General features: G+C 45.8%; 5 protein-coding genes across 11 annotated transcripts; 3 read left to right on the forward strand and 2 right to left on the reverse strand.

The window, feature by feature from the left end:
• Positions 1-33,965: 33,965 nt before the first annotated feature.
• lbhl (LBH regulator of WNT signaling pathway, like) lies at positions 33,966-43,478 on the reverse strand. Its single transcript, XM_076997458.1, has 4 exons — positions 43,097-43,478; positions 39,992-40,070; positions 37,439-37,760; positions 33,966-37,164 (listed from the first exon to the last, which is right to left on the reverse strand). The coding sequence occupies exons 1-4, from the start codon at positions 43,144-43,146 to the stop codon at positions 36,983-36,985; spliced, it is 633 nt and encodes a 210-aa protein (XP_076853573.1). The 5' UTR covers positions 43,147-43,478; the 3' UTR covers positions 33,966-36,982.
• A 2,720-nt stretch (positions 43,479-46,198) lies between these two features.
• On the forward strand, positions 46,199-118,032 carry veph1 (ventricular zone expressed PH domain-containing 1). The gene is given in 16 exon segments (XM_076994684.1): positions 46,199-46,279; positions 48,091-48,249; positions 54,370-54,610; positions 55,560-55,775; positions 57,093-57,267; positions 71,037-71,200; positions 73,771-73,980; positions 81,376-81,596; positions 83,287-83,478; positions 83,918-84,264; positions 87,118-87,257; positions 87,412-87,543; positions 98,285-98,402; positions 113,313-113,449; positions 115,484-115,540; positions 115,542-118,032. Coding segments are annotated over 14 exon segments (2,427 nt in total). The 5' UTR covers positions 46,199-46,279; positions 48,091-48,249; positions 54,370-54,472; the 3' UTR covers positions 115,722-118,032.
• ptx3a (pentraxin 3, long a) lies at positions 60,685-65,451 on the reverse strand. Its single transcript, XM_076994694.1, has 3 exons — positions 65,017-65,451; positions 63,271-63,750; positions 60,685-62,054 (listed from the first exon to the last, which is right to left on the reverse strand). Exons 1-3 carry the CDS (start codon positions 65,147-65,149, stop codon positions 61,417-61,419), a joined length of 1,251 nt encoding a protein of 416 aa, XP_076850809.1. The 5' UTR covers positions 65,150-65,451; the 3' UTR covers positions 60,685-61,416.
• A 6,646-nt stretch (positions 118,033-124,678) lies between the features above and the next one.
• Positions 124,679-130,902, forward strand: ankrd67 (ankyrin repeat domain 67). Of its 5 annotated transcripts, XM_076994715.1 has the most exons (8): positions 124,686-125,117; positions 125,468-125,577; positions 125,842-126,062; positions 127,331-127,394; positions 127,568-127,868; positions 128,247-128,799; positions 129,367-129,663; positions 130,195-130,902. In XM_076994715.1, exons 5-8 carry the CDS (start codon positions 127,621-127,623, stop codon positions 130,354-130,356), a joined length of 1,260 nt encoding a protein of 419 aa, XP_076850830.1. In that variant the 5' UTR covers positions 124,686-125,117; positions 125,468-125,577; positions 125,842-126,062; positions 127,331-127,394; positions 127,568-127,620; the 3' UTR covers positions 130,357-130,902. The 5 variants fall into 5 exon arrangements, with proteins under 5 accessions (XP_076850832.1, XP_076850830.1, XP_076850831.1 ...); XM_076994716.1 differs by lacking the exon at positions 127,331-127,394; XM_076994717.1 differs by lacking the exon at positions 130,195-130,902 and having other exon boundaries at positions 124,679-125,117; positions 125,842-127,868; positions 129,239-129,617.
• A 69-nt stretch (positions 130,903-130,971) lies between these two features.
• Positions 130,972-138,620, forward strand: ccnl1a (cyclin L1a). Of its 3 annotated transcripts, XM_076994699.1 has the most exons (11): positions 130,987-131,318; positions 131,709-131,783; positions 132,043-132,152; positions 134,191-134,311; positions 134,446-134,510; positions 136,216-136,315; positions 136,564-136,668; positions 136,838-136,979; positions 137,126-137,237; positions 137,378-137,470; positions 137,710-138,620. In XM_076994699.1, exons 1-11 carry the CDS (start codon positions 131,067-131,069, stop codon positions 138,119-138,121), a joined length of 1,587 nt encoding a protein of 528 aa, XP_076850814.1. In that variant the 5' UTR covers positions 130,987-131,066; the 3' UTR covers positions 138,122-138,620. The 3 variants fall into 3 exon arrangements, 2 of the variants coding, with proteins under 2 accessions (XP_076850823.1, XP_076850814.1); XR_013126831.1 differs by lacking the exons at positions 136,838-136,979; positions 137,126-137,237; positions 137,378-137,470; positions 137,710-138,620 and adding an exon at positions 134,760-134,773 and having other exon boundaries at positions 130,972-131,318; positions 136,564-136,603; XM_076994708.1 differs by lacking the exons at positions 136,216-136,315; positions 136,564-136,668; positions 136,838-136,979; ... (1 more) ...; positions 137,378-137,470; positions 137,710-138,620 and adding an exon at positions 134,760-135,120 and having other exon boundaries at positions 130,974-131,318.
• The last annotated feature ends 5,246 nt before the right edge of the window (positions 138,621-143,866 follow it).

Raw genomic sequence — 143,866 nt, forward strand, 5'->3', positions numbered from 1 at the left:
TCATTGTGCGGACCGCTAACGTAACTTCACACGTTAGTTCGCTGCGTTAGCGACGGACTCCAAACGGAGCTGTAGATTGTACTTTGACATGTAAATCAGCGTAATGCTGGTAAATGCCGATTCAACAATGGCTGCTTCAGTTGGACAAATACAAGCTGTGGTTTGAGAAAGACAAGGACGCGTGCAAAATGTGCACTGTGTGGTTAACCAATCGGTTAACGATGGGGTTAGAGACTGAAAAGTCTGTCGTAAAGCAGTTTTCGTCGTTAAGCGTGACCCTAGATTTAGATACGCTTTAATCATAAATACAGTATAGAAAAAAACTGCGTGCGTACAATGCGAGAAAGAGCGATCGTGTTGTCGAGATGGGCTACGGTGGAGGCTGCGCTGCTTCAGCTTATCATACACTATACACCACTCCACTACACTCCACTGTGCTGCCACTGCACCTTCGCGCACCGCGCAAAATTACGAAAAGTCGGTCGTAACTCCAGTCCGTCGTTAACCAGACCCGTCGGTAAGCGGGGACTCACTTTTAGCCCGGATACGGCTTATAGCTACAACATTTTCTATTAAAAAAACTTTGTAGGTGCGACGTATATTGATATTGAAAATACGGTAAATGTTTATTTTTTCAATTAAACCACGTGGCTTTTCATTAATTTATGATATACTGTGGAATTTTGGCCTGGATTTTTTCTTATTTTTCATGTCTACACATATGTTTAGAGAATGTATAGTCATTGAAATTTGCCTGAAAGTCATGGAAAAGTCATCGAAATTAATTGTCAAAAAAGTGTATGAACCCTGACAACAGTCATTCTACACACCTCCATACGATGCTGTTTGGCCACGCTCTCCTGTCACAATCTTGCAGTCCCCAATCTCTGTCGGGTTTCGTCTTCTACACAGAATGTAGTCTACTTGTGTACTCCTCCCTCCACTCTCATAGGTCACCCACCCTATGTTCCTTTTTGGAAATAAGTGTTGACTACCATCCTCTTGGCAGAATCCACCACCATCTGTCCTTCCTGGTTCCTTTCCTTGACACCAAACCTACCCATTGCTTCCTCATCTCCTCTGTTTCCTTCACCATGTCCATTTAGGTCTGTTCCAATCACCACTCTCTCTTCACTGGGAATATTTTCTATCACTTCATCTAGATCCTTCCAAAACTTCTCTTTTTCCTCTTCCTCACATCCAACCTGTGGAGCATAACCACTGGCAACATTCAACATCAGACCTTCTACTTCTATCTTCAGACACATCACCTTATCTACACTTGTTTCACTTCTTTGCTAACTCCTCTTTCAAGACTAGTATGCACACAAGATCATGGCACCAGTATGAGTAATACTATTTCACTACTTGATAAAATTGTAGGTATGAGTCAAAACCATACACAGCTGCCAAAATCAGGCCCAATTCTGACCAACATGCCTCATATCTTCCTGGATGTCAAACAAAACTGTCTGATATTTGGGGTTATTGTGATTTCAGAATTGTTTTGCATTTTACGTTAGAATGTTATGCATTCTAAATTGATTAAAAAGTGCACACGATGTCCCAGAATTACTATATCGCCTACAGGTTGCAGGTTAAAACAAACATTTGATTTTCTCTTTTCACAGATGCGGCAGTGGGCACTGGTTTAATGATGCCTAACAAGATCATTGAGAGAAACTGCCATAATGTTCAAAACCTGGAGTTATGGAATTTTCTTCCTTCTGGATGTGTCCTAATATGACATCTTTTTGGATAAAGTTAATGATGACCTGTTATGTAGTGACAGCTAACAGTGAGTGAACTGGGACTGAACACAACAAGTGCACAGTAATACAGATAATGAAGTGATGTTGTTCTATGAGATATTTGATTTGATCGTTTCATACAGCACTCTTACCATCTTTCTGTTACTGTTGAAAATGCCTTAAACAACTGTGTGTAAGCCCTTTTATGATCTGTAATGATTATTGCAGTATTAGATTCTGTGATTGGCCCTTGTGCTTTGTATTAACCAATTAAAAGTTCTTGATGTAGAAGCATATTCGGTGTAGATACATTTTTCAAGTTGTTGATTTTCTACTGGGTGTGTAAATGAAACAAAGAAACATTTTTCCCAAGCAATCCTAATCTGAATCTTTTAATTGGCACATGCTGCTACAATCCATACTACACAATAAACTGAGAATGATATAGGATAACTAGTGCTGTTAGTTCACATTATTGTTTATATTTTAGAATCCCATTTAATATAAATCTTTTAAACTTCGAGAACATTGTAAAAATCCATCTATTTGTGTTTTTTATATTTTTTAGAGTCAGTTCAGTTGTCATGATTGTTGAAGTTCAACTGTCAAAATAAAGAGATTGAAAGTATGTATTATGGCTGAGCTTTTATTATTGCTTTTATTGTTTTGGTTAATGTTTTTACATTGTTTTAAATGTTGTTTGTTAATTTATGTAAGTACACCATTCTTTTATCTGCTGAAATAAAAGGTAACTGTAAAATGTTTATGTAAGCTGGAATTTAAAGACCAAAATAACCACAAAACTATTTATGTTTACAGAAATGTATTGTAATATTGGTAGTTTTAACAGAAACTTAAGATGTTAATACATCCCAAGCACCGTAAATTTATAGGAAAGAGTAGCATATTTATTCAGGCATGAAAATGGGTCAGGGGTTAAAAAGGTGACAAGACCGCGGGGGGCGGGGCATGTGACGTCATGGGGATACGGCGACGGGGCGTTGACATGTGGGGGGGGGGGGGGGGTTGACATGTGACGTCATGGGTATACTGCGACGTGGGGGGGGGGGGTGGCTGCTGCTGTACGGGGATACAGCAACAGGTGATGCCAAATATTGCTCGTAAGGTGACATCATGTAAAAAATATAATAACGCGTGGCCACGACTTACTAACGCATGCGAACGACTTACTAACGCGTGCGAACAAGATAATTAAGTATTACTTTATATAAAGCCAGGTTTACCTTCCTTGGGCAGTCAGTTCGCGAACATCCCTGGGATCTGCTTGCTTTGCTGTGAAAAAATAAACTTTGTTGCCGCGTGTGAAAGGCGACGTTAGTATCTCGTTTCCACGCGTTAATAAGTCGTGGCCACGCGTTATTTATTTATCTTTTACATGATGTCACCTTACGGGCTCCGTAAAATATAGTAAAATCTATTTAAAAAATTTTTTTTGACTGTCATGTCAATGGATTCAATGTAAACGCAATCCGTAAACGCAAGAAGCCGCTCGCCATTCCGGATGGCTCAGTCAAAACCATTACGTCTTAATGAACCAATAAATACATCAGCGGCGAAAATGAGTGTAAAAATACCAGGTTCACGTGTTTTTATTTTCTAACCTGGGCTAAAGCACAGGGTAGACTCAAACGACAAGCGTATACAACTTCATCTTCAACCTTTTCAGCCCTGGTGCGAATGTGATCCTCACACGTCCCTGGATTCACCAGTTACAACTACAGACACACTAGAAAAAAAAATCTTGTTTCTTATTTTATGTCACCGTTAACTACACGGGGTTGACGCGAACTTAATAGGCCCATCTATCTACCTATTTATCACAAGAGCTTGTGGTTAGATCTGACAGTGTTCAACGCTGTAGCGAACGGCAGTAACTTTGTTTTACCGCAAAATATGAAAACGATTGAAACCATTAATATCCCAATTAAATCCACCCAATTAAAAATGTACGATCTGGTAAATGTAGTGGTAAATGTTCGCTCTTCTGCCTTGTCCCCAGTGTAGCACTAGGTCCTGCTTCTCGTCCCGCTTAGCAGTAAATGAATAACAAGAATGAAGAACGTTTATATGATTGAAACGCTATTTGGCCTCTATGAAGGTTCTGGGCGGAAACTGCTGGCCACTGTAATTGAAATTTCCGATTTCGGAAGTGCTCTGCTTGCTTTAAGTCAATATGATAATTAAAATATGTACATATAATCTCCCGACCCCCCCCCCCCCCCCCCCCCCAAAAAACAAAAAACTCATCGGATCTACACGATTCACGTAGGTCACCCTTTTCAACTTCAAAACGGCGAATTTCGCCGAAAGGTGACAGATTTTCATGCCTGTTATTGGACCATTGGATGTTAAACACATAACTTTTGAAACTACTTTTATATAGGGTTAAATATATATAATTTTACATTATTTTTGTGTATTTAAAAAGCAGAATCCAATTATTTTAATGTTGAAATCTTATTGATAAACAGTACATTGTAAGTGTTTGTGGGTTGATCAACCAACATTTAACAGTTATCCACTGTAAGTTTATAGGATATGAACATATATTCTCAGATTACTGTTATGTCTTTAAAAGCCATTATGTCATCTTGGGTTAAGGGTCACAGATTAGCGGGAAGCCCGTCTTGTCTGGTGCAGTGTGTGAATAAACAAGCGTGGACGAGCCGTACGACTCTGTGTGGTTTTGTATATAACAATTACCTCTGTACTTTGACAAGTTCATTTGTAGATTTGTAGATATAATACCATGAAGTAACCTAATTATGCTGTTATTTTAACATTCTAGCTGTGTTTTCTTACAATGAAAATGTGTAATTTTACTCAAATTTGGCTGTGAAATTACAAAGAATAAATACAGGCAAAATCTGTAATTTTACAGTAATTCATTGTTTAATTATGTGTGGTATTTTACTGTAACTTTACGGTAACTGTTTGGCAACTTTTGCTGCCGGAGATGTTACCGTTTTTTTACGACTTTTTTTTTACAGTGTGGGCAGTATGGGTTTTATCTTGGCATGGGCTTAGAGTGGGCTTTTTTAAGGGTTCTACTCGGGCCCCAGTTGAGTTACATTTGTGGGCCCCATTGGGGTTATAAATCCCGGCCCCAGATGGGTTATAGTTGGGACCCACGTGAGCCTGATTTTTAAAAGTCTAATATTTTAAAAATAGACTTTTAAATACCATTTACAAAACAGACATTGTTTCATAGTACACAATTTTATACCTTTTATGGTAGAACTGGATGTTTTGTATGGAACACAAACAAATAAATTGCATGCTAATATAGTTGTGAACTTGTGAAGCAGTTATAATAACTAAATTCATTCAAAATCTTAACAAAGTTAAAACAACAAAGTTAATGTACCTGCTTCAGATTTCTGTAATAAACCATTGCCTTACCTACTCTCGTGCGCCCCCGCCCCCAATGAAAGTCTAGAACGTTCTCTCGCCTAGCCTGACTGAAAGCGATTTTTAAATCCGTTGGAGATATTGTTCACTGAGGTAAGAAATCAACTTTTTATCCAATTTCTTTAATTTTGTTATCAATGTTTAAAAGAACAAATATACAAAGAAAGAAAATTACCTGAGGATACAATGCCTGATGTTATCTTATTCAAACCTATCTAAGTTAGCTAGCTAGCCTGATTCTAGCTAGAATAACCGTTAGCCGTTAGTGTTGAAAGGTAGAACCATGGATGAATTTTTGATTTCATAGGTGGGGGGGGACACAAATGGCTTGAGAACTGGGGCGCAGGGTTTACCAAAACCGGCTTTTGAAAAAGTGCAGGGGACATGTCGTCCATCCCCACCACCCCAAATTACGTCCGTGGATAATCTGTGGGAAATTATACACATTTTAAACACTATGTTTACACATTTTCGACGTAACCCACCTAGATTTAGTTAGTTAATTTTCCTAGATCAGATAAGGCATAAATGCATATTTTCAGTGTTGCTATGCTAGCTAACCTACCATAGAATATCTTGTGTATGTGACGCTGGGCGGCGACAGACGAACGAGACACAGAATCCGTATTTCGTCTTGACAGACGTCACTTTAATTAACATATATATATCGTGCAATAGCGCACGGAGAACAGGTATACACACACAACGTGTAGACTGTAGACAACGACGAGCACAGGACACTGCGCGAGCGCACATTAAATAGACAAATCACATTAACCCCACGTGATTACGAGACGATTCACAGGTGAGACGGATTATCACATGACATAGCCATCACCACGGAATATCCACAGACGCAGACGATGCACGTAGACTACGTAAACACACGCCCAAAAGGGAGGGGCCGGGGTCCTCAACGTGACAGACGCCCCCTCCAAGGGCACTACCCGTCCCGGGGTGCCAACAGGACCGAGTGCCCCGAACCCACGACGATGGGCGGATCCGACGCGCTCAGTCCTGCGTCTGGGAGGTGACTGCCCTTGGCGAAGCGTCCGTCACGAATCGCCTAGCACACCCTCCCTGGGAAGACGGGGGAAAAGACGTTAAACACATTAAACGGCACATTCACGAATACACACACAGGCACATTCACACACAGTGGCACAAGAGGGAAAAACGGGTTTGGTACACAAAGGGGAAGACTGACAAACACGGGAACACACACACACGACATGGGCGCCAGGCTGCGCGCCAGCAGGAGAGTGATGAGGGACGAGAGGTCGGGAGCTACGGGTGCAGTAGGCGCTGCGGGTGGCGGTGCTCCTCCTGCAGTCCCTCCACCGGACGCAGCGCGGCTGGCGGACGTGCCCGGCGCAGCGCGGCGGGCGGACGTGCCCGGCGCAGCGCGGCGGGCGGACTCTCCCCCCAGCTGGTCGTAGGGGATGTCCCTCTCACCTCGCGACCGCTCTCCGGAGTCGGCTGTGGGCTCTTCCACCTCCATGTCCTCCGCCTCGCTGCCCCGGCTCCAACTCATGGGCTGCTCCGGACTGCCACCCCGAGAGCAGTCCATGTTCTCTCCTCCGGAGCGACCGGAGGGTGCACTCCACCCTCCCTTTACCGTCCCAACCGAACACTCAGAGGGGGGTGGACTGACCTCCTCCTCGGAGTACATGTCGCTGTCCGTGCACTCTGAGACGTCCGAGTGCACGGACCGCGGACGTTCTTCCTCCGCTTCCTCGCCGTAATCGGCGGGGTCTGCCGAGTGCTCCGACGGAGGGTAGTCTCCTATGTCGACCTCTTCCCCCTCCCCTTTGACGGAAGAGGAACCAACGGGCGGAGGGAGGTAGTCCTCTTCCTCGGACTCCTCCTCCTCCTCTGACCCGTAGTCGCGTCCGGAAGCGTCTTCCAGCGACAAGGGGTAGCCCTCTCCGTCTCCACAGTAGTCCACGGTGGAGGTATCGTCCAGAGACGGGGGGTAGTCCTCCTCCTCTCCACCATAGTCCACCGTGGATGCATCATTCATCGAGGGGGGGTAGTCACCCTCCTCCTCCTGCTCCTCCTCGGAGTCCTCCTCTCCGAACTCGCTCTCTGGGGTGGACTCGGTAGCACCCATGACGAACGAGCCCACCCTCAGAGGCGAGAGAGCGCGGGCTGGAGGAGCGTGTCTCTCCCTCCAGATTCTTACCGCGCCCTGCCGGAAGATCTCTGCCAGATCAGGGTCTCTCTCCTTGACCTTCTGGGCTGAGGTCAGCTGGAGGGCGCATACAGGGTCTGACATCAGCTGTTCCCGAGCGGTGGTGCCTTTTGCTGGGACGCAACGCCTTCTTAGGCCGGGTGGCGTATCCTGGCATGTTCGGGTGTCTCTGGTCGGCTCGTCGTTCTGTGACGCTGGGCGGCGACAGACGAACGAGACACAGAATCCGTATTTCGTCTTGACAGACGTCACTTTAATTAACATATATATATCGCGCAATAGCGCACGGAGAACAGGTATACACACACAACGTGTAGACTGTAGACAACGACGAGCACAAGACACTGCGCGAGCGCACATTAAATAGACAAATCACATTAACCCCACGTGATTACGAGATGATTCACAGGTGAGACGGATTATCACATGACATAGCCATCACCACGGAATATCCACAGACGCAGACGATGCACGTAGACTACGTAAACACACGCCCAAAAGGGAGGGGCCGGGGTCCTCAACGTGACAGTGTATAGCAGAAAAGAGTATTGTCTTATGGATAAACAGCTACTAATCATTCTTGTTATGGGTCAAAGTTAGATAGCGGTTTTCTCATTTTAGTGCTCTTTGATCTGGAAAGTAACATGTGGTGGTTGTTTTTGCCTCAGTTTATTCTAGCTGAATTTTAAATTTTGTTTTGTAGGTGGCCTAAAGCAAAATGCTTTTCTTCAGAATCTAACTAAAAAAGATGTTGAGAGAGCTTGTCTCAAAGTGGTTTACCAATGCTCATGACGGTGATGGAAATCGTGCATTGAGAGAGCAGAGAGACTTTCAGAATAGGAATGCAGAACAGATGTAAGTAATCAATAGTGAGCTACATATTTGTGATAATGTGACTATGAAGGCATGTGAAAATCATTGTCATTTTTACTTTCCAAAACCCTGACGGCTCCTATATTGAAGTTTTTAAACGTTTTATGTACACCTAACTTGTAAACACATCACTTGGCCTTTGTAAAATCTCCCCTAAGAGGTTATTAACGTGATAGACATCATGTAATGTGGCTTGCGCCATGGAGCGAGGGGACGGACACAAATGCTGAGAAGAGCGAGATTTATTACAGGGCAAACCATAATCAGAGTCCAAGAAGCAGTCCGGGGTCATAACAGGAGGGCAGTCCGAATAACACAGGTACACAGGCATGACGAAAACACGCCGAGGAAACACAGAGCAACTTACGAACAGGATCGAACAGCAAACACCAACCAATAGCATGAACATAGAGAACAAAATAACCGATAGCCAGAACTGGGGAAGTGCAGGGATTATCTACATGACACTAAACTACGAACAGGTGAAGACAATGACACAGGGGCGTGGCAATAAACAAGGGATTCATCAAAACCAACGAGCAGGGCGGGACAAACGGGCAAGAACACAAGGGAACCCAGAGTGACAGCTAGGAGGGGGGGCGTAGCCCCACGTGACACATCAGTGTCTTTGGAAATTTTGAGTAACTGCAGCAGCTCAAAATAATTTATTGTATAGTATATTTGAGGGAGTACTGGTCAGGATTTTATTATCCTGTGCAAACTAGAAGCTGGCATGAGCCTTCATAAAGTTCTGTACAGTGTATTAAGGTCAGGACCCAGGTGGTGCAGAAAATGCATCCCAATTAAACAGGCCTTGTGTGCTAATTCAATAGTACAAACAAGATTTTTATGAATTACCATGTTTTAGATTCACAGAGAAGGATGTTTTTCATTGCTAAAAGTGGATTAGATAATCTGCAGTGTTACTGTTGTGTGCTTTAATTAATACTGCTATCCATCTCTCCCTCACCTCTTCTCTCTCTCTACAAGATGAGAAACTACACAACCCAGCAACACACAGTAAAGGATTCTAAAGATTCTTAACATACGTTTTATGGACATTTTTGGATTTAAGGTTAAAATTATTAATGAATTGATTAATTGGTGTTTTCAATAAAACATTTTCATTAGGATTGATCAAGCATTTGTCGTCATTTAAATGTAAGTATTATTAAAACAGCTTGTAACACTCTCACCCTCAGTGCGGGGAAAACATGAAACTCCAGGCCTGGAAGTTGTGTGGTGTAGCATTAGCCGTCAGCATTCAGGACACCATACACTCGGAGGTGGGCAGCATGAGGGTTTATTGGCTACACGGACCATACGAAGCCAGGTCACACGGCTGTTACCCAATTACACATAAAAGGATGAAACAGCGTTGAGCCTCACAACAGTGTTACTGTAGTAATAGAGAGTCCACTAATACAGATATAGGAAGGTACGGACTAAAGCCGTTGTACAAGCATACCGTCTTCTTCCCCGGGACTTCTACTATATCTCACTCTCTCTCTTCAGGATCCTCCCCAAAGACACACCCCCTATGAACAAGAGTTATCTCTCCCTTAAAGGCACAGCGTAGCTGTAACCGTTACATTTCTCCCCCGACAAGAAAGAGGCTGACCCCAGCCGTACACAGTGAGGAACAGACCAACAAAAATTTTCATACATGGACAGGGTGAGAATTGTCAAAGCAATATTGAGAGAATATACACGTTAAAGCATACTCAACTGGCATACATGTCAGTAAATGCCACAAACTAAACAAAAAACATGCAAGCGCTCAAGTAAACCCTCTCTGTGTAATGCCCAATCAAATGTCGAACAGTTAGAACAGATGTAAACCACATTAGAACGTGCTTTTTTGATAAGTGAACATTAATGAATGGTAACAATATCAACAGCCCTTGAGCTCTACCTAGAGCATCACTTGACTAAATGTTCTTTCTGTCAGTATGGTAAGGGTTGGTCCACCTAGACGATGACCAACCTGATGTTACCCTGGGAACCCTTCTAGGCCTAAGGTTGTATGAACTAAAGGCGTCAGGGTCAACCTCACAGTCAGTCAGTGGGTTTTGTTCAAGGTATGGGCTTTCAGTTGTCATGACCGGGTCAGTTAAGGTCAGTTCAGTATTGGCAGAGTCATAGTCAGGTATGTCCTGTGGTTGAGTGCAGAATGAGTCAAAAATGTCCCTAGAGGACTCAGTAGGCATGTTTTCCGGAAAGGCTTGGTCTGGCTCACTGCAGTCAGGGTCCGACAAGTCCTCCTCTCTCTCCAAATCTGGGCACTCAACGAGAGGCTGTGTAAGCTTGTTAGGAGCAGCTGTGTCCCATGTATGGAAGGGCTGTAAGTTGACAACATGGAAGACACCAGCGTCTCGGCCTGTATCCACCTTTTCCAGCCTGTATGTCACGTCAGAAAGTTTTTGGGTTACACGAAATGGTCCGCAGTACACTGGGGCTAGCTTGGCTGTTAAATTTGCGACAGCGTCTGACCTAGGGTGAGTTTTGACTCTGACGAGCTCATCCAGCTGATATGACACAGGTCTACGTTTCTGGTCATAGTAGTGTTTGCACCTTTTCTGGCTCATCTCCAATGCTTCTCTAGCATGATCATGTGCTTCCCTCAGCGAGGATCTTAGGCCCTCGGGGTATGAGACCTCAAGTTCTTCTGCACCCTCACCGGAAGGCTGTGTGATGAGGTCGAGCGGCGTTTCCAGTTCTCTTCCATAGAGCATCACTGATGGGCTGAGTCCAGTACTTTCATGTGGGGCAGTTCTCAGGGCAAAACAGATCTGAGGGATATACTTATCCCATGAAGAGTGTTTGTCGCCCACGTACGCACGAATGGCTGTCTTCAGGGTGCGATTAACACGCTCAGTTGCGTTTGTTTGTGGGTGGTATGCCGTTGTAAGTCTGTGTTCAGACCCAAGGGCGACCAGCACACGTTCAAAAAGATCACTAATAAAGGGTGTACCTCGATCGGAGATGAGGTATTTGGGGGTACCATGCCGAGCAAAAACTTCACTCACAAACTTACTGGCCGCAACCTGAGATGTTGCCTCCCTCACTGCATTAATCTCCACCCATTTTGAGAAATAGTCTATGAAGACAATGATGTGCACGTTCCCACAAGACGTACGTGGCAGAGGTCCCACAAAATCAACTCCGACATACTCCCAAGGTTTTCCAGGTGTAATGGGTACCATGAGACCAGCAGGCTTCCTCTGACTTGGCTTTGTGAGTTGGCAGACGGCACAGGATACCACATACTTTTTCACATCAGAGGCCATCTTAAGCCAAAAGAACCTGAGCCTCAGTCGTGCTAGAGTCTTGGTGACTCCCAGGTGGCCCGCTGTGGGATGGTCGTGATAGTACTTGAGCAGTGTGCCCCTAATAGCAGTAGGCGCATACAGCTTGAGCTGTCTCAAAGGATGCAGGCCACAGCGCAATTTGGGGTCAAGGAAGTATAACAGCCCATCTTGCTCAATGTATGGAGTGCTCGACTCACTCGTACTGCCTCCAGGAGCGTTCTCCAAGTCGCGCAGCAGGGTGCCAGTCTCGTGGTCATTTAGCTGTAGTTGTCTCAGGTGGGAGCGGTCTTGCAGTAGCACTGGAGGGAGGGAACGAAGGTCAAGTCCCGCTATGGTGGCATAGTCTGGAAGGATGTCTAAAGGTGCATCAACGCTAGGCAGGGGGTTGCGGGACAGCGCATCGGGAACCCTATTCTGAACTCCTGGCTTGTGGACGATGCTGAAATCGAAGTCTTGGAGCCGGAGGGACCACCTTGCTAGTCTGCCGGAAGGGTTAGGACGGGACATCAGCCATCTCAGGCTACTTTGGTCAGTGATAACGGTCACGTGGAGACCTTCGACGTAGGGCCTGAAGTGCTCCAGGGCCCAGATGACTGCTAGGCATTCCTTTTCAGGTGTGGAATATGGCTTTTCTGCCTTGTGCAGTGTACGGCTTGCAAACGCTACAGCGACGTCTCGACCGTCCAGGTCTCTCTGCATTAGCGCAGCACCCAATCCCGCATCGCAAGCATCAGTGTGTATGAAAAAAGGGGTTGAGAAGTCAGGAAATCTCAAGATAGGTGCGGATGTTAGGCAGTTCTTCAAGGTATCCATGGCAGTTTGGCAGCTGCTGCCCCAAGAGAAAGACACATCATTCTTTGTGAGGTTGAACAGTGGTTCGGCAAGCTTGGCATAACCGGAGATAAACCGCCTGTAGTAGCTCGTCAATCCTAGGAACTGTCTAACCTCCTTCACGTTCTTCGGAGGTTTGAACTCCATCACGGCGCTTACCTTAGAAGGATCAGGCATAATGCCACTCGGTGTGACATGGTAGCCCAAGAAAGAAAGTTCGCTGAGGCAAAACTGACACTTGTTTAGTTTAAGAGACAGGCCAGCTGACTGGAGACGAGAGAGAACTTCGCTCAGGTCTTTCAGGTGCTGGTCAAAGGTTGGGGAAGCCACAACCACGTCATCCAGGTATACTGCGCAAATCTTGTAAGTGAGGCCAGCCAGAACTGTGTTCATGAGCCTCTGGAATGTTGCTGGTGCGTTACTGAGGCCAAAAGGAAGCACCTTGAACTGGTATAAACCCTGATGTGAAATGAAAGCAGTCTTGGGTCTTGAACTCTCCTGAACTGCCACCTGCCAGTATCCACGTGCCAGATCAATAGTAGAAAGAAATTTCCCCCTGGCTAAGAAATCCAGAGATTCATCAATCCTTGGGAGAGGATAAGAGTCTCTTACTGTGAGCTGGTTAAGTCCCCTGTAGTCAACACAGAACCTTGGTTCACCACAAGGTTTTTTCACAATGACCACTGGGGCGGCCCATGGACTGAAAGAGGGCTCAATGATGTCCTCCCCAAGCATCTTCCGTATCTGGTCCTCAATTATTATTTTTTTTTTGCAGGTGATGTGCGGTAAGGCGGGAGACTGATGGGTCTACAATCACCTGTTTCGATGACATGCTCGGCCAAAGATGTGTGACCAAGGTGGCCATCAAAGAGATCATAGAACTGCTCCAGTAGTTCTTTTAGCTTTACTTTTTGTTCTGGACCCAGTGCAGCCGCCTCCACCTTGTCACTAAGAGCAGGAGCTGAGGCTTCAATGCCCATTATGTAGTCATTTAGGTCAGCTGAGGTACATGTGTCATCAGAATCAGGAGTGGGGTCAAGTTCATCACTGAACGTTACAGTTTTGGATGGGATGTGAATACTCAGTGAGGCGCGTTGCATGAAGTCCATTCCCAAAATCATTGGTGAGGACAAGTAGGGAATAATGACAAACCTGTGGTAGAAGCGTTTGCCCTGGAAACCTATTGAGAGCCATGTTATTCCTGAAGGTTCACAGGCAGCACCGTCAGCTAACTGTAAAGGTGGACCAGCCCATGGTTGAGTTTTGAGGCTGCCCGAGTTGTTAGGTGGGACCAGATTGGATCGCACGGCTGACAGCGAGGCGCCTGTGTCCAAGGTGGCAGGAACCGCTTCCCCTCTAAAGTTGACTTTAGTTTTAAAAGGAGTGTTCCAGAAGGCTTCAGAGGTGATGTCTTCCACATGCCCTAGATATGGCTGAGCTGAGTGAGGCAGGTCTATTGTTTGGGGGGAGGGGTGCCTCTGTGAAACACCCTCCCCCCTCTGAAGTTTCCCTGCGGCCTGCCTGAAGACCTTCTGCCACCAGAAAAGTTGTCGATATCCACGACAGGAATAGGAGTGACCGAGTTGGAGGGGCAGTTTATAGCATCAGATGGTATACTGGGACTGCTGTTATGACTCTTGGAGAAGGAATTACAGCGTGGACAGGTACGTGATGTGAAGCCAGGCAGAGAGCACTTGAAGCAATGTGTATCATCTGAGGGTTTAACCCTTTCCTGAGCACGCCGGCAGTGATGTCCACTGGATCCCAGAGTAGAATGAAGTTCATGGGCTTGCAAGAGAAGGTCCATAACTGATGCAATAGGTGTACCGTGAAGTGCCACTCTGTATCTCTCCAGAGTGTGCTTACATATAAGGTCAATCTGTTCCCGCTCTGGGGGGGGCTTCGCAGTTTGCTAAACTCGCTCAGCATGTGGGCTACAAACGTGGGAAGTGGCTCATCGGTTGCCTGAATTCGGTCAAGAATCCCTCTCATGACTAGCTCTTGAAAGTCAGTTGGAAGAAAGACCTTCTTAAATAGGTCACAGAACTGTGTCCAAGTGACTATATGTGCTCTAAGGACAGTGAACCATTTTAGTGGCTCTTTGGCCAGAAAGCGTGGAAGTTCCAGGAAAACCTGTGTATCAGTCAGGTCGAAAGACATCCGATAGGCGTTCATGGACTGAAGCCAGTCGTCTGGCTGGACTTTACCATCGGCTGTGAACACAGTGGGCTCCAGCTTCGACTGGTGTAGAACAGACGCCAGGATCCTAGAAGTGTTATTCATTTCTGCAAGACACTGTGGAGAAGTGTAAGAAGCGCCACTAGACTGGGGGTCTTGGGCGGCACATCTATCCGTGGGGGAATGCGTTGGTACAGGCACTGTATAAGGTGTTGAGGATGTGACACACCCAGTATGATGATCAATCTCTACTCTGCTACTTGGGTGGCCCCACTGCTCAAGCATGCTTTTCTGTAACTCCAACGAGTCTGACAAACATTGTTGTAAAAGTCTTACCTCAGACCTCAGTGATTGGACTTGCTCAGTTAGACCTCTGCTGGACTGCCGTGGTAACCTCAGTCTGGGGGCAGTCTCAGGGTCAGGAAGGTCAGTCTGTGGGTCGAGGTCACTAAACATGTTGTATAGTTAAGGAGTGCTAAACAACGTAGAAAAAAAAATAAAAATAAAACAGTACTTTTTTTTTTTTTTTTTTTTTTTGAAAATGCAAACTAGGTTAATTACTTGCCCTGTAAACAGAACATTACAACAGTCTGAGTTTACGTTTGACACCGATGCACAACACAATAAGGAACTTAGCTTCTTATGTGTCAGTTCTGAGAAGTCAGCAACACGGAACAACTCCGGTGCTGCACACAGCGCATGCGCAAAGATAGTGGAGAAAAGTTCAGTTTGCTGTAGCTTGGGAGAGTTGGAGGGAAGTAGTGAGAAAGAAAGAAAGAAAAAAAAACGTTGCTCCACCAGGGTGAAATGAGACAGCAAAATTCTGTCTAAACTCTCTCTATAAAGTCAGTCGAAATCCATTCCAATCATAATACGCGAAGTCCGAAAGTCCCACAATAAGAGAGAGGTGCGGGAGGAAAAACCGCTCGTCTCGCGCGTTCCCGCCGATTCACTCGCACACTGCGCGGGAAAGAAATTATGTCCATTCACCGTCAGCGTAACTCCGTGAAATGGTCTCCTTTCTCCCACTCCAACTCAACCGACAGTCTCGTATGAAGGAAGTTCACCACACACACGGATACCTCCACGATATGCTCACGCGGCCGCCAGTCTCTTCGTCCCCAGCAGCAGATCACTCTCGTCCGGCTAACTCGCGTCGCGCCAGCCGTTAGCTTCCCGCTAGCTGCACGGAGGTGCCTCGGTAGTCTTTAGGCGGCGTTACTCACTCCCCGAGGGTTCTTGGTTCTTCTAACAAGATGTTCGGGCGCCACTTGTAACACTCTCACCCTCAGTGCGGGGAAAACATGAAACTCCAGGCCTGGAAGTTGTGTGGTGTAGCATTACATGAGGGCAGTCATGGCCTGGCGGTTAGGGAACTGGACTTGTGACCGGAGGGTCGTGGGTTCGATTCCCAGACAGGCCATGACTGAGGTGCCCTTGAGCAAGGCACCTAACCCCAACTGCTCCCCGGGCGCCGGGCTAGGGCTGCCCACCGCTCTGGGCACGTGTGATCCACAGCCCCTAGTAATCACTAGTGTGTGTGTGAGTTCTGACTGCACAGATGGGTTAAAAGCGGAGGACAAATTTCGATTGGGTTGTAAAAATCACAATTGACAAAATATGGCACATTTCATTTCACATTTCACATTTCATTAGCCGTCAGCATTCAGGACACCATACACTCGGAGGTGGGCAGCATGAGGGTTTATTGGCTACACGGACCATACGAAGCCAGGTCACACGGCTGTTACCCAATTACACATAAAAGGATGAAACAGCGTTGAGCCTCACAACAGTGTTACTGTAGTAATAGAGAGTCCACTAATACAGATATAGGAAGGTACGGACTAAAGCCGTTGTACAAGCATACCGTCTTCTTCCCCGGGACTTCTACTATATCTCACTCTCTCTCTTCAGGATCCTCCCCAAAGACACACCCCCTATGAACAAGAGTTATCTCTCCCTTAAAGGCACAGCGTAGCTGTAACCGTTACAAGCTCATCTCTGATTGAAATTACTTATGATAATACAGTCTTCAGTGCTGTGCTCTTATACAACAGTTTTGGAAAGTAAGAAAAGCAACTGAATATTGCTTTAGGTATGTACAGCAAAGACCTCACCTGAAGCCCTCCATGACTCCATAGTGTGGAGCCGATGGACAAATCTTTGTGGGCCCCAGCTGGGTTGCCCAAAAAGGGCCCTTAAATGGCAGCCCATTTCAAACCCCTGTGGGGCCCACATGGACATGTTGACTGGGTTTACAGGCTGGAGTCTATGGCTTTTGCAGTAACTTGATACCCCCCTTCCCCTTTTACACCTTGTCAGGCAGAGGTGTGAAAAGCTGTCATTCAAAACCACCACCACTCTCCAGACCAATAAAAACTACAGAATTCAGAAGTTAACAGATGCAGCTTTGCAATTCGAGAACAGATTAGGTAAAATGATGCTGCAATGTCCCTGATAGGTCGAGAATAGTTTTTTGCTCGCAGCAAAGGTGAGGATTACGTGTTTTTATAAAGATGTCGTAAGCAAGCAAATATTTTACCAACATACCACACACTTGAAAGTGTGATACGGATGCTTTGATAGTAAGTGAATTTTAGATGACAAAATATGGTCATCTTACTTTGTAGACTTTTTAAAAGGGCAATTTAAAGGGTGAGTCAAGTTGCATGTGTAAACCATGTGTGAACGGGATTTCTCGCAAACAGTTGCGTGTAGATGGCTGAAAATCGGTATGCAGGATGTTATACTAGTTCTAAAAAAATACAATCGGTGTATTGTGTTTGGGTTTTAAGAATTTTTGGAATCTTTGGATATTAGTTATTCTTTGTGGATAAACAGATTTTGCCTGACGACAGGATCAATAGGGGTGCTATTGCACAAAGAGGTTAAGGAAGGCAGTTGCAGTGTCTCACTACTAGGGCTGGGTATCGATTCAAATTCCAAGAATCGATCCGATTCCGATTCTGAAGATTAAGAATCGATTTATTTCGATTTAATCCGATTTAATCGATTCGATCCGATTCGATCCAATTCGGGGTTTAGTGTTATTAAAAATGTATTTATTTGAGCTGTTTTCTGACTATGTACAGAAGCAACATGTTAAAACTAGTATTATATCAATATTAATCAGCAAATAGTTACTGGTAGTTGGTAGTTACTGATGGCTGGAAGACTGGTGAAAAGGGTAATCATAAATCTACCTTCAAGAAAGGTAATCCAGGACAATAAACAGAGGACATCTTTGAGGTGTCTATATCTGCAACAGTGGACTCCTACTGGGACACTAACCAGTGCATTATTATTATGATTGAAATAATTAAGAAGTCACCCAAAAGCTGTTGCTACCAAATGCATTTTTATTTTAAAAGTGCTCACACTTAATAAACTGAAAGTATAAAATGTAAACGTGTATTTTTCTTTAAAGTAAGAATATAATAACAGAACTGTCACGTTACGGTCCCCGACCCCTCCCTGTTGGGCGTGTGTTAACGTTGTCTGCGTCTACTCGTCTGCGTATCTCCGCGGGTGCGGGTGCGTCTTGTGATAATCCTCACCTGTGGCTCGTCTCGTCATCACGTGGGGTTTGTGTGGTTTGTCCATTTAATGTGCGTTCGCGCAGCGTCCTGTGCTCGTCGTTGTTTGAGTCACACATGTTCTATGTAAACGTGTTTTATGTGCGCTGTCTGCGCTTCGGTAAATGTAATAAACGTAACGATTTGGAAAGTGCAAAGGATTCTGTCTCGTCCATCGCCTTGCGCCCAACGTTACAAGAGCATTTTTAACTTTTTTAAACTGTAAAAACACTGGGTAAACTGTCAGTGACATGGACTAAATGTAAATAGTCACTGACACTGGATAAACTGTCCTTCTGTTTTTAGATTGCCGATTTGACTATCGTCGTTACCGTCACTGTCCGTCGCCATGTTGTTTTACAGTTAGTTAGACCGAGCACGCCTGCGTGAATTCAGTGACGAGGCGGGGGTAAAAGTTCACTAAAAAATCGATCTTTGGACGTACGAATCGATAATCAGATCATCATATGCGAATCGATTCTGAATCGGAAAATCGATTTTTTCAACACAGGCCTACTCACTACTGAGTTGTTTGTAGCCCATGCTATGAGCATGCAGCCTCTCTCTCTCTCTCAGTTGGTATCGTGTAGCATTCCAAATATTTTCTCAAGTTGGCATTGTTTCCTCTGTGTTTCATCACCACGTTTATCTCCCGTTTCTCCATTTGGAAACATTATCCTGTCCCTGCTGCTTTGAGTGTTCTCATCTCTTGCCTTTCTCTGGCCATTCTCAAGTTTTCCTTTGCTGTTTTTTCTCTTTTGGTTTTTGGTTGTAGCTAGCTACTTCCCCTGTCATCCTTAGTTCACTTGTTGGAATTGTTTATTTTCTCGCGTTGAGTATTCCCCGTGTCTTTAGTTTGCCCTGGTTTTTTTTCCTGTACTTTGTGTGGAGGTATTTTCTTTCAGCGCCTTTCCTGCAGTTGTTTTGCCAGGGCTCTTGGGTTTGCCTATTGCCTTTAAACGTTGCGGGGGTGCTTGCAACTGAAACTCGCTGCAAGGTTTGCCTATTGCCTTCAAACCTTGCGGTGGTGCTTGCTACTGAAACTCACCGAGTTACAGTACAACTCTGCCTGCAATGGACCCAGCCGCACAACGCAAAACAGAAGAGTTGAAATCTGTGCTGTCTAGACACCGTTGTCCAGCACTCCTGTCAATCCTCAGCCCGCCAAACCTCCCGCTACGGTGGCTCGCGTCAAACCTGCTCTGCCATCTCCCGCACACTATTCAGGGGGTCCTGAGGAGTGCAGAAGCTTCCTGCTCCAGTGTTCACTAGTGTTTGAATAGAAGCCCTCGTGCTTCCTGACCGACAGGGACAAGGTAGCCTCACTCTGCTCTCTGGCAAGGCTCTTACTTGGGCCAGGCCTGTTTGGGAGAGCCAACCTGAAAAGTGTGTCTCCTACAACCGGTTTGTGCAAGCAATGCATAATGCTTTTTACCACCCTGCATTTAGGGGTATAGTCAGGTCACGACTGCTGCGAATACACCAGGGTAAGTGATCCGTGGCTGATTACTTGTTGGAGTTCTGGAGCGTAGCCACAGAGAGTGGTTGAGGACCTGAGGTGCTGATCAGGAGGGTTTAAGTGAGGAACTCAAAGATGAGTTAACCTTATGGGAGCTGCAATCCGACCTTGAGGCCTTCATAGGGATATCAGTAAGGTTAGATAACCGGCTCCGTGAATGCAAGGCAAGGCAAGGCAAGGCAAGTTTATTTATATAGCACCTTTCATACACAACGGTCATTCAAAGTGCTTTACAAATGAAAAGAAAACACAGAAAAATGTAAAACAATAGATTTAAGAAATTAATCACATATATAAAGAAAAATATATAATAAAATAACATAGAATGTAAAAAGTACAGTAAATAAAATAATAAAAAGTAAATAAGATCTAAAGGGGGGGAGCAAAGATAAGAACAGTAAAAATAAAATGTTAGACTTAAATATAAAAAAAGAAACAAACACAATAAAATCTAAAATAGGAAGCATGATTAAAACAGTAGATTTAAAGGAAGTTAAATTAATGAGGATAAAAGTGCCGTTACAGAGTAAAGGTAATTAAACTGAGCTGAAGGCCTGCTCAAACATGAAGGTTTTCAGTCTGGATTTAAAGGTATCTAGTGTTGGGGCTCTTCTAATGCTCTCTGACAACCGGTTCCATTTCTGAACGGCGTAGTAGCTAAACGCCGCCTCTCCATGTTTGGTTTTTACCTTAGGCTGCACTAACTGACCAGTTCCTAATGATCTGAGAGTTCTGCTCGGCTCATATTGTTGGAGCACATCCAATAAATATACTGGTCCTACACCATTAAGACATTTATAGACCAGTAATAGTACCTTAAAGTCTATCCTGTAACATACGGGTATCCAGTGTAAGGATTTAAGGATGGGAGTGATGTGCTCCCTTCTTTTACTCCTAGTGAGAACTCTGGCAGCTGCATTTTGAATCAGCTGAAGCTGTTTAATTGTCTTTTTTGGGAGTCCAGTTAGGAGCCCATTACAGTAATCAATCCTACTAGAAACAAAGGCGTGGATGAGTTTCTCCAGGTCTGCTTTAGCCATACAATCTCTGATTTTGTTGATGTTTTTGAGGTGATAGAAAGCTGATTTGGTGACAGCTTTGACATGACTGCTAAAGGTGAGATCAGAGTCCATTAGTACACCAAGGTTACGTACTAGTTCTTTAGATTTTAGGCCTCTCGAATCTAGATAGGCAGCTAGTCTGTGTCTTTCATTGCTGTTCCCAAATAAAATAATCTCCGTTTTATCTTTATTTAACTGCAGAAAGTTGTGTTTCATCCACTTGTTTATGTGCTCAAGGCATTTACACAGTGAGTCTAGGGGACCGTAGTCGTTTGGGCAGAGAGCCATGTAGATCTGAGTGTCATCTGCATAGCTGTGGTAAGATATCCCATAAGTATGCATGATTTCACCCAGAGGAATCATATATAAATTAAATAAGAGTGGCCCAAGAATTGAACCCTGGGGTACACCAAAGGTCACTGGCACAGTCTCAGAAACATTACCCTCCATTTCCACAAAGAAGTTCCTTCCTTTAAGGTATGAATTGAACCATTTTAGGACAGTTCCTGAGAGTCCAATCCAGTTTTCAAGTCTATTTATGAGAATTTTGTGGTCAATGGTGTCAAAGGCAGCGCTGAGATCGAGCAGTAGAAGAACAGACATGTTTCCTGAGTCTGTATTTAGCCGAATGTCATTGATAACCCTAATTAGTGCAGTCTCAGTACTATGATTAGGTCTGAAGCCAGACTGAAATTGGTCTAGACAGCTATTTGTGGACAGAAAGTGCATAATTTGCTTGAAGACTATTTTTTCTATTATTTTTCCAATGAATGGTAGATTAGAAATTGGTCTATAATTATTCAACAAGCTTGTATCTGGGGTTTTCTTTTTCAAGAGAGGCTTCACAACTGCAGTTTTTAATGCACTCGGAAATACACCTGACATGAGTGAGGAATTTACTATTTGAAGAATGTTCACAGATATTGCAGGAAAGACATTCTTTAAAAACTTGGTTGGTAATGTATCAAGGCTGCAAGTGGATGATTTGAGATGACTCACTGTATCAATTAAACCTTCTTCATTAATAGTACTGAACTGGGACATGTTGAACATTTTGCGTGGTTTTGGAGAGAAAATCGGCTCGTTAGTGGACGTAGGCGTACAGATGGCTTGTCTGATATTGTGGATTTTAGTATTAAAAAAATTTGCAAACTCATTACATCTCTCAATTGAAACTAGCTCAGGGGCCATATATGTAGGTGGGTTTGTTAGTCTGTCAACCATAGTGAAAAGCACTTTGCTATTGTTAACATTATTGTTAATAATGCTAGAGAAGAAGGATTGTCTAGCTTTACACATTATTATATTGTAATCACGCAGCCTATCTTTGAAAATCTCTTTATGTACGTGAAGGTTGGTTTTACGCCATCTGCGCTCAGCCTTTCTGCATTCTCTTTTTTGGTGCTGAACTGAAGGATCATTTCTCCATGGAGCTTTCTGCTTACATTGCATGGTTTTAACTCTAACTGGTGCAATCTGATCCAAGATACTGGCAGTTTTTGAGTTGAAACTATCCAGCAGAGTATCAACAGAGCCTGATAGTTGGCAAGGTGCAGAGCACACTTTGGTAACAAAAAGTGCAGCAGTCCTGTCATTTATCTGTCTTTTCTTTAACCTAACCTGCCTGGCATTGCTATGGATTGAAATCCACATTTCAAAAAATACACAGTAGTGATCAGACAATGCAACATCCTTAATACAGGCTGAAATGTTAAGACCCTTTGAGATAACCACATCCAAAGTGTGACCATGGCAGTGCGTGCTTCCAGTCACATGCTGAGAAAGTTCAAATGATTCAAGTACATCATAGAATTCTTTGGCATAACTATCATTGGGATTGTCAATATGAATGTTAAAATCACCAGCTATGACAAAATGATCAAATCCAGTAGAAATAAAAGGTAACATATCTGTGAAATCATCAATAAAATTAGCATTGTACCTAGGAGGCCTGTAGACAGTGACTAGTAATATTCTTTGTACCCCTTTTAAAATTGCACTCAAATATTCAAAAGATGTGAAATCACCAAGTGACAACTGCTTGCATTGGAAAGTATCATTAAACAACATTGCTACACCTCCACCTTTCTTGCCATTGCGAGAAACATTTAAAAAGTTAAAGTTTGGTGGAGCCGACTCAGTTAGCACAATATCAGCACTATATGAATTTAACCATGTCTCTGTTAAAAGCATGAAATCAAGCCCATAAGATGTAGTTAAATCATTAATTAGATAAGACTTATTTGTAATAGATCTGATATTTAGTAGAGCTAACTTAATAACCTGTGCATTTTGTTTCAAAGCCTGTGGGATACTTCTAACATACTGTAGGTTGGATGTATTCACAGTATCTGACCTAAACTCCTTGTTCTTTCTGCTTCTGATAAGAACTGGAATGGGAGAGATAATTGGGACACAGGGTCCATGCTTGTTTTGAAAATATGTACCGCTGATATCAACACTGTAGCAGCACGGACCCAAAAGATATCAATTTTCCTTTACGGTGGTGGAGGGTGGGTGGAGCTCCTGCTGGTGATGAGCTCGCGAGCGGAGCTGTCTATTTGGTGGATTATGAGCTTGTTTTTTAATTTGAGGTTGTGGGGGAGATTTGTTCAATAGTTCATCCATTTGGCTGAGCTTAGTTTTGGCTCCTTTCACTAACTCCTTGATTGGGGAAAGTGGTTGTGGTGACTGTGGGGAAGGAGTTGAGGTGATTTTCCGCTGTACCTGAGGACTCGCTGACAGTGAAAGCGTCAGTCTTGTCCCTACAGATACAAGCTTCTCTAAAGTTTCTGGAAAGTTCAGGTGAGGTGATGATGAGGTGGAGGTGGTGGAGGATGGTGTGGATTGTCTATTCGGTTGTGGTGTTTCTGGCAGCTGATACAGCACATGAATGTTTGATTTATATAGCGCCTTTCCAAATTCCCAAGGCGCTTTACAATTTAACACAGGTACAAGTCACAGACAACCAATCACACACCGGCGAGAAGCGGCAGCCAATTGCGCACAGCGTACTCTCTACCGGAAGCCACAGCCCCCTGGGGGACTGAATGGGGTGCAGGAAGGGGAGAGAGGACAGACCTTAGTGGCAGAGCACCATCCACCACTGGGCATACAAGCACACACACATTCATACACACACACTCACACAACTCAGACTCAGACACTACTGTTTATTGAACATAGAGGCACAGACACACACTCAGGGAGAATTTGTCAGGGAATGCCAATTTACCTAACCTCCATGTTTTTGGACTGTGGGAGGAACAGGGAGAACATGGAAACTCCACTCAGATAGGGACTTGAACCCAAGACCCCAGTGCTGAGAGGCAAACGTGCTAACCACCAAGCCACCGTGTTGCCCAAGCTCCCATCTGATAACTCCGCACCCTCTATGGGGGGAGGATGTTGTGTCTCTGTAGTGGCGATGGTGTCCTTGGGTGTTAACGCTGACGTTTCTTCACCAGTTGAAACAGAGAAGTTACACAGAGAGAAAATAAAGTTTTCTGACAAGAGATTGACACCCCTCTTGTTAATTTGCAGTCCATCTCGATTGAAGAACTCTCTCTTCCCAAAAAACAGATTGAAGTTGTCGATGAAGTTCAGTCCATTTGACCTGCAGGTTTTCTGTAGCCAAACATTTAATGCCAGTAGCCTTGAGAACATATTGCAGCCCCCTGCAGGCACAGGGCCACTGATGAATACCTGGATGTTAAGTTTCAGCAGTGTGGAAAAGAGATCATTAAAGTCCCTTTTCAACACCTCAGACTCCTCTTTTCTTATGTCATTCTTTCCAACATGAATAATGATCCGTTTCATTGTTCTGTATTCAGCCAATACTGTTGGAAGTTTCACATTCAGTTCAGAAACTGTGATGTTTGGCTCACATCGAGCTAATAGTTTCCTATTGTTTTTCATGCCATGAATAGAGTCATCCCCAAAAACAAGGGTGTCTGCTGTGGCTACGGCCTGGAGCCTGGTGGCTCCTCTAGGATGTTCTGAATGGCTGAATCTTCTGGTTCTTTCTGGGTTAAGTAGACTGTTATTGGGAAAGTCATTGAGGTCTTGCAGTGGCTCAAATCTGTTTTGCAAGTGCAGCGACTGAGACTGATTTCCTCTGTGTCTGTGCAGTGATCTCTCAGCAACAACTTTAGCATTAGCATTAGCTGGATGTACTATGTTAGCCGGAGCATGTCGTTTGGGTTTAGCTCCAACGCGAACCCATTGCTGGTTTTGCCCATATCTTTCCGCTGTACTCACGTTTTGGACTCTGTCCACCTGTTCAGCCGGTCCAGCTCTGTGCATCTCCACCGCTCGCTGCTCCGCCAAACTGTCTGCCCGCTGTCCGCCAGCAACATTCCCACACACAGATTGTCCTCGAACAGCGCTGAGATGCCATTCCTTAAACTCTGATAACACGGTCCTAAAATTTGTTTCTAAAATGGTCATTCTTTGTAAAAGATTGTAGCAGTTCTGGCAGCACATGTGCTCTGAACCAAAGTGCAGAGGCATCTTGTAGATTTCTTCTTTAATATTTTTCAGATTACTCAAATAAATGAAAAAACAGTAAAGGACAAGCAGAGCTAGCAGAAAAGCGTCTGTACCCAAGATGACCAAGATGGTAGTACTCATCTAATGGCGAACTTACCTCGATGTAAGATATGCAGATAAAGACGTTGAGCCCAGCTTGCATTCCCAACAACCACATTAGGGAACCCCCCCATACCAGAAGAAGGCGAAGCCATGGAGAGCCACAAGGGGCAGCCCATGCAGATAGGGCCCATCCGCCTGTCATTGCAAGGAGATCTCGTTTCTTGGCTTCAAGGTGTCTCAAAGTAAGCTAGAGGTGAAACGATTCTTCGAGTAACTCGAGTAATTCGATTACAAAAAATACTTCGTTTAATTTATGTCACCATCTATTTTAAATGTTTAAAATCCCGCTTTGTACTACTGCGCAGCTCCGGTATCATTGTTTTACACGGACTGTTATAACTGACACACAGGTTTAAGGCAGCGTGATTTGTTTTGATGGAAATGGCGGAAAATTAAGATAGCGGTGTCTGTAAAAGGGCAAAAATGTCAAAAGTGTGGGACCATTTTTCGCTGCGCAAGGTGGACAACGTAGTGCAGTGTATTTACTGTAAAACGGATCTGGCCTACCCAGGGCATAATTTGAGCCCTATCCTGGCGGAACAAATAGTTACTGAACAAAAAATTCTATAAAAGACATTTTTTAAACACAAGATCCACATTCAGGCTTCCTTAATCACACAAGAGCTCTCACTTTTAGCGATGCCTTTCTGCGTCTCTATAAAGCTAAAAGCTAGTTATACTTTCGCGAGTGACCGTAGCGTGCCACTCCGCGAACGGCGTAAGCGTTCATACTTGACGCGTCACAATTCTGTGCAGTGTTGTCCGTAACGATAAAGAAACACCCCTCAAAAAAAGGAATGAACTTTTACCTGATGAATTTTAATGTTGCATTGTGTTTCAGGTTTGAAAAGTGCTGGAATTTAGGCTTTGTGATGTTGTTGCTACCTCTTTTGTTGAGGTTTTCGGTTTTACGCGTGTCTGAGCGGTTGGCCTAAGAGTGTGGGTTGGCGAACCTCAGGAAGGACTCCAATGTATATATTCCCAGAAGGTGATTTATTGTGCGACGTGAAAAAGGTAAACAAAACACTGTACAACACAAAATTAAACGAAGGTATAAATGTGTACACTATTCACATTTGTTGGTTTTCACTATACTCAAAACCGAAGAATGAAGTCAGCCGCAAGGCTATAACTTCTACGACCCAGTCTGCTAGTCGTTATATCCCGCCCGTCCGGGCCCTGAATCTACTCTCCCATGACTTATACCCTAGGCCCCGCCCAGGCCAAACCATTGTACCGTCCTAGGGGTGTACATCCCCAGCAACACTTTAATACATCCATTTCTTACAGGACCTGCAACACACAAAGCATGAACCCCCCCTTCCCTCTCGAACCAGTGGATCCTCCTGGCCCAGAGAAAAGGGACCCCTGCTCCAGCCGGCACTCTTCCACTACCCGTCGACCCCACCAGATCTCCGGTCCGTATATTCATTTGTACATTTTAAATTGCACATTAATGTCTCTCTATAGTCCCTTAGGACCACCTTACAAGTTGGTGATGGGGTACGCTGGTCACCACATCACACATCCCCCTCCTTATCGCAGTCACAAGTCGTTGTGACGGGATAAAAAGTCTGCTGTGACATTCTGTGTCCCTTTTTTGTACCGGACCTGAAACTTGAATGGTTGGAGTGACAGGTACCACCTTGTGATGCGAGCATTAGAGTCTTTCATCTGGCGCATCCATTGCAGCGCACGATGGTCTGTCTCCAACACAAAGTCATTGCCCATCAGGTAATATTTTAAAGAGTCCAGGGCCCATTTCACCGCTAGTGCCTCTTTTTCCACGGTGGAGTAGTTCCGCTCCCGAGGAAACAGCTTTCGGCTGATGTACAGAACTGGCATCAGCTCGCCCTCCTCACCCTGGAGCAACACCGCCCCCAGTCCATTGTCTGATGCATCCGTCTGGACTGTAAAGGGTCTGCTGAAATCTGGGCTCTGCAGGACCGGTTCTGAACATAAACAGTCTCTCAAACCTCTGAAAGTCTTGTCACACTCCTCTGTCCATTTCACTCTCTGTGGTTTGTCCTTTTTGGTCAATTCTGTAAGTGGTGCCGCACGTTCTGCAAAGTCAGGAATGAACCGTCGATACCATCCTACAAGTCCCAAGAAGGACCTGACCCTCCTCTTAGTTGTCGGTGCTGGGCATGTTTTTATGGCGTCGACTTTATCGACCTGTGGCCTGATGACTCCACCTCCAAGTACGTAACCGAGGTAAGACACAGTCTCTCTTGCTAGGTGACACTTTGATGGATTAGCTGTCAATCCTGCATCATGGATCCTCTTCAACACAGCTTCTACATGCTTTAGGTGATCTTGCCAAGTCTCACTGTAGACCACCACGTCATCCAGGTAAGCTGCTGCAAACTCCTCTGTTCCTTTCAATACTTCATCCATTAGGCGCTGGAAGGTTGCGGCGGCCCCATGCAAACCGAACGGCATTGTTATGAAGTGGTATAAGCCGTTAGGGGCACGGAACGCTGTAAGCTCTTTAGCTGCTGTTGTCAATGGGACCTGCCAGTAGCCTTTACACAAGTCCAACGTAGACAGAAACTTAGCTTTCCCAAGCCTCTCTATGAGCTCATCTGCTCTAGGCATTGGGTATGGGTCGAATGCTGCTACAGAGTTGAGTTTTGAAAAGTCTACACAAAATCTTAATTCCCCATCTTTCTTTGGTACAAGGACGACTGGGCTGCACCACTGGCTTTTGGAGGGTTCTATGATGCCCATCTCCAGCATTTTCTCCACCTCCTCCTTGAAATTGGGTATCAACCGTGCTGGGACCCTGCAGTTGCTTTGCCTAATTGGGTCTCCCTTCAACAGCCTAATGTTGTGCTGTATTGCCTTTGTTCTCCCAGGCTCCTCCCTGAAGATGTCTTTGGGAATGATGGCTTGTAATTCTCTGCACTGCATTGGTGTCAAGTGGTTTAAGTCCAGTGTTGTTCCAAAGTGTTTGGTGCCTGATGGAAAGTATTGCTCCACACACTCCTCCTCTTCTCCTGTTGCCCTTACCCATAAATGCTCTGCAGTCTCTTGTTCCCGTTCTCTCCACTGCCGGAGCATGTTGATGTGGAAAGACTGCTTTGTTTTCCTGCAGTCTGGGCGTGACAGTTCATATGTGGTCTGGTTCACTTGTCGTAACACCTCATATGGGCCATGCCATTTTGCAAGCAAGCTCGTTTCTGATGTCGGTAGTAACACCAACACCTTCTCTCCCGGCTTCAATGTTCTGGGCCTAGACGCTTTGTCATACCAGCACTTCTGGTGCTGCTGTGCTTGCTCCAGGTTCTCTCTGACCATCTCTGTCACACTCGCCATCTTTTCCCTCATCTTCATCACATGTGAAAGAGCATTTAGTTGACTTGTAGTGTCCTGGCCTTCCCATGCTTCTTTCAATACATCTAATGGGCCTCTCACCTCTCTCCCGAATATCATCTGGAATGGTGAAAATCCTGTGGATGCTTGGGGCACTTCACGGTAAGCAAACAGGATGTAGGGTAGCCAAATGTCCAAATCTGACCCTGTGTCAGACACAAACCGGCATAGTAGCGCTTTCAGGCTCTTGTTAAAGCGCTCTACCAGGCCATCTGTCTGAGGGTGGTACGGGGTGGTTCTGATGCCTTTTATGCCTAGCAGGTTAAAAACATCTTTCATCTGTTTTGAGGTAAAATTAGTGCCCTGATCTGTTAAAATTTCTCTAGGAATGCCTACCCTGGAGATAAACTGAGTCAAGGCATTTACCAACTGTCGTGTTTTAACCTTTTTGAGGGCGAAGGCTTCTGGGTACCTAGTTGCATAATCACAGATGACCAAGATATATCTATTGCCCGTCCTACTGCGCGGGAGGGGACCCACTATGTCCATCGCTATACGCGAGAATGGTTCCTCTATTATGGGTAAATTTATGAGGGGTGCTCTGTCTGACTTTTTGACTGGGGTAGTTAACTGACACTCTGGGCATGACTTACAGTAACTTAAAATGTCTAAGTGCTGTCCTGGCCAGTAAAATCTGCTAGAGATGCGACTTAACGTCTTTGCATTTCCCATATGGCCCGCCCATGGCTCTGAGTGCCCAAGTTTTAAAACCTCAGTTCTCAGACTTTTTGGAACAACTAGCTGTTCCATCTCTCTTTTCCTCCTATATAATATTTTGTCCCTCACAAAGAACTGGTTTTCCATTCCCTCTTTGTGCTGTCCTGCTTTGGTAAAAAGAGACTTCAATGTAGGGTCCCTTTCCTGTAGTTCTGATATATTTATTTCTGGCAATTTAAAATCTGGCTCAGGTATTATCATTTGTTCTTTTATTTCTGTGCCATGTATTTTAGCCTGCCTTTTCTGCTGCCTTGTCTTTTTGGGTTTATAAGTTTCACTGTAGGGGAGCTCATTGAGGGTCTTAATGTTTTCCTGTTCTGCTCTTTTGGCACTTGATCTAGTAGCAACCATCACTTCAGCTTCACTTTGCTGCTCTCTCAACAGATCTATAAGCACTGGGACATCTCTGCCTAAAATGACCGAATATGGTGAACTATTCATCAGTCCCACCATTAATGAGTAAACCTGCTCCTTTATTTCCACCTTTACTTCGGCAGTGGGGTATGTCTGTTCATCCCCGTGTATGCACTTGACTTTGAGCTGACCAGTACGGTTAAGCTGGTATTCGGGTACACAGGAGGCCAAGATCATAGTTTGGCTCGCCCCCGTATCAATGAAAGCTTTTAGCTTCCTCCCTTCTACTTTTACATTTAAAAGCATGTCTTTGGCATCTTTGGGATATAAATTGCTCTTAGTAGGGCTATAACATAGCTGGTTAGTACTGCTGTTAAGTTTTGGGCATACACTCACTCTGTGTCCTACTTCATTACAGTTGAAACACCTAAGGACTCTCCCTGGTTTAATCTTAGCGTTGCCCCCATCTCTATCTGTGTCCCTGCCAAATCTGGAGTAAAACTGCCCTCTTGTGGTAGATTTAACGTACTGCGGCATTGAACCACCTCGAGCTCCACCCCCTGACTCACCGGACTCTCTGAATTGGCGTCGTTCTTTGGTGAACTTGCCCAGCTTGAATGTCCCCTCGGCTCGTCTTGCTGAAACGTAGGCCTCCGCCAGCTTGACTGCTTGAAGAGTTGAACTCGGGCTGCGTTCTATAATCCAACTCCGTAGATCAGGATTGATCATCCGTAAGTACTGCTCCATGATGATTTCGTCTCCGATCTGCTCTTTGGACTTTTCGCTCGATGTCATCCACTTTTCATAGAGACCTTTGAGGCGAGTGTACAGCTCTTTCGGTGTTGTACGCGTCATCGCGTACGTCTTGGCATCTGAATCTTTGTCGGTAAGTTTCTTTGTTTATTTCATATTTTCGCAGTATCGCCTCTTTTACGTTTTCATAGTCTAACGCCTCTTCGGCGTCCATCGCTACGTAAGCGACGCGGGCTTTTCCGTCTAGCAGCGGCACCAAGTGTAGTGCCCAGCTCTCTTGTGGCCATGACGCCGCCCGTGCGAGTCTCTCAAACATGATTAAAAAATTTTCAATATCGTCTGAGTCTTTAAGCATTGGCATTCGCAGTGTTGGCCAGCTAGGCAGTACAGGCGTTTGTACTACCTGTCTGTTTGTTGTGTATTCCGTCGGTGTGGGCCTCAATATCCGCGTTCGCCTCTGCGCCGTTCTTTCGTCGTCCTCCTCCTCCTCGTCGTCGCGCTCTGCCTGTTGGCTCGCCGTCCGACTTCTTTGCATTTGTTCTTGGAGTAGGTTGAACTGATGCTGCATCGAACGCCATCGCTGTTCTTGTTTTGCAGCTTCTCGTTTCCACTGCTCATCTTTATTCCTCTGATCCTGCATTAAAGTCTGCAGCATGTCACATACTCTCTCTATGTTTGTTTCGGTAGCGGCCACCGCTTCGCCGGACGAGGTGGGTTGTGTTTCTGTTCTTTCTCCGTCGCTGGTCTCCTCTTGGAACTGAACTTGTGCTTGTTTCTTTGGAGCCATTGCTGTCGCCTGCACATGCCGCTGCCGTGAGTCGACCACCTTCTCGAGTCAGACCACTTCCACGGTCGTATGTCGGGCCGTCGCTGCCACCATATGTGATGTTGTTGCTACCTCTTTTGTTGAGGTTTTCGGTTTTACGCGTGTCTGAGCGGTTGGCCTAAGAGTGTGGGTTGGCGAACCTCAGGAAGGACTCCAATGTATATATTCCCAGAAGGTGATTTATTGTGCGACGTGAAAAAGGTAAACAAAACACTGTACAACACAAAATTAAACGAAGGTATAAATGTGTACACTATTCACATTTGTTGGTTTTCACTATACTCAAAACCGAAGAATGAAGTCAGCCGCAAGGCTATAACTTCTACGACCCAGTCTGCTAGTCGTTATATCCCGCCCGTCCGGGCCCTGAATCTACTCTCCCATGACTTATACCCTAGGCCCCGCCCAGGCCAAACCATTGTACCGTCCTAGGGGTGTACATCCCCAGCAACACTTTAATACATCCATTTCTTACAGGACCTGCAACACACAAAGCATGAACCCCCCTTCCCTCTCGAACCAGTGGATCCTCCTGGCCCAGAGAAAAGGGACCCCTGCTCCAGCCGGCACTCTTCCACTACCCGTCGACCCCACCAGATCTCCGGTCCGTATATTCATTTGTACATTTTAAATTGCACATTAATGTCTCTCTATAGTCCCTTAGGACCACCTTACAAGTTGGTGATGGGTACGCTGGTCACCACATCACAGGCTTAAAATGCACTTCTGCACTTAAAACACTTATAAAACACACGTAAATCATTTAAAAGTAATTTATATAAACAAATTGGCTTGTTATTTTGACATTTGTGCGCCTAAGCGTTGCGTTTTGTGTGCGGTCCGGTGACATTGTTGGCCTCAGTGACCCCTTGTCTCATGCCGCTGTTTGCGTTCCGGCATCGTTTGATTTACAAATTAAGCACTGGGCCTACCATAACAGTACTTCCTCAATGCTTCAGCACCTAAACTTATTAAAGCGGAATAACAGCCAATGGCTTGCTCATTTTAAGAGAACTTTCATGTTGCATTACACACTATCAATATTATTGTGTTAAAAACACAAAAGTGTGATTTTATCCGATTACTTGATTAATCGATGAAAAAATCGACAGAATACTCGATTTAAAAAATATTCGATAGTTGCAGCCCTAAAGTAAGCTGGCCATGGACCCAGCTAAGACCCGGGCAGTGCCTCAATAGTCTGTTCCCACCTCAATCTGCCAGGTGCAGCGTTTCCTGGTATTTGCTCATTTTTATCACCATTTTATCAAGAATTTCAGTGCCTTAGCGGCGCCGCTCTCCTTGCTGACCAGCAAATTGCTAGGGCCATTTAAATGGATTGTCTGAAACTCAAGCTGCCTTTGACGACCTCAAGGGGCATTTTGTCTCTGCATGCATCCTCCGCATGCCCGATCCTTTCTTCCCATTCATGGTACAAGTCGATGCTTCTGATGAGAGGGTTGGGGCTGTTCTGTCACAACAGTCTGGGACACCTCCTAAGCTCCACCCTTGTGCATTCTTTTTTCACCAGTTAATGCCTGCCGAATGCAATTATGATGTTGGCGACAAGGAGCTGTTAGCCATGAAGCTGGAGCTGGAAGAATGAAGGCACTGGCTGGAGAGAGCCTTCCTCAGTCTTTTGGGGGCCAAGGCTAGCCTGAGTGTTAGAGCAGACCCTTCGTTCTGGCCTCCTCCAATCCATCCTCCTGGTCAGGCCATTCGAGTGTCTTTATGGGTATGCTCCACCCATGTTCGCCGACCAGGAGGAATGAGGTGGTGGTGCCTGGGGCCAGGGCCAGGGCCTTGGTCAAACACTGTCGCCAAGCCTCGCAAAGCCTTGTTAGCTTTGCGGTCCACCGCCACAATGCCAACTCCTTGCCTTGTCCTTCCTTCCCAGGCAGAGGATCTGGTTATATGGGTCCATTCAAAGTGGTCAGCCGGATTAATCTGGTGTCCTACTGCCTGCCGCTCCCTCCTTCTCGGGTCCACCCCGTCTTTCATACATCGCAGCTCTGGCCTGTCCTGTGTGGCCTGACCCTCACTCCTGCGCCACCCGCTCCTTGCATGATCAATGGGGCTCCGGCCTATATGGTCCATTGCCTCTTGAACATCTGCCGGGTTCGAGGTCGCAGACAGTTCCTGGTGGACTGGTAGGGGTATGGGCCGGAGGACCGGTCATGTATCCTGGATCCTGCCCTGATTCGGGACTTTTGTTGCGAGAGGGTGACTGCCTTCGGCCTGCGGGGTCTCAAGCCTAGGAGGGGAGGCTCTGTCAGGGATGGCTCCAGGGTCATTCCACCTGCTTTAAAACCTTGCAGTGATGCTCGCAAACAAGACTCACCACGTTGCAATTTGTCCCAGTGAGCACATGTCCCATTGAGGCCATGACTCTATGACATACTATAGAGGCATTTCCCAGTCTCCTGTTTCTTCATATTTACTTTTATGAAACGTTCAAGCAATAATAGGCTACATTTTAATATTTATTTATTCATGTATTCATTCAAATGTATTTTTTCATATTGCGATGTTAATATAAAGATTTCTCGCCAACTACAGAAGAGAGAGAAGATGTGAAAGCATCAAATAGCTTAAAAAAAGTACAGAGAACATAAATTACAAAAACGACACTGCCTGAACAGTTCTGAATGTCTCGGGCCTGTAGATAAGGATGAGCTGCGTCAAAATGGTAGTATATCTGGCATGCCTGGCATCAGAATGGGCATCAGGCGGACTGGAGGAACAAGGAGCCCTTGGTCTGATGACCCTGGCAGGGGAGGGATGATGGGGTGATACCTCGTGTGGGCCACCAATGAAACTTAACATGTGAAATTCATGTCACTGAAGTGTGATGTAATCATGTAGCAAAATAGTATAATAACTATTGTCTGTGAGAGGGAGGCAGCTCTCTCTTGCTGACACTCTTGAGTGTGTGTACTGGAAATCTCTTGATCGATCCATCTTTTTATTTTTCTGTCTTTTGTCTAATAAATTTTGTACTATACTTTGCTACCCTACCCAACTGTTCTCATTCATCATTAAGGTTCAAATTTCAACGACAGGTTGCACCTCAGGAACACCTCACTGAGGACCAGTGAGGAAAATAAAGACAATACCTGCTGGAGAGTGTGAACATTTACCTTAAAGCCACAACATCGATTCATAGCACCGTCTTTACTCTGTAAATGGGGTTGGTGGGTCTGCTCTTTAACCAATAGTACTGTTTCCCATATTAAATGGCTTAAAAATGTATTATACGCATTTAATAATTAAAACAATGTATGCAATGTGCAGATACAGTTCAAGATCACACTGTATCTAGCTACATCCATACTGTTAAATCTAAATCTGGTAGCTGTGGATATGTACAGTCATGGCCAAAAGTTTTGAGAATGATACAAATATTAATTTTTACAAAGTCTACTGCTTCAGTTTTTATAATGGCAATTTGTATATACTCCAGAATGTTATAAAGAGTGATCAGCTTAACAGCAATTAATTGCAAAGTCAATATTTGCTTAGAAAGTGAACTTTATCCCCCATAACACATTTCAACTTCATTGCAGCCCTGCCTTAAAAAGACCAGCTAACATCGTTTCAGTGATTGCTCCATTAACATAGGTAGGTGTGGGTGTTGATGAGGACAAGGCTGGAGATCAATCTGTCATGATTAAGTAAGAATGACACCACTGGACACTTTAAAAGGAGGCTGGTGCTTGGCATCATTGTTTTTCTTCTGTTAACCATGGTTATCTCTAAAGAAACATGTGCAGTCATCATTGCACTGTACAAAAATGACCTAATAGGGAAGAGTATCGCAGCTAGAAAGATTGCACCTCAGTCAACAATCTATCGCATCATCAAGAATTTCAAGGAGAGAGGTTCCATTGTTGCCAAAAAAAGCTCCAGGGTGCCCAAGAAAGACCAGCAAGCGACAGGACCGTCTCTTAAGTGTTTCAGCTGTGGGATTGGGCTACCAGCAGTGCAGAGCTTGCTCAGGAATGGCAGCAGACAGGTGTGAGTGTATCTGCACGCATTGTGAGGTGGAGACTCTTGGAGCAAGGCCTGGTCTCAAGGAGGGCAGCAAAGAAGCCACTTCTCTCCAGAAAAAACATCAGGAACACACTGATATTCTGCAAAAGGTACAGGGAGTGGACTGCTGATGACTGGGGTAAAGTCATTTTCTCTGATGAATCCCCTTTCTGATTGTTTGGGACATCTGGAAAACAGCTTGTTCGGAGAAGACGAGGTGAGTGCTATTGCCAATCTTGTCTCATGCCAACTGTAAAGCATCCTGAAATCATTCAGGTGTGGGGTTGCTTCTCAGCCAAGGGAATTGGCTCTCTCACAGTCTTGCCTAAACACACAGCCATGAATAAAAAATGGCTGTGTTTGCCATAAATCAAAGGTGATAACTAAATGGCTCAGGGAACAAAACATTGAGATTTTGGGTCCATGGCCTGGAAACTCCCCAAATCTTAATCCGATTGAGAACGTGTGGTCAATCATAAAGAGGCGGGTGGACAAACAAAAACCTACACATTCTGACAAAATTCAAGTAACGTTCCCAACACTGCTCATAATATGATTGCAATTATATTTATGTATGTGATAAAAACATCTGACAAACACACATAAAAACTAGAGGGCAGCAGATCATGTGAAAATATAATATTTGTGTCATTCTCAACTTTTGGCCATGACTGTATATTCTCTATGTATATCCAGTTCCTGTACTCCCTGGTTTAGCTTAGCTTCTCTGTCTCGTCTCAGTACCCTGATGCTGCTCTTTGAATTTTAAACAAGAAATATGGAATTAAGTGGTGCGGGAGAACCCACACGTCCAGAACGTTCTCAGCTTGATATGTGCTTGATGTGGTTTGTGTCTCGCACCTCTCTCAATGGAAGACATTGAGGACGTATATTTATTTGGAACTTTGACCACTGGGTTTCTGCTGATTAGATTAGACGTTGCCCTGGTGTATCAGCACATTACTAGAGTGGGGTCAGTTATTGAAATCGCCCAACATGATTGTGATGGGTAAAGCTGTCGGAATGCAAACTTCAGTAAAACATGGAATTTATCATGAAGATGCTCACAGCTCTACAGGCAAAGTTGGTTCAGTTGGAGACTGCTGACTTCAGAGGAATTTCTCATACTCAAACTGGACGGACTTCTCGCTAAATCTACATTCTTGCTTATCTACATTTGGCGCTCAAAAAAAATTCTCCCTGAAGGTCGTTGTCTTGGACACAAAAACTGTGCCAGACCAACCTCTGCACCCCCCAAGGATGAACACGCTTGATTGTGTCATGACCAATGCTTATATTTGCATATATTTGGATTTTTTGCTTGCTCACAGACTGTTGTCCTGTTGAGAGAATAATCTTTGGTTATATTTTTTTGTCTTCTTCCTAATGGTACCTCTCTATATCCCCCCCACCCCCATCTGTGAACGCTGGTGCATTTTGATGTGTAATGACGACAATAAAGTCATACAACTATTACTATAGAGGTCCAGATTCTATCACACAGACTGGCTTCACTATACACTACCTACTAAGTCCTGAATCTTTTAACTGTCTGAACAGGGCCCCAAGAGGCCCCTCTGGGCTGTGGACAACACCAGAGATCCAGGATCCTCCGGGAGTGGGCTTGGAGGAAGAGATGGCGTGGGAGCAGGTGTTCGGTTTAAAGCAGATTCACTCTCTGGAGACAGACTTGGAGTGTCATCAGTGTAGTCACTCAGCTGAAGGTCTACAGCACAGAGAGGGAGGGGTCAAACAGTGGGAGGAGTCAAACAGTGAGGAAAAGGGAGAGAGGTCAAATGGATGGTTTAATGGATATAGTGAGAAGGGGAGAGAAGAGGAATAGGGCTTTATATCTACAAGGGTCTGCAGGTCTGTTTCTTTTTTGCAGTCAAACATTCAGTGTGCTAAGAGCTTGAAGAAGTTGCCTAAGGAAGGAATGTGAAGCTCTGGTGAAATCCCAGGTCCTGTGAGAACTCAGAGGAGCCCACACCCAAGCTCACCTAAAAGCAAGGTGTCCTGCTGAGTGTTGACAATGACAGTGGACTCTTCCTCGTCTCTCTGCTCCTCATCATCTTCATCCACCTCCTCTTGCTCCTCATCTCCCCAATCGGTGATACAGGCTGGTGGGAAACTTTGCTCCAGAAACAGGCCCTCATCCTCCTCGTCCTCCTCAGGCTCAGGAGGCCAGCGGAGCTCACCACTCTCCACCTCGCTCACGTCCACTGGCTCCACCACGATGGAGGGAAGGCGCTCCTTCCCCTGCTCTGTCTGTGCCTGTGATCCCTCCAGAGTCAGTACCACCTCCATCAGATCTGGGAAGATCTATAGAGAGAGAGAGGAGAGGGAAAGATAGAGGAAGCAAAAGTGCTTCCAAATTTCAAATACATCGATACATACACTATATTGTCAAAAGTATTTGCTCACCTTCCTCTCACATATGAGGTTGACATCCCATTCCTAATCCATAGGGTCCTATATGACATTGGTCCACCCTTTGCAGCTAGAACAGATCACCTCATTTGGGACGGTTTAGAAGTGTGTTTATTAGACCATTCTTTCAGAAGTGCATTTGTGAGGTCACATACTGATGTTGGTTGAGAAGGCCTGGCTCTCAGTTTCTGCTCTAATTCATACCAAAGGTGTTCTATCGGGTTAAGGTCAGTACTCTGTGCAGGCCAGTCAAGTTCATCCAAACCAGTCTCTGCCATCTATGTCTTTATGGACCTTGCTTTGTGCACTGGTACACAGTCATGTTGAAAGAGGAAGGGAAAGGCTCCAAAATGTTCCCACAATATTGGGAGCATGGAATTGTGCAAAATGTCTTGGTATGCAGAAGCATTCAGAGTTCCTTTCATTGGAACTAAGGAGCCAAGCCCAGCTCCTGAAAAACAACCCCACACCATAATCCCCACTCCACCAACTACACTTGGCACAATGCAACTGTTCTCCTGTCAACCACCAAATCCAGACTCGTCTATCAGATTGCCAGATGGACAAGCACGATTCTTCACTCCAGAAATTGCACCTCCACTGCTCAAGAGTCCAGTGACAGTGTGCTTTACACCATGACATCCAACGCTTTGCATTGCACTTGGTGATGTATGACTTGCATGCAGCTGCTCGACCATGGAAACCCATTCAATGAAGCTTTCTGCGTACTGTTCTTGAGCTAATCTGAAGGCCACATGAAGTTTGGATGTCTGCAGTGATTGACTGTAGAAAGTTGGTGATCTCTTCGCATTTTGCACTTCAGCATACAGTTGACTGTGGAATATTTAGGAGTGAGGAAATTTCACAAATGGATTTGTTGCACAGGTGTCATCCTATCAGAGTTCCATGCTGGAATTCACTGAGTTCCTGAGAGCGGCACATTCTTTCACAAATATTTGTAAAAACAGTCTCAGGCCTGATAGTTTTCAGGCGCCACGCCGGAATTCCGGCGTACCGACATGTCCGCGAGAGAAAAAAAATTGAGGGGGGGAAAAATCCGTCAAATCATAATGATAAACCACACGGGCGCGCATGCTATCTGTTTTGAGGGCGAAATATGATCCTTACGAGGTTCCCAAGTTACGATTTTTCGTGGTTACTACACATCTCCCATTTACTGTATAAAGCCTTGTTTGGACCTAAATGGTTCTGCGTCGTAAACGGAACTTGGTGTTTGGTGTGGGTGGCGTCAGGATTAGTTAAACGCAGCTATGGATTTGCCAAAAGGCTAGCTTTAGGATAGGATAACTGCGTATTGTACGTTATTTACGTACATACATGTACGTATGTTCCGATTTACACCGAAAATCGATTTACGACGGATCAACGTCGTAACCCGGGGACCGCCTGTATTTCAGACATCGGAAGAGCTTCAGAGGTAGATGCAAGATAACTTCAGTATTTTATCTTTATTCTGATTAAGTTACATTTTTATCAGAAATATAAGAGTGTTTTTTTTGAGCCGGTACAGGTGGTGAGACGATCTGGTTCATCCTGGCCGCCTTACGGCGTAAGGTGTAATACATGAACAAAAGCACAAAATGTATGTCCTAATAAACCAACACAAAATATTTATTAAATTTATTAAATTTTATATGTAAAAACTAACTATAATCATAATACTTGTAATTCTTTTAAATTTTATTTGCATAATTTCTTTGAGTTGTCTGGTATCCTTTACTTTACTAACAGTAATGAATAAATAATTATGCCTGTTTTTAACATATTGTGTCTAATCTAAATCTTTAGGTTACAGCATTTTCTCAGAATATTAATAGAAATTAGTTTTTTATTTCACTATAATGATTACCTGACTTATTTATTATTAATTAATTAAAAGATTAATTATAAAATACTCTAAATATGGTACACTAACACTCCAAACCCCCCCCCGCTCAGAAAAAGTTCAGGCTCAGGAATTTTTTCCCACCATCACCCCTGCAGTCTGCATGACTAGTTGGAAAGTGACTGGAACACCTGATTCTGATGGGTGAGCAAATACTTTTGGATGGATGGATGGATGGATGGATGGATGGATGGATGGATGGATGGATACCGGGTACCTGAAAGGCCCTGTCCCTTGTATCTGGTTGTGGAAGTTCGAATGTCCCTGAATCCTGGCGCCTTGGGCTTTCCACACATCTAAATAAAAAAATAAAGTAAAATGGGGTTTAACAAGGCCATCACAACCATTCACACTGTGTGTGTGTGTGTGTGTGTGTGTGTGTGTGCGCGCGCGCATATTTTTATGCTAACACTGTAATGGCTAGATTGACATGCTGCCCATTAGATCGCACATGGGAGATGTTTGCTATTTGTTCATCTCCCCCTTATATTTTCATCTCTGTTGTTCACTGATCCTTTCTCTCTAACACTCTCTCTCTCACACACTCACTCTCTCTCTCACACACTCACTCTCTCTCTCACACACTCACTCTCTCTCTCACACACTCACTCTCACACACACTCACTCACTCTCACACACACTCACACTCTCTCACACGCATACACTCACACACTCTCACACACTCACTCGCACTTACTCTTTCTTTCTCACACACACACACACACACACACACACACACACACACACACACACACACACACACTTTGTCACACACAGCCACATTCTTTCTCTCTCTCTCTCTCACACACACACACTCATACAAACACTCACACTCTCTCACACTCACCCACACACTCAGTCTCTCAATCACACACACACACACACACACACTGTCACACACAGCCACATTCTCTCTCGCTCTCTCTCACACGCACACACACATTCATACAAACAGACTCACACTCTCTCACACTCACACACACACTCACAGTCTCTCATACAATCACACACACACACACTTTGTCACACACAGCCACATTCTCTCTCTCTCTCTCTCACACACACACACACACACTCATACAAACAGACTCACACTCTCTCACACACACCCACACACTCACAGTCTCTCATACAATCACACACCACACACACACACTCTGTCACACACACACTCACACACTCTCTCTCTCACACACACCCCTTTTTGCGCAACACTCTGCAGGTTTATGACTTCTTTCCTCTGTTACTTCAGCACACAAAGTGACAGTAGATCTGGCCACTCCCTACATCTTCTTCTGAATGTTACGGTGTGCACCATACAGAAAGACATAAACTGTCTAGAGCAGACTTGGTAATTCAGCGAATGTGAACACCCACTCTATTAATGCTTTCTCTGTCTGCCACTTTCTGCAGTGTCTTTTTACACTAGGATCAGCCTGATCACTATGTTTGCATTCCTTGCCTGATTATATCAGAATGGATGATGTTTTCCTGTACTAATGCTGCTGATACAGGCGAGTTAAAAGAGTACCACACCAGACCGGCTTCCCAGCATGCACCACTTCCCCTGGTGCCCCATTTATAAGAGTGGAACTGAGTCTTGGGTTAAATACCAGGGATGTTCTGTCTGTCGGTCACGTTTGCCTGAGGATTTGGAATCATCTTTGAAGATGGACTTCAGCAAAATGTTCTTATATTTTCACACATTTCTTTCTCAAAAAGACCAGGCACGGAAATGATGCCAAACAGACTCAAACAGGCTGGCTGTGGCGAAGAGCTTACAGTGTGTTACATGATGTTCTTCAGATAAGGAGAGGAACGGTGTCATTAGCAAGTATGTGTGTGTGTCTTTGTGATAAAAATGGAGAGAGAGGGAGAGAGATAAATAGAGAGATAAATAAAGAGGGGAGAGAGAGAGGGACATGTACAGAGAGAGAGTCTTTTTTCCTTTTTTTTCAGATCTGTTTATGATCTAAAGAGTAGTTTGGTAGGGATTAAAAGGAGCTCAAAAGCTGTCTGACAAATGCAATCCTCTTTTCCCCCTTTTGTTCTCCAGACACAGTCTAAGTGTGTGTGTGTGTGTGTGTGTGTGTGTGTGTGTCTGGTTGTCCTGTCATGGGAATTCCATCCAGGCTTGCAAGAGCTTTGTAAAATGGGACAGCAGTGAAAGAAAGGCTGAAAGCAATGAAAACATGACTGTCGAACCTTGCCTCCTGTATTGCCCCCACGTTGCGCCCCCACAACACATTTGCCCTGCTCCCTCAGTCTCAGGACAGGACCCCTAGAGTTTGCTATCCATATATAGACTCATTCAGTCTATAAATGAGTTTGTCAAATCACTATTGGGGCAAACACTATTGTTGTTATTTAATCCCCCCTCACACACACACACAACCCTCCCCCTCCCCAATGCGCACATACACCCACCAACACCAACGCCATCAGATGAAACCCACCATCCTCCTTGACGTTGTACAATTGGACTACTGAGAGGGGTTAAGTTGGCCGAAGAGTAGGGGAGTGGGGTGATCCACACAGGCCAGGATACTGTCCTGTGCATTCTGTTTGTCCTGCTATCCTTATCTTCCTGTTGTTCTTGATGTCATTACTAACTGTGCCCTGCATGGATTTTGGGGATGCTGAAGTGTGTGTGTATGTGTGTGTGTGTGTGTTTCCCTGTATGTGTAATGAGCTTACCCTATGGCTCCTGCCAGCACACATTACACACATTAGAGTCATTATATAAATGTATATGTACACACACACACACACACACACACACTATGCTTAGTCATATCTGTACTCCCAAATGAAAACACTGCTCCTATACTGTATTCCTATACTGCTCATCAGCGGTTATGGGGCTTGTGGGTAATTGAGTTCAGTTTGGGTTCAGGGTACCAATGACATGTAAACAAACCTACTTGGGGTTGAGTAGCTGGAGGTGCCTGCTCCTCTGTTCATGCTCTTGCACATGTGCAGTGGTTAAGTGTGTGATTGCGTTTATCAACATCAGGAAGTAACATCTTTCACAAGCCGCTGAACCACAAACCGGAGATTTTTATGTTGGATATTTATGTACTCCTAACACTCACAACTCTTCACACCTCTGCACTAATGTGTTTCACCTATGATGTTCCTTCCACAGTAACATAAAACGGTGTTCATTATATTAATATACCACATACATTAGCCGCCTGCTCTCTACAAACAAGCACATTAAAAATACACACATGCACACACATATACTCTTCCTCCCTCTCTTTCACTCTTCCTCTCTCTCTCTCTCTCCTTCAAATAGAAGCTCACAGTGTTCTCCTACCCATCCATAGAGGTGCCCCCAGGTTCCCCCGGGTTGCTGCTGTGTTCCATGCAGGGCAGGATCAAGGCCAAACAGGAGCAGCTCCCACGGTCCCCCCTCTCTGCAGGCCCCAGCGGGAGGCGCTGGCTCTCCAGGGTGCAGCCCTTGCCAGGGAGCAGAACTTTGGGCTCAGCTGGGCACGTCTGGGCTGATCAGGGCAGGTCTGGGCTGGTCTGAGCTTGTCAGGAGAAGGCTGGGTCTTGATCTGCTTGGCCGAGTACTGCCGTTGTTCAGCGAGACAAGCAGTCGTGGTGGTTTGAGCGAAAGGGACGACAGTAACGCTCAGACGCCGTCCCAAAGCAGGAGTAACAGTCTGCTCTTCTTTAAGCTAACCACATCTGACATGCAGTTTTCCATTCATCTCTCTCCTTCCACCACCCCTCATGTCTCCTTCTCATCCCTTGTTCTCTCTCTTTCTCCCTCCACCTTCTCTCTCTCCCCCTCTCTCTTCCCTGTCACACTCCCCCTCCCCTGTCTTCTACCAGAAGGGCTTTGTAGAGGAGCTGGATTAGTGTCTGTGTCAATTAGAACTGCGCAGATGATGACGTCAAACCAGTGGCACCGCCCTGCTGGCAGCGTTGGGCATATACTCCAGCACCTGCTGTTATCACAGCACAGTAGATGAGAGATAGAGACAACATATATGTGTGTAGATACACACACACACACACACACACACACAAGCCCTACTCATACTTACGTTCCCCAGCAGAGCTTAACCCAGATCAGTGGAGCCCCACCCAAGAAGAGTGTGGAGAAGCTTTTAATGGGAAGAACACTGATGGTGGAGCAGTTTCTTCACACAACGTCCTAATGAATGCAACAGGGACCTGAGCTTAGATCAGCACTCTTACACTGAGACAGAAGGACTTTAGGACTCACAGATCTAATGCCGGGTAGGAACCACTTTTGGGGAATAAAAAAGTCTCTCTGGTGCTGCCAGTGGATATTTTGAGCTAGCTTGTAGAAGGACCGATCATGTAAAAATGAAAGTGACATCCCATCGCTTTTAAAGGAAGCATTAGCATCCAGTCAATCCTATTACTGAAGCTCTGATTCACCACCGCTGCCACGGTGGCTTTGTAGGAAAACTCACCAACTCTTCTAGCGCAGTAGAGCGCCCCCTAGTGGTCATGCGTCTTACCGCCAACACATTTCAGACTGAACTGTAGTATGAATTCACATTGGAGCGGAAAGACTTGATGTTCTTTTGGCAGTGTCTTGAAAATCATGGCGTCCATTCAGAAGGACACTACTTTATTTCTATTTCTTTATTTCATTTTTAGTATAAAACAAGGCAAAAACTTGGCAGGGTGAAAACACACAGGAGGAGTACAGTTACAATCCAGGGATCTGATTTTAAAATGTGTGCATGCAGCGTTATGGATGTCACATCATAGACAGGGTTATTCTTAGCCCTTATCCAGGTGTGCAAACAAACTGGTTCCGTATTTATCAACAACTCTAGCTGCTCGTTACACAGAAAGCGTACAGAAGGTTAGATAATTCTCCCATTCGGAGAGCACGTTATTATATTACTGATACGCCATGTACGCTCACTCCTGTTCTTATAATTGTAATATAATTTTATTTTCATAGTAAATGTTTCATAGTCATGTTTTTTTTCTGTTACTGCAGGTGTTGTCCATTTTGTGACGATCCGATCTATTTTCCGTTATCAAATGAGAAGATCTGCCTGTTTTGACAGGACAGTGAAATGTGGCAGGTTATCTTGCATAACTGCGACTTTGCTGCCACCTTTTGGCATGTTTTGGAACTGCCAAGCGTAGTTAACAGGAGCCCGCCTTGAAGCTTCAGCTGCTTGAATCAGCATAGAATGAATTGCCCATAAATTCACCATAATCAAACAAGCTTATGTGTCTCTCTGCCCTCTAATAACCTGTATATAATGTTTTAATGCCGTGTGTTCATGTCTTTAAATTACTCAGCGCAGGAAAAGATTCGTATGACGCTGTGTCATTCGTCATTACATTACCCAGTGCTTTGGAGTAGGACTATCACAGGCTTATAACAAAGCTGTATGAGTTCCCGTAGTAGTGGTGCCTTTTCGTTCACCCCCATATTGCCGCTTTTGGAAACGAGACGACAGACCTCGCAAAAACTGCACCTGTTGCTTAGAGTAATATTCCCACCTGACACAAGGTGTCGCATTGAGTCCACAGTAGTAAAAAAGAATCGTTTTCAGGGAGAAGTTGAGACATCTAAGTAGTATCGTGGATTTTTTGGCTTTTGTAAAAAGACCCTATTTCACCCTCTTTCTAACCAGCGCTTCTCACACGGATCCAACCAAACGTACAGGGGGTGAGTGACCTTGACCTACATCTTAACTTAACTGAGCCTGTACAATCCGATGTGCATGAGGAATGTAATATTCTCACACTTCGTCCCGGCAAGTTGTGTCTGCGCTTATCTGCATCTGTCTTCAATAGTGCGTAGTGATGCTTAATTTAAACGAAGCTTTCTTTCTTGTGCAATTAGTGTGTGCTTACCATGGTTTAAATGGACGTTAAAAATCATTCAGACACAAGTGTGTCTGTGTTATATTAGCCATGCACGCAGTTTAACGTTTTTTCCATACCAACTTGCTGATTACTGTCGCAATGTTGTGGCACCGATCTTGGCTACTATCTCCTCTGCCACGATGCCTAAACCACCTGCCACCTACCCCCCAAGATAAAGACAAGATTCTCTCTTTTTTATTATTTTAACACCCATTAACCCTAACTGCGGCGCGAGGGCAGTGTATCTAAAACGAACACGTGTTCGCAGTAATGACAGTGGCAATATGCTTTTACGTTTTTGTTTCTGGTAATTTTATTTGCTTTAATCTCTGTTGAGTGAAAATTTCTCGAGTTTGGTTTATTGCCTTAGGAAAATCCCGTGCGACTGTGCCGCCGTCATGTGACAACGCGGTCTTAGGAGGAAAATGTTGATCTTGAATTCCAGTTGTGGTCGGTTCCGCGCGCATTCCGGAGAACGTTAGGGCGAAACCCTAGAAGCGCGCGCTTGATGAACGCTGCTTAGACCTGCACGCGTAGGCTTGAAGGACGCATGCGCGGTTGGTTCGGCTCCTGAGAACAGGTTTCGAAGGAAAGATCACGTCTGTTTCGTGCGTGCATGTGTGTGAGTTCGTGTATGCTTGCTCACACTATATGTTACTCTTTAGAAACTTGAGTGTTACAACTTTCTCGTGTGTGTGTGTGTGTATTTGGACATTCTGGACTATTTTAGAGGTCATAACAGATGCTTTCGAGCCCTCTCTAATCACAGTACCGGGACTTGCTTGATGGCAGCCCTGTGGTGCTGTTGTCGTTTCTCTGGCCTTCTCTGAAACCTCAGTGCTGCAATCCATAAATAATGCAGCACGCGAGGCAGGGGGCATTCGGCGCTCACAACACCCGGGGACAGAATATGCCACCTGCTATTTTTCTTTGGTGTGACACTTTACCTTGTCTGCGTTCTTACACAGCGAAGCCACGTTCCGCTGTTCTTAGCGCGTAGTCACCGAGGCGTTGCCGTTATGTCGTGGATTGACCTGCTTCACGCCAGCGCAGCGACTGAGCTGTTTTACTGACAGCCTCAGTGCAGCAGGTGACAGGTTAATGAGGGACATTTAGGCCTGACTCCAGCTTGTGGACAACACACCTACAACACAGAGGACCAATTTGATAATCTATATGCATATTAAACACACACACACACACACACACACACACACACACATTTGTGTGTGTTAATGGCGTTAGAACAAGGTTAACTCCGTGGAATTGTCCAGATGTCAGGAGTGATTTCCATTCCTTCGTTTGCAGGTCCACAGTCTGTGACTGGTGTCCTACATGCAGACATTCATGACTTCAGACTAAAGCCCACACCCCCTCAATTAGAATTCGGCCCGATCGGCAGGCAAGCTCTACTCACAGGATGATGGGTTTTGTGAGCTGAAACGGAGGCGTGAGAGTCATTGCTTGCTGGGTGTTTAGCTGTGTAGGCAGGGCTGCATGGTGTCGGGCTGATTGCTAGGGTAAGGCCTCGTGTGAACACGCTATGGACCCCACTCCTCTTTAGCAACACAAAGGCGCTCTTTGATTGCACGTATGAAAGGCAGTCTGGAGGGAATCCCACTTTGGACTCCCAGACGCTGTGTTGTGACTAGGTTCTGTGTGTGTGTGTGGGGGGGGGGGGGGGGGGGTGTAAGGGGTGAGCCACATCCCCAAATCTGCTTACCTGTCTCCAAGACTGGGACTATGTTCAACAGGTGCCTATTACAGAGGAATGAGAGGAGGAACAGTTACACAAAAGACCCAGTGTTATTCATTCTCTCTCTCTCTCTCTCTCTCTCTCTCTCTCTCTCTCTCTCTCTCTCTCTCTCTCTCTCTCTCTCTCTCTCTCTCTCTCTCTCTCTCTCTCTCTCTCTCTCTCTCTCTCTCTCTCTCTCTCTCTCTCTCTCTCTCTCTCTCTCTCTCTCTCTCTCTCTCTGGGCTTTGTGCTTGCAGAGTGGTATAGGTTCACTTGGTTAAGTATTTACCAGTACTAGCCGATGAGTCCTTGTATAGAACACCCTGTGTATGTGTGTGCTGCATTCCTGAGATTGCTGAACTGTAACCTGGTGATTAATTTTAACAGGATGATTGTTGAGCCTAAGTTCAGTGGCATTTCTTGTTTTCATTTTCATCAAAAGAATGAAGAGGGAAAGGGAAAGAGAGTAAGAGATAGAGCAAGAGGGAGTGTGTGTGTGTGAGAGAGAGAGGGAGGAATATATGTTTGTGTGTGTGTGTTTGTAATGAAAATTCATTTGACAACCATGTGTGTGAGGAGTGAGTGGACCAGGGCACTGCCACAGAGTGAGCTGAACTTGATCACCCTGCAGAGCTGCTCTGGTCACCCAGATCACTCCAGCTCTGCTCACTTCTCTCTCTGTTTGCCTTCTCCCTTAGGCCAACGGGCATTCCTGCTCTGGTATCCTAGCAATGCGTTGCCGAGGTGCGCTCAAGCAGGGTGTTAAGCCCGAGGCCTTGCCCCATTGGCTGCCTGCCCTGCTCCGGTTCCTGATTGGCCAGGCCTGTGACCCCTGTCACATTTTCCAAAGTGTTATGGTAGGGGAAGTGCCTGGGTTCTTTCAGGACGGTCTCTAATGACACTTTGAAAAGGGCTTGCAAATGAGACACAATCCCAGACTGCTCTTTGTTATATGGACATATGAGACTATACTAATACAGCAATTATTTTAACAAGGCCATTTTCATATCAAGGCCATATTTCATTTCATTCTGTTCATCCTGTTATTGAGGATGACAGTCATAATTAAACATAATGTACTGTACAGCCATCTTCTGTCCAAGGGCCTGTACTAGCTACATAGTCAAAAAAACACAATGATTTAATTTGCTCATTTTTTGCATTATGTTATCGGTTCTGAATGCATTATGCCTTGTAATTTAGTCACTCAATGAAATAATAAAAATGATTTATTGTTGTAACTTATCAGAATGTTGTAGCTTATCAGAACACCCACACAACCCTAAAACTGGGGTCAGGGTGAGTGTGGGGTAGGTTAGGGTTAGGAGTTGTGGTTTGGGTAAGGGATAGGGTCAGGCAGGCTGTGGATGTAATAAAGCCGTTGTCAGAGTTAACCTTAGTGGAGGTTTATAATTGTTCAGTGCCCTATGTGTGTCCTGCTTGTGGTGTGTGTATGTATGTGTATGTGAAAATTCATAGCTACATGTGTGACAACCTATAACGAAGCCCAAACGTTTAACTCATTACAGGTGTGTGTGTGTGTGTGTGTGTGTGTGTTATTGAGGGAAATGTATACAGGGGACACTGAGCATTGTTCCCAGGAAGGCAGAATATTTTACTCTTTTATCACAGAGCATTTTCATAGACCTTACAATGTTCAGATACGCCTGTACTGCTCGTCTAGGATTATATTTATGTCACTCAGTAACTGAACATGATTCCATAATTAAACAGATAGCTTTTATCTTGATTATTACAGACCTTTATCTAGTTTCTCTTCCTTTCCTCCTGGTCTGTCTCTCTATCCCTCTCTTTCTCTACCCCTCTCTCTCTATCCCTCTATCTCTCTCTACCCCCTCTCTCTTTATCTCTCTCACTCTACCCCTCTTTTTGCCCATCTCTCTCTATCACTGTCTCTACCACTCTCCCTCTATCTCTGTCTCTACCACTCTCCCTCACCCCCCCCCCTCTCTCTCTCTCTCTATCAATTCAATTCAATAAGCTTTATTGGCATGACCATATTCGGTTACAGTATTGCCAAAGCAGTGTTATCATTCAACATGCATAACTCATTGAAAAATATGAACAATTCTAATTATGATGAACATGAATTTAAAGTTGAAGAAGTGAAAAGAAAGGAAAGCAAATAAATAACAAAAGTAGAGGAGAAAAAATAAATAGATCAACATAAATCAATGTGTTTACAAACAGGGTATGTGTGTGTGCGTTTGTGTGTGTATGTGTGTGTTTGTGTGTGTGTGCTACTCACTGTCCGTCATGTTATGTAAGGTAGTTACATATCTCCCCGCTAAAGTGCTGCTTTATTTCTTTTCTCCCAGGAGGATGGGGAATTTGTCATTATTAGATAGGGACTTAAAGTTGGGGTGAATCAGCTCAAATTTTGTGAAGTACATAAGACGTATTTGTTGAAAAGTTTCACATTCAGTGAGGAAGTGCAGCTCTGTCTCTACAGTTACACTTTTACACTGTTGGCACAGTCTCTGCTCTCTGGGCAGCCATGATTTCTTGAATCGGCCGGTCTCGATGGCCAGGCTATGTTCACTAAGTCTGTACTTTGTCAACGTGGTTCTGTGTTTAGTATCAGTCACTGTAAGCAGGTAGTCTGCTACAGTGTACTGTCATTTTAGGGCCAGATAGCACTGCATTTTGTTTTGTGCTTGTGTTTGTGCGTTCCAATGGGTGATGTTTTGTTTTTGAAGTGTTATAATTTGGTTTGGCCTGATTGATTGTATTCCAGTCTGGTCCTGATGTGGAACAGTGTTAGTGTTGGTTAGTGAACTCAGTGTCAGGACCAGCTGTGTGAGGACTCTTCTCTCTGCTCAGCTCTTGGCATTGCAGGGCTTTGTAGTGGTAGGAGTGGGGGTCACTGTTTTTAACATGTAGCCAATATTTGATACTCCTTTTTTGAATTTTGAGTAATAGTGGGAATTGGTCTATTTCAGCTCTACAGGCATTATTTGTTGTCTTCCTGTGGATGTGCAGAATACTTTTACAAAATTCAGAGTGCATTATCTCAATTGGGTGTCTGTTCCATTGTTCAAAATTGTGGTTTACGAGTGGCCCCCACACCTCACTACTATACAATAGAATTGGTTCTATGACAGATTGGAATATTTTTAGCCAAATTTGAATTGGTATTTAAATTTGCCGTTTGATTGCATAGAATGCCCTGCGTGCTTTCTCTCTCAGTTCATTAATTGCTGGATTGAATTTTCCAGTTGAACTGATCTTCAAACCTAAGTAATTGTAGTCTGTACAGGACTCTAAGGTTTGTGACCCTGGTGTGAAATGTGATGTGCTTCCCTGAGATCTGGCTCTTTTTTGGAAGATTATTGTTTTGGTCTTTTTCAAGTTCACTGCCAGGGCCCAGGTCTGGCAGTACTGATCCAGCAGGTCCAAGTTCTGCTGTAGTCCTTTCTCTGTGGGGGACAACAGAACCAGATCATCTGCATATGACAAACTTGATTTCTGAGTCATGTAGAGTGAGACCAGGTGCTGCAGAGCATTCTAAGATGGTGGCCAATTCATTGATATGTTGAATAATGTTGGGCTTAAGCAACAGCCTTGTCTCACTCCACGCTCCTGGGAGAAGAATGTGCTTCTTTTGTTGCCAATCTTTATACCGCACCTATTCTTCGTGTACATGGATTTAATAATGTCATATGTTTTACCCCTTACACCACTTTCTAATAATTTGTAAAATAAACCATTGTGCCAAATTGTGTCAAATGCTTTTTTAAAGTCTATGAAACATGCAAATAGTTTGGCTTTTTTCTGGGTAACATGTAGGTCAATTAGGGTGTGTAGGGTGTAAATAATGATCTGATGTGCGGTGATTTGGTATGAATCCAATCTGACTTTTACTCAAAACACTGTGCTTCATAAGGAAGTTTATAAGTCTTGAATTAATGATACTACAGAGTAGCTTCCCCAGATTACTGTTCACACTAGGGTTGCAACGGTATGAGATTTTCACGGTATGATAACCGTCTCAGAAAATACCGCGGTATCACGGTTATCACGGTATCACAGTTAGTTTGTATATTATTAAAAGATACACTGACCCTTAAAGAAATTACAACAAGTTATTTTTGTTCAATTAACTATTTATTGTAGAAACCTGGAACTATTGTATACAAAATGTGTCCTTTAAAAAAAATAAGCTGTACACATGTTTATATAAATACTGCAAAATTAGAGAAACCTAAATCATGGATTTCAGTACAATTATTTAAGTTTAAATTATTTAATATCTGATAAACTCAGCCTGGGTCAGTGTCTGATCAACAACTGTTGTAAACGTCCGTTGTACTGCCAAGTTAGAATATAACCAGATACTGCAGAAAGAGAGGATTTATTTCTGACATGACCCTCACAATAGAGATTTCTATTTTAAGGCTTTCACACCGAGTCTGGTTTTAACATATCAAAAACAGGTACGTTAGAATTTGAACGCATGTAAATTAATAGCGTCTTTCACATCCAGTGAAAGCAAGGACCATAAAAAGCTAGGTTTATACTTTCACTAGTGACCGTAGCACGCGACTCCGCACAGTTCTTTTGTCTTACGTTAACAAATACGAGCCTCTTGTAATTCCAGGACGAAACATGAGAGAACGTGAAGACGTTAAGATTGGGCGTTTTGGAAATAAACAACCATTAAATAATGTGATGAAAAAGCGAATTATTTCGAGTATATGTATAAATATTTAACTTAATTAAGTTTAAGGTGCTGGGAAATATTGAAACGGACCTTTAAAGTGACGTACAAGTGTTTTAATTCCACCTTTTAAACGTGTATGAATCCTGCAAACATGACTTTTGTTCATTGCGCTGAGGCGCAGCGCGCGCAAAGTTACAAAATTCGAGAGGTGCACGACCTCGCGAATCGACAGCGCGCGAGACCCTCGCGCACAGGGCGGAGCCACCGCGATTACGTCATTTTCGCCACTGATTTTAGTTTAGCTTTTTTTTTTGTAAAAAAATGTGTTAAGTCTGATGCACTTTCTGCCATTCTCACTGCTGTGTGCTGAGTAGCTGAACCGGAGCGGAGTTGCGCATGCGCGGGTCAGTTTCTCCGCTGGCTTGCTTTTTACCGGTAATAAGCAAACGCACACGGTATGATAACCGTGCATTTTAATACCGTGGTATACCGTGAAACCGGTTACCGCTGCAACCCTAGTTCACACAGATGCCTCAGTAGTTATTAGGGTCGAATTTATCTCCACTTTTGAAAATCGGTGTTACAAGTCCTTGATTCCAGATATTAGGGAAGTGACCTACACTCAGAATCATGTTGAATAGTTTGAGGATGGCCAATTGGAATTTTTTACTTGTATGTTTTATCATTTCATTTAAAATGGCGTCAGGCCCACTTGCTTTTTTTGGTTTTAAGGTAGATATTTTATTTCTAAGTTCCTGCTCAGTAATGGGGGAGACCAGGAGATTCTGGAACTGTTTTATTGCCCGTTCTAATATGTTAAGTTTTTCAGTTATATGTTTTTGTTCAGGTATTGTATTGGGTGATTTATTATAGAGTGACTTAAAATGTGTTATCCATATGTCACTATTTTGGATAACCAATTCTTCAGATTTAGATTTATTAAGAGTGTTCCAGTGGTTCCAAAAATTATTTGTATTGATGGACTCCTCAATTAGTGTCAGTTGTTGTTGTGTATATTGAGCTTTTTGATTCTGAGTGTACGTTTGTAGAGTTTCAGTGTTTCACTGTACTGAAGGCGTAAATCTGCATTGTTTGGGAGTTTGTGTTTTTGGTTTGATAGTTTTTTTAATTCTTTTCTAATGTTTTGACATTCTGTATCAAACCACTTATTATCTGTTGGATTTGGTTTGTTCCTTAATTTTCTTAGGTTGCATATTTTGGCAGTTTTAATAAAAATATGATTTATATTCTTAATTGCAAGATTGATGCCTTCGTTACTGTGAGTGTGTGTGGTGTCCAGAAAGGTGTCTAAAAGTGTTTGAATTTCTTGAGTGCTGATTGCTTTCTGGAACTCTTCTGCGTTGTTTTGGGCCCATCTGTATGGTCTCCTGATGTTAAACAGCTTACTGGGCTGGGTGAGGGCAGTGTTGTTATTCTCTGTCCTTTTAATGAACACAGGGATTTGGCTGTGATCAGACAGAGGAGTTAGTGGTTTAGCAATGAATGCACTGAGAGAGAAAGGGTCTAAATCTGTAATGACATAATCTACTGTACTGTTGCCAAGAGGTGAGCAAAAGGTGTATCTCCCCAAAGAGTCTCCTCGTGTCCTACCGTTGACGATGTACAGACCCAGATTTCGACAGAGCTGCAGGAGGTCCTTCCCATTCTTGTTTGTCTGTGTGTCAGAGTTATATCGGGGCAGATTATTCAAGTTTCTTGGGTAATGATATCCAAATATGTGATTGTTACCTTGTTCTGTGTTGAGATCAGGTAGAGATCCAGTACGTGCGTTCAGATCTCCACAGATCAGCACACTTCCCTGGGCCTGGAAGATGCTGATTTGATCATGGAGACTGGGCAAAATATCTTCGTTGTAGTAAGGGGATTCACATGGAGGAATGTAGATTGAACAAAGGAATATATTGTTTGGAGTGTTTAGAATTTCTTTATTAATTTTAAGCCATATATGTGTTTTTTCTAATTTTAGAGGAGTTATGAATTTAGATCTGTTCTGATCTATACCAAATAATGATTCCACCTGAGTCTCTGCCTCTTTTGATGTTGGGCTGTTTAATAGAAGGGATTATTATTTCCTTGTAGTTTGCGGGACAGTGAGTGACTGAGTCTGATTTACTTCAGGTTTCCTGGAGAATTATAATGTCATTGTCTTTTGTGTTGTTTGTGAAATCAGTGTTTGTGGTTTTGTGTCCAAACGGACGATTTAATACCCTGAATGTTCTATCTATCTCTATCTCTATCTCTAATGTTCTATCTCTATCCCTCTCTCTCTCAGGTCTTTTGGCTGCATTAGCACATCTCTTTCCAGAGACATGTCAAGAGGTTGTGGCAACAAGCAGCTCAGGGGGCGGCACACCCGGGCATGACTGTATCCCAGCATGCACCAGCTCTTCCGGCTCGTGCTGGGCCGGAGGGACCTGTCCCGCGCAGGCGACCTCTTCTCCCTGAATGACAGTGAGATCGAGGACTGTCTGTCTGAGGTGCTGGACGAGATCAGGACCATCTCCTGCTCTCCGGTGAGTACAGATGGGTCTACCAGTGCTTCCTCTGGGTCTGGTCAATTCGCTCAGATGCAGATCTGTAAGATTTTAAAAGTCAAATGAAAAGTCTTAAATTATTATTTTTATTCAGAAAATCCTTCAACTTTCAGGCCAGTGCTTTGGACATGTGAGCATGGCCTTTTGTGAATGAACAGCAGCACCATGGGATGTGTGTATAGCGCACACACCCGTGCTGTTCCACTGGGACGTCCGGTGGGTCCAGCCAGGCCTGTCCTCGATCGTGTCCCTCTGACTGAAATAACGTGCTAATACACTAATATTCGCTCTTGTGATATTCTCCTACATAACACACCTACAAATTGAGCGCACGTCTCCCTGGTGCGCAAGATCCGATCAGGGACCATCATCTTCCATTTGGGTGGACGTGTGCCCTAGCATGACGCGTGGCTACAATAGCGCTTCATTTCACAGGGAGCGATGCAGATGCTCACACATTTTGAACAGATGAATGTTAATAAGCGTTCTCATTTGTCTTCCTGAGCTTGGAGTGAAAGCTGGTTCTGTTGGAGCACAGTCTCTGCGCTGCGAACGGCTTTTGTTCTGGGACAGTTTGGCTTTTTCACTTCCTCATGGGAATATTGTGAGGGATAATGCCTATGAATTTAAACAGAAACCTCTCTCTCTCTCTCTCTCTCTCTCTCTCTCTCTCTCTCTTTCTCTCTGTGTCTGTCTCTCTCTCTCTCTAGCTGTGTCCTCTTTTTCACACCCACATGAATGCTCTTCTGTTTCTGGATTATAAAGCTCCACTCTGAGTAAAGAGATTGTCTCTCCTACAGCATGCAGACTAGCTGTAGCTCTCTGATGTCCATAAACACAACATGAACGAGCAGCACACGACTCACCACCACATCCGCCCTCTTTTTCTCCATCATGAACTCACTCGCCCACGACTGGCCGGCCGCAGGACTACCTGACCAACGACAATGACCAGGCTGTGGTGGAGATCTGCATCACGCGCATCACCACGGCCATCCGCGAGACAGGCTCGATCGAGAAGCACGGCGCCGCCCTGGTGGCCCTGTGGGAGTCGTGCCTGGAGTACAACCTGCAGCCGCAGGACAAAGACGAGGACACACCCCACGCCAAGATTGCCTCTGACATCACCAGCTGCATACTTCAGGTCGGTGTAGATAAACACCACCGATTAGCATGTACACGCACGCACGCACGCACACACACACACACACACACACACACACACACACACACCTGTCTCCTTGCTCTGCCCCAGAGAGCGCTCTGTCCTATCCTTGGCTGCCTTTACTTTTTAAGGTACCTCAGCACACGGGCCACTGCAGCCTGAAGAGAATCTGATCCAACACTGCTTGGAAATGCCATTAGCACTCATCTCTTACCACTCTGATCTTCCTCTTTATCTAAGAGTGCTTTTGGTAATGTCCTACCCTAGCCCCCCACCCTACCCCAGCACCAGCTCCACCCACAAGAGTGAGAGCAGTGCATGCTGGGTAATGGGAGATCTCAGCCTTCGACAGCCGTGGCGGGCTCCCAAATTCGAAGTTTTTCTGAGCCTTTGATCCGGGTCGAGGCCCATTACGGAAGTGACAGTTTCGTACCAAGCTGCCTTGCCTTGGAAAATTCTGGCTGTGTTGTTCAGGGACTTTGAGATGAGGGGCAGCCATCCTCTTCATTCACTATTATGCTATTAGCCACTGATGTGCATAAATGACATGTGATGTGCTACTGACACGTACTACTGACACACCCATAAATTAGTACTCTCAGCCCTGTGTACTATCAGCCCTGTGTACTATCACTGCTGTCAGAATCAGTATCGGAGATGGCAACTAATAACACATTGTATGAAAAAAATAAAGCAAAAAATGGTTGAGAAACCAGACGTATTGTATTACACATACTTTTGCTGATATTGTTAATATATAATATAAACACACACATACACAAATGTACAGTTTAGCACTATTCAGCGTCACAAATCAGTGTTCAGGTAAATGTACCTCTCACTCACAGTGTGCTCTAGATGGAGCCAGAGTACTTCACATACCATTCTAACTCCAGCCCCCTGTATAGAATTAGCAACCAGCAATGTCAGAATGTTCTCACTATGAGATACTTTCAGTCACAATGTCATCTTTGTCTTGGGTTTAATTAATACTTTTGGATGCCATTTTGTCATGACAAACTCAATCTAGTCCGTTTGTGTTAGTTAGCTGAATAAAATGGCTGTCTCTTGATGTTTAAAATGATCCTAGTTAATCAAAGTATTATTTGATGTTGTAATCAGCTGGTTATGAACAATAACAAATCTTTGTCAGAATCAACCATAACCCTAACCCTTGCTGTAGACTTCAACCCAGTCAGGAGAGTTACTAGAAGGCTAGTTTGCTCAAATAAATGCACTTCACGGTGTAGCGCTGAACCACCTGGTGTATAGCACCCTCTTCTGGTCTCTCTGCAGAACTACAGCCGCGCCCCCATCATGGCCCTGGCTGTGCCCGTCGCCATGCGCTTCCTCCAGCGTGGCAACCGCCAGCTGAGCCGAAACATGTCCAGCTACCTGTCACTGGCCGCCATCGCCAAGGCTGAGCTGCTCGTGCAGCACACTGAAGCCATCGCCCTGAGCGTGCTGGAAGGTAGGAGGCGGAGCCCTGGGCCCCAACAGGTGGGGCCATGAGGGTAGGGGGTGGGGCTATGGGGAAGGCGAGAGCGGTTTGTCAAACAAGGTTACTAACAGAACTCCTGGATGCTTTCGAGAGAGGTTCACTAGTGCCGAATATGTTAAGTTACATTCTCACTTTGTCATTATTAATGCGGTGTGGGGCGATACATATGTCCGTACAGGAAAAGTCCTGACACTTCTTCACATCTCAGGGATTTTATGCTTCCAGAGACATTGGCTGTCGTCCTGCGGGGACGTTCGGTTCCTGTGGTACTGTGTAGCCTGGGTGTAAGAAGCATGGTGTGGTGATGCCAGTAGTCTTCACCTCTGACTCATCATATTTCCTCCTCTGGCTCTTAGCTGTTTTTAAGGTAATTAATGAAGCGTTTTCACAGAGTGCTTTTAAAGCACTTCTTACAAAGACAGATGACTGTTTGGTTTCCCGTAGCCCATCGCGCGAGAGTATGCTCACACCCGTCTGTGGGCCACAGCTTCACCCACCAGCTCCACCCAGGGCAGGAGCCGGTCTGCGTTGTTAAACGGCCCTGGTGGAGAGCTAACCCAGCTGGGGGTGATTTTTCAACCCATGCTTCTTCCGTGTGCTGGTTTTAACCAGCTTTGCTTTCATACGCACTTGAAGTTTCTTGTTGGGGAAATTCCTGTTGACTTGAGAGTTTGGTCCAGGGGGGAATCTGGTCCGGCCCTGTCCAAGTAACCTCACCGTTGTAGTTTATTTTTCCTGTGGAAATTGTTCACTGTTTGTGTGATCATATATTATTTTTATAAATATACATGTAGTGATGCAATATTTTCAGGGTAGTTTAGAATGACAGAATTCATGTACACCTGAATAAACAGGCCTAAAATGTTCCGCTTATTCAAAAGCTGAACATCAGTGTGTACAGCGAAAGGAGCAGTGTGGTGTGTGTTGGGGGGGGGGGGGGGGGGGGGGGGGGCTGTGTGGTGTGTGTTGTGGGGCAGTGTCTCTGGACTCTTCTTATGGGTGAACACTTTGTGTGACCTGCTGTCTTCCCATGTTCACAGACCCTCAGCTGTTTAAACACAGCAGCACATGGACATTATTTCTCCGCTGCGATAATGATCTGTTTCATTACTGTGGATATTGCACCGAGAGACACTTCCTTCATAAGCAGTTGAGGAAGGTGTCATCTGTGTGTGCTGCCCTGACCAATGAAAACTCGGTATCAGGTTCCGTTGCCTGCTTCTTCCTGTTGTTTTTTTCACCGATATTCCACCGTTTCCCGTGTTCTCAGGATCACATGAGCTGGAATGGTTCAGTAATGCTGTTTGTTGATGACATAATAATGAGTCCTGTTCATATGATAAATCCTTTTTAATTATGGTTTCACCAAATTTGTAGTATCATCTGAGTTGATCTTGCCAAATGTTTTTCTTTTGAGTGTTTATATTTATGATCAAATTTGTAAAAAAGTAATAAGTTCACATATGAACATAAACATACCATGGTATCCATCTGGTGGATCACATTTAGGTGAAGAGTACATTTTAAATTAAAATGTTTTAATGTTTGTGATTGATTATATGATTTTATGGAGAGGCGTTTGGCTAATGTCTGAACCCCATACTCTAGACTCTTTAGCAAAGGAGTCTATTCTAACAGAAACAAGTATGTTAGTGTGAGAATAGGATTACTATTAGACAACAGCCTCTGCTGGGTTGCTTAAGAAACCACAGGAATTGTTAGCATATGGCCAGTTGTGAACGGGAGGCCTTGGAATGCCTCACTGTGCCATACGGAGAAAAAACCCAATATTCCAGGTTTCTGTCTTCCTAAAAGCTTATTGAAACAAAGCCTTGTCTTGTTTGAAATAAGCTTCTGAGCTCTGAGCTTTGAAAAGTGCTGTTAATGACTTGGATATGCAGCTGACTTGGAGCTGATGGAAATCTTGCAGGCTTTTACACGCCAGTTCTCCACTTCTGAGAACGATGTAGCCGCAAAAGCAGTTATCCCCACTTTGGGGCTGGCTAGAGGAGTCCCGTCAACGGGGCTCATTAGGGGCCTGACTTTATCGGGCCCTGACTGACGGGCAGTTTGCCTGCAGGGCACATTTGATGAAGAGAGAGGACTCTCCACAGGGTTATTCAAAGACTCTGCGGCCATTCTTCATGGCACTTTCAAATCACCCTGCGTCGTCAAATGAAGCTAATGAGGGCTGTTAGGAACCAGTCTAGAGCAGGAAAAGTCACCCCCCTCCACCCGCTCCAGCAGGCACCGCGGACGCCAGACGTTTGTTTGCTTAGCAAATGAGCCCCTGTGAAGCTAGCGGGTGTTCGACGTGATGACCCTGTGGGGGGTGGGGCAGTGGCCTGTAACCTCGGTAACTCTATTGGGAAAAAAAAAATTCCCCAGGCCATTCTTGGCTTTTCAGGACAGACGCCAGCATGGCGGTCCTGGCCACCAGGCCGTAGGGTTCCAGCTCAAACGCACGCTCAGCAGTCGAAATCGTTCATCTACTGAACCTTTGGCTCTTGGCCAACAACCAACCCGGCCAGTGCTGTCTTGCGCAACGGCAAGTTGTGAAATATTCATGTCGAACTCGGATCAACAGTTGCATTTGATCCACGTTTTACCACCAGCAACATTTGCACCCCCCCCCCCCCCCCCCCCCCGTCTCACTCCTTCCTCCATCTCTTTCTGTCTGCCTCTCTTCCACTCGTCTCTCCCTCTTCCTCTTCTCTTTCGTACTGTTCTCTCCATCACCGTGTCTGTCTTTTTCTCTCTGCCAGCACCTCACAGCGTAGAAAGAACTTTCGCTCACAAACCAACAATGAATCCTCAGTCAAAGCAGGCTCTACGTTCACAGGCTCTATGAAGAGATGCGTCTAGTTCACACTGTCTAGGGTAGAGTTTCATCTCGCTCCTATTAATCACCACAGTTAAATGACATTAGGATGCCCTCTTATCTGACTTGGTTTGCATTACAGTCAAGACCTGTAAGGGCCATGCGTATGCCTTTCATTAATAGACAGGAATCACTGTTGAGACCTGGCCAATGGGATTATTAGCACGCAGTGGTGGATACCTCATGCCTCGCGCTGATTGGCTTTCAGGATGTGTGTTTTACTGTGTGTGTTGATCTGGGTCTGTGGAAATGGTAACCTCTGATGACCTCTGACCTCTGGGAAAGCTGGGAATCAACCTGGACCATTGAAAGGCAATCTGACAAAATCCAATGCCACAGTGGTATAAAAGGGGCATAGCTTAGCCCCAAACACTAGTGCCATCATCTGGTAGTACAGTGTCATTGTAAGCACTGATGTAATATGGGATGAATAACCAGAACTTCATAGGACTGTAGTGGTAACAATTCAATGTGTTGTTTATAGAAATACACACCAAAGACAGATATGCTATGTTTAATATTTCTTTATTTATCTTTTCAAAGCTTCAGTAATATAAAAAAAATCTTTATACAATATATGTTCATTTATTTTAGCATAAAAAAACAATTTACAATATAGTACATTTTGTCACATTAACAGAAACAAATGTAAAGTCCCTAGAGACTTTGTAAACATTTTACACAATTTCATTATCAAAATGTAGTGAATGTCTTAGTGTTAAAATAGATGGCGGTCATATAAGGGTGAAGAAATTTAATAGCATTATTATTTCAAAACAAACCACCACCTGGTATATAGCAAAAGAGAATCAACACAAAAGACACGTTACATAACGTTAAACTTGTCAGACGTGAATGTAAACACAGTGATAAACAAAATAAAAGTTTGAGGAAAGAACGTGTTTTAGAAAGGCGTAGTTTGGTTTTGGGGGGACGGAGTCGTATCCCTCCTATGGCAGCATACTGACTGGCTTGAACATGGTCCAGTCTGAAATTCTCAGTACAAAGTCTTACTCTTCCTAGTCTTTGCTCTCCTCTTGCTGGTCCAACAGCACTCCGAAGACTGCGTAATTCCCTAGAGACGTGAGCGGGAAACCTTTGCTACACGCGGGGGCCGAACCCGTGGAGCTGCAGGAGATTCTGTTGCGGGGTGTTTGTAGTTTTGCGGGCTATTGAGTTTTGGTATCTTGCAGGGAGGTGATGGATTTAGTACAGGAGTTTCTTAACAGCAGAGTCGGTTAGAAGACCAGCTCTACGGCGCCATACGTCTCGATTGGAGACACGCCCCACGCCACCAAGTTGCCACGGGCACCACAGGCGCTCCCAGTGGGCTGTGCCTGCTGGTAAATCTCCTCCTTCTCCAGCACGCGGTCCCACACGTTCACGCCGGTGATCTTGCCCGTGAATGGCAGCCCCGTGTTGGACGTGCCCCTGAAGGTGAAGCGGCTGGCCCTGTCCTGGCAGCTGTAATCCTGCCCCAGGATCAGGGTTCCGCCCTCCAGCAGGTGGTGGCCCTCAGCCACCCCGAACGAGCGCGTCTGCTCATGCCCGCCCACGGCCAGAGCGGCCATGCCGTGCTCGGAGTCCCACGTCGCGCACAGGTGCGTCCATTTGCCTTCCTGCACCGCAGAGGGGACCTCCACCAGGTGGGCCTCGCCCCCGACCGTGAACAGGGCGTTCTGCCCCCTCAACAGAAGCTGCAGCTCCAACGGGTTCCCGCTGGTGCCGTAGGAGAAGAGGACGACCTTGTCCTCCGTCTGCGTGGGTTTCACCCACATGCACACGGTCAGGGCGTCCGTCTGCATGGATGCCAGAGCAGTGACCTCAGCGTAGGTCCTTGACGAACGCATGGGGAAGAAGAGCGCACTTTCACAGCCTGTGTGGGGGACAAACACACATTTTAAAGGTCCTTTCATTTCATCTGCAGTAGTACAGCACAGACAGTCTAGCTTGTTGCACCTTTAATACACCCTGGGACTGCGGTGGGGGTGTGGTTCTCAGAGACAGCAACTGAGAATGCTGGCCAGTTGTACTGTGAAAATCGCACATTGTGGAGATATTGTTTTATTTGAAAGGCCTTGTCACTGCGAAAACTACTGATGTGACGAAGTACATGCAGTTAGGCATTCATCAGCCAGACGTGTTCAGAGGCCAGCGATGCTCTCCTCCTAGAGAGTCCAGCCCTGATGTAACCGGCCATCAATCCTCCCGTCTCTGATGGTGTAAGTCAGCCATCTTATTAACGATTTTAATACTGTAAACAGCAGGTCATCGTGGCCATCGTCCAGCTGAGAGGAGGAAGTCTCTCCGTCTCCTGGGGCTGCTGGGACGCCCTACTGGGGTCTGACTAAGGTCTCTTTACTGTGTGTGTGTGTGTGTGTGTGTGTGTGTGTGTATGCACTAGGTTTTGCTATGCTCCAGTGCTGCAAGGCCTTTTTGCCTCCAACGGCTCACTTACATCTCGCGGTTGTCTCCAAGGCAGAGCTCCGTCCACCCCCCCCCCAGCACGGGCCTCACGTCTAAACCCCCTGCCCCTTCCCCTCCCCTGGCCTGCTTTGGTGTGGTCGTCCAGACGACCAGGCCTCCTTCTGCTTCTCATTTGCCCCGGTTCCTCTGGGCCGGATAACGTGCGCCGCATGGCCACACGTGCTCGCCGTGGTCTAGAAAAGATCATGGCCGATAACAGCATCTGGACACGGGACAGGCAGGGGGGCTGGCGTCTGGCCTCTGGCCCAGCGGGACGAACCATCACGGGCTCAAACGCCACTTCATAAAGCTGAGCTGAAGGCGCTCTGTGAGCAGGCCAGAGAGTTGGGGTTTTGTTTTGTGACTTGTCATCAGCTATGGTGACTCGTGGTTCTGAAGTCAGGGTTTTACGTTCACAGCAGACCCTCAACTTAAGACTTTTCTCTGGAAGTGAAACATCACTAGTAAAACGTGGTGTCCCACTGTTTCTTACCAAAATAATCCCATCATGAAGGTGTGTGACCTCTGCTGTATTTCCCTGTGAATCTCTCCTTGTCTAAATGTGAGCCCTGGAGCGTCCTCCAGAGAGCAGAAACACCAGGGGGGAAGGGGGGTGTGTCACATACCTGCGGGCAGCAGGCGGCTGAACGCCGCTCCCATGTAGAGCTCCGCCTGTTGACTGAGGTCCTGCCCCTCGGATGCTGCCCCCTGCAGGCCGGAGGCCCTGGTCTTGGTGGCGCGCTGTGAGTCGCTGCAGCAGGTGTCCAGGTTCCCCAGGTGCTCGGCCTGCTCCCGCATGGCCGCCAGCACAGAGTCCCACAGGCCTCGCTGCTCTGCCAGGGCATCGGCCAGCGCGTCGCGTAGCCGAAGCTCCGCCCGGTGGGCGTGGCCCTCGGCGGAGGCGGAGCAAGCGCTGTTGTGCTGCGCGCCGAGGCGGAGCACCTCTCCACGCAGGGCCTGCAGCTCCACCCTCACCACGTCGTCGGACTGCTGCAGGAGCATGTTCTCCTTCATCTGGGAGTTCTCCAGCATGGTGAACAGCTTGTCCCACTTGCTGTACTCGGGGACAGTGCAGGGAGGGGGCGTGGCCTCTGTGTCCATCTCCGCTGGGGGGGGGGGGGGGGGGGGGGGGGGGAGCAGAGGTGGGGTTAGATGACACTGTTTAGAGGCATGTAAAGTAAAACCAGCACTTGTTTAGATTTTGAAAGGTTATTAGAGGGGTAAAAGCAGCCATGAGCTATGAGAGGGGGATGGATGAGAGTGCAGTGGAAGAGAGGGAGAGAGAGGGATGGATGAGAGGGGGGATGGAAGAGAGTGTTTACGTTTATGCACATCTCCCCTTTACTCATCGTCATGTGTCACGATGACACAAAACATTAGCATCTCGGTCTGTCTCCCTCTGTCTTTCCTTCTTTCTTTCTCAACTACTTTTTTTTCCTGTCTTATTTTTTTGTATAGTGTGTGTGTGTGTTTGAGAGAGAAGGCTACAGAGAGCTCGGTCCCTAGAGTCTGTTGAAGGCCCCTGCCTGTTTACTTTATTATACACAGACCTCCAGAGCTTGATGTGCCCCTGGCTCCAAGCAGCTGTCCCCCCCCACACACACACCCCCAAACACACACACATTCCCACACACTCTTCCTCCGTAATTGCAAAAATATCACGGTGAATAAGCAGGTGTCACAGACGATTTCACAGAAACACTTCGCTGCCTCCATCAGCTTGAAGCACGATAAAGATAACCTCAGTCCGTTTTTTTTGTAAAACCAAACAGCTGTTCAATTCCACCCTTATAAACGCAGGATAAAGTATAGTACATGTTACACAGGGGACTATAGCCTATGGGTCAGTACATACTAAAGCATCACACAGTAGATTTAATGTTTCACAACATTGCCGGTTGTAAATCCAGCGGATTACAGTACATGTAGCCGGGTTACAGTTAAAGCACATGTTGTAAGTGAAGGTCTTCAGAAAGGCTGGGCTATGGTCCAGTGGATGGGAACGTGTGACCAGTGTGTGTGGAGCGTGTGCAGGTGAGGGTGGTGTGTGTGGAGTGCATGCGGGTGGATGGCGGTGTGTGGAGCGTGTGAGGGTTGTGTGTGGTCCACCATGGTCCACCATGTGTAGCGCGTGTGTGGACAGACGGCGGTGTGTGGACCGGGTGAGGGTGGAGTGTGTGAGGAGCGTGTGAGGGTGGAGCGTGTGGGCGGACGGCAGTGTGTGTGTGGAGCGTGTGCAGCGGACGGCAGTGTGTGGACCTTGTGAGGGTGGTGTAGGGCCTATGTGTGTAGAGTGTGTGTAGAGCGTGTGTGTGTGTGGGTGGACGGCGGTGTGTGTGGAGCGTGTGCGAGCGGAGCATTGAGGTACTCACTCTCCATCTGCTCCCTTTCGTTGATGGCGTTGTAGTGGTCCGTGTATTTCACCTGGATGTTGTCTTCGTAAGCCTGGGGTCCCATCAGCAAACCCAGCAGACACAGAGTCTGGATAACCATCCACGTGGACATGGCTGTGGTGTGTTACAGGACAAGAACACGCGTGGGTGTGTATATGTGTGTGTGTGAACACGTGTGTGTGTGTGTGCGCGCGTGTGTCTGGCTGACTAACTGACTGACCTGGGTGTCTGCTCTGAATGAGTCTAGTCTGAGAGTGAACTGACTGAAATAGTGGCATATAAAGCAACCCCCTCTTTTTCTCTCTCTCTCTCTTTCTCTTTCTCTCTCTCTCTCTCTGGTGCTTGTTAAATGCTGAGCAATCTGCTGGCGTCACTCCTGCTTAAATGGTGAGCATGTGCTGAATAGAGAGGGAGCTGGAGAAAGCAGGTCTTTATAAACACACACGCACGCACACACACGAGTCTCCTTTGCTGGAGGTAGTGTGTATAGTGGTCATAGGCGTGGGTGAGACTGGAAATGAGGAAATGGAGAGAAAGAACAGAATGATGAGGGAAAACCAGAGTTCCAGAAATAGTACTTTTGCATTTCTGGAAGTGGTGGTGATTGATTACACAGTCCTGTCTATGAGTGTGTCAATCTTCTCTTCAAAACCCATAACGGTTACCTAACCAAGGGATTATCCTGACCTCTCCGCCACCATCTATCCACCATAAATCTCTCCATCTAGCTTCATCACTCTTTTCCTCACATTTGTCTCTCTCTCACTCTTTCCTTTTCTTCCTGTCTCCCTCCCTTTATCCTGTGTCTCTTTACCTTTTCACACTTCTCTCCATCTCTCTCTTTTTAATGTGAGACATTTTCCCTCGTTTGGTTTCTCCTGTGTGGTGAGAGCTGTTTGGTTTGGAGTGCATTTGTACTGCTCCACTGAAACCCCTTGGAGACTGCCTGGGGGTCAAAGGTCATCCCTCACCCCTGATTTGGGATAATGGTACCAGGTAGGGGTCGTTCCACAAGCCGTGACCTCCTCTACATGGTTTTCCCTAGCTGATTAGGTCAGGAAAATAAACCCAGAAGTTGCCACACACATGGATGCATACGAACACACACACACACACACACACACACACACACACACACACACACTACATTTGTTATGATAGTGCCCTGTAGTGTTATGGAGCTTCTGAAAAAAGAAAAAAAAAACATTAGAAGGTATATTGTGTGAATGTTGGTATTCAGGTGTGTGTAGGTGTATGGTGTGTGTAGAGATGTGGTGTGCAGGTGTGTTTGTGTGCGTGCGTGTGTGTGTGTGTGTGGGGGGGGGGGTCTGGGTTACATTGCTTTACATTGATTCCATGGATTTCACTCATGATGGTCTCCCCTGGTACACTGTCAGAGTGGGTCTTTCTTTTAATAATTTTTTCCTGTTTCCTGTTTTACATTTGCCCCAAACACAAGATGGCTTGAGTATATAATGTAAAGTAAACACAAATGTTACACTGACTCACTGTAATTAAATTAGATCAAATGTTCAGAAACACTATGTGATCTGTAGATACAGTATGCGGGATATGTGGTATGGACTGGCTCCCACACACAGCCGAAATCAAGTCCGCACCGGAGTCTTTCAGCTTCAGTTTAATCAGTTTAAAAATAAACTGGTCCACAATGTTTAAGCAGCCTTGGGATATATGAAGCTCAGAGTTACACAGATCTGTATTTGATGACTCTGCATTATTTTATCAATCATCACTTTCATCTTTTGGACTCTCACTCCCAATCACATCACTGTTGTCGGGGGACATACTGCGTTCATCATCATGGAAACTCCCTGTCATCACGGTCTGGATTACACATACGGTCCCCTGCGCTCCCTCAGATGTGGGTGGTAAGTGCCCACAGCAGAGGTGGACGGTGTCCAGACTCCGTTTCTCCCTCCTGTCCCCCACAGTGTGTCCGGGAAACAGGAGGCCTTGAGGAGATCTGCTCTGATGTGCAGGATGTGAGAGAAACGTGTCCCTGCCATGGCATGTCCCCCATCCCTGAGAGCCGGAGAGTCGCCGTGCCTCAACTCTTAAAAGTTCCAGGATTAAAGCACATACAAAATCTCAAAGGTGCAGTCAGCAACTTTGCAGCACCAAACCCGTCAGATGACGCGTTGAAGCGTTCGCCGTGTGAGCACCAGTGCCAGCAGCTTCTGATTTGTTTCACCAGCCCATTCAGGATTCACACTCAGACACTGTAACCACTCAGACGGCAAATACCAGGATTTCCATAACATCTGGCACATGTGCTGTGGGTGTGTAACACTCTTTGTCCTCCCCGGGGGCACAGTGCGTCCCTTGCCCGGCGCACATAGCTCCCGTCTGAAGGTGGGAATCAGCCGGTGCGAAAGCACGCAGAGGCGTTTTTGAATGCCAGAACCCCTGGAAGGCCGGTGGCCAATCACAGCTGCCATGACTGGCCCCGTTGTCCGTGAGGGGGCCGCGCAGGGGAGCTGCCGATCACTGATACGTGACGTCTGCCGCGTTGGGATGAAACGTGCTGCCACCGGCACCTACACCAGCACTGGAGGAGAAGGACAATGAGGTTCTCTCTTCCCAGAGCTCCATGCTGTCCAGGGCACAGCCAAGGAAAACACAGACATGGAGATTTAAGAAAGGATGAGTAATGTCATGTGTTTTTGCCCTATTTGTGTAATGCACCGCGTAATATAAATCTGTCAGTGTGAGGCTGATGGTCGTCTGTATTATCGAACATGAAAGCGGTTTGAAATTAAAAGTGGTCTGTTACTCCCTCCGGTTCTCTTTTGACATGGAAATAGGTTATTTTAAAAGATCGGTGGAGTCCAAGGCAAAAAAATTAAACCCCTTATGAGTTCTTGGAGTTGCTGTGTTTGGTGATTGATGGTTTAATAGGGAAGGGTGCTTTGGAGAGTCTGCAGGAGAAGATAGGAGACCCAGTGGGCACTGCTGGGCAGGTTTAGACCATGTCTGAAGGTCAGCTGCATGTAAACCCTCTCAGCTTCTCTCGCGTCCACATTGTCGTGAGTTGCCAAGTCCTGGACGTTTGCGATCCACCACACACGCTCATAAATCTATCCCTCCACTCCCAGTGTGGCCTGCTGACTCTCGCCCGCAGCAGGGCGTCATTTACACACTCGCTGATGCTGTAAGGGGAGGGGTGTGTGTGTGTGTGTGTATGTATCATGGGTGGGGCGGGATGGATGAGATATCTTTATCGCAGCTCCATAATAACAAGTTGTCAAGGATTACTTGGAGCTTTGGAGCAGGTCTGATTTCCTCTGTTCTCCTCCTAACGCTGAGCTGTGGTGGAGTTTTGTCTTGGTTCCATTTCATTTCCACTTATGGACCGTGTCAGATCCCTTGGTGCAGCTCTGGTCCATTGGCAGTGTAAAGGATTTGAGCAGTCTGGAGGCAGAAGATCAGGGGCAGAGGCATAAGAAGTGTAGGCCTCATGGAGGAGCAGACGAGCAGGGGGGTCCTGCAGATTCATGAAGGTTTCCTCAACGCTTGCTCCACAACCATCTCCACACCCAGGCCCAAAGCCAGGCCCGCAACCATGTATGATGGCTGTTCTATCACAGGACTTCAGCTGCATTTTCTTGGTGTCCTGCGCACTCTGGGTGTCCTGGGTGTCCCGTGTGCTGGTCTCTCATGGGCTTACCCACTGCTGCAGCATACCTCACCCAAAGCAGTGTGTTCAGGCTCAGACTCCAGCACATAAGCTTGTTCTTACCAAGACTGCAAGTTAAAACTCTCAAAATTTCCTAACGATGCCTGTCGGAGATTGATGGCGCAACCTTAAGTTCCACACACTACGATTTCTGTGTTTTTTATGCATCTGTTTTATAGTAATAGAACCCATTCATTATGCGTTCCTTCTAAAAGTGTCAGTGTTTGTTTACGCAGCTATCGTGAGGCTGTCTGGGAGGGGTGGCGCTGATGCTGCCAGCCGCCCTCACAAGTGCCCCTCGTACCTTTGTTGCACCACTCGTGAGCAATAGCCCTTACGCAAGAACCCCGACAAGCAGCCCTACACACTCTGACGCCTGGGTTTTATGTTCTTGTAGTTAGAAGCTCTCCATCAGTGGTCCATGCATTTCTATGCCACTGATTACACATCAGAATGAAAAGAATGAGAGCATTCCAGTAATGTTCTGCAGCACATGTAACAGCTCAGCAACTAAAGATGCAATAACCTGGACTAAATTAACCAAGCCCCTCCAAGAGCTGTTCTCAGAACAGCTTGTCCTGTAGTTTGACACTGTGTTTGTAGAGACACTGAGAGACCACGGCTGCTCCCAGATCAGCCGACTGACTTGGAGAGCTTAGTAAGAGACATGATCCTTGGGGACTTCTTTATTTTGTTGAACTGGACCCCTTCAGCCATGCAGCAGAGAAGGTTGATTGGTGTGAGAGCTCTGTCTCCTTGTCCCTGGGTCCTCGTGGCCTGGACACACCTCAGCTCTTCGAAGCTGTTCTTCCTGTTCCCACACGTGTTTGTTATTCCAGCCAGCTCCAGTGGAAACTTGTTGTGTCCGGACTACAAATAGAGCTCATTTTCCCCCTAGTGCGCCTGTAGTCACCTTGAGGAAACCTGCGATTGTTCCCAGATGAGCAGGAGCTGCTGATAGACACAGGCTGGCCACGGTTGCTTTACCTGCCCTTGTGTTGCTTATGCCCTCTGCCTTTTATATTTCCTCTCTTGCCAGAACTGTCTGCATTCAAAACAACAGTACCAGCGTAGTCCGATGATTAAGAAAGAAAGGACCCAGCATCAGGTTTGAGAAAGCACTTTTAACAAACCTCAAATGTGACCTCACACTCTGAGTTGACTAACTGTGACATGGTAGAGGCCTTGGTTCCAGAGTAGTGGGTTAGAATTTCAGTAATCACAGAGAGTCAGCTCAACGAAACTGATCCTAATCAAACTGCCTTCATGGAGATCTGCAAAATAAGAGGAGTATTGATAATGGGGTTTGAATGAATGTGAATGAAAATTAAAGATTTAATCATTGTTCTGGAATAGGAAATCCCACTGTCCTCCTATGCTGATTATTAATGTATATTTTCAGAAATAAAAACCTCACAATGTCGATTCCCAGAACATCCGTGCAACAGAGGCCTGTGCCGTGAGGTTTCCTCATTTGGGATAGGGATGTTTGGAAGTGGGGGGGATCAGGTGATATTTTGATGGTGATGAGTGGTACTTCTTGGAATATTGTGACATGGTGACACTTGCCTCATTCCCACTAAACTGATGCTATGACACATTTCCTGTTTGGTTTCCATTGTTTCCTGAAGAATCAGCCATAGGAATGTGGGTTCCTTAGATGCATACATTATCATTCATACATTTTAAAAGAGAATATTCATGGTGTTAAACTCTTAGTGGTGTTGGCTCTTAGAGGGGATGAGGAAGGTTCTTCCACAAGTCTGAACAACAGAGTTGGCCCAGGTCTTCTTGCTGGGACTGGTTTCCCCCTGGCAGATGTTCCCCAGTGCAGGTGAGACTCACGTCACAGCTTGAATTGAGAGGGGCTTCTGGGTGGGAGAGCACGGTATTCTGGGCTGCTTTCTGGAGAACTCTCCCATTGTGTTTGTCGTGCACGCGTGGTGGATCAGCTCCTAATCACACCCTCAGAGCGAATGTCACCAAACATTTTTTCTTTCCCAGTTGCATAATGAGTTAAATGCTGTTTTTGTGCTTGGTTTTACCCCTTGCAGTTTATGGAACTGCTTTTGACAAATACCTAAACTTCAAATTCCTTGACTAAGGGTTCATCGTGAGTTCGCTTCGTGTTCATAGCTTGACAGATGTTTCTAGATTCCCAGTAAGCTCCTAGTGCGTGTTTGTTCACTGGAGTGGAGCAGTGACTCACCATGTAAGGGGCCCCTTAAGGAAGTGTGTTCAGCATCTGCTTTATTGATTGATTGATTGATTTCTGATGGGTTGTTTTTGATTTGATCGCTAGGCAACAGCATGTTGTTGCGGGTACTGCCTTCAGTCTATCCCCTGCGGCCGGAGCCGGTCCACCAGCATGTCCAGGAGCTGCTAGCCCTGATGCCCGAGGTGGAGCAGGCCAGCAGACAACACCTGCTCCGACTGCTACAGATGATCTCCGAGCAGCACCCACGGGTCAGTGTGTGTGAGATGGAGAAAGAGCATGTGTAAAACATGTGCATGGTGTGAACGTGAATAAGAGTGAGGAACCTTGAGTATGTGTGGACAATTTGGATTCATCTGCAGCGTTTAGCAGACACATTTATCCAAAGCAACTTACAATCACAACCAAGTACAATTCATATAATGACCTTGCTCAGGGCCGCACAGTGGCAGCCTGGTAGTGGGGAAGCTTGAACCAGCTCCTGGTTCTTGGCCAGTGCTATAACTGTGGAGCCGCCACTCATTTCACTGTGTGCGAGACAGACCGTGTGGCAGGCAGGTGTGTGTTAAAGGTCAGGTATTTTGGGCGGGAGAAACAAAACAATATCATGGGTGGAGAGGGTGTGGTGGGTGGACGGTAATGATTTACTGGCCGTGCTACCAAGGGAGGAAGAAGAGGGCTGGCCAGGCGGTCAGGGAGCTCAGTGAGAACATGACTGACATGTCCGGCGGTGTCCGCGCCGTAGCGTCGAAAAGCACGGAAACTGTGAACAACCCCCCAAAAAATGCAACAAAACAAAAGGCATCAGTCATCGAAAACCCTCTGCCCGCTGCCCCTCGGAGCACGAAGGGCATTATGGGAGTGGTGAGTGGGGAACACACGGGCGTCCTCTCCAGGGACTGGTGTGGGCTGGCAGGCAGCTGAGCAGAGGGAAGCAGCAGGGAAGATGGGCACTACTGCCTCAGTGGGTGGGGCAATTGGGGCGGGGCTGTGTATGATGAAGGGCGTGGCTGTTCATGTTCGGGGTGGGGCTGTGTACAGTGGGAGGTGGGGACTACGACATCTGCCAAAGTTGTGCAAACTTCAGGCCGTGAAATGAGCAGGGAGGATCAAAGTGTTTTAACGAGTCATTGCGTTGTTTCTGCAGTGACAGAGAGCGAGAGGGAAACAGTTCTAGTTACAGAGCAAAAAGAGGAAAATAAATATACAGTATATACCGAAATAGTGAGATCAGAGAGATGGACACATGCTGTGTGTATACTACAGAGAGAAAGAGGACTACATAATAAAGAGAAAGAGGATCTCCAAAATAAACCATCTTCACTATAAACTGTTTAAGGAAACCTATACTCTTCCTCTGCTATTACAAATGTGTTTTGAGGCACCTAGTTTTCCTTTTTATGGACTGGGGCCCTGTCCCTCTGATACCGCGTCCCTGTCCCTCTGATACCGCGTCCCTGTCCCTCTGATACCGCGTCCCTGTCCCTCTGATACCGCGTCCTTGTCCCTCTGATCCCGCGTCCCTGTCCCTCTGATACCACGTCCCAACCTTGGGCTGCCCTCTTTCTGCCTGTATGATTTTGGCTGTTTGGCTCTGCCTTTCTCTGTCTCTCTGCCTCATCTCTCCATCGCTCTGTCTCTATTCCCCTGACTCTCTCTGTCTCTAAACTAGATCTGTCCATCTCTCTGTCTCTCTGCCACATCACTCCATCTCTCTCTTTGGACATCCTCTCAGTCCTCTACGTGCATTGACACTCTATTCTGTTTGGCATAGGTCAGAGGTCTTCAAGTTGTGTGTGTGTGTGTGTGCGCATAGGCAGAAAGAGCGAGGGATTATTTGGAAATCTGGCAGGCAGTTGAAGAAAGGAAATGTGATGAAACCTTGAAGCAATGAATATCCTAGTGACTCCCGAGTTTTCTTAATCACATTGGATCTCTGATATGTCATAATACCTTGTCAGAAATAGAGGTCAGATGTGATGAAGGTTTGTGTTCTGTGCTGTATTGTCTGTGAGTCAGTGGCCTGTATCTGTAACCCTAAAAAGTAAAAGAAATCAAGAAACTTAATGGTTTTAATTTTAGCGCTTTAACTCCCTCCCATTCTCCTTCTATGACTCCTTTTCTCTGAAAGTACAGCAAAGAAGCAGGAATTTTTGATGGGGTGGGCAGCTCTGAATATGGCCAATCAGCAAGCAGCTCTTCGAGAACGGGGCCAGATCCAAACCTCCAGAGGCCTTCGTGAGCAAAAGAACTTCAAGGGCTGATTTCTGTTCCTACCAACAGTACCCCCTAGTCCACTCCCCCCCAGTGCAGATACCCCCTAGTCCACTCCCCCCCAGTCCAGATACCCCCTAGTCCACTCCCCCCCAGTCCAGATACCCCCTAGTCCACTCCCCCCCAGTGCAGATACCCCTGTAGTCTACATTTCCCCCCCAGTGCAGATACCCCCCTACTCCACACCCCCCCGCACCCCCCCAGTGCAGATACCCCCCTACTCCACATCCCCCCAGTGCAGATACCCCCTACTCCACACCCCCCCCCCCCCCCAGTCCAGATACCCCCTACTACACCCCCCCTTCCTCATGGGGAGCAGCACCGTCAACACATGCCTTTTTGCTCTCAGGTTTCCCCTTTTTATCTTTTGGCTTTTCTGATGTTCTTCTGTTCTCCTCAGTAGGGTGTGTGTGTGCGCGTGTGCGTGTATGTGTGTGCGCTTGTGCGTGTATGTGTGTGTGTGTGTGTGTGTGTCTGTCTCTTCCTTCTGCCATTTTGTGTTGTTCACCTTAATGATGAAAAACTCTTTCTCTTTTTGCTCGGCTAGGCATTGACTCCTCTGGTGCCGTCTCTGATTGGTCACCTCAGTGATGCCACTCTGAAGGATGCCCTCTTGGCTGTGCTGGTGGGTGTGGCTCAGGTTAGCCCCGCCTCACTCCGTCCATTTTTGCCTGCACTGAAAAGTGTGGGTCAGCAGACACCAGGGCTACTGGGACATGTGGCTAAAATTCATGGAGCGGTGGGCCTGACCAGTGAGGTGAGCATCTAGCACACACACACACACACACACACACACACACACACACACACACTTAGCAGTTTAAGCAGTATGTTTGTGTCATTCTTTGCTATTCTATCTTCATTAGATAGAAGGCGTGGCTACGTGTAATTGGCAGACTGGTACCTGTGTGCGCGCGCGCGTGTGTGTGTGTGTGTGTGTGTGTGTGTGTGTGTGTGTGTGTGTGTGTGTGTGTAACTAGCAGACTGGTACCTGTGCGCGCGTGTGTGTGTGTGTGTGTGTGTGTGTGTGTGTGTGTGTGTGTGTGTGTGTGTGTGTGTGTAACTAGCAGACTGGTACCTGGTGTGCTAACCAACCACCTCGCACTTCCTCATGTTCCTCTTCTCATTTACTCAGTTCATTCATTCAGTTCCCCTGGTTCTCCTGGTCTCAGGCCTTCCATATACTTTTTTTTTTGTTTATTCTTTTATTCTCTTTTGTTTATTTTTTCATTATCTCTTTTGTGTTTTTTATTGACTCTACTCATTTACTCAATTCACTTTCATCCCTCATCTCATTTTGTTTGCCTCTCTCCCCACCTCCTTCACCTTAACCACCTCCCCCCTCTCTCTCCCTCTCTCCCTCTTTCTCTCCTTCCCTCTTTTTCTCTTCCTCTCTCTTTCCCTCCCTCTTCCTCTCTCTCTGTCATCCCTGAAACTAATTTCCTCAAAAAACAGAAGGCAAGGTAAAGAAGAGACATCAGAAAGGCTCACACACACACACACACACACACATACAGCATACTTCCAGGAACATGAAGTGAGATGAGTGCTGAAGGCGGTGAATCCCAGGAAGGCGGCTGGCCCTGACCGCGTACCTGGAAAGGTGCTAAAAGCGTGTGCCGACCAACTGGCGGGGGTCTTCACCTGCATATTCAACATGTCCCTGTCACAGGCCATCATTCCACCTTGCCTCAAGTCCTCCATCATCTTTCCAGTTCCCAAAAAAGTGTGGTGGAGAGCATTAATGACTACAGGCCTGTTGCACTTACACCAGTGGTCATGAAGCGCTTTGAAAGACTGATCTCTAAACACCTCAGTGTCTACCTCCCACCCTGGTCCCCCATCAGTTCACCTATAGGGCAAACCGCTCCACAGAGGATGCCATCAACATCACACTCCTCACCGTGCTGAGTCACCTGGAGCATAGGGGGAGCTAGGTGAGAATGCTCTTCCTGGACTTCCAGCTCAGCATTTAATCACATCATCCTGAAGATTCTGGTCCAGAAACTCGTGGCTCTGGGCATCTCCACCCCCAACTGCCAGTGGATACAGAACTTTCTCACAGACCGCCCACAGTCTGTGAAATTAGGCCTCCACCTCTCCTCCACCATCACATTCAGCACCGGCTTCCCCCAAGGCTGTGTACTGAGCCCTCTCCTGTTCACCCTCTACACCTACGACTGCTCCCCGACCCATCTTTCTAACACCATCATAAAGTTTGCAGACGGCACCACCGTAGTCGGGCTCTTCTCAGGGGGAGATGAGTCGGATTACAGGGACGAGATAAACTGGCTGCCCAGCTGGTGCTCTGCCAACAACCTGCCACTGAACATCCAAAAAACTGAGGAATTAATTCTGGACTTCAGGAAGGGCAGGGCTGATCCAGCCCCGCTTCACATGGTCTGCGTGGAAAGGGTCAGCTCCATCTGGTTCCTGGGTGTGCAGATCACCGACAGCCTCTCCTGGTCTGCAAACACAACAACAGTGGTGAAGAAAGCCCAGCAGCGATCCACTTCCTGAGGGTTCTCAAGAGGAACAAGATGGAGGAGAAACTGCTGATGCTCTTCTATAGCGTCACGGCGTGGTACGGAGGGTGCTCAGCAGCAGATAGAAAAGCACTGCAGAGGCTGATCAACACCGGGGATCACTGGCTGCTCCCTGCCCAGCCTCGCTACCTCAGAAGGGCGGTCAGTATCGCCAAGGACACATCCCACCGCCAGCAATCACCTGTTTGACCCGTTACCCTCAAGCCGACGGTACAGGTTGCTCAAAACTCGAAGAAGTAGGCTTAGAGACAGCTTTTTCCCCAAGAGCCATCACTGCACTGAACAACATGTAAAAATAACGGCAACAATAATGTAAATTCTCAAACCCATGTGCCATACAACAGGTGTGAAATACTTTCCCACTTGCAATATTATGTAACATATACTGTAAATAGCTTATGTGCAATGTTCAAAACATTTATCATGCAATAATCTACAAGAACTATTTTGTAAATGTGGTACTACTTTTAACTTGTCATTTTATTTCATTGTGTGTATTTATTTGTCCCGACAAGCACCTAGAAGTAGAATCAAATTTCATTGTAATGCAAATTATAATGACAATAAAGGCGATTCTGATTCTTATGTAGACCATCATACTACATTACTGTAAATGCAGTTAAAATTATAACACTATGTTTCTGTAAATACAGTTAAGATCATCACACTAATGCAGACTGTCCTCTTTATCCATTTCCCCATTTGTACTGGGTTTGCCCCACCCATTCAAAAAAAAAAAGTGCCATATTTTGTCAATTGTGATTTTTACACCGCAATCGAAATTTGTCCTCCGCTTTGAACCCATCTGTGCAGTCAGAACACACACACACACACACACTAGTGATTACTAAGGGGCTGTGGATCACATGTGTCCAGAGCGGTGGGCAGCCCTAGCCTGGCACCCGGGGAGCAGTTGGGGTTAGGTGCCTTGCTCAAGGGCACCTCAGTCATGGCCTCAGGTCTGGGAATCGAACCCACGACCCTCCGGTCACAAGACCAGTTCCCTACCACCAGGCCATGACCATGAATATATACTGCAACCTGAACTGGGGGCCCATTAAAGCTGCACAACCAGAGATACGGGACACATGTGTGGGAGGAGCCCTGCGAGGGACTGCCCACCTGGCACTGGGGCAAGATTGCAGGGTATGAAGGCAATGCCAGATATGCCTATGTGTGGCAGGGGCAGTTACACTCCCCCTTTAAACCCCCTGCATTCAATGTATTCAAGATCATGTTCTTTGGCTCCACTAACCCTTACAGAGGTCCTGAAGTTTGTGTGTTCATGCACACGCTTGATGGTAACTGTGAGATGATTACAAATGATGGGCTAAATTGCTCATCTTCTCCTGGGTAGAAGCTCCATGCTGTGAACTCCAGTTTTCCATGTCACAAAATCCAGCATTCCTGAGTCCCCCCTGCTGGAGCCAGAGGCAACAGGCACAGCCCAATGGCATGTCCAAATGTGTGTGTGTGTGTGTGAGTGCGCGCGCGTGCACTTTCCTGCTCCACACGCATTGCATCTTTAAACGCACTGTAATGAGCTCCAAGTCATAAAAAATAAGCGGACATTTCTCTGAAATGATGCTGACAAGGGCCTGTGTCTTCTGCATTTGCACAACTGGTAGTTTTTGCCTGTTAGTCATCATGACCCTTTAATGTGAACAGTGAACATTAAATCAAGCAGCCAGCTTTTAGTTTGCCTGGAGATGCTTTTTTAAAGTCTCGAAGGATGCGGAAACCCCAGAAACATGGCAATCTTTAACAGAGTGATTGCAAAACATTTTCTCCCTAAAGACATACCAGCCATTCTATTTTACAGCCTTTTCTGTTCCTTGCCACATCTCTCTTGCCCTCTCAGAAACTAGAAGGACCCTTCCCATCATGCTCTTCCATCACGTTTTTGCACTACTTCGTGTCCCGTCCCCCTGCGAGACTGACCTTGCCCGACCTTGTCCTGCATGAGAGACCCTCACACACTTGGACTTCTGAACACAGCCATGGGGTATGCAATTGAGGGGGGGGGGTGTGGTTGTGGAGAAGGGCTGGGCCAGTTTAGCCCCACACATGCTTTGTCAGCGCCTTGTCACTAGAAGGTCACATGACCTCTCCTCCCGGTTTTACTGTACTCCAAAATTGTCCAGGTCCCTGGTTTTCTGCGTCACTGTGCTTATTTGCAAATGGTCTGTGTTGGGTTTAATTTTGGAGGGATTACTGAGATTGAAATCAGACAGGTCAGCTGTTATTATCTTTCACAGATACACATACTGGAATTCAGGTTTGAATTGCAGCTGTCTTTGGGTAAGTCCTTAGGGGACCGATTGACTGCTTTCTTACTGAGGAGCGATAGCCAATCAGGCATCTGCCTGGAAGTGCTGGGTGCTCTACTGAGGATGCACACTGAACCACTCAACAATGCTGGAGCAGACATATTTCCAGAAGAGGTTCTGACAGGCTCCCTGCTGTTTATATGAAGTATATGTAACCTTTGCCCTTCTAAGATAGCATGTGGTGTTAGAGAAAACTGTGATATGGGAAAATGGAAAAACCCTGGAGATCAGGAGTCTGTATAGTAGGCAGTCATACATCACCTTTCTCCCATGCAGACTGTGTGGACATGGTTAAGAGGATCCAGGAGGGTTGACACCAAGCATTGACTAGTCCAGCAGGAGAGCAAGCAAAGAATGGGCGGCTCTGACTCAACATGGCTATGGGGCTGCCAACTCATTTACCAGGGGATTTAGGCCTTTACCAGGGGCTTTGGGCCTTTACCAGGGGCTTTAGACATTTACCAGGGGATTTAGGCCTTTACCAGGGGCTTTGGGCCTTTACCAGGGGCTTTGGGCCTTTACCAGGGGCTTTAGACATTTACCAGGGGCTTAAAGTCTTTACCAGGGGCTTTGGGAATTTACCAGGGGCTTTGGGAATTTACCAGGGGCTTTAGGCCTTTACCAGGGGCTTTAGACATTTACCAGGGGCTTTAGGCCTTTGCCAGGGGCTTTGGGGAGTTTTTAGGAAGGGAGTGAATAGATCAGCATCATGCAGCCATTTGCATCATTAAAGAAGAAACCCCTTACAGAGACTTCACAGAAATGTCAGTGACATTTATCCTCTCATTGACTCAGTCCAGCTTTCAGCAATTTTATAAATATCTACACACACACACACACACAGACACAAGCATAGTTGTGGTTTTCTCCAACCCTGGGCCATTATGCAAGACCCATGACCTGAGACTTAGAGGACAGTGATAGGATAGAGTCTCCCCTTCCTGCAAGTGCATCTTCTTATCCCACCTCCCCAACCTCCTTCATCTCTTCCACGTCCCTACCTCCTTCACCTCCTGCACCTACTTCATTTCCTCCACCTCCCCATCTCCTCCACCTTCCCCAACTCCTTCATCTGCTTCACATCCTTATCTTCATCTCCCTCACCTCCCCAGCTCCTTCATCTCTTCCACCTCTCCACATCCTTCATCTCCTCCACCGCCCCTCTTCCTCCACCTCTTTCATCTCCTCCAGCTCCCCCACCTCCTTCATCTCTTCCCTTCCACCTCCCCCACCTCATCCAGCTCCCCACCCCCACCTCCTACATCTCCTCCACCTCCCCTCTTTCATCTTCTCCACCTCCTTCACCTCATCCACCTCCCCCACTTCCTCCACCTCCCCCACCTCTTTTACCTTCTGCACCTCCTTCTCTACCTCCCCATCTCCTTCTCTTCCTCTACTTCCTTCAGGTCCTCCTTCTCCCACCACCTCCTTCACCTCCTTAATCTTCCCCACCTCCCCCACCCCTTCATCTCTTTCACCACGAGACCACACTTCCATGATGCAGAGTAATACGCCCGCAATGCCCATTACAGTCTGGTTGGGTCACTAATTGATTGATCACTGGGCGTGTCCAGCTCACATATACTGTGGCCATTCAGAGACAGTGTATCCTCATTAGGCTGGAGTTCATCATTAACACCATTAATACAGTGCAAGGGTCTTGTGCCTGCAGTTAGTCTGCACTCAGACAGCAGCACATATGCATTGTGTGTCAATACAAACTCGAAAATAAATGTACCCCTGTGAAGAATTCAGATTGGTTAGGAATGTTCTGGAGTCTTATTTGTAGTGTAAACTTGTGTGATAGTGAGCAAATGCCCATGTGGTGTAATTAATCAAAAGAATAGGGGGAAAACTGCTAAACAGAGGTCTTTTTCTCAGTTGATGAAGGACAAAGGACATCTGTCCAAAACATTGTGTCCTATATGGCACATTTTGCTACCACTATATTTACGCTTATGCTTATATTAGTTTGTCAAGGATTGCAGTAGCAGTCTGTATGAACCTCATGTGACGTGGGTGTGGGGGGGGGGGGGGGGGGTTGCTAACAGAGGTCTTTATCTCTGTTGATGAAGGACATCTGTCCAAAACATTGTGTCCAAAACCTTCTGTCCTACACAGTACATTTTGCTACCACTATATTTCTGCTTATGTGTGCTTATGTCAAGGATTGCGGTAGCAGTGTGTATGAACCTCATGTGATGTGTGTGATTAGTGAAACACAGAGAAGTGCTGAGTTATTTCTGTCTCTCTCTCTGTCTGTTTAACGGTGAGTGTCTTAGCTCTGGCCAATAAAAATGTCTAACTAACTCAAACGGAGGAATCCTATCTGTGTCCATCTCTTCACTCATGTTTGCTGACGATGAAACGTAAACTCAGAGAGAACGGATGACTGCTCCAGCAGGAGAGGGATCCAGTGTGTGGCGTGGCCGAGTACGAGGGGACATGGTAGAGCCGTGTGCAGCGTGTGTCAGCCCTGGCCGTGGTTCCTGCAGACCCCGTCTTCTGGAACAGAGATGGTGTTTGACTTAACCACTAACAGATGTTTTTATAGCCTCCCGAATTCCGAAAAGCACCAACAGACTTTCTCCCTCTGTGTCACTTCATACACTCAATATGTACTTGAAGAGTTTGCGTAATCTAGAAAAATTCTACAGAATTTTGTAAAGTTTGGAAATGACCGTATTGGATCGTAAAACCAATGAGTCACATTTTGGACCAGAATAAAGTGGAACCTTATTGAATGGGACAAAGGACTGATCACATTAGAAGAAAATATACAAATTAGAAACAGCCTCTGTTTCCCAAGGAGAGAGATCTGCTAGTTATATCGGGACATTAAGTTCAGATAATACAATGACTTGCAAATCAAGGCACCAGGACGGTGTCAATTCATTTTTGATGATGTACAGTGTTTGTGTGTGTTGTGTGTGTGTGTGTGTATATGTCTGTGAGATGTGTGGGTGTGTGTGTGTTTGTGTGTGATGGGTGTCGAGTTGTATGTGTGTGTGTATACATGTGTGTTGTATGTGTGTGTTTATGTATTATACGTGTTTGTGTGTGTGTTTGTGTGGGTGATGTGTATTATATGTGTTTGTGTGTGTGATGTGTGTGTTTGTGTGTGTGATGTGTGTATTATGTGTTTGTGTGTGTGATGTGTGTATTATGTGTCTGTGTTTGCGTATGTGATGTGTGTATTATGTGTTTGTGTATGTGATGTGTGTATTATGTTTTTGTGTATGTGATGTGTGTATTATGTGTGTGTTTGTGTGCTAGGCCGAGGCCCATGAGGCCCTGCTGTACCTGGTGTCTCTATTGGCCTGTATGGACCACAACATCCACCACACACTGCTGCTTGAGATCCACAGCCTGACGGATCGCTACCCCTCCCTGGTGGGGGGCGGAGCCAGGGACGTCTACCGAATGAGCAACAGCTTCAGCGCCATCGCCCGCCTCCTCACTCACAGGCTGGAGGGAGACACTGCAGTAGCCTGCAGGTACATACTTGTTACACACACACACACGCACACACAGTATACTCATACACACACACGGACACGCACAGTATACTCATACACACACACACACAGGATACTCATACACACACACACACAGTGTACTCACATACACACACACACACAGTATACTCATACACACACACACACACAGGATACTCATACACACACGCACAGTATACTCATACACACACACACAGTGTACTCACATACACACACACACACAGTATACTCACATACACACACAAGCACATTCTCTGCCATTGCGATGAGGGTGATGGCCCGATGAGTTCCTTACGAATCCACCTTCCTAGCTTTCTGTTCTCTGAATATACACATGGTAACTAAGCAGTTCTTTAAACGAACACATGGTCTCAGGACATCAGGTTCTGCTTTTACAGCAGTAGAGTGGTAACTGCACCGGAACAATGAATTTCACAGTTGTTTTTTTTTTTTTTTGCAATCAAACGTGTAATAAAGAGTGATGGATTCATAACCCAGTCCAAGCCCATAAATCAGAGACACGGTTTAAAGCTGAATGGAAGAATGTGGGTCTTTTAAGAGAAAGCAGGTTCTGCTGAAGCCCGTTAGCTGAAGGGCACTCAGAGAGTTCATACTGCACTTCCCCTCGGAAAACATTCAACTTACTGCTCTAGCAGTGGCTTCACTCGAGGTTCCTCAGAGAGGGAAACGAGTTTCACCCAGAGAGGTCCGAGAAAAAAATACACAGACATTACCATGCGGCCAGAGAGAGAAATAAGGCCAGTTCATTTAACCCTCTCCCCCTCTCACTCCATCTCTTTCTCTCTCTCACTCTCTCTCACTCTTGCTTTATTGACTGTGAACATACAGCTTTGACAAAGCAGTACAAAAGAAGGACAAAACAACATGTTAATTTTTAATATAAACAAACTTTCATAAGCGCATTGGTAAATGAATTCATATCAGAAAACTACTTTCATTCTCTCTCTGTCTCTCTCTCTCTCCTTCTCCGCACTTCCATGCATAGAACCAGACATTTCCCTGCCTGTGGGTTTGTCAGAGATTTTATATCTGTGTTTGTGTATGTGTATATTTTTATAACTGTCTTTGTGTATGTGTGTGTGTGTGTGTGTGTGTGTGTGTGTGTGTGTGTGTGTGTGCATATTTTGGCTTTTAGAAGCCTAATTTACTGTGTGTTTGCATGAGTAGGAATATTTTGAGTGTTAAAGTATTTAAAGATTGAATGCATTTGTAAGTGTGTGTGTTGACGTGCATCTGAGCACGTGAGTTTCTCTGCTGTCTTGTGGGTGAAGGTCTGAGTGACACAAGAGAAGACGTGTTACACTCAAACTGCCAGATAAACACACACGCACACACACACACAGAGCCAACTCCCCAGGCCTGTTGGTGAGTTTGTGTTTGTTGAATAGAGTGGTTTGATCAACTGTCTTTCTAGTGTCTTGACTGCTGCCTATGTGCTCAGTCCAGATGGATATTCGTGTTTGTCTTGAGCTGATCATCCAGCATGAGTGTCGTTGAGTGTGAGTGTATGTGTGAGTGGTGTGAGTGTATGTGTGTGTCGTTGAGTGTGAGTATATGTGTGAGTGTGAGTATATGTGTGAGTGTGAGTGTATGTGTGAGTGTGAGTGTATGCATCCCATATGTTTTTATGTGTTCTGTGTGTTATAAGAGGTACAGAGAGCACTGTGGCATCTGGGAGTTGTGAGGATGAGTCTGGTCCTGGTGAGGACAATGAAGACCAGTTGAAGATCCAGGCCTTTGACCAGAAGACAGGGGAGGAGGGTTCTTCCCCCACACTTCAGCGACGCCACAGCCTGGGCCATGCATCGCGAGCCGAGCACCGAGAGATGCGATTCAGCAGGTGGCTATAGGCTTTCTGTTCCTGCCAGTGTTAGCCTATCAGCCCTCTGATTGGTTATTCCACAAAACATACCATGAATGTCATCAACGTATTAACTTTGATATGGTTAGAATTGCAGCAGTCGTTGCTAATCTAAAACCTTGTTATTACTTCCCATTCTGTTTGCATCTCAATATATTTTTGCACGGTAGCTTCATTGGCATGACTGTGTCAGGTACAGTTGCAAAGCAAATAGTTTGGACAATAAAGGCAGTAATGACAATGGTTCTAATAATCATAAATAATTAACAGTAACAAATAATTATTTATTCTGGTGAATGAATGAATGAATCAGTAATGAGATGTCTCCCCTCCTTCTCGCTCTCTCTCTCTCTCTCTCTCTCTCTCTCTCTCTCTCTCTCTCTCTCTCTCTCTCTCTCTCTCTCTCTCTCTTTCTCAGGTCAAAGAGTTTGGCTGTCCATGCAGCACGTTCACGTTCCAACGCCGATGGCACACAGGATGGAGAAGGGGCGGAGCAAAGCTCAGACACCTATCTGAATGACCCCGCCCTCAACCCAGAGACACCCTCCCCTCCCTCGCCTATGCAGGAGAACCACAATGAGCCCACGGAAAGACATCCTCCCTCCAACATGGACTCTCATGTGGAGGCGGAGCCTATTGAGGGGGCAGACCTTCAGGAGGGTGACCGCCTCTGGACACACCTCCGAGACAACATGGAGAAGATTAGAGCTTTCTGCTCTAAGATGATCAAACAGATCCCTATACCCGATCAATGTGTCATTGAAGGTACAACCACATACTAATAGTAAACTATAATTGTATTACAACTGCTTGATATTTTGTTACTGATTTGTGTTGTTATAGATTTGGTCAAATATTCTGAAGAAGGGGCAGCATTCAGCAAAATTTCATTTACTGTATTGCTTGTGTGTTGCAGTTACTAGTACACATTTACTAGTACTATTATTGTATTTGAGACATTTACTAGTACTAGTTACTGTATTTGAGTCACATTTACAAGTATTAGTTATTGTATTTTAGACACATTTACTAGTACTAGTAACGATATTTTAGAAACATTTACTAGTAGTAATTATTGTATTTGAGATACATTTACTAGTACTAGTTATTGTATTTGAGTCACATTTAGTAGTACTATTATTGTATTTGAGACACATTTACTAGTACTGGTTATTGTATTTGAGACACTTTTGCTAGTAGTGGTAATTGTATTTGACACACATTTATTAATACTAGTTATTATATTTTAATCACATTTACAAGTATTAGCTCTTGTATTTTAGACACACTTAATAGTACTAGTTACTGTATTTTTATAGTTATTACTGTACTGTATAGTTATTGTATTTGAGACACATTTACTAGTACTATTATTGTGAGACACATTTACTAGTATTATTATTGTATTTGAGACACATTGAGTAGTACTATTATTGTATTTGAGTCACATTTTCCATTAAGGGAAATATCTGGGAACACAGGTTGCCGGCTGTAGCTCTGAGGGCTTTTTAGATCTCTCAGCAGTGGGTCCTCGGAGGTGCTCCATTCACACACTTCCATCACACACATCCTGCACTGCACGTTCATGCATCTTAACAGCTCCCCTACAGAGGTTCAGTAAGCTCATTCATCAACCTGTGTGTGTGTGTGTGTGTGTGTGTGTGTGTGTGTGTGTGTGTGTGTGTGTGTGTGTGTGTGCGTGTGCGTGTGCGTGCGCGTGCGCGTGCGCGTGCGTGTGTGTGTGTGTGTGTGTGTGTGCGAGAGAGAGAGAGAGAGAGAGAGAGAGAGAGAGAGAGAGAGAGAGAGAGAGAGAGAGAGAGAGAGAGTTGAATCATGCTCTATAGACCATGTGGAAAGTAAAGGTAATATTCGAGTCAGATGTGTCAGCAGATATAGACTGATCGTGTGCTGGGAGTCTGGTGGTAGTCGACTCCTTGGCTGACATCACCAAGCAAACAGGAATCTGTCTACAGATTCTTTTTTTGCCATCTGGCATTTTGTGGAACGGAAACTTTTTTCATTTCCTGTCAGTGTTAAATCTACCCCCACACTGTTTAAAGTGTGCCTGTTATCCACCCACTCTGCTTTGTTAACCTCTATGGCACGGTTGTTACACAGGGTTGTGTTTTTCGTTTGATTGGTTAGAAATCCCTGAGGTTACAATTGAATACCCAAATATTCTATTAATATTTTCATAATATACTGTAAAATAAACTCAATATTACAGGCATCCCACCCTGCGAAGCCCCATTTCTTTTTTTTTTTTGTTTTAACTTGTTACACAGTGGCAATATCTCCACTTCCTCCACTTCCAGATTATTGTATAGGGAGCACGTACAAAATAATTGTGTGCGTGCGTGCGCACTGTCTCACTCGCTCGCTCCCAGAAACATTGATTTCCGGGATACTGCCTATAAATTGCGGGTGTCGGGGAAGTCCCATTAAAATGGGGGAGACTCCCAGAGGTGGGACGTCTGAATTCCATTAGTGTGATTTCTTTATTATGTGGTGTTGTCGGGTGGGAAGCCAGGAGTGTGTGTTCTGTGAGTTGTGCAGTATAGCCGGACTGAGCTGGGCGATCACGACACCCCCCGTGTGCCACGTGCCCAGCCTGGCTGTGATTAACCCAGCCCTGCGCTAGTACACTCCGCTCTCTAAAGGTAGCTAACCTGAGCTCAGCGACCTTTTACAAGCTTTTTAAACTGCAGGAAGACACTTTGATCTCGCTGTAATATTTACTGTTTCGGTACGGGCAGTATGTCCACACTGCTGATCAGTCTCTGCTGCAGCACTGATAGCATCAAATAAACAAAATCCCACCGCTGGGATGGAAGTTGTGAAGGGAAGGCAGTGGATTCAAAACAGAGTGGGGGGAATGGGCGAGTGTGATGATGTGCGGCCCCTCTGGGCTTACGGAGGAGCAAGCATCTGCAGGGTGGAGGGAAGGGCTCACCTCAGGGGGCATCTCAGGGGTCACCCGTGCGGGGTCAGTTCCACCACTAAACAGAACCATCTTACACACATATATACAGACACATACACGCATATATGCACTTATTCATTCATAAACACGGAAACGTGCACAACTATAGACACATGCATGCGCGCTCACACACACACACACACACACACACACACACACACACACACTCGTGCATACATATGCCCAAAGACATACACACACACAAATGCACATACACCTAATGGCAGTCCAGGACACAAAGACGGCCCTCCTGAACATCTTTGCTTTCACCATGACATTTTGTATGACAGACTACTGACACAACTGTCCTTACCGGGTGCTTGCCACTGTGTGAACACCCAGATCTGTTCGTCTTCGGCCATGACCTCAGTGCCACATCACGAGGGCAGGGGTCAGCTAGCACCTTGTCGTAAGCAGCAGGGTGAGCTCATACTGACATCATTCTGCTGATTGAATGGCTGCAGTGGTTAATCCTAGGAGAGATTCCTTAGAAAATCCAGCTTCCTGAGTGGCACAGTGTACAAACACAGTGTCCAGATAACCTCCCTTCTGATCTATTTGTGTGTGTCCATCTCTGCGTGTGTCTGTGTGTGTGTGTGCCTTCACATATGCATGTGTGTGAGTGTGTGTTGCAGACAGCCAGCGTGGCTGTGTGGCTAGGCTGTTGTTCTCCTGCCCACTGAAGGGTCAGTACTGTTTGTATGGGAAGACCAGTTTCTCTGTGTGCAGCCGCCAGCCCCACCTCTGGATACACATCATGCTGCTTGCGCTACAGGTGAGTGTGTGTGTGCATGTATGTGTGTGGGTGTGTGTGGGTGTATGCTAATGGTGCCTTCAATAATGGTGTGCGTGTGTGTGTGTGTGTGTGTGTGTATGCTGATGGTGCCTTCAATAATGGTGTGTGTGCGTGTGCGTGCGTGTGTCTGCAGAGTAAGAGCAGTGTGGCACTGAGCTGTGAGGACATGTGTGTGCAGCAGCTCAGCAGACTGTGGGAGCAGACCCAGCTGAAGGGTCATAGCTTTGAGCTGGCCATCACTCAGAGTGTTTCTCCACACAAGAAGGTACATGCCTCTGTCCCTATCTCTGTCCCTATCTCTGCCCCTACATCTGTCTCTCTGCCTCAAGTTCAAATTCATGAATGTAATGTTTTCAAAGACATCTGACTGTGAAAAACATCTAATTGTCAAAATTTTTATCACAATATATTTATTCATTTTGGTCAATACAGTATTTCATTATCGATATGAACAATATAAACCCCACAGAAAACTGCCAAGAATGCCCACAACAGATATCTGTACCTACAAATGTCTGAAAAATGAACATCAGGTAGATGAAACCTCCTCCTATAAAACTATATTGACTTAAAAATAGTCTGTCAACCTTTTATTCGTATTCAGCCTTCATATATGAACATGAAGCACGAAACCACCATCAAATAAACAAACTCAGCTTTGTCAATATTAATATCTTTCAATAGCCGAACCACTTCCACAACACATAATTAGTCTTTCCCCTTTTCTCAGCTATTTCGTCTGCTTTATTATCGCTCGTTGAAGCTCGTTCAGTCACATTTGCGGTCAGCGGTACTCATTTTGCAGCTAGTATTAGTCACGTTGGACCCAAACCAAAACTAGCATAGCTTGCTGTTGTTGAGCACTGGCTGCGTGCACGTGGTGTACGTCATCAATCATTGAATGCAATGAACTAGGCAGCACCCTGTTATGAACATTGTAATGTTGTAAATAGTGTTTATTGAAATATTGAAAATAATTATATATTGAAACATTTTCTATCGCGATATATTTTGATATTGAGTTATTGTCCAGCCCTACAAACCAGTTAGCTGAATACACCTATGTATAAACATAACATATATAAGAGAAAGTATTATAGACAAAATTATAGGAACAGAGTTTACAGGGTTATTACTAATCAATAAAGGAAAAGGAAATAAGAACCAAGACGATGTCTAAAAATGTAATAATCAGTAATCGTCTGTTTGACTGTCCTCACTGGTTGTCCATCAGGTTGTGACAGGCTGACATACTGTATATCGTGCTGGGTGTGATCAGTTCACTCTTCTCTGCTAATATGTACAGCAGTCTCTCAGTGTTACTGCAGTGCTGAAACTCGGGGGAAATGCTCATTAATTTCCTATAGAATTCCTTTCTAATGGGATCATATTTAGGGCATTCAGTAAGAAAGTGCAGCTGTGTCTCCACCACTGAGCCATTATAGTGGGAGTCTGGCATCTCTGCCTCTCGCCAAGACTGTCTGTCTCTGCATCTCTTCTCTGCCTCTTTATCTATCACACACACACACACACACACACACACACACACACACACACACACACACACACACACACACACACACACACTCTATCTCTCTCTCTGCCCCACTATGAAAAGCATTGTCAAGACAGGGAGGGCTCCAAGACTTCTAATTTTGCATGTGCTCATTTGCATGTGCTAATTTACATATGCTCATTTGACCCTTTCACTCATCACAAGTCCCTAAAGAACATGACACATCACAGCTGACCCCTCACTTCCTATTTGTTCTGCATGCCTCCCCTCTAACCTGTGATCTTTGACCTCTCCCGTGACCTAACCATATTTATCAAGTATCTCAAGATACCAGAGCCAAACATTCCTTGTCTGTGTGCATGAAGACGTAAAGGCAGCGGTGAGGACTAGGGGTGGCCTGCAATAGTCGCTGATTTGACTATAATCGACTATACCCCCTAGTTGACTATGAACGTCATAGTCGAATGTACCATTCTAACTGCATGGGGGTGCCCAAGGATGCTGCTAAGAATTAGTTATTACATGAAATGTATTTGTTTTCGTTATATATAGCCTTTTGTCAAATAAAATCATCCTAATTTCTGTTAATATTTTTAAATGATGTGTGCGCATTAACAATAGGCATCTCCTTACTACACATTAATAAATCACACCCTGCTGTTGCACAATCCAAATGAGCGGAGCTGAACACGCTACAGAATAGTTAGCATCTGCCAAGATTATAATGGCTACTAAAAAAACTTCAAAAGTATTTTGATAAAGATGAATCAAACAAAGTAAAGTGTAAGTTGTCATCAACATCTTTCATTTTGCACGACAACAACCAACAGCAGGTACAGTGACAGGGAGATTGGACAAACTCCACACAAGCAGAAACTGAACCCAGAACACTTAGCCTCCAAACCAAGTGTTGAACTGCTGTGTTTAATTATGCTTCCCATTAAACATGACTTTTATTCTTCTTTGTCAACATCTTTCTAAAAATAAAGTCTTAACTTCTCCATTGTACCCCTGCAGGTTGTGTGACAATAAAAAACACGGGGACTAGCAAGTGCACACACACACACACACACACACACATTTAGTGCATGGCAGGAGTCCAGTTACCTAAACTCGTAACCCTCATAAAGCACCTTGTGTTGCCAGGATGTCGCTCTGGCCTCTGATTGGTTCTGTCCTGCTTTTAAATTTTCTCTCCTGCTTTTAAAGGCTTGTCGTGGTTGCAATAACCTATTGTCCTAGCTATCACTTACACCAAAAGGAGGGGACTTGTAATACCAACCAAAAAACCAAATTAATTAAATTTGACGACCGTGTCATACCAAATACACAAAAACACATACATAACATATATAAGGCAACCTCCATGATGCTTTCATCCTTTAGATGTAGGAGCAAACACCACTGGCAGTCTAAACGAGACACCACGGTCTCTAGCACCAACAGCTCATCCTCTGATGTCCTAAAAACATTGCAAACTCAGTCGCTCAGCCGTAAGTCGGAGTCCGGTTTTCGCTGGGTGAATTAATTCTCGTAAGCTGGATGCCCCCCCCCCCCCCCTCCTCCTCAATGGAAAAGTCACAGTTAATGAATCCAGCAGAATCAGCAAGACAGTTCAGGATGTCATTCCGAAAGGAAAAGTACGTGCCCCTGGGCCACACCTAGGACATCTGCTTTAGAAGATAAAGGAAACATAATGATACCCTAGCCTCGCACTGGCATACGGGCCATGTGTTTAAACAGAGTCAAATACACATTTACCCTTTACCCTTACGCAACTGTCACAGGATGACCTCGCCCACAGGCCACACCTGGGCAGACACAGTCCAACTGGTCTACCTGCACTGAGCAGGCACAGTCCAACTGGGCTATCTGCACCGGGCAGACACAGTTTAACTGGTCTACCTGTATTAGACAGAGACAGTCCAGCTGGTCTACCTGTATTGGACAGGGACAGTCCAACTGGTCTACCTGTATTGGACAGGGACAGTCCAACTGGTCTACCTGTATTGGACAGAGACAGTCCAGCTGGTCTACCTGTATTGGACAGAGACAGTCCAGCTGGTCTACCTGTATTGGACAGACAGTCCAGCTGGTCTACCTGTATTGGACAGAGACAGTCCAACTGGTCTACCTGTATTGGACAGAGACAGTCCAACTGGTCTACCTGTATTGGACAGAGACAGTCCAGCTGGTCTACCTGTATTGGACAGAGACAGTCCAGCTGGTCTACCTGTATTAGACAGAGACAGTCCAACTGGTCTACCTGTATTAGACAGAGACAGTCCAACTGGTTTACCTGTATTGGACAGAGACAGTCCAACTGGTCTACCTGTATTGGACAGAGACAGTCCAACTGGTCTACTTGCATTGCTCAGTGATCTGCAGTAGACGCTGCATAGTCAGAGCTGATCTGCCTTTCAGACAGGAGTTAGACAGCAGACATTTTTGGTCTTTAGATGAGCATAGTACATATTAGTATTGATTTTGTGTCAGATGAACACTGTATGTAAAAAGAAAGAACTGTGTGTCCAGTGAGGGTCCAGTGTCCACTCTGTTTCACTGTGTTTGTATAATGAAGTGATGGTCAGGAGAATGTCGACACACACAGACTATAAAGGGAGAATAGTCACACCAGTCTAGCCGCAATTTTAAACACTAACTGAGCTATCCAAGCAAAAGCTTTACCTACTGTAACTCACAAATACTTGAAGAGTGTACAGCCTTTAATGGCACACACACACACGGAAGAGTGAACAGCCTTTAATGGCACACACACACGGAAGAGTGAACAGCCTTTAATGGCACACACACACGGAAGAGTGAACAGCCTTTAATGGCACACACACACGGAAGAGTGAACAGCCTTTAATGGCACACACACACACGGAAGAGTGAACAGCCTTTAATGGCACACACACACACAGAAGAGTGAACAGCCTTTAATGGCACACACACACACGGAAGAGTGAACAGCCTTTAATGGCACACACACACACGGAAGAGTGAACAGCCTTTAATGGCACACACACACACACGGAAGAGTGAACAGCCTTTAATGGCACACACACACGGAAGAGTGAACAGCCTTTAATGGCACACACACACGGAAGAGTGTACAGCCTTTAATGGCACACACACACGGAAGAGTGTACAGCCTTTAATGGCACACACACACGGAAGAGTGAACAGCCTTTAATGGCACACACACACGGAAGAGTGAACAGCCTTTAATGGCAAACACACACACGGAAGAGTGAACAGCCTTACACAGCGTGCACACACACACAGAAGAGTGAACATCCTTACACAGCACACATGTGGAAGAGGCAGGCAGAAACATGTTAAGCACATCAGATTAAGCACAAACAAATCACCTGTGCTCTGTTTTAAAATAGAAGTGGGGTACGTGCAGCAAGCATCCATGAGTTTAAACAAGGCATATTAGTTATTACTCTTATTGTCTGTGGCTTGAGGGGAGTCTGTCTGCTAGGAACAATCTGAAATTCCCCTCCAACACAAACAGAGACAAGCTCGGTCTGCTCGGCTGCTGGTGAGGGTCTAATGGTCTACTGAGAGTGAACTGGGACTGAAGGGGGCATGATAAAACACACACGCACATATTCAGTGGTGCTCCCATGGACCCCATTCAGAACTGTATGATGGTTTCTCTAAATGGCACAGAGAGCAGGTTTCGTTCCATGGAGAGAACATGGGGTGAGTCATTTCCGTTTGCGGGAGCAGCCCTTGGTGTGCTGCGAGGGGCTGTACATCTTTATACGGAGGAGGGCTTTCCTGATTAAAAGACAGGGAGGGAACAGTCCGCTGGAGGTCTTTGTGGAATCTGCTCTCACCACCATCTTGAAGGCATTAGAAGCATGTCTTTATGGCACTGACAGATGATAGCATGGAAGCTGTAAAAAAAAACATTGTTGCTGTGAGACCGCACAATGCATCCATTGTTGTCATTTCACTATGTATTTACTACGATGTGGAGATGATAAGATGTTTGGTGTGTGTGTGTGTGTGTGTGTGTGTGTGTGTGTGTGTGTGTGTGTGTGTGTGTGTGTGTGTGTGTGTGTGTGTGTGTGTGTTTCAGAGAGAGAGGGAGAGATTGAGTGAGCCAGAAAGAAAGAAACAGAATACTCCACAAGTGGACAAAGTGGATCTAGTTTTGCAGTAGGAGAATGGAGGGAGTCCCATCATCCTTGAGGGCTTCAAATCTAAATGTTGGCAGGATTGCCCTGAGCTCTGCTCCTCTGGGTCCTGCTGCCCTGGGTCCTGCTCCCCTGAGCTCTGCTTCCCTGGGTCCTGCTCCCCTGAGCTCTGCTCCTCTGGGTCCTGCTGCCCAGAGCTCTGCTCCTCTGGGTCCTGCTGCCCTGAGCTCTGCTGCCCTGAGCTCTGCTTCCCTGGGTCCTGCTGCCCTGAGCTTTGCTTCCCTGGGTCATGCTGCCCTGAGCTCTGCTCCTCTGGGTCCTGCTCCCCTGAGCTCTGCTCCTCTGGGTCCTGCTGCCCTGAGCTCTGCTTCCCTGGGTCCTGGTCCCCTGAGCTCTGCTCTCCTAGGTCCTGCTGTCCTGAGCTCTGCTCCCCTGGGTCCTGCTGTCCTGAGCTCTGCTCCTCTGGGTCCTACTGCCCTGAGCTCTGCTCCCCTGGGCTCTCCTCCTCCTCAAGCTGCCTCAAGCTGCCTGTCCTCATACACATTTTTGGACGTGGTGAAAATATCAGGAATGTTGTGCTTCCATTGTCCACGGGAACCGTCTGCTATGTCTGATCAATTATTTGGGTCTCAGAGAGAGAACGAGTGTAGGTTTATCTCCTTAGGACTAAGGAAACATAAAATACCACTGAAATAACCCTGGTGATGCCTCCAGTAAAGAGGTAAAGCAAAAACCTACAGTGTTTACGTTCTGAGAGTGATTAACTCTTCCTTTGTTCGCATCTGTCCCTCAGGACATTTTTATCCCCTTAGGCCTCCATTTGATTTGTTATCTGAAAAAATCTGAAAAAGCAGCATCTATAGGCTACAGTGGTTGTACAAATTTAGTGTGACCTCTCCTTACACTGGAGTACTAGCAGGAACCTCAGTCTTAAACCTCGGTGTAATGAGACCTGAATGGAATAGTACCAGAAGATTACCATAGAATAGGGATGTGGAGATTCATCGATTCACATCGGTGAATCGGTACACATGTCTGCGATGCGACTGCATCGGTAGATTCAACGTGCATCGAGTTTAATTTGTGGGCGAATTCACGATGCATCGCCTTCAGTGAGGCGGTCACGCAATCTGCAAACAATGCCGTGGGGCTAAATACGTTAGTAGCACAACGAACCTGGCGACACGCATGAAAAGACGGCACGGTGTGGACATCTCTGCGGCCGCTACCCCCTCGTAACCCCCCCGCTCAACAACTTACGTTCGTGAGTGTGTCGCATCGCATCGCATTTGTATCGCATCGCATCGCATCGACAAGGGGTTTCAGAGTATTGCAGTTATATCGCATCGTTGGCAGTGTATCGAGATGTGTATCGAATCTAGCTTAGTGGTGACGATATACATCCCTACCATAGAAACATTTAGAACAGTCTCTCTAACAGAGACCAAAAGGTGCCTAGTGCCACGAGGGGCTGTAGAAGCTATTTTGTTTCAAAAATTGTGTGCAGGTTAATTTTTATAAGGTACCATGCTAAAACAACAAATGTAATGGTGGCCTAAGATGTTTGCACAGTTCTGTACATAAACGCTACAGTAGGTCTAAATACAGCACTGCTGTCTTGGCTTGGTTAAGGGGGCTGAAGCAGTGTGATCCGCCGTTTGCTGCGTCACTTCCTGTGCTGAGTCACTGGTGTATTAGTGAGTCGTGGGTCCAACACGCAATCATGTTGTGTTCATGTGCTCGGCAGGAATTCCTGTTGCCTATGCGCCAAATCAAATTTGCAAATCAGTAAGTAAAAGTGTTGTCCTGATTCTTCCAAGAGACACATCTGCTGATTTTATCAAATGTTGTTCTGTAGCAGAAGCAAATGTCTGATAGGTTTGAACACATCTGTGGAAAAGGATTTGTGATTTCCTAAGAACTGTGATTTCACTGGGTCCACTTGCCAGCTAGAAACATTTAATCAGCAATTTCACTTCCAAAGGTTTCTACAATAAACACCCTACTATAAACAAGTAAATCTCAATAAACACACTGCTATAAGCATGTAAATGACACTTAACACCTTGCTATAAACAAGTGAATCCTACTAATCATCCTCCTATCAACAAGTGAATTTCACTAAAGACCCCTTTATAAACAAGTGAATCAAACTGATCACTCTACTATCAGCCTATGAATATTGCTAAACACCCCACAATAAACAAGGTAACCTCGCTAAACACCCCACAATAAACAAGGTAACCTCGCTAAACACCCCACAATAAACAAGTTAACCTCGCTAAACACCCCATTGTAAACAAGCGAATCTTGCTAATCACCCCTCATAAACAAGTGAATCTCGGTAATAATAACCCACTATGAACAAGTAAACCTCACTACAGTCATCTTTAACAGGTGATTTGCCCACCGTGCTTTTTTGCCTCTGCACTTTTGTTTCTCAATCCCAGTGGTCATCCACACATACAGTACCCAGAATGCAGTGCTGAGCTCCAATCCCTACAGCGAGCAGCATTCCTAGGTGAACTACCCTGCACAATGTTGACTGTGGTATAAGGAATGTGATCCATAGAGCAGACCACATGTGTGATGCCAGTGCTACCTGCCATATGGCACATGTAGATTCAGACTGATGTATTTACCCTAACACAGATGTTGCAGCTGCTCTTGCTGATCTTCATATAAAGAACCCATCCCACTTTGGCTAGAGAATGTCAGCATCGTTAACTCGTATGTGTACGTTTCACTGCTTCACTCTGCTTGGGATTTCATCATGTTTTCCAGGGATGACATGCTTTATTAGGGTCTCTTTCACAATATCTGCATATGTTAGACAGAAAATCCATAAACATCAACACCCTCTGTCTTAGCATTAATGGTTGTTACAGTTCCAAGGATGAGCACGTCCAAGCATGAACAATTGTGTTCGTTAGCCTGTAAAAACTCAAATCTGAATGGTGACCTGCACACTTCATCTTGTCTATGAGATACCCAGAACCCCGGACCTGCAGACCTCACACAGGTTCCTAACTCACGCCTCGGACATTCTCCTGTTAGTCCATATATCTGTTCACACCTGAACAAATTCACATGAAAAAACTAGGGAGTTTTTCCTTGCCACTGTCGCCTTTGACTTGCTCACTGGGGGCTAGGACTCGGCACTTGTAAAGCTGCTTTGTGACAACAACTGTTGTAAAAAGCGCTATATAAATAAAATTTGATTTGATTTGATTTGAAATTCACCTGAGTTAATCGGCAAAGGCCCATAGAGCACTTGTTTTAGGGGCGTTCTGCGCAGAGGCAAATAATCGTGCAAAATGATGGGGTTGGAGGTCCTGAACGCCTGGCAGTGCGTCGATCGCTGGAGCCTTGAGACCAGAGCTCGTTCATGTCTGCCTGTCTCCTTCGAACACTCGGTGGATGGAGCGGGATACTTTTTGTGCAAACACAATGATTCTGATCAAAGCTTAGACAGCTGTGGCATATTTTGAGCTCTGTCGTCAGCCAGGAAACATGAGCCCCCCCTCTGGCCTCCACTGGAGGTAATGGAGGAGAGTGTAAGCTCTGTCACTGACAGATTTGTAACAGGTAGAAAATTTTCAGTTTTCTCTTCCTCTGAGACACAGTCACACATTCTTTGTCCCACACATGGTCCTGGTTTAGTTTTTTTATATTCAAATGAACATTTGGTTTCTCCTAGTTCCTGTTACCCTGATTTAGTGCTTCAGTGTCACGGGGCTGGTGTTACAGGGCTGTTCCCTCTAAATTAGATAGTCCAAGGTGAATTCTGCAATAAACTACATCAATCTCCAGGCAAATATTAATGGAAACCGCAAAACAGATTGCCGGATGGTTCGTTTTTAATCTCTGCCGTGTTGATATGCCAGCGGACAATCCCCAAGCGTTCTCAGCACGGACTTTCAGATCCCTTGGGGAGCATTAGGATTAAACTTTATGATCTGTCAGAGTTCCCCCAGGTTTAAACACACCGTATCATGTGTAGCCTTATGGGATGTTGTGCTTGCTAAACTCTGTTTGGACAGATTACCTCTCAACTCTTTAGAACGACTTTATGAAAGAAGAGGAATATACTATTGTGTTTTTTTTTGTGAGAGACAGCTTTGGGTTATACTGCTGTGTGATATTCTGACTTAAGGAACCATGTCCATCCACCTATCCAAAGCTCCTTGAGTGATAGTCTCAAAGGTAATTGACGATACATCCCTACGGCGCTGCATGGTTTACCACCAAACAGAATGTTCAGCTGTGATTCATAAGATCATGATTGTGATCCCGGTTGATTGCTACTGCCATTGTGCCTTCGAGCAAGCCACCCCAAATTTCTCCATCGGGATGACTATGCAATTGCCTAATAGAAGTTGTTTTGGGCCAAAACAAGCAGGAGATGCAGATGAATCTATGGGACATGGAAAAGAAACATAACAGTGGAGATCTCCTCTTGGGGAGAACCACCGCGAGAGCCAGAGGCAATTAGCTTCTCGGAATAGCGCTGAAGGAATCCATGTTTTTTTTTTTTTTCGGACCCTCCTGCAGGATGTTTGTGACATTACATTTCTGAAATAATTTGGCTAAAAATTATAACTTGATGTGCTGGCTTTGATTTCTCTAAAAATGCTTCATGTCCTTACAACGCTGTGGGCCCCCATCCTGGCCATTGGCTCCTTCACCGGGCAGCATCTGGTGAACCTAGATTGCGCTGTATGGCCCACACTCAATAACCTTGCCAGTAGGCACAGATGAAGTGCATGTAGCGGTATCTGCAAGATGAAAGATGCTATGAATCCAGCAAACATCTGAAATGCCTGGTGGAAACTTGCACAGGCTGTAAAGATGCATTCTTCAGTTCTAGGAATCTAAGCACAAACCATAAGACCAATCATTTCAGTTTCCAAACAGTGTTTATCAAGGGTGTGGTGTTGTAGAAAACATAATAGAACACTTAAAATTTCATATTGTTCTAATTTTTGCTGCATTTGGGACACGAGTAATTTGTTATGGACCCTGTGTTTTTAAATATAAAAATCAAAAACTTTCCTTTTCCACCAGCAACTAATCTAAAACTTTTGTTTTCTTCTAACTTTGCCCTTACTGCGGGGCACTGACATATACTGTTCAGTAAGAAAGGCTGTACTGTGCTGTAGGCTACCTGAGAAAGGCAGAATCTGAATCACATTAAAGTTGCTCTTCTGCCTACCACTTTGATTATTATATATATCTCTCGCTCTCTTTCCTGCCTTCTGTTTTCTTTATTCTCTACACAGGCATTCTTGCTATTCTTACCCTGCTCCTTTTATATTCTACCTCTGTTGAAGGACCTGGACAGACTTCAGATCCTCCTGGAGGAGGTACGTTTCTTTGATCTCTTCGGCTACAGTGAGGTGGAAGGAGGATGGCTGTGCTTCATGTGCAACAATCCAGAGAAGGCCACAGGTAGAACTTCCTTTGACTTCTTGTACAGACTTTGGATCATGCGTTGGATGAAATGAGAGATGAAATGAAATGAAGTGGTAATGCCCAATGTCCTTAGGTTTAAAGGTAGTATATTACAATTTATGAACCTGAGGTGATTTCAAGTAAAATCTTGGAAAATCAAGGAATCTCAGTCCATCAAAGTCAGATTTAGGGCTTATAGAGATGTGATGCAATTTCAATGGTCACATTGGTTCCAGTAAATATCCCCAGGTTTTGATTCTTTGATCATAAAAAATACAAAAGACATAATGTTGAATTAGCACGAGGAAGTCGTCCTGTGTTTCTGACAGTTACAGAAGAAGTAGTAGTATATCAAGAGGATTTAGAAGTATTTGTAGTAGTGTAACAGCAGTATGAGAACAGCAGTATGAGAACAGTAATAGTATAGTATTATTAATAGTAGTAATAGTAATATCAATTAATATATAGATGAATTAGTAGTAGTAGTATTTTAGAATTAGAATTAGCAATAGTATCGCAGTAGAGGAATTGGCAGTAATAGTATATTTTTAAGAATTACAGTTTTAGTACTAGTAGTAGTACCTGTAGTAATAGTAGTTATATAGTAAGAGAAGAGGACAAGGGACATGAGCAGAGGTCACAGAAGTGTAAATTACTGCCCAACGGAGAGTGCTAAGTGGGACCAGCGGTAGAGTACGGTTGGGTTAGTCAATGCTGTCTTTGTTTTCTCTTGATCTCATACAACTGCAGCTCATAATTACACTTGTTTTACTTTGAGACATCTCCAGAGAAACAGATGTGTCTGCTGCTAGACGGCTCACATAAGAAGCTGTTGAATCCTCTGCAGAATACCAGTGCCTCTGGCACCGAGTTATTTACCAACAGCAGCAAGTTTACGGATGCTCTTAATGGTTTTGAAAATGGAATGGTTCTCTTGGGAACATTCAGCTCTTTACACACACTTAAGTTCACTGACAAATGTTCACTTGCATCTTTTTTCCATCATATTTTGCTTGATTGTGTCAAGTTGTGATGCTCGAAAACAGTGAATGTGCAAAAGACAAGCACTGACACAGGGGGGACACAGTGCCAGCTTTTTAAAAAGGTCAGATGGACATAGTGCAGTATTGTTCTCGGTGAAGCATCTGCATTGCCCCTGGCCTCACCCCTGACTGGGCATAACAGGGAGAGCTTGTGCTGGTTCACTGAAGCAGTGCAGGATGACCATGCTGCTTCAGGGCACTGGGGCTCTCTCTCACCTCCTACCTGGGCCTGTGTGTAGTTATGGCAGCTCCATAGCAAACAACTGACCTAGGATCAGTTAAAATGGTTAAAATGGAAAAAGGTCTGAGATGAGAAGTTCCTTCTGACCTCAGGCATCAGTGCAGCACTGCACACCAGATATCCTGCTGGGCGTTTGAGTTGTGTGTTAGCGTGAGAATGTGGCTAGGCTATCCACCGATATGCTGAAGGTTCCGTCATATTTGCATGCATCTCAGTCTTTAACAGTTGATCATTACTCGGCCAACCACGCCCACATCGATCAGCCTCTACTCACATGACTCCCTCAGTCACCTTTCTATATAAAGCTTTGTATATATAAACTATAAACGTTCCTATATAAACTTTGTGTTTTGTTCCCACACTTCATTAGAACTCTCTAATGACAAATTCTTTGATAGTAAAATCACTTTATGAATAACATCATACAAGGTCAATAGTTCCACATCGACTTGTTAGGTCATAGCCAGTGTTGCGAATAATGCCATTAAAAATAACGGCGTTAGGTAACTGTCATTTTGTCAGTAACGGGATAATATAATTAATTACTTTTCCTGTCGTTACAACGCCGTTTACGTTACTGGTCATTAAAAGCGGTGCGTTACTATATATATATATACTAACAGTAATCCGAGCGGAACGCTGCCCAGGCTAGTGAGGAGTAACAGATCTCTTTAGGTCACAGTTCTCGGTGTAACACCTGTTTAACTTAACAAGTCAGTAAGCGATTGGCTAAGGCAGCGTTATGGTAGCCAATCAGAGCCAGTGTTTTTACACACGCGCCGAAGAACACCAGTGACACACGTGACACAAACGGAGAAGAGGCAGAAATGGCGAATCAGGAGCAACGAGCAAGCCAAAGGTGGCGATATAAACATTATTATGTTTAAAGTATAAAAAAATACTTGAAGTTCCTGAATGTCTACCAGACTGGGTATTTGATTTATTTAAGAATAGAGGTTTTATTGTTAAGTTTACTTCTGTTGTGAACAAACCAGTTGTCTCAGGTTGAGAGAATTTAATTTTATTTGATAGATTTTTTTTTTTTTCAGTTAAGATTTGATATTTTAAAGGATTTTATCCTGCACTGGTCTGTGGATGTGCAATAAATAAGTTAATAAGTTAAACTCCTTTCTGATATACTCATTTCAACTGACTGTGAAAACTGCTTTTTCAAAAATAATCCTAATTCATTGGCATATAACTTTTTTTAAACTGTAATGTAATGTTACTTTCCCTGGTAACGACTTTTATTATAGAGTAATTCAGTTACTAACTCAGTTACTTTTTTGAACAAGTAGTGAGTAATTATAACTAATTACTTTTTTTAAGTAACATTCCCAACACTGGTCATAGCTTATACCATAATTCACCTTATCTGAATTAGGATTTATATTGAAACACTTACAAAAGTGACCTTATTACTAAATACTACTAGCAGTCCTTTAAACATTATTTCCAAAAAATGCTTTAAAGAAGTCTTCAGCGCATTATACACTGTAAAAGATAACGCCATTGCTTAATCAAAAAACATTAGTAACCTTTACTTAATTCATAATAACCTAGTGATTTAACTCATATAATTTTAGTAAAGTCCCATTTTTTTATGAAACACCTCAGAAACTAAATACAGGTGAGTATACTCAACGCAAGCCTTCAAGTTGCAGGATCCACGCATGCGCAGTGACGTCAGCAAGTCAAACATTTTTCAGCAGAGCGCAGCGGTGATTTAACGTACCGTTTAACGTGCATGTTTCACTTTTTAAGTAAACGTTATGTTAAAATGTGAGATAAGACTGCCATGTTAATGAACCAACCGATTAGCTTAACTGAGGCAATAATTTCCAGTTCTGGTTATTAACCTGCCTGGCAGAAGTATTAGCAAACTTATGCTAACTGGGATTAGCAATTTACGTTCAGAAATACGGATGGTCACCATAAAATACTAACAGTGTAGATATAATAATTTGAATGCACTTTAGATTCAAGTGTGTTTTTGGAAAGGCTTCGCCGTGTTAACATCTTAGTTATGTAGTTTAGCTCCTGAAGTTATTGTTGTTTAGTAGGGGGCGGGGCATTCATTTACCCAGAATGCCACTTGAGTTAATCTAAGGCACCGTTACCATGTCTAGTAGCTAGAATTTAGAGGTGAGTGAGGTTGTGCCTTATATAGGTGTTCGTAAGAGTTAAAAGTTTTTATCTTGTGCGATATTGATGCACTGCTTGTTTGAGGTGGTGTTATTATTACTGCAATAAAAGAAGCAAATTTTCTTGCTTCTTCACAAAATCTTGCACAATGCTTTGATAAAACCAGCATGTAACATTTTGCATGTAACACTTCTGAAGAACCAACGAGACCCCACTAACCTTGACGGTTATAGAACCATCTCTAACATCCCAGTTCTACAAAACATAATTCAGAAGGTTGTCTCTCTTTAACATCAAGATTATTTAAATAGTAATTAACTATATGTGACCATTCAGTCTGGCTTTAGAGTTCATCTCAGCACAGAAACTGCTACCCAAAGTCTTGAATGATGCTAAGCTAAACCCTGATGCTACTTACCTGTCAATATATGTTTTTCTTGATCTCAGTGCTGCATATGACAAAGCAGATCATCATTTCCTTCTAAACCTCTCAAGACACTGAGTTGGCCTAACTGGCATTGGTTTAAGCTTAAGAAGGTATCTCCAAATACCATCCACTATCCTGTGGTGTCCCCCAGGGCTGAAAATTAGGGCCAGCAATCTTTAATTTCTATTTGTTTCAACTGGCCACAGTCATCAGTAGATATATCATCTTATTTCACCAGTATGCAGACGACATGTCCCTAGCCCAGGCGTACTCAACTAAATTTGTCCGCGGTCCAATTTTGGCAGATACCTGTGACCTGAGGTCCGGTGCGGCGGGGGTGGCGAACGTAAGTCGTTGAGCTGGGGGGGGGGGGGGGGGGGGGGGGGGGGGGGGGGGGGGACGGTGCGCGAACGGTGGAGGCGTTTATACTTTCGCGAGCGTCACTGCAGTGTTCTCCGAAACGATAGGCGTTTTGTCCGAAACGATATGTGGTAGAAACACCCCTCAAAACAGGGGAATTAACATTTACCTGACCAATTTTAATGTTGCTATATGTTTCAGGTTTGAAAAGTGCTGGAATTTAGGTTAAAGTGCTTGAAATTGTAACTACTTGGTTTCACAACAAATAGCTGTCTGACTGACTAGTTCTCTTGTATTAGGTTAACAAATACGAGCCTCTTGTAATTCCAGGACGAAACATGAGAGAACGTGAAGACGTGAAGATTGGGCGTTTTTTAAATAAACAACCATTAAATAATGTGATAAAAAGCGAATTATTTCGAGTATATGTATAAATATTTAACTTAATTATGTTTAACATGCTGGGAAATGATGAAATGGACCTTGAAAGTGACGTACAAGTGCTTTAATTCCACCTTATAAAGGTGTATGAACCCTGAAAACGTGACTTTGTTCATTGCGCTGAAGCGCGGCGCGAAGTTACAAAATTCGAGAGGTGCACGACCTCTCGAACCGACAGCGCGCGAGGCACTCGCGCACACGCGAAGCCACAGCGATTACGTCATTTTCGCCGCGCGGACCCTCGCGCCGGAGTGTTTTTTCAATAGCCCTGAAATAAATGTTACGGTTTTGTTTTGGTCCGTATCCAGTTAATCAGGAATGTGATTGGGTCCGGACAGGACTGCGTTCGGGTCCGGATCCGGACCGCGGTCCGCCAGTTGAGTACCCCTGCCCTAGCCAATGAAGCCCAGGGTTCCATTGATTTGCCTGCATCACAAAAGTGAGTACACCCCTCACATTTCTGCAGATATTTAAGTATATCTTTTCATGGGACAACACTGACAAAATTACACTTTGACACAAAGAAAAGTAGTCTGTGTGCAGCTTATATAACTGTAAATTTATTCTTGCCTCAAAATAACTCAATATACAGCCATTAATATCTAAACCACCAGCAACAAAAGTGAGTACACCCCTCAGTGAAAGTTCCTGAAGTGCCAATATTTTGTGTGGCCACCATTATTTTCCAGAACTGCCTTAACTCTCCTGGGCATGGACTTTACCAGGCCTTCACAGGTAGCCACTGGAATGCTTTTCCACTCCTCCATGATGACATCACGAAGCTGGTGGATATTCGAGACTTTGTGCTCCTCCACCTTCCGCTTCCGTGTGTTTGGTTCCAGTAATCCGTGTCCTTTGTTGACATGTCTTCAGCAAACTGTTTGCAGGTTTTCTTGTGTACAGACTTGCAGACCAATTTGATGTAGTGTGTGGCGTATAGTCTGAGCACTGACAGGCTGACCCCCCCACCTCTTCAATCTCTGCAGCAATGCCGATCGCACTCCTGCCCCGATCTTTTAAAGACAGCTTTTGGATGTGATGCTGAGCTCATGCACTCAGCCTCTTTGAATGACCAAAGAGTGGGGTCTGTTCTGAGTGGACCCTGCTCTTTTAAAATGCTGGATGATCTTGGCCACTGTGCTGCAGCTTAGTTTCAGGGTGTTGGCAATCTTTTGTAGCCTTGGCCATCTTCATGTAGCGCAAGATCCTCAGAGTTCTTTGCCATGAGGTGCCATGTTGGAACTATCAGTGACCAGTAAAGAGAGTGTGAGAGCTGTACTACAAAATTTAACACACCTGCGACCTAGTAATGTAAATATTTCATATTTTTGTCAATTGTGATTTTTCACCACAATCGAAATTTGTCCTCTGCTTTTTACCCATCTGTGCAGTTAGAACACACACACACACTAGTGATTACTAGGGGACTGTGGATCACACGTGCCCAGAGCGGTGGGCAGCCTGGCGCCCGGGGAGCAGTTGGGGTTAGGTGCTTTGCTCAAGGGCACCTCAGTCATGGCCTCAAGTCTGGGAATCGAACCCACGACCCTCCGATCACAAGACCAGTTCCCTACCACCAGGCCATGACTGCCCTGAGTCACTAACGAGTCACATGACATTTTGGAGGGAAAATGACAAGCAGTGCTCAATTTGGACATTTAGGGGTGTAATCTCTTAGGGGTGTACTCATGGCTGTATATTGAGTTATTTTGAGAGAAGAATTAGTTTACACTGTTATATAAGCTGCACACAGACTACTTTTCATTGTGTCAAAGTGTAATTTAGTCAGTGTTGTCCCATGAAAAGATGTACTTAAATATCTCCAGGAATATGAGGGGTGTGCTCACTTTTGTGATACACTGTATATATCAAGTCTTGAAAGAATCATAGAACACTATCTGAAGCCTACATGGGGTGCAGAGTGCAGCAGCTGGTGTACTAGCACAAGCAGAGATGAGAAATCACATTGCACCATCCTTAAAGACTTGCACTGGATGTTTGTGCCATCTAGAATTATCTTTAAAATAATTCAACTTTCTTCTGCTTTCCTCTCTATGTCTGTCACACTCTTTTAACTGTGCATCCTGGTTTACAAATGCATCAGTACTTTTATGTCACTGATAAGCAGAAATGCGATTGCCTCTGTATTAACAGTTTTAATTACTTAAATTATTGAACAATTTTTCCTCTTCTTTTAATGACATTTACATTTTATTTTATTTTACATTATTCATTCTAATAATTCTAATCATAGACATGTGTACTAATTATATATGTATAATCAAGTAAAATGAACTTATGCATTTTCAGGCAGTTTCAGTACCTCTAAGTGTTTGGGAGTAGAAATGCTAGCTCTGTTGAGTTGAGAAGTTTTCATTTGCTAAGATATCATTTATGCTGTGTTGGTGCATAGTTTAATTGGGACAAATGCGACCATTTGAAAGTGGTAAATGAGTAGGGACTTATGCTTGGGTTTTAACTGGGTCTAGGTTGTCTGGATCTAGGTTGTTTGGGTCTAGGTTGTCATCTATGAACCCGGAGTTGGCCCATCCCCCTGACGAGGGAGGTTGAGTGGAGCAGGGCCCCACGCCATCTTCCTCTTCATCATCTTCCTCTCTAGTTGTCAGGTCTCGTTTGGCTTCAGCCCACTGCTGACTGGCAGATAACCTGGGACTGACCCTCCCTGCATAGAGAGAGGCGTGATTGTAACTGAGCGCTTAACCAAACCTCTACTCATCTACCTTTCTTCCTGCTACTTTCCCCCTGGAACTTTTCAATTGTGGCTAATTATTTATTATTAAATATATTCATTATCAAATCTATACAATATTTGTCATAAATTGTGCATAATACATAATTTAGTAATATAGTGACTTAATTGTCTTTCATTATCATAGCATTAGTATGTGTGTTGATAAAAGGCAGAGCTAGGTTCAAATCTAGTGTAAAACTCAGATGTCCAAGAATGTCTAAAATGTTATTTTAACATTTAACTTATTACAGTTAAGCATATTGTGACGCGCGGGCAGGGCGAAGGATGAGACACTGAATCCTTCTGTAACAAACGGTCACTTTTAATAGCAAGCACAGATTGCGCAATAGCGCACGAGGAACATTCAACCATATACACAGAAACGTGTAGACTTAGACAACGACGAGCACAGGACACTGCGCGAGCGCACATTAAATAGACAAACCACATTAGCCCCACGTGATCACGAGACGATTCACAGGTGAGACTTATTAATCACAATACAAAACCCTAACCACGAATATCCACAGACGCAGACAAAGCACGTGGACAACGTGTACACACGCCCAAAAGGGAGGGGCCGGGGTCCTCAACGTGACAGACGCCCCCTCCAAGGGCACTACCCGTCCCGGGGTGCCAACAGGACCGAGTGCCCCGAACCCACGACGATGGGCGGATCCGACGCGCTCAGTCCTGCGTCTGGGAGGTGACTGCCCTTGGCGAAGCGTCCGCTACGAATCGCCTAGCACACCCTCCCTGGGAAGACGGGGGAAAAGACGTTAGACACACCAAACGGAACATTCACAAACACACACACAGGCACGCTTACACATAGTGGCACAAGTGAGAAAAACGGGTTAGGCACACACACGGGAAGACTAACAAACACTGGAACACACACACACGACATGGGCGCCAGGCTGCGCGCCAGGAGGAGAGCGAGTAGGGGAGAGAGATCCGGTGCTGCTGGTGCTGCGTTGGGCAATCCCCCTCCTGCCTTCCCTGCGAACCCTCCACTGGGCGCAGCGCAGCGGGCGGACGCGCCAGGTGCAGCGCGGCGGGCGGACGCGCCAGGTGCAGCGCGGCGGGCGGACGCGCCAGGTGCAGCGCGGCGGGCGGACGCGCCAGGTGCAGCGCGGCTGGCGGGCTTGCCAGGCGCAGCGCGAGAGAGCTCCTCCTCACAGTCCATCACCTCCTCCTCGCCCTCCAGGACCCCTTCCATGGACTCAGCCGGGCTCTCACCCCGGGAATAGTCCAAGGGGCTGGCCCTGGAAGGTCCGGAGGACGCGGTCTCCCCAGAAGTGCACCTCCCTTTTACAGTTCCCACGGAGGAGGGAAGCGCTCTCCTCCTCGTCCTCCGTATAGGGGTCGCCCTCATACACCCCTGAACCCATGGACAGGGAATAGTCCTCCGCACCGTAGTCCACAGTGGACCTGTCATCCTCCGAAGGAGGGTACTGGTCCCGCTCCTCTTCCTCCTCCTGCACCGTGGGAGAGAGACCCACAGGCGGAGGTAGGTAGTCCTCCTCCTCCGACTCCGACTCCTCCTCCTCTTCACCGTAGTCTACGGTGGTGTCCTCGTAGACGGAGGGAGGGTACTCCTCTTCCTCCTCCCCCTCCCCAACATAGTCCACGGTGGGAGCGGAGTAAATGGATGGAGGGTAATCCTCCTCCCCCTCGGACTCCTCCTCGGAGTCTTCCTCCCCGAATTCCGTCTCCGGGGTCGACTCCGGAGGCGAGAGGGCGCGGGATGGAGGGGAGTGTCGCTCCCTCCAAATCCGAACCGCGCCCTGGCGGAAGATCTCCGCCAGCTCGGGGTCTCTCTCCTCCATCTTCTGGGCTGTGACCAGCTGGAGGGCGCACACCGGGTCCGACATCAGCTCTTCCCGTGTCGGTGGGTTCTCCTCCTCTCCGAGCTCGCCCTCTGGTGGCGAAGCCTCAAAGAGCTCCGGGACGCTCACCCGTATGGGCGAGCCTTCCCGGGAAGGAGTGGGGTGCTTCTCCTCCCACACCCGCGCCGCTGTCCGGCGGTACTCCTCCGCCGACTCTGGTATGGAGGTTTCCCGTGCCGCGCACAGCAGGTACGAACACTCAGGGTCCTTCATCAGCTGCGCCAGAGTTGGCGGAGTTCTGGGGCGCGGGGGAGAGGAGGATGAGCGGTGGTGCCGCTTGCTGGGGCGAAGTGCCTTCTTAGGCCGGGTGGCGTAGCCTGGCATCTCCTCTTGGTGTCTCAGACGGCTCGTTGTTCTGTGACGCGCGGGCAGGGCGAAGGATGAGACACTGAATCCTTCCGTAACAAACGGTCACTTTTAATAGCAGGCACAGATTGCGCAATAGCGCACGAGGAACATTCAACCATATACACAGAAACGTGTAGACTTAGACAACGACGAGCACAGGACACTGCGCGAGCGCGCATTAAATAGACAAACCACATTAGCCCCACGTGATCACGAGACGATTCACAGGTGAGACTTATTAATCACAATACAAAACCCTAACCACGAATATCCACAGACGCAGACAAAGCACGTAGACAACGTTGACACACGCCCAAAAGGGAGGGGCCGGGGTCCTCAACGTGACACATATACCAAGTGCAAATCACTGATTCTGACTACAGTGCTGACAGTGACATCTGTGAAAGTCCCTAAGGGTCTTAATCTCACTGTTCAATCTCTGGCTCAGTGCTTTAGTGCAACAGATTAGGAAATTTAACTCTGTGTCTATATGTTCTGGCAAAAGACCAGAACAAAAGAATGTGTAGTAATGATAATTATTTCTCTGCAAACCCTCCATAATCATGGTATTAGTTCTTCATGTGTGAGTTTCTAAGGATGAAGGGATGTTGGAGGAAAATCCTCATCCAGTATTCTGAAAACCCAAAAGATCTATATAGCCAAAGCACATAGGCTCACAGTAGGACTTCTGTGTCCATGGAGACAAGGTCGCGGTGTTGAAACGTGCAGAATGGTAATGATGAACACACAGATATGTGTGATATTGATATTACTGATCAAATCTTTTCAGGTTTGGGAATTTGATGTGTTTCATGACTTCAAAGTCACACAGGTGGCCAGTTGTTTCAAACTGTAGCAACGTTTTTTTTTAATGATAAATAAAAATAATAACCTGATGAACTAGCCAGATGAAAGAGATTTATGCCATAGCAAGATGCATTCTCTTGATTGCCATTTACACAGGAAGTAATTGCACTGAAGCTGGGTTAAAGTGGCACTTTAAACTGCTTGGACAGACGCTCACTAAGCCAATGATCTCGTGCACACGCAGCTGCCGTTTCCCGGACGTGTGCGGTGTACGGGACAGGTTCCATGTCTGAGAGAGGGACGTAGTGATTTTTTAATAGGGTGTGTGGAATGGTTGTAGAGCTAAGTGTGGTCTGGGGAAAAAGTCCTTGGATGCAGCTCCAGCCTTGGCAACACCACTGCTGAACCGAGGTTTTGTGGAGTGGTCCAAGAGGAGGGCGGTTGTGAGGGGAGTGTGTGAGGGGAGTGTGTGAGGGGAGTGTGTGCGGGAGGTTGGGGGATTCCAGACCCCTGGAGTCTGGCTCTGGGGTCTGTCTCAACAGAGACATAATGGCTGCTCGGGCAGAGCAATGCAGATACCCTGTGTCACACAGACTCGGCATCAGCTCATGACATGATAGCTCCTTCCATAAGTCATATTCCCTCATGAATTCATCTCCATTATTGAAAGCATCCTCTTACCCAGATTTAAGTATTTCTGGGAGGAGCCATTTAAGGAGGAGTTTAGTAAATCTGAGCCTGTCATGCAGAGTTTAGTAAATCTGAGCCGGCGTCATGCTGACAAAACTGGTTCAATTTGGATTTCCATCTGAATGGAGAAAAACAGAAGATAATTTGATTTTTAAAAAGCAGTTAAATTCATGTGTTTGTTTATTTATTTTATAGAACTTGTGATATCTTTACTTTTTTTAACAAAAGTAATTGTCACGATACGGGGCCCCCTGCCAACTGTCTCCATCTGTAGCGGCAGTAGTTTGTTGTCCTGTTGTTGCGTTGTGTTTGTCCCTCGGGTGGGTGTGGCCCATTGGGATTCCCTGGGGCTCATTTGTCTATATATGTCTTGTCTTTGTACCAGTTAAGTGCTGGTTATTGTATCCTTTATTTGGATTAAGTCACAGGTTTTGTGTTGTGCACTTTCATCATTAAATCCTCCTTTTTCCCTGAGACTGGCGTGATCACTTCCTTTTTGTTTTGCACTCCTCGCCCGTCACAGAAACGTACTTTCCAAAATTCAACTTTTAAAACTCAAGCTTTTTTTTTTTTTTAGCACAATACTAAACCCTATAGTCCAAACTGTACATATATATTATATGCGTGGCTGTCCTACCCCAGGATAAATTGGTTACATCCCAGATTTTTTTACATGTTAAACAGGACAAATTTATACTTCACCTGTTCCAGATTACTATCTGGAGTAAGTACTGGGTTACCCATGCTCTGTGCCTGCGAGGGCTGTGGTTTCTGGAAGGCACATACACTCTGTCTGTAATGGTTAAAAGTTATGTTGTCTGGATCAAAAAGGGAGGACATTGACAGGCTGATGAAGGTCAAACATGCTGAGATCTCTGGGCAGATATCAATATGATTTCCTCTTTATATAGTGTAAATACACAATCAGTATTTGTTCTGTTCATTTTGGGCTCTCTGACTATATGTCAGAAAGAAGGCTTGGAATTGAAGACAGCTGAAGGTATGATTATCAGCCCAGTGCCATGTGTGCCCCTGTCTTAGACCAGGTTCTGCAGATGTTTGTCATTTCGTCATCAAAAATCAAGACTACAGTTCAGGATTTCAGAAACAGGCTGGTTAACTTTTTTCCTAGTTTTGTACTAAAGGTCTATCAAGTTCACTTCTGTTTTATTTCCACAGTGGCTTTTTAAAACAAACACTGGCACCTTTACATAAATGTGGGTCCAAGGTCCTGATGAGCAAACCGTGTGTGGCGAGCATCATGGGAACACGAGCATTATGGGAACACGAGCGGCCACCTCCTGCATCCCCAGTCTCTGTGTCGCTCTTCCTCTGGCCTGTGTGCGGTTCGCTGTTGTGTTGAAGCTGGACTCACAGCCCCTAAGTGACCGTCTCAGTGAACACAAACATGAGGCCAGAGTGTATTCTCGTCAGACGCCTTCTGCCATTTGGCTACCACATATCGACAGTGCGGCAGGACGCCAGTCCATGTTCAGAGAATTCTGGAACATTCTCCCTCAGTCATACTAATGAGTACTGACCTCAAACTTTAGAAGATCCACAACCCTCACAGCCTGGGTTTATTACTACAGGAGCCTGGGGACACTCTCTGCCTCTCGAGGTATAGACGGTCCATTAGAGGTCGTAACTAACAGGTTTATCATCATGACGTCTTTTTCTGGTCAAAACCTTGTGGAAGGCCATAAGCATGTCTTAAACTTGCTTCTTGGACATTAAGACAGGTCACGCGGACGCTCTTGGGTTTGAGATAAGAATGTGGGCTGTAGATTCTCTACCCTGTAGAGGGGCCCTTGGTCCAACACATGAGGGTTCTGTGGCAGGACTCGGCCAGGTCTGCCCACTTAATTTGCATGACTGCAAGCAGCTAAGCAGTTTCTTTATCCACAGTTTTTCCACAGCAGTTTGTTTTGCTGTTATCAGTCTTCACTGGCAAATCAATGCTGAGGTTTTTGAAAATGCTTTGCAAAGCACAGATGGCTCTAATGACTGCCCTCTGCTTCCTTTTACGTGTTACTTAGGGTGCGTACATCATTTACTCACACACACACACACACACACGCGCGCGCACACACGCGCACACACACACACAAGAAGACAGAGATGCTGAAGAAGATGAGGAGGGGAGGCTCATTTGGCAGCTTTCGAGATTTAGGGCACATACACAAGTTGAGCCTAACTCAATATTTACCATTGCCAGTTTTATATCTGAGTCATCTGTGGAAGATAATGAAAGCGCTTGCTTATTCTGACATTAATTCTCCCATTTCTATTCAGTTTATGCATTATGTCCTTTAAGACCAATAAAGCACGTTTAAGGTATTGTTCGCTACGTTAAGAGTCTGTATGAAGCGATAAACCCACAGGCAGAGGATTGCCAGCACACAACTCATTGCTAGGTGGCTATTTTTCCAGAACAGGGTGCTGATCTAGTCTTCAAACAGGCTGACCAAATGGTGCTAGTTTGGCCAAGACTATCAAATGACATCAGTTAGACCTTTCTCCCTGTTTTCAGGAACTCCTATTAGCAAGAATCCAAGACTACTAGCCTGCAGGGAGAGTGGCACAGCAGTGTTCCAATGTTCTTTAACTTGCTTTAGAACTCTGTTCTGTTCTAGAACATGGGGGGTGGGGTGCTCTAGAACTTGATTAATCTCATACTATAATTGATTAATCTCATACAGCTATATCAAAGAGCATCCAACTCGTACCATATTTATGTGTTTTAGAAAAAAGTGATCGTACAGACAATGTAGTGCTTTGTGCCGTCCTGGAACAGTTACAACCCCACTTCCTGTTTACTAAAACTGGCCAATGAGGACGCTCAGTGGAGCCCTTAGTCATTCTGCTGTTTGGTTAAGGCAGATCCAACGAACAGGAGGCAGAGATGGTGGGCTGAGTATCTACACACCAAAACAGGGATGTGATTGATCTGAAGAAAACATGTCACCAAAAACACACCCGCCTGCTGCCCTAGTCTACCCACTTACTTGCTGTTAGTTATTCAGTGAACTGTTAACAAAATACATTCACAGGGGGATCTTGAGAGGGGAGGCAAGCACAGGTCACTCTTGTCCGAATGGTTTATCAACAAGTTTAAAGTAATTAATAGTGCTCTAATATGTTAGTCCAGTTGGATAAAAAGGCGGCGTGGACTGATCTCATTGTTGAGGTTTATGTGCCCAGGACACAGGGCCCTTGGGTACATGTGTGTTTTTCATAATCTGCAACAACTTGCACATTATAAGCACTTTGTAAGCAGTAATAGAGAAAGACCATGTCTTAATTTGGCGCAAAAGATGTCCCATTTAATGACCTTGTCCTAGGACAGACTAAGATCCCTGTTTAGTGCAGAGCAACTTGTACCGTAAGATGGTGGATTTTAGCCATGTAGAAATGGACCAGAGGAGAAATCACAGCTGCCTCAGTGACTGAATCCAAAAGCATCTGTGGCAAAATAGTAAAACAAAGTCAAATGAAAGTACGTTTCATTTTACTTGCCAGCTTACTTCTTTTAGCTCCTCTAAGGGTGAACCTCATGTGATAAATTGATCTGTTAGATGACCCAGAATAGGTCCAAGCTATTTGCTAATGCGTTAATACCACATAGCCATGAAATGTCGACGTAGTACATGTGCGGGGAGAAACAGAGCAGTGATTGGGCTGTTGGACTAACTCATTACATGGACTATATTGTATGTGTTTGTCCTTTACACTAGTGCTGTTACTTTTGTCTTTTTCAGTCGTGAACCAGGGTGACCAACCACTCATCGAGGGCAGACTGAAGGAGAAACAGGTGCGCTGGAAATTTCTGAAGCGCTGGAAAACTCGCTACTTCACTCTGGCTGGCAATCAGCTCCTCTTCCGGAAGGGAAAATCAGTAGGTGCTCATATCTCGTCGAAGCTGTGCGCCAACTGCATCCCTCCTGGCTCCTCGTACAGCCAGTCACCTCCCGTGATCGCACTCTTGTAGTTGTTTGTTTTTATGTGCTGCCCACCCATCCTAATCGAATCAGGATGAAATTGGCAGCGGAACAATGGATAAGCTCATCTGGTGTTAAAGGTTCGCGTTTCCTTAGGGGGAAGCACTCAAGCTGAATGTAATAATGCAGCCAAGGTATGATTGATGTAACTTCATGACTCATGCCTTTTTATAAATGAACACTCTGAAGTAGCTAGGAAGGGGGCTGGGATTACCCTCCAAAAAATAGAAAACCCTCCACTTCATCTTCTATAGTGCGTATGTATTGAACAACCCTTTTCTGAGAACTAAAGCCTTCCAGACCAAAGATGGTGTGAATTCATTGTAGCTTGGAGCTAAAAGCGTGGTTATGCAGAAAGAGACACCATAATCAAAACCATGGAAGCCACAAGAAAAGACACAGGGGCCAGACTGTCATCACTCATAAGAAAAGGCAAAGAGTGGAGGGTCGGCTTGATTTGATAAAGAAGAAAACGGAAATGCGATCAGCACAAGCCACGAGGAAATGAGATCTATTGTTCTCTTCCCTCATTTGTCCTGCTTTGAATCTGTCATAACAATGTTGAATGTGTGAGACACCGATACTGTAATTTCAGCATTCAACAGCAGAAACTTTATTGTTTAATGTTTATTGTTTCAAAGTGTCATGTTTCAGAAAAACTGTCAGGGAACCATTTTTGAAACAAAAGAATTTGGCATACACTTTTGAACATATCAATGAAGTTTTTGCTTTTCATTTGCATTTGTAATGTCTACATGGAAAAGGAGAATTTGCATTTTATTCTTGAGCCTAGAATGTTCTAAAGTGTTACTCTGAATTGGCTGTTTGAGGGAATATAACGTGTAAGTCTTTTCTGTGGCTGTGGCACCTTGACTTATGGACAAATTTCCCTCCTGTAAGTTACATGTTTTGTTTGTTTGTTGTTGTTGCTGTTGTGCTTGAGACTCTTTACAGTCTCTACCAAATTTGAGCTTTGAGGTTCTTTGTCCACTATAAGTGTTTTAGAGGGCTGGGTTCAAGCAGCATTGTGTGTGCCTACAGATGAAAGGTAACCCAGAAAGGAAAGAGAATGGAACAGGAAGAACAGAAATTATCAGGAGAGGACAGCAAACAGTCCACCAAACCCTCAGACTCTCAAACCCTCAGAGTGCCAAACCCTCAGACTCTCAAACCCTCAAAGTCCCAAACCCTCAGAGTGCCAAACCCTCAAAGTGCCAAACCCCATGTGTTTCTCTTCCCATGTGGCCTTAAGATCCGAAAGTTCCTAAACAGTTTTGGTATTTTACAGTTCAGCCATTGTTATTTATCCCAAAACTGGAACAGCTGTAGTACGAACCTCACCGTGTTCTGCACTTCTTATAAGTGGTCTTCTCTGTGTGTGCAGTTGTGATTACCCTGTACAGGAATATAACACAGAACAGTCCCCCCAGTGTCTGTGCCAGAGAGGTAAGACAGACAGACAGAGAGGGAGAGGGATGGATGAAGGGAGGGAGAGGAGTGGATGAGTGGATGCGGTGTGCTCCTCTGAGACATGTGGGGAGGGATTCAGGCCCTTGAGCTTCGCGCAAACCCTGCCAGATTGGTAACATTTCAGACTCTGCGTCTAGCAGACAGGATCCCTCTGGGAGGGCAGCAGGGAACACAGGGCTTATGGGAGACTCCTTTTACACTTATGGGAGACTCCTTATACACTTATGGGAGACTCCTTTTACATTTCAGATGCAGTGACGTCATAGCTTTTAGATGCATCATCCTTTAATGGCAGTGTGACACAACCGAGGCATTTTTGAGTTAGGTAAACGTGTTGCTACAGAACTTAAAGTGTTACACTTTAAATGATGTGAGTAATGAGTAATGTAAAGTAATGATGTGAGTAATTCTTCCTGTGTTTCCTCCACCGTGCTCCAACCCCACCACCCCCACCCTTCCAGAAGGACGAGCTGGACGATAGCAGCATCGAGCTGAGCAAGGTGCAGAGTGTGAAGGCGGGTGGCGAGGAAGCGGCGTGAGCGCGGCCTGCCGCGGGCCTTCGAGATCTTCACCGACACCAAGACGTACGTGCTGAAGGCGTGCGACGAGGGCCACGCCGAGGAGTGGCTGCGTTGCATCAGCGTGGCGGTGGCCTGCGCCAAGGAGCGGGAGAGCCGCGAGGCCACCACCTACCTGTGAGCCTCCACCTACCTGTGAGCCTCCACCTACCTGTGAGCCTCCACCACCCTGGCCACAAGCGACCCCAAACCTGACCTCGCTAAAAACTCAACCCTGAACTCTTAACTCAATCTTAACTGTGCTGGAGCCTGACCTCCCTCAATCTGGATTAAAGAACTCTGGATTGATTTTATCCCTGGACTATACTTTATTACAAACATGAGTCATTGTAGTGTCACACACCACAGATTAGGTTTAGGCATGGTCACTAAACCTATAAAATCAATAATTACAGATTGCTTTAAATACTTGGAAGTTATAGCAGACTATTTTAAAAGCAGCTGAAATCAATATAGCTTTCAATATATTGAAAGCGATACCACTTATACATACCACAAAAGAGCATGAGCAGTGGAAAGGGCCTGTAGACTAGGATTAGACCCACACAGGACCCCGACATCATTCATCTCAACAAACGTGTAAAGCGAGTGGCATTTCAGTGGGTGACTGCAATCCTCCAGCGTACAAATCCTTCACAGAAGAGCTCATTCCTTAACAGAGTCTCCTGAATGTCGCACAGCTTCAGAATCGTTACAATACATATCAACACTTTTGTATCCATTTTTCTTTATTGACATTTTCCCCAATATGCAAATTTGAAGTAGAATCTGTTCCCAATCTCACTAGCAGCCTAGGGACATGATTCATTGGGTCTCTGATTGGTCTTATGTCACGTCACTTTAAAGCACCAGCCCCAAAGCTTCAGCTGTGCAACGAGACTGCCGAGTTCTCCGTTCTGTCACGAGACTGGACGCTGTCTCAGGCCCTTGTGAAGGGAGAAGGAGGGACCTGCTGAGCCTCCTGGGTGTCATGTGACACAGGGGATTCCTGCCAACATCATCCCCCCTCTTCACCTCCACACACTGTGAGAGGGGCTTTTACCTGCTGGGCCACCTGGGGGCGATAACTAGAGAAGATGGTGTTATTCACCTATCACTACAGTGATGTCTGCCAGTTTTTTCCTTCATTTCTCTTTTGAATTGTTCTCTGCTACACATTTAACATTTCAAGCCTTCCAAAGAAATCTGCATAAATATATCTGCCCTTTGATACTGACATGCAGTTGTGTACTGTACTCCCAGAAATAGTTCTGAAATAGTGTAGTTGTTACAATGAGTCAGTAGTTACTAAGCTACAATTTCCAACATCCAGAGAACACAATTTTTCTTGTGCTGGACTGCTATTTGACTGCTTCTACCACACTGGTCATAGTGTAACCCATAACCTCACACATATTGACACAGTACCCTGATCAATTAGCTATTGTCATAGTAGAAGCAAGCGTAACCAACCTCTAACATCTGCACAGGCAAACTGTGACTCCAGCAAGGACCCAGAATGCAAGAGAACCCCGGACCAGTTTCTATGTCATGAGACACCAAACGTAGCCATTTTAGCCCAACCTGCTCTCCCATGTAGACATTTAGCCTGTCTGTCTCTCACAAGCATTTCTTTCTCCAGTTGAAGACATTGGTTATCAGATTGACATAGTCACATCAAGATTTATTTACTTTAATTTTTAGCTTCTATCCACATGCTGTGTGTGTGTGTGTGTGTGTGTGTGTGTGTGTGTGTGTGTGTGTGTGTGTGTGTGTGTGTGTGTGTGTGTGTGTGTGTGTGTGTGTGTGTGTGTGTGTGTGTGTGTGTGTGTGTGTGTGTGTCATCATTGTTAATCATTCTCTCATGCCAGTGTTTTTAGCTCTTCTCTGGCACTAAAGATGGTTACTTTCTCTGGATGCCACTGAATTACTCATGACCCATCTCCAGCAGGTGGCGCTCATGTTTATATGTTAATTGTGAAAATTACAGATTGTGATTCATCATAAACTTTTCACTGTGAAAATAATTCTTTTTTTTTTAACTAATGATACACATATATTTCATGAAAATGAAATGTTGGTCCTTTTACTCCTTTGAAATTATGGTATATTGAAAAGTGTTATGTGTTTTGTATAAGGATAACCTATTTAGTATATAAACTTAATTAGACTGTGTAGTTTATTTAGATTTTCCTGTACATTTGGTAGTTAGCCCTACTGTATTTAAATCCAGAATTATCACATGAATTTAACCGAGTGTGAAAGGTACAGCAGAGCACAAAGATGTTACATTTTAATATTACAAAGGATTTTTTGTTTTTCATAAGTCTTATTTTAAACTGTTTCAGGTTTCCTTCTAAATTTGTTTTATTGCTCTGTTTGTTTGTCTGCAGTGTTGTTCTGTGATACATATGATTCCTATACATTAGACCAGTAAATCCTCCTGGAGTCCAGTGATCAGTGTTTCTTTGGACAGGGCACTTGGCACAGTCTGGAGTTCTTTAGGTCTGGAGTTCTGGAGGTGTGGACATATGGGGATCTGGAGTTCTGAGCATCTGGAGTTCTAGAGATCTGAGGTTCTTTTGGTCTGGAATTCTGGAGTTCTTTATGTCTGGAGTTCTGGAGGTCTGGTCTCGACCACAGCAGGACCTGCATCACTGGCAGAGCTGACTCCACTCTAATACCAAGGTCACCAGTGTTGCTTCTGTAAACAGGGCTGATGTGCTGAACCACATGGCAGTTCTCTGTGGGTGAAGGGTCACAAGGTCCCCTGGCTGTCGGATCAACACTGGCTCTCATGGTGGTCGTGGTTGGAGAGGGGATTGACTATCACATTCTGTGAGGTCTGATGTTTCTCAGCATATGAGAGCCAGGTTGAAGGAGGCATCTAGCTTGACCACCTCATGGTTTGGGATGTTCAACCAACTCAGGTGCTGCTGAAAACAGCCTAATTATCTGGAGTGGTCCTCTAATTTACAGGATGCAATCCAAAATGTTCCACCTTCACAAAATTGGATCCGCAATCACATGTAAACACACATAAAAATGGTACAGGACTACACAGACGTAGTACTATTGGTGAGGTGGAAGAGGTTTCATGCACTAATGCTATGCCAAAAAAGTGAGCTGTCTGAACATTGTATGCCATTCTATAAAAATTAGTTCTGTCTGAACATTGCACAATACAATGGCCTGTTTAGTGCACCCTAGTGGCCCTTCCCCCAGTCTGGAGCTGTTTAGGACCAGGGGAGAGGAGGCTGCCTGCCAGGCTGCATCAATTTAGCTGTAGAGATTCCCCTTCCTCCTGCCTTCATCTTAGGTCTCCATGTTTATCGAGCTTCAGATCTAAGGTCAGCACCTTTTTTTGCGTTGCTGTCCTGCTCACTGTGATCTGGAATGGGGAAACTGGCCTCAGATCAGTACTGACTGGGGGGGGTGAGTGCAGTGTGAAGATACAGAAGTAGTAGGCATGTCCTCTAATTACAGCGCACGTATTTACTTACCAGGCGGCTGCTTGGACTGCCGAGCTGTCAGTGAAGTGAGCCTGGCCTTTGTGGGCCGTGTGTGTGTGTGTTCGTGTGTGTGTTTGTGTGTGTGTGTGTTGTGTGTGTGTGTGTGTGTGTGTGTGTGTGTGTGTGGCAGTCTCTGCTCATGACACTAGAGTGAGCTGCAGACACGGGCAGAGTGTGTAAAGTACGAGGACGTCACATGTGACAGAAACAGCGTGCAATTCTGAAGGCAGATCTCTCCCAGCCTGTTCCAGTGTGTCACATTACACTGGAACAATTCATTCATTTAGATTTCATAACTAAGATACGACTTAAAAATAACAAGTATAATTACACATTTTTCACAATGTTCTTAATGAGAACATGAATGACAGCAAGATTTTTGTGTTGATCTAAGTTTTTTTTTTTTTACATTAGCACAACTATAATGGTGTCTGTTCATAACAGTGCTTCTTAAAGAAACAGCAGGAACTGCATTACTTCATCTGTGTCGTTTCACATAGAAACAACGAGTTTCTGTTTATTCTTGGAAGATGTTTGACCTTAAATACACACCTGGTGCATCACGTGGGGAATATAAACATAAACATTAAACTTCCCTGGCAACATTGATAGAATCGCAGTTAGATATTTTGATGAAATGATTCAGCCATACATCAGATGTGTGAGAGCGTGCGTGCAGGGGTGTATGTGTGTGTCTCGTCCACTTGAGTTATGTTTAACCTGAGGGAACACGGTAGTGCTCTTCCCACTACAAACACACAGCAAGAGAAAGAAGAGAAGAATTATGGTGAGAAAGCGTCAATATCCTAACAAGATTTAAAGCATTTAACATTATGTTCTGCCATAATTACTAAACCTCTTTGAAGGGGGAAGTAAATCAAATGTCTGGAACATCTGTTATGAATTCAAGGTTAAACGAAAGCTTTGCCTTAATGTTCATGTGTCAAAGGTCAAAGAGTAGATAAAACTGTTTGCGAATGCTCTGCGTGACCTAAAGCTACCGCTGTGTGTTGTAATGTGTGATACTCGTGCACTTCCTTGGGCTCCACTGCTATTCACTCCCCAGCCAATCAGAGCACAGTACAAACCCTATAAGTCCTTGTCACTGTCATAAAACAACCTTGGCATCTGTCTTTAGTCCCCATGGCAACTGAAGTCCTACACCCTTAGATCTTAGAAACCAGCCCTTCGGCAAAATAGCTGTTGAGGATCTACAGTCCATTTAAAGAACATGGACTGGTAGGGTAACGTAAGACAGATGTTAATGAGATGAAAACATGCAGGGGGGTTCTGGGTTGTATTTGACATGCCTGTGAAACGTGGATCATTAAGGAACGTTTAGGATGGAAGGACCTTAGTCCATCAGAAGGTCGTGTGAGATCAGTCTAGCCACGCGGAGGGAGATTGTGTTGGGCAAGCAAGCTACTTTAAATGGTACAACTGTTCAAAGCACATATGTGTGGAAGAGCAGAAGTGGTTCTGTAATGAGTTCTAATGTGTTCTGTATTAGTAGTGGCCATATCCATCACAGTGCTACAGTAACACTGGCATACATTACGCTAACAGTCAGCATGGCAACACTCTGTATGCCAACACTCAGTATGCCAACACCCCGTACGCCAACACTCAGTATGCTAAAACTCTGTACTCTAATGTCTCTTACAGTACAGAAATATTCACTGTAGTGTACAAAAACTGTCCAGGCACTAGTTGTGCCTGACACACATATTAACTACTAATAATCTGCCATTCTGCTTTGACCTGTATGATACATGGATAGAGTCACAAGGCGTTTTGTGCAGGCCTGCAGCCTGACTAACACGTGTTCAACTTTACGGTTTGCACTGTGTCACCCTGGGACCTAGGAAGCATGACCTGCTGGGTGGTGTGACCACAGGAAGCAGCTGTGAGAAGTGTGTAGGGAGTCATACAGACAGGAAGGTTAGCATCACACACCTATGGGACAGGACATTTGGTGCTTCTTAATGTTTTTTTATTTGTTGTTTTTTTAATCTAAGCCAGATCACTTTGTGCAGCTTCAGTATTTTAGTCAGTTATCATTTTTGCCATAACCACAGGTTTTCAGTTTTAATAATGGTATTCGTCAACTTCAGTGGTTCCCTGCATGAAAGCCGTACGTGCATGGCTCTCTGAGCCAGGTCTTCGGGTTGGTTTCAATTAGGATACAATTATAGAATGAATCTCTGAACTCAGCAAGACTGCCGGAGAGTGTTTGCTGTTCCCTGGGTGTCCTGTTAGTGGGAGTGTGAAGGTGATTTTGTAAGTAGAAACTGAAGCATCTGGTTTGGACCACTGGTGGCTTCAGTCCACAGCGACATTTCTGGACAAGATGAAAGAAAACAGAAAGATGATCATGTGCCGAGAAACTGTGTTAGTTCTGGAACTTTCCTTCCACACAGGTTTTGTTAATGTTGTGTAGTTCAAAGCAGCTGCCCTCAGATTTAATCCAGTTCCTTCTGAATTATGGCCACATTCGTATTCAAAAGACACATTATCGCTTTTAATTTCAGGCTCGTATTTCTCATAGAATTAATCTTGTTTCTGCTTCACAGAGTCCGAAGCATTTGCACATACACGTGGGTGGTCACGGTTCTTTTCATTGCATAATGTGTCATCTTATTGCATCACTGTTGACTCGTATGGATCTGAGGGGGTTCTGTGTAGTGGCAGATACAAATATGTCAGGCATCGCGACCTCTAACCAAGGATGCATTCTTGTCTGTCCATGTGAACATTTTCATATCAATTTGAAATATGAGGACTGGTGTTAGGCCCGGTGTTCACTCTGCATCTCAGTAGGATCAGATTCCTGTTCGTGTTGTCAGCATTTCTCCTCCAACGTTCCCGGGAATGCCAACTCCGGGCTCACGCTCTCAGAGGTTTGTCCCTTTTGCGGGTCCTCTCTGCGGTGCTTTCCCAACCTGTTTTTTTTTTGTGGTTTTCTCCGGAGTCGTTCCCTGTCCGGATCCCCGGTCCATGTGTGGCAGGCGGAGCAGTCAGAGGCGTTGCTCGAGAGCATTAAGAGATCAGATGGAGATCGGGGGGGGGGGGGGGGGGGGGGGGTAATGCGGCAATCTAAACAACCTTGGAAGCTTCGGGAAAAGACCGTGGAGGCCTCTGAGAAAAATTGTGGCCACAAACAGACAAAGGGGAGTGAAAGTGATGCAGAGTAGGAATGCAAATGTCCAGGAGAGAAACAAACAAACAGCAGAAGGAATGAGAGGGAAAGTGTGCACTTGGACTCCGAGAGAAGAAGCAGCATATGCTTTCACTCAGGTCCTCTGGCTGTGATTTTCAGAGACCCTGTGAGTTCGGAACGTGTGTGCTAATTAGATCGGCTCTCTCCTTAACACGGCTCTGTGCAGACTCCTGCACGAACCGGGCGGGGCTGGTAGTTCCACTGAGTGTACCAGACACGCACACCATGTCTTTCTCTACCGGAAATGTACGTAAAGGTTGGCGGGGGAGGGAGCCCTGTTCACACTCTCACGTTGTTATGTACAAGCATGTAGGGGATATGTGAAGATGGAACCGGATAGGTCATGGAAGAGACCTGCATTGTACAGCAGGGCACACGTGAGTTCAGAAAGACCACAGAATCCGAACCAAAGTTCTGTACAATTATAAAAATAAAAAATCTAATCAAAAGCAGCAACAGCGCTGACAGATCTCTGAAAGTCAAACAAAGAACTCAACAATCAAACCTCCATCAGCTTGAGAACTTGGTGGAGTTGCATGCAGACTTCTCATTAGTTCTGGATATAATAACCAGCTCTTTAGCCTTTATACTGTTTTTCATATTACATTAATATATAAATATATAGCAATAATGCTCTTACTAAAGTGTCTGCATCTATGTGTAGGAGTGTCTGGCCTTCCATCAGGACAGACGGGCATTTAACGTTTGGGCAGTTGCGTGTTTTCTTTACAGCTGTGCCGTGTGTCCTCTCAAGCAGCTCAGAAGCCATATCTCTCTCTCTCTCTCTTACTCTCTCTGGCCTAACTGGCACAGTTCACAAACACTCAACATGAGCTTCGTCCTGCAATGTCTCGCATCCTGAGTTGTGAAAGCTGCATGTATTTTCTTTCCCCAACCATACATACCGTTGCCATCCACCGAGGCTGCGTAATGCGATGTGTGAATTATGGTTGTGACCAGCCACCTGCTGGCCCTGCATGGGAAGTATAGACTACTGCAGCCGTTAAAAGAAATCAGCCTGAGCACAAATACACCCAAGACACACGGCATAAGAGGGCCAAGCGGATCTCACACACGCCACGCCATCTGTAGAAATTTTTAAGGGGAGATTTACGAGGTGTCCTGATGGGTTGTGTGATGTCGAGCCCCTGCATGGAAACCCCACGAGGACACAGCAGAGTGCAGATGACCCAGAGCAGCCACACACGGCCCGGGTCACCCCTGGCTTCCTCACATTGTCTCGGCACCATCGTCATTGTATTTATGAGCACTCTGGGTATTTTTGGCACACTGTCTGTGGTCAAATGTCAAATGACTTCCCAATGAAGCCAATGAGAGGATTAGGGCAAGTGTTTACTTTTGAGGGGTCAGAGGTCAGGGGTCCCGTAGTTCTTTCTCAATCTCAGACTAAATCTGCAGGTGTGCTTTCAAGATTTTTTTTCTTATACATGAGCACCGCAGCAGTCATGGTCTGGTGGTTAGGGAACCAGTCTTGTGACTAGAGGGTCATGGGTTCGATTCCTAGGCCTGAGGCCATGACTGAGGTGCCTTTGAGCAAGGCACCTAACCCCAACTGCTCCCAGGACGCTGGGGTAGAACTACCCAGTGCTCTGGGCACGTGTGCACCACAGCTCCCTAGTAATCACTAGTGTGTGTGTGTGTGTTCTGACTGCACAGATGGGTAAATGCGGAGGACAAATTTTGATTGGGGTGAAAATCACATTTGAAAAATGTGTCTACTTAACATGATGTACTTTTATCAAACCCATGTGGTGTACCTTTATCAAACCAACAACACTCTGTCAACCAAAACAAGCAGGTGTAAAAAGCTGGTGATAAGTTTAATTACAGTGTGCATCAGGTTATTATCAAAGTTTTTTTTTTATTTTCTTGTTTAAACAGTTTCAAGTCATGGTTGCTTCTTTGACCTTATGTAAGAGCTAGCTGGTACCTGTGCCCAATTAGTAAATTTAAATATTTATTAGGAGATTGAGATAATAAATGGGGGGTTGAACCTGTGGCGCAATAAGATGTCGGTAAGCTGTCAAACAAGAACTTAAAAGGTTATCGAACCTAAGCGAACCAGTGCAATAATTCCATTGGCACAGAATTTCAGATGTGGAAACGATGCCCTCTAGTGGACACGATGGCGAGTCCAGCCTAACTGGGATGACATTGCCCTCTTGTGGTTTCATAGGGAACATGCCAGCATATTCTACAAACGCTTCATAAAGATTATCAAACAGGTATAATTTGAGGTTTTTTATGTAATCATGTACATCAGAGGTTATTGAATTTTACATCACCACTTTCCTTTACTCCATGTCAGATTTCGACCTCAAGCGCGCGCCTATAAACACTCGCGAACTGGGGGTCGGTGACGTCACCGTCCCAAGCCGCCGTTAGGATGGTGCTGATGTCCACAGAAGAATAACCTGTTCCCGCTTAGGAGCCTGCATCACGTTACACGTTAGAGAACATGGCGAAAAGCTGTGGACAATGTTTCTGTGGTCGAGAGCTGAACTGTCTTCTCGTGAACATGGTGAAACATGTCCAGTTGGAGGAACTCTACAGGCGGCGGCAGGAAGTGCGTACACGTGCTTCCCGTGTGCGCGAGAGGAAACGTTTACACGAAACGGTGTCCTTACTGGCTCATAATCTACAGAAACGCGGCAGGCATCAGGTGTCCGCCTGGAGACCAGTTCTTATAAAAGTTTTTCAGATGAACAATGGCCTATTGATAACTCTCCCATGGTCGTGTAGTCACTGTAACATGAACTGGGGAACGGCTGCGGTGTAGTTACAGGCAAGAAAGGCCATCAGTTGAACTACCTAATTTCATAGTATTCATTTGTGTCCAAAGTTTGATTGTGTCCAGATTTTCCATAAGTGACTGTGTTGGTGGAGGGAGGGGGGTAGGTGAAGTACATAAATAATTTTTATGTACCTGTATAACAACCAAAAGTTTCATATATTCTGAATAGACTGAATTAAGGAGTAGGTTCTGAATTGTACTGAATTTGATGGTAGTTGTCTTCTTGCTGTTGATTTTGCTTATAATGTTGTTTAGATTATTAATATTGATTTTTTTAATTAACATGGCAATCTCAGATGGCGATTCTGCACTTATGCTAAACCTCTCTTTCCGACTTTCAGTAGCTTTGTTTTAGCTCATCAGCTTCCACTGACGAAGAGCAGCTGGGTGATTATTTCATTATGTTTCTAGAGGCACAGCCCTGTTTCAGATGATGCTGTACAATTTCCAGGTAAATCAGGGTTTACAAAATCCATGGAATCTATCAAATATCTCAGACAAGGTTTGCTGGTCTAGGGCCAGTTTCTGAGTATTAGTGTGCACTGGGACATGATCAGGTGAAAACTGATCCCAGACCAGTCCCTCTGAGGAGTTGGACGTTGATGCGAGTGCATAATTAGCATAGCATTTGCATTTCACAGTGTGCTGTATGTGTGTGTGTGCCATGGGGGCATCAGGCATGCGCAATGTCTTTTGTTTCTGTATCCAACACAAGCTTCCCCTCCTCCTCCTGGCCAACATACCATCACGTTGCATCAGTCGCTGTCGGAAAACCAGCTCCCTCCATAGGAACCTCTTAGGAACGCAAAAAAAAAAAACCAAAGCTCAGACAGCATGGCGCAAGGCGTGTGGTGGAGGAGCCGCGTGTTTCGCCACCTCGAGGAGGCATCGTAACCCGGCTGACGTGAGGAGATCCAGAGCACCGGCTCCGGAGAGGTACCGTAACTTCCTTCACTTCTTCTCCAGGGATGTGGCATACAGAGATTTGCCAGAGCAGACCCTCGGGGGTCTGTGTTTTCTGGGATTAGGTGGGGGTTTTAGTTACAAAGCTTTTTCAATGCTGTGCCACCTCAGAGCGAGGCAGTGAGATAAGGGCAGAGGTTACCCTGGGTCTGGAATCCTGAGCATGAACTCAGAGTGTGAAATGATCCTAAACGACCTGTCATGGAAAGGAACAAACGATCCCTTTCAAAGGTGATGATAGCTTTCGGCTGCAGGTGCAAAAAGAGCCTTTTGTTCCTTCTGCAAAACACAGTCTCGTGCCCCTACACTTTTCACGAATTGCTACAATGGAAAGTCGCTGTCTTTGATTTGAAGTGTGAGTTGTTTATGAGATTTGGCATCAGTTCGTCTGCCCTTGCGAGTTCCTTCAAGCAGAGCGTAACAGCAGAGGGTGGGACCGAGGGTGCAGGACCGGAACCCTGAGCCCTGTAGGGGCTGCTCAGGAACGGATAACGGTGCAGAGGCTGCTGGGTTGGCTGTCATCCACCCACACACCGCCGAACGCCCACACCATGACAAGCCGTTCACGCCTCCAGGGCCCCCACTGCTCACAGCTCTGCTTGGCTCTCTCTCTCTCTCTCTCACACACACACACACACACACAAACACACACACAGAAACACTCAGTCACTGGCACTGAGGAGGAGAGTGTGTAATTTTGTACGTACGCTGTGTTCCCTTGCATGTGTTAATGCCTGTTGTTTTGTATGTGTTTTAATGTTGACATTTAATGTTTAATGTCTGAAAAATCTGATTCACAAAAGCCCACAAACAGCATTCTTGTGTAAGAGCTGTTTATACTGTTTTGTGCCATAGTTTCTATGGGTTACGTCTTACATCTTCAATGTCACTAAATATATGCGGTGTAAACGACAAATAACATCCTAGTAACTAATGTCTGATAACTTTATAACATCTGATAACAATCAAGGGATACCCTGCCAGGAAATTGCATGGAGATCTTTAAAAACGCCATGCCGCTCTATTACCGTGGTGCTGGGATCTCTGGATTGTATAATGGCACAGAAAAGACAGATTGTTGGAATGTGTCAAGCACTCACGCAGCATGAGTGATGATTGCTGGCCCTGATGGAGCAATGACATTAAACATTGCGTAAATGTTCTGGCATGATTTATGTTAGCCCGAAGGATTATCTAACATATAAATGTGGCTCAGAACTGCTATTGTGTAAATGATCTAGTACTTGCCAGAGGAGCTACAGGACTGTTAACCCTCATCGCCCCCTGGTGGATCCTGGCTGTACTGTGAGATATTTTCATTTACAAAGCAATATAATTTACTTGATTCGCATCTAATTCATTGTTTTATTATGGCTTCAAATGTAAACAAATTCATATTTTACTGAGAGAAGGCTGAAAGCGAAGGCTTTCAGAATCCTTTTCCCAGGACCTCACAGGGACCATCTTGATCTTGCCAGAGCGTATTCCGGGGCTGTCCGTGCCCGTCCTGGCCGCAGGGTGCAACAGCGGCATGACGGACGCGGGTCCTGAGTTCCAGCGGCGGTGGCTGGCTCTGCACGACTCCGTGACACTTGGCCCCTCGGAGAGGAGAAGCCGCGCGACCTCCGCCCCTGCGGGGAGCAGGCAGTGGAGGCTGCACAGCCACCGCCGACCCCAGCACTGCCCGCTAGACGAAGGGAGACTGCACCGTGCCGTCTGGGACGACTGCCGGGAGCAGGTGCAGGCCCTGCTGGAGCACGGTGTTCCTGTTAACTGCCAGTGAGTGGCCTATGATCCAGAAGCTATGACAGATTAGATCATCACATTTAGTACCACGTGTGTGTGTGTGTGTGTGTGTGTTTAATATAAAAACAGATTCCAAGTGAGGGTGAACAGCAGTATTCCGTAGTAAGATCTCAAGATGGTCAAAATTGTATTGAAGTACACTGTGTTCCTAGAGAAACAGTAAGATTTGGACAGAGGTCCTTCATCAGCAGTTTCATGTGCTCCAAATTAAATGAGGAAGCAAAATTTATTCTGAGAAAACATACTGCCACTGGTCTGCATGCCTGTCTACAGAGTTCCAAGGCCTTCTCAGAAGCACAGATTACATTTTTAATGAAGGCGCATTGTCTTGTGCGCGTTTTGCCATTGCAGGGATGCTCTCGGCTGGACGGCCGTCCACCACGCTGCTTTCTGCGGCCACCTCGAACTTCTGCGACTGCTGCTGTGCTCCAGCCAGGCGGAGGTGAACCGCCGGGACTTCTTTGGCTGCACCCCCCTGCACCGCGCCTGCTTGGGGGGTGATGCGGACACCACCGAGTACCTCCTCCACCGGGGGGCATCCCACGAGGCACGCTCCGACTGCGGGCAGACTCCCCTCCACCTGGCCGCTGCCGGCGGGCACCTGAACCCTGCGCGGGCTCTACTCCAGCACCTGGCCGCCCCCGACCCCCGCGACTCGCACGGGTGGACCCCACTGCACTGGGCCGTGTTCGGGGGGCGGGGCGACATGGCCGAGCTCCTGCTGGACAACGGGGCGGATGTGGAGGGGGCAGGCGTGCTGGGGCCCAGCCCCCTGCAGCTGGCAGTGATGGTGAGCGACGAGGCAGGCGTGAGACTCCTGCTCCACCGTGGGGCTGACACCAACCTCCCAGGCTGTGGGGGGCGAACAGCACTACACTTGTGCGCCCGCTCTGCAGAGAAGAAGGTGAGGCCAGCAGCATTTTTCAAAATAAAATACTGAGACGATGTCCTTATACCATATACAATCTAATAACACTTTTAAGATAAAGTCTAAAATGCTGGTTAAGACAAAAAAAATCTTTTCATTTGAAGTTACAGATGACTTTATAATGACTGTATTATAAGGGTTATTCACGCCTGAACCATGTACGCGTCAGTGTTTACAAATGAACCATTACGCTAAATGATGTCACTGGACATTAACACCACCAAGGTCTGTGTATCTAAGATAATCCGAAAGCTTGTGCGCTTTTTCCTGTCTGTAATACGTAACGGCTCATATGTGAATTCCAGCCCTCTTTGCCATTGAGGCTAACGCTGCGTTGCCAAGGTGTCATGCCAAGTGCATTCAAATAAGCAGATGGTGTTCAGGGTGGGTGACGGAGCTCTTCTGCTCTCTCCAGCACCACTTCATCCATCTTCCCTTCCCCCATCTCTTTTCCTCCTCCTCCCTCGATCCTCTCTCTCCCTCCTTTCCACATTTTCCCTCCACCGCGAATCCCGCCCCTCACCTCAAACCCCGCCTCCCCAGATCCTGCAGCTCCTGCTGGCTGCCGGGGCAGCGGTGGGAGCGCGAGACGTGGACGGGGCCGCCCCGCTTCACCTGGCAGCCCGCGCCGGCTCCGGGGCTGTGGTGCACCTGCTGATCCTTAGTGGAGCGGGCCTGGAGGACAGGGACGGCCTGCAGATGACGCCGCTGCACTATGCGGCCCTCCGGGACAGCGGTGAGGCCGCCAAGCTGCTGTTGCACTACGGTGCGCAGGTCGACGCGGCCGAGTGCCAGGGACGGACGCCGCTGCACCTGGCCGTGGAGAGAGGCCATTGCAAGGTGCCCATGCCCCTCATTGCTTCAGGGTCCATACGGCAGTGGGTACGGGTCCAGCACAAGGCCAGTGCTGGGGACAAACATGCACCATGTAGTCTTTTCCTGTGGTGATTGGCTAAACCTCAGCGTGTTAAAACTGCTGTAAGAAATTTTTTAATCTTTGCAACTTCTGTGACACTTAGCCACCCAAATAAGTCCACATTCTCTCTTTAGTCCCATGATCTCTAACCTCTCTCCAAAGCCCTTCACAAAACATGCACACACAGCCACCTACTCTTTTATTTTCAAGCCACAAGTGAAGCACTTTGGAGTAATTCCCAAATGTGTTAAAGGTTATTGCACAATGAAAACATCCTACTCTTCTTTATCGGAGTATGTTTTAGGGATCATTATCAGGATGTATACACAATTATTGTACACCAGTTTAATGGCCTGAATCTGAAAAAAAAAATCTCCATTCCAAGTATCAGCAGAAAAGCAGTACTGTCTACTTTGCTTCCTTTCTGCATCACCAGTAACACATTCGCTCAACAGGTCCTTGGCATTTTGTTGGAGAGAGGTGCAGACCCATCGGTTAGGACGAAGTGGAGAGAAACTGCGGAAGATGTGGCAAGAACGCACGAGCAATTCGCGTCGCTGAAGCTACTGGAGCAGTACAGCAAGCGAGACCGTACGGGACAGGGTTTGGCCTACTAATCACCTGGCATCTTAAAATTATCCTGAGACTCCAATGAATATTGACACTTGAAAAGCCAATCAGTCTGAATTACTTTGGTCTAAGCCATTTTTAACTAATTACATGTATGGTAGCATCAGTCTACATTTACGAGGAGGTTTGTGCCACAGTGTGGGGTTTATCCAGGCGCACGCAGCGTCTGCTGACAAAGCAGCACAGGATCACCTTTGGTCGCCTGACATCATGGTCACGTTTCGGAAAAAGCCTTCGCGGAGGGATATGTTCAAGTTCAACGACGGACGTTCAAACTCGATTTCCTGGAATCGACGTCATTGGAACGTTATTGTGACCGAAAACGATCGGATTATGTCTACAGTATTAAACATTACTGGTTGCTCACAGGACATTTAACAGATATTTGTTTTTATTTTTAAAAATTTACGTTTAAAGTGTGGAGCGTAAGTGTTATTTTTCCAGAGTAATATTGATAATCGACGAAAACCACCATTAATTCTCTATGTATCCGCACATGTCGACGCTGTAATGAAATAAAAGTTATTTTCCCTAAATAAGACGTACGGATCTATGTATCGTCAACATTACTAGAACGCGGACGTGTACGTGACCGAAACCTCGGCGTCACGCGGCAGATCCCGCGTCACTTCCGGCCCTTCCCGAACGTCTCGAGCGTCGTGTGCGCGTTTGAGCGGCTACTTCACCAGCTAGAACGATGGAGGCGACAACGGCCACCGCTCAGTCGGCCACCGCTACAAACACCCCGGCGGCCAATGAAGGGATCCTGATCGGGGACAAAGTTTATTCCGAAGTCTTTCTTACCATCGACAATTCCTTGATCCCCGAGGAGAAGCTGTCCCCGACCCCGTCGATGCTGGATGGCCTAGACCTGCACACTGAGACGGACCTGCGGATCCTGGGCTGCGAGCTCATCCAGGCCGCGGGGATTCTGCTACGGCTGCCACAGGTGGGCGTCGGGTCGCTCGGTTGGCTCCGGTCCGGGTCCGAACCGCCCGGAGTCCGCTTATGTAACCTTAACTTGGGTCCGCAGGCTCGTGCTGGCAACGCGGCCTGGCCGTGCTGTAAAAGCTAACGTAGCTAGCGCCGTGGTCCTGTGGTAATACGGCCACTTAACTCGACGTACACCCGTACCGTCCTTACTAACGGGAGTAATTATACGGGTGTGTACGTTTTCCCGCCGAACGCCGGTGTTGTCGGACATTACGCGTCTCTACACCAGCTAACGCTAGCGGGGCTCGTTGGACAAAAACAAAATGGCGGATGTAGATTTTTGAATCTCGGTGTCGTGAACCTTGTTTTGTTTTTATGGACTGACATTTTAAAATGTGTCTTACAGGTTGCGATGGCGACCGGACAGGTTCTTTTCCACCGCTTCTTCTACTCGAAGTCGTTCGTGAAACACAGTTTTGAGGTGAGACGGCGGGCCGGCTCCTCGCTTAGGCCCCGCGGTGCGTACTTACAACGTAGCAGCGGCGGCCATGTTGCAAACTGCCTTCTGGCGGCCTCGACCAACACGGCCGCCGCCTCCACGACTTTAGGGACTTACCTGAGCTCCTAACCATAACTGCCGGATCATTGTGTGCGTTATGTGGGTCAAATTATATATTCCGGGGTCGTTGTCCATCCAAAATTGCCTCAATTTGTTTTTTTTCTCTCCATCCTTCTTTCAGATTGTTGCCATGGCCTGTATCAATTTGGCCTCAAAGATTGAAGAAGCCCCTCGCCGAATAAGGGACGTCATCAACGTTTTCCATCATTTGAGGCAGATCAGGGGAAAAAGGTACGCATCAGTGCTGCTTTGGTGCTTGTGCCAGCAACCTCCCACCTTGATGATGTTTTCTTTGTGTAACATTTAACGTCATCACTTGTATAAAGTGAATCAGGTATTTTTAAACGTGTTAACTGAATAGTTTGTGCCTTTGTTTTCAGTAGGATGTCCTGTTTTGAGTGCCATTTTGTTTGATTTATGTACTCTAAACCATTTTAAGGCTTTTCAGTTTCATCATCAGTCATAATTGGTAGTAACAGCAAGATAGGCTTCTGCTTACCTGAACAAGTAAAAAATGCCTCCTGACCATTCAAAAGCTTAACAGAGGATATTTTTTACACTGAGAAATTGTAGTGATAAAGGGGGGTTGGTTTTCTTTTTGTTTGTTTGTTTTTTTTTTTGTTTTTTTTTTTTTGAAGGGACAGTTTTTTAATTTTTTAAACGAGTAAAGACACTGGTATTAACTTGAATTCTCTTTTCCCTTGCAACCAACTAACAGCGACCAGCTACATTTACCAAAGCCTGGGTGATGTGGAATGGTACGTAGAGATGAAGCAGTCGGCATGGCAACAGTGAGCGAGGTGTCGCTTCCCCCTCCTCCCCCGCTCCCCTGGGAGACGCCAGTGGTCTGAAAGCGGTCACTGGGAATATCGGGGACGACAGGTTGGCCGCTGGTCCTGAACGGTCTGGGTGACTCCTGTATGTCAGTTTAAGCTTATTGTCTCTGCTAACACAGGTGACATTGTTTCATTCATTTTTTTAAAGAAATTATTTTCCTCAAACGTGTTTAAAACCAACAAACCACCTCAGATCACAGCTTTCACAGAAAGTCACACCTTAGATTAGGTTTTTTTTGTTTGGTTTGTTTTCACTGATCAGGTCCCGGTCACTATGTAATCGTAATTTAGTGTCCGTCTCTGTACCGTCTGATCACTCTCATGCATTTTGCATTTTATTTCAACTGGAAGCCGCTTCTCTTTCCTTTTTAGACACTCATTTTTAGTGAGTTATTCATGTGGAACAAAATTGGGGGAATATCAGTATTGTCTGCACCATCTTGATTGTCCTCTTTATCAGACACACAGGCCTACTTATGTTTTTAGTCCTTAGCTTTAATGGGACAGAACCGATTGTCAAGCAAATATCTGACTGACATGTTCGTTAAAGTTACTCTTCACTAAATTGTTTGGCTGTTGTACCAAAGCAGTTGTTTTAAGCTTGTTGATCTGTCAAGGTGAGTTCTGCTGTGAAATAGGCTTCAGTGCTTTGACACAAAGCTTGGTTGGTTTGAAGAACCAGTGGGGCAAAGTTGTTTCTTAACAATCAGCAAATGTTCACACGTAGCCACAGAGAGGGTGAAATACTTGAGTTTTGTTTTTTAGTTCACTATTTATGTGCTTATTCAGCATTCTGTACCATTTTGTCTGTGGCACATGTAAAGAAATATGATTAACCTACAAACGTTAGTGGCCAAAGTCTTTGACTCGGTTGAATGTGTTTTTCTGTGTGCTGAAAGCTGTAGGGCTTTTTGTATTTGTAGACAGTTTTGGTTTGCAAGCGGAGGAGAATGGCCCAGGTTGTTTCCCTCCGTTAGGTCCAGCAAAGCAGGGCCTAACGCCTGAGTGATGAGGGACGCTTGGCTGAAAGGTAGGAGAGGTTCTGTGTTTCAGAGACTTCAGGTGTACTGCTCCACCTGCTGAGAGACTGAGCTCCTGTTTACTTGTAAACTCAGTGAGGCTGTGTGTGGGCTTATATCATGGTCTGGTGTGTTCCTGTGGAGGCAGTGCTGTAAAGGTGTGCTGTTTGTGTTAAAGCTGTGATGGGGACAGAACTATGTGGTTTGTGGCAGGACTATAAGACTTTTACTGAAATTACAGGAGTCAAAAAAGGACCTGTTGCCTTTAGTTGGTTGGAAGGGAAAAAACCCCAAAAAAATCAAAAAAGGAAAAAGAAACCAAGCAAAGTCAAGCAGAAAGGCACTCTATCTCTTTTGTTGTTGGATATTTTGGGCTGGGGGGAAAAACATTATTTTCATTCCTTTACGAATCAGGAGCTCAAGTCCACTGATATTGGACCAGAACTACATAAACACGAAAAACCAGGTGATCAAGGCCGAGCGGCGTGTGCTGAAGGAACTCGGCTTCTGTGTCCACGTCAAACACCCGCACAAGGTGAGTCGCACGCACACCACCTCTCTGGATCAGCAGCCTTCTGGTCGGAGAAGAGCAGAGTCACACCCCAGTCTGTTGCCTTTCTAGTCGAGTGGGACGGCCACCGCGTAATGCACAGTCTCCTTTTCTTTCAGATCATCGTCCTGTACCTGCAGGTCCTGGAATGTGAGAGGAATCAAACCCTGGTCCAGACAGCCTGGTGAGTGCCTTAGCCTGCTCAGCAAGGTGTGCGTGTGACCTGCGTCTAGACAGCTCACTAAATAAGCCTTTGCTCTAATTCCACACACACACACACACACACACCTGATGGACTTGTATTTCTTCACTCACTGTCTTTCACGTTTTATTTTTCCCTTTTCATGGCTTGAGTCTGTAATTTCATGAATGAGGATTTTAAAAAATGGAGATCTCAGTTTAACTTTGCCCTTTCTCTCTACTCTGATTAAAGGGTAGTCCATGATGGTAAGTGTCATAAAGAACCTCTGAACTCTGCTCCTCCAACCACATGACCCCAGGAATCTCCCCCCATTGGCTGCCCGTCTCGAGACGGCCAATCCAGTGAGAGCTCTCTGCCCGAGAATCACTGAGGGGGGTGCCTTTTCCACCTGGCAACATCACCTTGTTTTCTTGGGGTGGTCCAAAAGGATTTGTATTTTTTTTGTTTGTTTTTTGCAAGTATCTTTTTTCCTTTATTTCAAAGGTAGTTTTAGAATGAATGCTAGAACATTATGATTTTAAAGTTTCCTAGTTAAGCAAGTAGGTGTTGGAAAAAAAAGTAGCTGTTGAAGGTAATATATTTATAGGTATTGTATTTTAAAGAATTTCCAGGGTGTTCTATTTTTTGTAGTAAAAGTCACATGTATACGTGTGTATGTTCACACTGACTTGGTTTCTAGAAATGTCTTCCAGGCATCGCCATCCTGCTCAGACTTTTCCTTCAAGGATCCCTTTGGCGACATCCTGTTTCTTATGTATCTCTTCAGAATAGAGTGGCAACATAGCAGCTCAGCCAGGGTCTACCTTTATACAGCTAGTGTTGTGCAGGAGATGAATGTGCACAGATGCAGCTCTTCCAGCCTTCATGTGCCATACTGAGTTGACACCATATGGCTAAAGGTCGTTTGTCATGTTAGGCTGTTGAAATTGCATCATTGCCCTGTTCGCTTTCTCCTCCCCCATCAGTCTTTGTCCTTCCATGTAATTCTATAGCTCATGTCCATTTGTGTGGTCTGTCTTCACTCCGGTAGCCTAACCCCAGCGTTGCGCGGTGGTCTCGTGCTCAGAATCCCACCCCCTGTCTGTTAGACGTGCCACACCCAGCGCATGTCATCAGTGCTGAGGTCGCATGCCAGTCCCGCTGTTGTGTACCGTGCAGCCACCGGTCCCTGGTGTCTCCCCATGTCGCATCTTAAATCGCACCTTTCACTTCGGTCGAATGCAACGAGAGCCATCCTCATGGCTCACGCTGCCACCTACTGTTCACCGATGGGATTGCATGGTTTAAAAAGTGTTTTGCATGTGTACATCATTGAGGCAGTATTGTTTGCCTTGCCCATGGGGTCTCAGTAAATCCAAACATTGTTTCTTTATCACAACCACATTTTATAGTCCATCTGAGCTTTTGTCCCTGCACAGAAGCCCAGTGAACCATCACAGTGTGAACATGCCCCCATCCCTGCATGTGTGTGGGCAGACAGTGTGAATGCAGTCAGGAAGGAGAGAGAGACAGAGAGGGGGGGAGGACAAAGCTAAACCTGAGTCTCCATAAGCGTGCCATGCACGCATTGCATTGTGGGTATAGCTGTCTGTGGGGGGGGGGGGGGGGGCTTGAATGGGGTTATGCCATTTGGCTGGAGCAGCTCAGGGAGACATGGCAATGTTGGGCTCCGCCTTCTGTGTTGCAGGAACTACATGAACGACAGCCTGCGTACCAACGTGTTTGTGAGGTTTCAAGCGGAGACCATCGCCTGCGCCTGCATCTACCTGGCTGCTCGTGCCCTTCAGGTACTGCCCTTGTGCCAGTAACATGGTCTCGGCGCCCCCTGCCTTTAACGTTGCCCATGTACCTTCTGTGAAAGAATGTGATGTGCTGGCATAGCACACCTGCTAGAGCAGATAGTGTATGGTGCAGGGAGCATGAAATGGAGTCCCAGATGCATGCACTGTCACAACGATGAACATGTAGGCCACTCTGGATAAACATTGTAGATGTGATGTGTGGGTGGTGAGATCAGCTCTTGCTCTTCCTTTAGATTCCTCTGCCATCTCGACCTCACTGGTATATGTTGTTTGGAGCTACGGAAGACGAAATCAAGGACATTTGCATCACCACGCTGAAGCTCTACACAAGGAAGAAGGTAATGTGCTCTCTCACCTCCACCAGTGTATGGGTGGGGCTGTGGCTCCTCCCCCACCCCTGTGACGCTGGAAGGGTATACAGATTTTTCCAGTGCGCTTGTCTGACCTGCTTTGGTCTGGTCTTGTCGTCTGTGGTGGGTGGTGTTCACGTTCCATGTGTGTCTGCAGCCGAACTATGACCTGCTGGAGCGGGAGGTGGAGAAGAGGAAGGTGGCTCTGCAGGAGGCCAAGCTGAAGGCCAAGGGGCTGAACCCGGATGGCACCCCCGCGCTCTCCACGCTGGGCGGATTCTCACCAGCGTCCAAACCCTGTAAGTCCCACCATCCTTCGCCACAAGTTTCTGCTTGCTTTGCACGATGTTGGTATTAAAAGGTTCTGAACTCCACTTTCGTTACTCAGTAGAAGGTGACCCTCGTTGGTGGCTGTTTTTAATAAAGCCTTTCTTTGGTCTGGCAGCTTCTCCTAGTGTGGTGAAGGTGGATGAGAAGTCCCCCAACCCTCAGGCTCTTAAGGCTTTGAAGAAGGAAGTCGAGGAGAGACCCCAGGCCTCAAAAAGCCCCCATAACGGGTGAGTTAAGTGGCCTCAGTCTGCAGCCCTACGGGTAGGGAAGACCCCCACTCTGCATGCTGCATCCTGCACTCTGGACCTGAGCAGCCGTAGCTGAGTGGTGTTCCTGGTGTGTGAGTTTGTCGTCTGTGTCGTCTCAGGCTCAGGAAGGAGGGGAAGGCGGGTCGGAACAGCAGAAGTGGTAGTCGCTCACGCTCCCGGACGCGCTCCCGGTCACGCTCACCACGCCGACAGTCAGTACCACTCTCACTGTAGCATACTCCCCTCTCTCACCCACTCATTCAAACTACCAAAGCCGGCAACTTCAATAATTTAGTTAGCGTCATTAGATAGCTAAACCAGTTGAAATTAAATGTTTGATAATGCTGAGACCATGAGATGACGTGTGTGTGTGTGTGTGTGTGTGTGTGTGTGCTTAAGATGTGCATAAAATTAATCAGACATTAACTACGCTTCTTTCCATTTCTTGTAGTTACAACAATCGACGCAGTCGCTCGGGAACCTACAGTTCACGCTCACGCAGCCGCTCACACAGTCGCAGCCCCTCGCCACGGCGACACGCCAACCATGGCCCACCTTCACCCCTCCTGCCACACCTCAAGTCCAAGCAGCGCTCTGAGGAGCTGAAGCAGCACCCCCGTCACACACACAAAAGGAAGCGCTCGCGCTCGGGCAGCAAGCCTCGTGACCGGGAACGTGAGCGGGAGAGGGAACGTGAGCGCGTCCCCACCGACCTTGTGTCCAAAAAGCACCGGCACGAGCGCGCCAGCACCACCGGGGGGCAGCACCGAGACCGGCGAGAGAGATCCCGCTCATATGAACGCTCTCACAAGAGCAAACACTCACACAGTGCCCACTCCAGCCACAGCCGCCACCGGCGCTGAGGTTTGCAAAAACGGGTGGGTGTGTGCGCACGCTCAACGGACCAGAGGTTAAGAGGTCAATTCTGACTGTAATTATTGTTTTACATTTTTTGGTTTTTTTTTTTGCCCGTTTTTGGAAAATCTTTTAGTTTAAATGTTAAGTGAAGGACTTGAAGCTACATATTTACAGTGTAAAGACAGTTAAATGCTGACTTATTACAAAGATGCTTTGATTCATAAAAGCACCCTTTTGTTGAGGCGTGGGGAGAGAAATCAGTAATTAATAACGTGTTCAGGAAAGACGTCGAGACTTTGCACGGGTATACAGATTTCCAGAAGACGTTTGCTCTACAGATGAAAGTGGTTTCTCTGGGGATAGATCCTATTTTTTTACAGGCGGATGCAGAACTTTTTTTTTTTTTCTTCAATCGTGGTGAATTTGTTACACTGGTTTTAGTCTGCACGTGTTCACGCCAGATTTTTACTCAATAAAAAAGAATAAAATATGAATTAAATATCACTTCTTCCTATAAGTAGTTCCCTCAGTGGAATAACACCACCACCCAGCACGCTATCTTGTTTCAGCTTCTCCTTTAGCGCGGGGGTTGATTCAACATGTTTTTTTTACTGGCACAAGTACTTCGTTACATGGCCTGTTCTGCTGGGGCTCAGGGTTGTGCTGATCCTCCAGAATGACCTAATGAATCTAATAGGGTTGGTTCCTGTGTGTTTAGGAAAGGTTGATGGAGACTTAAATAGTATATTTGGGATTCTTGTATCATACACTTCTACATAATCCATGTTGAGGTATTTATTTTGGGAATGAAATTTGACCCTGTGAACCTTTTGGGCTGTGGAGTTCTCGGGGTGTTCCTGTAACTGCTCTACAACTAGGAACAGACAGAGTTGCATGTTTTGCACATAAACGGATTCAAAGGTACATTCAAGATATGCAGTGCAAAGCCGTCCGATGTGAACCAAGTTTTGCTGAATTAATTCAGTTAAAGAAATACAACTCCTGAAAGTTGATTTTCAGTAGCAATTTATTGTTTGAATCGCCTTCAGTAGGAATACGAACATTTATCTTGCCAACAATGTAAAATTGATACACTTCACAATAGAACCAGCAGAGGTCCCCAATGCACTAGATTTGTTTTAAATGTGTGCTGATCTGAATTACTTCCTGACATGCCAGCAGACAGCTGATGAACACGATGCAGCTTGTGGTGGGAGGTGTACATGGATCTATTCATGTCTCCTACACTTACCTACTGAAATCTACTGCAGGAATATATGGCCTTCAAACCATTACCTTCTGTACTGCCATTTGTGTTATTAATCCAAACCATGAAACTTTATTCAGATAAGGATGTAAGGAATATAAGCCAATGTATGGGTTTCTGCACAAAAGCCCACAGTATTTCTACCCTGGAAATCCAGTCCTAACACCCGCCCCTCCAACCCCCCACATTTGTGTAAGACCTCCCCACTTTGCGAACTGTTTAACAGCAGGACATAAACTAAATCTGAGCCCACAATAGTCCTCACACTTCTCATGTTGTGCTGCCAGACGGATCTTGGCGTGCTGTACCCTGTTCAGTAACAAGGACGTGCAGAACGCAGCGTGGCTGGCGTCTTCTCACTTCACACACAGTTCAACCCTCCCCCTCATCGGAGCAGTCATTCTCAAGGGCCCGTCTGTTTGAGAGGTTTTCTCAGAAGGCTGGAGTGGCCTAGGACACCTGCTCTGTTCACGCACGGCTCGGATGGTGGTCACGGATCGTCACGTGCGCTGAGCGACTGGTAGTCGCTGGTCGGCGCGCCACGCATCACACCCTTCCATTGTTGTGTTTCTGCTTCCTTCTCAACCCCCCACCTGTGTCCCGCCCTGTGCCCGGCTCCACCTGATCCGGCTGGCAGACGGGACACAGCTGTACGGAGGCTCTGCCCCTTGAGTGAAAGAGCTGAGTCATCACTGAGATAGCATACAGTAGCACATGCTTTTCCACTTCCTGTTTTGAGAAAAGCAGCCAGTAATGTCAGTTGGATTTTCGTGTCAGTTGACGGTAATCGCTTGCAAATGATGATGGGAAGGGGGTGGTTGTGAAATTAAGTTGCTCACGCCTGCTTTACACACTTGGTTTCATATGAGACTTGTGAGGACCACAGGGACCTAACTGCAAAGACCTGAAAATTATTTCAGCTATCACTATTCTTATGGTACATAAAAGATCTGCAAACACACGAGTTCACATATGAAGTAGGGGGTGTTAAACTTCCTGTACCATCTCTTTTGTGCCTTAGCATTTTCCCATTGCCATGGTAAGCTGTAGGTAGTCTGGTTGCTGAGGCAACAGTGACTATGGGTGTTGCTAGGAGGAGTTATGGAATCCAGGTTAATGACTTTCACACAAAAAGACACAACAGTCCTGTGCAGTGCAGCTCAAACAGTGACCATTTATGCAAGAGCAAGTGGGCCTAAATGTGTGTGAGTGTGCGTGCGCTTTATGAAGCTGAAAGGGAAATAAAGCTATAAGAAATAAGGTTCTCAAAATATTCATAACTGGATCAAACACAGTCACAGACAGCCTTTGTACTCTCTGGTACCTGCACAAACACACACACGCACACACACACCACTAAGTAGCCATTTCTTCAGCTATTTGAGAGAACGGAAAAAGGAAGAGACGAAAACAGCAGTTTTTATTACTAATGTGATTGCGTATACAACACCGAGCAACACTGGGAGATCCTTTTAGACACACACTCACACATGCACACACAGCTGCAATGTGAAAACAGCAGCTCCCATTCATCCAACATTCCTCTCTCACGCTGGCATGCACACTAATTTACACATACCCCCACATGCACACTAATTTACACATACCCCCACATGCACACTCATTTACACATACCCCCACATGCACACTAATTTACACATACCCCCACATGCACACTCATTTACACATACCCCCACATGCACACTAATTTACACATACCCCCACATGCACACTAATTTACACATACCCCCACATGCACACTAATTTACACATACCCCCACATGCACACAAATTTACACATACCCCCACATGCACACTAATTTACACATACCCCCACATGCACGCTAATTTACACACACATACACACACACACAGTGATTGTGCATGCAAGGTCAGGCTAGCGTGGCAGCCATGAACAGCTCAGCCACATAGCTTAACACTCATGGATTTGCCATTAAGAGCTGTTAGTTTTAAGAGACACTTATTGCAGGGGATTTCTTCAACAGTTAAGTTAGTTAAGTGTATGTAGGGAGTACGGTCCCCACTACTGTGTGTAGGGAATTCAGGCCCCACTACTATGTAGAGAGTATGGGCCCCACTACTGTGTGTGGGGAGTACAGTCCCCACTACTGTGTAGGGAGTACAATCCCCACTACTGTGTGTAGGGAGTACCGTCCCCACTACTGTGTGTAGGGAGTACGGTCCCCACTACTGTGTGTAGGGAGTACAGTCCCGACTACTAGGTAGGGAGTACGGTCCCCACTACTGTGTGTAGGGAGTACAATCCCCACTACTGTGTGTAGGGAGTACCGTCCCCACTACTGTGTGTAGGGAGTACCGTCCCCACTACTGTGTGTAGGGAGTACAGTCCCGACTACTAGGTAGGGAGTACGGTCCCCACTACTGTGTGTAGGGAGTACAGTCCCCACTACTGTGTGTAGGGAGTACGGTCCCCACTACTGTGTGTAGGGAGTACAGTCCCCACTATTGTGTGTAGGGAGTACAGTCCCCACTACTGTGTGTAGGGAGTACGGTCCCCACTACTGTGTAGGGAGTATGGTCCCCACTACTGTGTAGGGAGTACGATCCCCACTACTGTGTAGGGAGTACGATCCCCACTACTGTGTGTAGGGAGTACAGTCCCCACTACTGTGTGTAGGGAATATGGTCCCCACTATTGTGTGTAGGGAGTATGGTCCCCACTACTGTGTAGGGAGTACAGTCCCCACTACTGTGTGTAGGGAGTACGGTTCCCACTATTGTGTGTAGGGAGTATGGTCCCCACTACTGTGTAGGGAGTACAGTCCCCACTACTGTGTAGGGAGTACGGTCTCCACTGCTGTGTGGCAGGCGTACGGTCTCCACAACAATGTGTAGGGAGTATGGTCCCCACTACTGTGTAGGGAGTATGGTCCCCACTACTGTGTAGGGAGTACAATCCCCACTACTGTGTGTAGGGAGTACAGTCCCCACTACTGTGTGTAGGGAGTACGGTCCCGACTACTGGGTAGGGAGTACGGTCCCCACTACTGTGTGTAGGGAGTACAGTCCCCACTACTGTGTGTAGGGAGTACGGTCCCCACTATTGTGTGTAGGGAGTACGGTCCCCACTATTGTGTGTAGGGAGTATGGTCCCCACTACTGTGTAGGGAGTACAGTCCCCACTACTGTGTAGGAAGTACAATCCCCACTACTGTGTGTAGGGAGTACAGTCCCGACTACTGGGTAGGGAGTACGGTCCCCACTACTGTGTGTAGGGAGTACAGTCCCCACTACTGTGTAGGGAGTACAGTCCCCACTACTGTGTAGGGAGTACAGTCCCCACTACTGTGTGTGGGGAGTACGATCCCCACTACTGTGTTTAGGGATTACAGTCCCCACTGTTGTGTGTAGGGAGTACAGTCCCCACTATTGTGTGTAGGGAGTACGGTCCCCACTACTGTGTAGGGAGTACAGTCCCCATTACTGTGTAGGGAATATGGTCTCCACTGCTGTGTGGAGGGAGTGCGGTCCACACTACTGTGTGGAGGGAGTACGGTCCCCACTACTGTGTGGAGGGAGTATGGTCCCCACTACTGTGTGTAGGGAATATGGTCTCCACTGCTGTGTGGAGGGAGTGCGGTCCACACTACTGTGTGGAGGGAGTACGGTCCCCACTACTGTGTGGAGGGAGTATGGTCCCCACTACTGTGTGGAGGGAGTATGGTCCCCACTACTGTGTGGCAGGCGTACGGTCTCCACAACAATGTGTAGGGAATACAGTCCCCACTATTGTGTGTAGGGAGTACGGTCCCCACTACTGTGTAGGGAGTACAGTCCCCACTATTGTGTGTAGGGAGTACGGTCCCCACTACTGTGTAGGGAGTACAGTCCCCACTATTGTGTGTAGGGAGTACGGTCCCCACTACTGTGTAGGGAGTACAGTCCCCACTAATGTGCAGGAAGTACAGTCCCCACTACTGTGTGTAGGGAATATGGTCTCCACTGCTGTGTGGAGGGAGTACGGTCCCACTACTGTGTAGGGAGTACGATCCCCACTATTGTGTGTAGGGAGTACAGTCCCCACTATTGTGTGTAGGGAGTACAGTCCCCACTACTGTGTAGGGAGTACAGTCCCCACTACTGTGCTGGGAGTACAGTCCCCACTACTGTGTAGCGAGTACAGTCCCCACTACTGTGTAGGGAGTACGGTCCCACTACTGTGTGTGGGGAGTACAGTCCCCACTACTGTGTAGGGAGTACAGTCCCCACTACTGTGTAGGGAGTACGGTCCCACTACTGTGTGTGGGGAGTACAGTCCCCACTACTGTGTAGGGAGTACAGTCCCCACTATTGTGTGTAGGGAGTACAGTCCCCACTATTGTGTGTAGGGAGTACGGTCCCCATTATTGTGTGTAGGGAGTACAGTCCCCACTATTGTGTGTAGGGAGTACAGTCCCCACTACTGTGTAGGGAGTACAGTCCCCACTACTGTGTGTAGGAA

The sequence above is a fragment of the Brachyhypopomus gauderio genome, chromosome 2, assembly GCF_052324685.1.
Source record: "Brachyhypopomus gauderio isolate BG-103 chromosome 2, BGAUD_0.2, whole genome shotgun sequence".
Lineage (NCBI taxonomy): Eukaryota > Metazoa > Chordata > Actinopteri > Gymnotiformes > Hypopomidae > Brachyhypopomus > Brachyhypopomus gauderio.

Coding starts and splice junctions, on each gene's coding strand:
- lbhl (XM_076997458.1), bottom strand. CDS start 43,146: ATGGAACACAGCAGCAACCCGGGGGAACCTGGGGGCACCTCTATGGAT. Junction 40,071..43,096: donor GGGGGCACCTCTATGGATGG/GTAGGAGAACAC, acceptor TTTTTTATTTAG/ATGTGTGGAAAGCCCAAGGC. Junction 37,165..37,438: donor GCAGGACACCTTGCTTTTAG/GTGAGCTTGGGT, acceptor TCTGTGCTGTAG/ACCTTCAGCTGAGTGACTAC.
- ptx3a (XM_076994694.1), bottom strand. CDS start 65,149: ATGTCCACGTGGATGGTTATCCAGACTCTGTGTCTGCTGGGTTTGCTG. Junction 63,751..65,016: donor CGAAAGGGAGCAGATGGAGA/GTGAGTACCTCA, acceptor CCCCCCCCCCAG/CGGAGATGGACACAGAGGCC. Junction 62,055..63,270: donor CAGCCGCCTGCTGCCCGCAG/GTATGTGACACA, acceptor TCCCCCACACAG/GCTGTGAAAGTGCGCTCTTC.
- ankrd67 (XM_076994715.1), top strand. CDS start 127,621: ATGACGGACGCGGGTCCTGAGTTCCAGCGGCGGTGGCTGGCTCTGCAC. Junction 127,869..128,246: donor GGTGTTCCTGTTAACTGCCA/GTGAGTGGCCTA, acceptor TTGCCATTGCAG/GGATGCTCTCGGCTGGACGG. Junction 129,664..130,194: donor TGGAGAGAGGCCATTGCAAG/GTGCCCATGCCC, acceptor TTCGCTCAACAG/GTCCTTGGCATTTTGTTGGA.
- ccnl1a (XM_076994699.1), top strand. CDS start 131,067: ATGGAGGCGACAACGGCCACCGCTCAGTCGGCCACCGCTACAAACACC. Junction 136,669..136,837: donor AGCTCTACACAAGGAAGAAG/GTAATGTGCTCT, acceptor GTGTGTCTGCAG/CCGAACTATGACCTGCTGGA. Junction 137,471..137,709: donor TCACGCTCACCACGCCGACA/GTCAGTACCACT, acceptor CATTTCTTGTAG/TTACAACAATCGACGCAGTC.